The 128,727-nt window shown below is 40.6% G+C and overlaps 1 protein-coding gene across 2 annotated transcripts; it reads right to left on the bottom strand.

Moving 5' to 3' along the window:
• Positions 1 to 7,296: 7,296 nt before the first annotated feature.
• Positions 7,297 to 68,497, bottom strand: NUDT14 (nudix hydrolase 14). 2 transcript variants are annotated; one of them, XM_074869055.1, is made up of 6 exons: positions 68,294 to 68,376; positions 49,622 to 49,699; positions 40,041 to 40,084; positions 26,214 to 26,278; positions 21,175 to 21,412; positions 7,297 to 9,367 (listed from the first exon to the last, which is right to left on the bottom strand). In XM_074869055.1, exons 3-6 carry the CDS (start codon positions 40,055 to 40,057, stop codon positions 9,127 to 9,129), a joined length of 561 nt encoding a protein of 186 aa, XP_074725156.1. In that variant the 5' UTR covers positions 40,058 to 40,084; positions 49,622 to 49,699; positions 68,294 to 68,376; the 3' UTR covers positions 7,297 to 9,126. The 2 variants fall into 2 exon arrangements, with proteins under 2 accessions (XP_074725156.1, XP_074725155.1); XM_074869054.1 differs by lacking the exon at positions 49,622 to 49,699 and having other exon boundaries at positions 68,294 to 68,497.
• Positions 68,498 to 128,727: the final 60,230 nt, after the last annotated feature.

Raw genomic sequence — 128,727 nt, 5'->3', positions numbered from 1 at the left:
AAAATGAGTCACTTCATTTAACATTAAACGTTGCATGCTTCCTTCTCCTCTCTCTCCCCATCGGGCAGCCCTGGGTGGGTGCCCAGGTGCAAACAGCAGAAGAAACGTTGGGAGAAATGCATCACCTCGGGAGCAGCAGAGCTTGGGGCTGGGTCCGCAGGATGCTTGTGTCTTGGCTCTGTGGGCTTGCTCTCTCCAACAGCATCGTTAAACCCATCCTGGAGCAAGTAACCCATCCGAGAGGCAGAGGTGCTTGGGGGTGGCTAGTAGCCAGAGCCCCCACACTTGAAGACAAGCTGCTTAAGGCCTGTTTCTCTGGAAAAGCAGCTAAAAATAGCCAGGGGAGATGTGTCACAGGCTGCATGCTCCCTGTGCCAGGTTTGTTTTATATTGCAGCAGTGCTGGGACTTGGGCCCAGGCCACGCGCAGCACCCGGGGGAAAGGGGCTGGGGACCAGGGGGGCACTGGGATGGGCAGCCACCAGCCAGCCCAGCCATGAGCCGGCCCAGCCACGAGCCAGCCACCACAGCTGGGCTGGGGCCAAATGCAATGTCCTGTGCCCTGCACCCATTCCCTCTGAGCCCTGGTCCTTGCTGGGTGCCAGCCCGGCTCCCATGGGAGCCCATGCCCAAAACCCACACCAAGGGCTGCTCAGGACAATCATTAGGTCTGGGGAGGTAACGAGGAGGATCGAGGTGGTCTCAGTTTCTTTATCCCTTGTAAGAGGGTTTGCACTATAAGATGATACGTTACTCCAGAGCAGCCTGGTCAAGTGGAAATCAACACTAGCTAAGTAAACGCTGATCATCCTGCTTAGAGACTTGAATTAAAAAGCTTTGCCAGTCAGCCTTGATTGATAGAAAAAGGACAGGGCATTAGGATCAGTCATGCTGCTTTAGAAGGCAAGACCTTCACCTCAATTTTTATGCTTCTTTTCATGTTTGCTGACACCTTCCCTATTAACTGAACTAGGAGCAGACCCATATCATTACCCGCAGAATATTTACACCTCGCTTTGGCCAGTAAGAAGAAACAGATCTACACATTAGTATCCACCTAGGAGCTAAATCCTTTGCTAGAGAGCTGTCGCTCTGCTGTGATCAATAAACCCGTTAGCCTTCGCTCAGTGCCTTGGCTCTGTAAGAGCCCCTGGAATCAGATCTTATTATTTTGATGTATTGGTGTTATTTTGGCTGTGCTCATCTGAGAGACTGGGATCAGATTGCATGGAAGAACAAGAGAAGAAAGAAAAAAATAGAAGGGGGAAAAAACCAAACCAAACCAAACAAAGGCATTAGAGGTAAAAGAAAGCCATTTGAAAAGATTGAAGCTGGCAGGATGACCGGGAGGATGCAGCAGACGGGAACATTGGGTACGAAGCTGGTACCTGGCTTGGCCATCTCCTGCGTGTTGCTCTGGCTGTGAGCAGCCCTGAAGCTGCTCAGTGCGGCTCCGCTGCTGCAAACCAGAGCTGCTGCAGATGGGACAGCCTCACCCTTACAGTGTCAGCTGGCCGGGGACGCAAAGGGCTGTGGCTGCTTTGGAGGGCCAATGTGAGGCTCTGCAATTTTCATACACACCTGGCATCGGCCTAACTCTGCTCCCTTTTTGCACTGGGAGCCTGTTGCAAGCCCCCCTCCCTGCTCTTTAAAGATGTTTCATAAATATCAGGCAAAAGTACCAGAGGCAGAGGTTGCTCACCGCAGCAAATGAGGTTTTCTGAAGAACTTCCATGACTAAGCACAAACCTTGACTGTGACCTCGTCCGCTTTGCCCGTTCCTGAGGTGCACTGATGATGCACCCCAACCCCCAACCATGGTAGCAAGAGACGGGACAGATCCCTGACACCAGTCCCACAGACCAGGAAGACACCTTGTGGATCTCCCCCTCCCTCTCCTGTTGCCTCTGGAAGGTCCCAGCTCTGGGGGCTGCCCCATACACTTGGGGCTCCCCAGTGCTGCCACAACCCTGCTAACCCACCGGAGCGGGAACAAACTGGCTGCAAACCTGCCCTGGGGCTCTGTGCGTGATTGATAGCAGCACAGAGCAGTGGGGCTGGCAGAGTGGATTAGCAGCTGATGGATTGCTGTAACTTAAGCCCTCGCATCCCTGCTGCACCGCCAGCTCCGGGGTCAGCAGCGCTCGAGCTGCAGTATGAACCTGGCCAGGCCAGCGAGCTTCAACTTAACGTCTGCTGAAGCTGGGAAGCTATCGAGGGGTAAAACCCAAGTTACTTCTCTGGGAAGACCAGTGGGAAGTGTTCAAGTCCTTACAAAGTCTCTCACTTTCATATTGAATAGAAAAGAGGAGCTGGCGATAACATGGCATGGGCTTGCAATAGCTCCTGTTTTGTTTTCCTGATTTTATTGCAAAAGGAGCACCCCGAAACCCCAGGGTGGGAGCGAAGGATGAAATGAAGGAGGTTACGAAAGGAGTGGAGCGGGTTATCGGTGCAAGTGCATTCCTGTGGGGTCGAGCAGGCTGGGCAGTCGGGGCCCCTTTCACAAACCCCGGGGAGCTGTTTGCACAGCGCCTGCCGTTTGTCCCAAGAACATTTCTTAAATTGTTTCTAGCACTCTCAAGTGCGTGATTGTGCCTTGTCCAGTTATTTTAGCAATTGCTGCACGAGCAAAAGTGTTACCTAAACACGCCATCTCCACAAACACACATCAGGGCTGTTAGAGGGACCCATATGGCGGGCAGGAGCTGGAGATATGTTTTGTTCACCACCACCTCCATTGGCCAGGCTTACTGGAAAAACGATTAGTGACTCTGGCCCTGAATCCCGTCCCCATCCCCAGGCTCATAGGAGCAGCTGGAGCAGCTCTGGAGAGGACACTGGCTGCAGCACACTGTTTCCCATGGTCCCGGCCCCTACCTGTGGCTCGTGGGGAGACCCCAAAGGCGGTGGCTGGGCTGTGTCACCCACGGGATGATGCCCACCAGCACCCAGTGAGGGCTTTGGAAAGGGCTGGGGATGGGACCAGTGCTGTGTGCAGACACCCTGATGCAGTGGGGCAAGTCTCTTCACCAGTGTTTCCACTGCACCTGGAGTCAGGTGGGATGTTGTCCTCTTAGGCTTATTACCAGGGGCATTAACTGACTGCTCTTTTTTCCCAAGCCCCTTTCCACAACTCCAAGGGAACAGGATTAAAACCAGGCTGTGTTCACAGTGTGATGGACATGCACTCAGCTGCCATGGTTCAGAGGGTCAGGGTCTCACATGGGTGGCTGCAGCCCCAGGAGGTCCCCACATACACACTCGCTGCGCTTGGTCCATCCCCAGTTGGTCAGAGGTGGCCAAGCCAAAGCTGCCTCCTGCCTGCCACAAGCGTGTTTGTAGCGATCACAGCAACATTTTGCTCTTGTAAAATGATAGAATCGTTTTTGTGTTACTGCTGAATGCTCTACCCGTCGCACCCATACCCTGAGCACTGAACCACAGATGGGTGCAAGAAGACCCCAGGGATTTTTCTGTTAAGGAGGCTGGGGCATGAGGGTAGCCATTAACTGATGATGGTTGACAGCCATTCCCGCATTGCCCATTCACAGCCCATTTTCATTGTAACCAAGTGTCCGAAAGGGGTTTCTCAGAGCACCACTGCTTTTGAATGTTTTATTAGAGACTGAAGCCAGCACAGGATATTGAGTACTTCATCAGCAAAGCAATACAGTGCGTAGCTGGCAGGGTTTAATACGTATCTGATTGTATTTCCAGTTACGAGAAATGCACTGAAGACAGTCCTGAGGCAGGCCAGAGAGCTCTGAGTGCTGCAAATCTGGGCCATCTAGCTATGCTATGACTTCTCCTCCCTCATGATTCATCCAGAGAACAATTAAAGCCCTTGTAAAAATGTGTTCCCAATTAAAGAGTGAGACTGACTCTGAAGGATTAGACAAATTGAGGAGTAGCTTTTGCAGTAGCGCGGGATTTGTATGAGCATCCTTTTGTTCATAGCAAGCAAAATCCTGTGTGAACCAGTGGGAATGAAGACTCCTGCTGAAAACCTGCTTCAAAGTCCACAGAGTCCTTCCTTAAATCAATTTCAAGTCTGGATTGGGGCTGGGGTTTTAGGAGCTCCACCTTACAGCTGTGCTGAGATGTAGCATCACAAAGCTGAGCAAGAAAAATCCTTTTTTGGAGAGGCTGAGCCCAAACAGAGTCTAGATTGCAGATCGTTGGTACCTGCTGGCAGGGCCGCTCCGTAGCATCCCTGGGAGTTCTGAAATGGGGACCACGCTGCCCTGTGTCCCTGCTCCAGCAGCAGCCCTGCTCTGCCCTGCCTTGCTCATTACCTCCACCCCAGCACAGCCACTGAGACTGAAGCTGCAAATCCGCCCTGTGTGCACAGGCCTTATTCTGATCCCTCTGAAGCCGCTACATGCTTCAGGCGGTGGCTCCTAACAGCTTCAAACAACCGTATTAATCTGTGACAGCCTCCCCTGCCAAAGCGCGCAGGGCGGCGAAGGCGCAGGGAGCACAGCAGGAGCTGCGCAGCCAGACTTTTATGGCCACAAAGGCCAAGTCGCACCTGCTAACGGTTGTGAATAGACTTGCAGACAGCACCAGGTGTGCCATTTCAACAGATTTCACAACTGGGTGTGCCTTTCATCTATGTATAGAGCCCCAGCGAGGGGATGAAGCATGCTCGGCAATTGTCCTAATTTAGCAAAAATCCTATTTGTCCAATGGGTCGCCCCGCTCGGTCGGCACGTGTATTTCAGGAGCAATTATATCGGTTGCCCTTGGTCTGGCCTCGGCCGTGGCCCTGCGGGGAGTCGGGGAATGCTGCTTTTATCGTTGGCGGGGAGGGATGGTAATGAGGAAGCGGGCAAAAAGGCAAGCGGCCGCCTGCCAGGGGAGCGCAATTCCAGCAGCGCACGGAGCATCCCTGCGTGCCCGGGGAGCAAGGGCGGCCGGGGGACCCCGCACCCCATCCCCACAGCTGCCCCCACCTACCCCACGGTGTAACTCAGCTTATTTATTTAATGTGTCAGCCTTTTAAAGAAGGCATTTTAATCATATCACTGTTCAGTGATAATACCAGGAGACCTGGGAGTAGCTCAGGGTTTAAATAGGGTAATAAACAACAATAATAAATGAGGCCCATGTACTTGCAAGGTGCTGGTGATGTCTCTTCTGCCACCTAATAGCAAGACTGACAGTGACATTACATTCAAGATTTTATAATTGCAGGCTTCATTAGAAGCCTGAGTCATAATTTCAGGTTCATTAGATTATCTCTGGATCCCAAAGCCACATCATAAAGATGAGATGCTAAGATTTGTTTCTTAAGCACGGACCACCCCAATGTACTCACTAAAAGAAAGATGCTGATCTGATGGGGGTGCTTGGATGAGATCAGGTGAGAGTTTTGCAGGCTGGAGTCAGTATTCATTACTAGCAAATGGGGACCCTGTTTTATTCTGAACTGTCTGCTCTCAATGGACATATGTGCGGTGGCACGTCCAAAGGATGCATCTAAAACACAGACGTGATTTCAAGCTTGCATTAGAAGCACTTTTTTCCTGCTTGGGCTTGGCTGATGTATATCATATTTGCTCTAATTATGATCTTTGAAATGAGCCCTGATGAGAGAAGTGGCATCTGAATTGGTTTACCTCTCAATGAGGAAGAAAGGGTTTTGCACTGCACAGGGGAAGCCCGGCATCAGAAAACAAAGCATTTTCCACCCAGAAACTGTCTCATAATTTCTGTGATGCATCCAGTGGTGTGGTTTTATTTTTATAAATATGAATCATCTACTCTTTCAAAAAAAGTTCAAGCCCTTTCGCCTGCATTTTCAAACCTTCCTAATTCCTTATGAAAATCCTCCCCAAAATTAACATGGCAAAAGGAAAAGGATGAAGATATGTTTGTATTTAATATTGCAAAGCCAAACACCAGACACAACATCACTCTATGTACAGCTTTCATGGTATCACATCTCTGCTGTTTCTGTGGAAAATTCTCAAACTGTGGAAGGAAACCAATGTAATCCCTTGACCATTTGCTGTTTGAGAATTACAAATCGTGGTGACGGCTGGGCAGAGCACAGGGCCAGGGTGTAGCATCCCTTGGGGTGTAAAGGCTTTAGAGCCACCGCAGTCCCCTGGGATTTTGTAGGTGTCTGCCCCGTAGACCTCTGGGGTGGGATGGACTGGGAGGTGGGGGCAATTCTGCTCAGCTTCTTGCCTGGCCTTCCGGATCATGAAGTGCTGAGGGACTGCCCAGCTCGTGAACTGCCCTGTCACAGTTATCTGGAAGAGAATTAGCAACTGCATAAAAAATGGTTAGTCTGAAGCCCATCGCTTGCACTGGCGAGGTCATGTGGCTGTCCCTGTGCCCTCACGAGGGCTGTGGCGTCCCCGCCATGTGCACCCCTCCATGCTGTGTCCCCTCTTCCCACGCTGAGATTTCCCACTCTCACCCACGCCCGGAAAACCTCTGCTGCTGCTCCGTTGGCAGCAGCTCCTCTGTACCACCCTGCGCGGCCCCAGGCACGTCCAGCAGACAGGCCTCAGGCACGTCCAACTTGCAAGCCCTCCACCCTGCTGTCTGAGTGATGGGCAACAGCCTTCTGCTGACCAGCAGCAGCGGTTTGGGCCAGATGTTGGCAAGCCTGGCACCGCCCCTGGCACCCTCCCAACACACACACTCTTGGCGAGGGACTGTACGTTAGCGGGACAGCCACAGCGCCTTGGAGGGCGCAAAAGATTTGTGTTTCAAACTGTCTGGCTCAAAGACGTGCAGCCAAGGCACGAGCGGCTGGCACCAGCTGTGTGATGCGCAGAGATGTGGGGATCTCCATCCTCCCCCTCACTGGGTATGGCCGTGTGCTCTCCCTGGCAGTCTGTCATCGTTCATCACATGTGTGTGGCCTGGTGGCACAACAGATCCAGCGCCGGCCTGATCAGATCAGGCCTGCCTCCTCCAAGAGGTCTGAGGAGTCCAAATTGAACGCAGGTGCTGAGGTTTGAAGGCACTTCCAGACAGACTAATCAGTGAAATGTGTATTTAGTCTGGTGAAACGCACCTTGAACGCTTGGCACCCACGCGGGTGGGTCAAAGCCACGGGCTCTCACCGAGGCCGTTAAGGCAATGTGAGTGCACCTTGTGAAGCTCTGCCTCCAGGTCCTGGAGGCGGCAGGGGAGGGAATGTCTGACTGGGGGAAAGCTCTCAGCATCGCGTGAAGAGCCTCATTAGAAGTGGAGTTTTGTCCATTTGTAATTCAAGGGCAAATGGTATAAATACATAAATGCTGCTTTGAAAAGTTTTAAACTCTGACCCTCCTCCACTACACTTGATTTATTTTTTCAAATTACTGCATTATACAGCAAAAAAGGCTTTTGACATGTGTACACACACACTTGTTACCTTGACATGAAACAGATCAACAAGCTACTGTATAATAATTTTGATAGAATCAGATAGATACTTTTGTAACTACAGCCTGGAATAAAAGACATTATTTATTATACATATTGTAGTAGTTCGTAAAGGCCTCAGCAGCAATCAGGACACATTGCACTACACACCGTAAAGATGCTGAGCAGTGGAGACCCCACCCTGAAACACCTTCCAATGTAAATACACCAGACAGACAGAATTTATTTGCTTTCCATGATAACTCCGCCCTCGACTCACCACAGACCAGGCACAGTTCAATGCAAATGTGTCTGAACTTTCACAGAAGTGTCTGACTCCCACAGATGAAGGCTGCTCTTTCTTCAGTGGCTTTCCAAGGACCTTTCCTCCCTGTCAGCAGGAGAACCAGCAAGTACCAGTTCTAAAATCTTTTTTTTTTTTTAAATTATTTATACACCTATTTAGACATGCAGTGATTTTAAATCAGCCACTGGATACCCTCAGGCATCTGCACTGCATTTATTCCAGTTGCTGTATGAAAGTTTGTATATTTGCAGTACTCATCTTCTAAACGTACCTAGTACATCAGTAATCCTGGAAGCACGTATAATGTAGGCATGTTAATTAAGTCAGTGAATAACACAAACCAGTGTACAATTAAATTGCCAGACGTGATTCCCTTTCATTCATGCTCTTAACAGTTTCACACGACAAATAGTCCACATCTAAACTATTCTGACAGAACAAGTAATATACGTTCTAATTAGACCACTTTATTAAATCGTGTTGCTCTGTGCAGGTTGCACGGGTTCGATGTAAACTGCACAAATGGTGATACAATCTCTCAATAAAGCACTTCTGATCACTAGATTTCAAGGAGCGTTATCTGAGGGGTTAAGTCCCATTCTTCCCATTTAGGTGATAAGGAAATAGAGACCACAACACCTCAGAGAAATCACTTGTATTAGTCACCTCAGGGTCAAATTAAAAGAATTTGGCCTCTTGAATCCCGCTCTAGAGGATAAAGTTTGATCTAATTAATCAAGTATTACCCATAAAACAAACAAAGAAACATGTGTTCCAGTAGAAGCCCCCATCATTCAACCCTCTAGCACATCACTGCTGCTCAGCATTACAGTGGGAACAAACAGAAGCACACAGTCTTACAGCTGGTCTATTGTCAAAATGACACATGAGCAGAAGGATTTACAGACATGTTTGCTTATGAAATAAAGGTTTGCATGTTCAGAAATGCAAACATTTTCTCTGTACAGGAGCTACACACCACAGAGAAAGCTGTTCCCTGAAAGCTGCGCAGAACTCAGGAATATAGTTAGTGTATCTGTGACTATTATGGTTTGCTGCCTCCCCCCGAAATATCAGAAACTACAGTGAATACACAGCTGCCAGTACGTACAGACCACAGTGACAGGCTCGTACAGCAGCTGCACTGAAGTCCTGAGCAACTCTTCAAAATAGTGGTAGAGCAGTGCCATGAAAAAGGAGAACTGGACACATTTACTTAGCCTTTGTGCAAAAATCAACATTTGCTTCTCAGAGGCAAATCCTGGCCCCAGTGAAGCCAGTAAGTGTTTTATTAATGATGGAAATCGAGTCAGAATTTTAATTCAGATTTCCAAATTTATTTAAAGAAAGATTTTCTCTGTGTAAAGTTGAGCTGACCAAGGCAGGCAGATTTGCAATTTCCTCTATGCCCAGAACCAGCAGGAAAGCTTCTCTTAAAATCATGGCACTTTATTTTTTTGGTAACTTGGGTGCTATGTTGTTTTGGAACCACATGAAGCTGAAGATGACACCCATCGTCTTCGGGAGAGTCTCATCATAAGCAAACTTCATAGAGTCTTCTAAAGGTATTTCTACAACTTCAATCAGCTCTCCTTCTTCAGGCTGGCCACCTCCTTCACTAGTTCTCATCTGGTCTGTTACTTCTGCATAAAATAACGTCTGCCTAGAACCTGTCACACCAACTCCAGACCTGGAAAAAAGCAGAGAGGAAACTTTGTTTTAGATGAAAAGAAGGTAGCTAGGAACTAGGAATGGAAACATGGGTCCTTAACTTGTGTCACTAAGCAACACTAAAATGCACGTCCTTACTCTCTGATAATGTCATTTAGGACCTATAAATGCAATTTCACTAATACAGAAATGGAGTGCAACTTTCACACAGAAATACCAACACTTTTGAATACAGTTGCATATGAAATCAATCTGTCTTCATATATATCCTGCAACTTTGGTAAAATGTTAGTTTGGGAGAAAATAAGTTTTTTAATTGGTGAACGGCTGTTCTACATATACTGAAGTCAACAGATTTTTCAACTGACCTTAGTGAGAGCTGGGCTGCACAATGACTCAGAGATTTACAAACAACAGAATTCAAGCTCTTCGGTGTATCCCTACGCTATTATGCTACATTTGTTTGCTTGATTTTACACAAATATTTAGATTTTTTACTCTTAAGAAGATTATGTCCATTCACAGCTGGAGTCCTCTACTCATGGACTGGATAGGTACAAGAACACAAAGGCGGCCTGAGAGTCCTTCTCTATCCTTCCTGAACTTTAGCCTTGACCCAAATGGACCACTGTAAGCACACATGTATCTGAAGTAATTCAGTCTCCCAGCTAAATTTGCTACAGTGGATTTAGTTGAGGATATTTTAGATTATGTAGTCTTTCTTCAGCTAGACCACTTGCTGTGTATTATACTTCTTATTTGTTAATCCTCTATTTCCTTAGGACTATTTCATTTAGGTATTATTAAATAAGGGATAAGTACATAATCCACTCATTTAGTCCTTCCAAGAAAATATTCACATCGTAATCACAACTTCTTCATTTCACATGATTACAAGTGACTTTTCATGTTGAATCTGGACCCACAGTTCACTGAAACTATGAATGAGGCATTAGGGCAAGCTGAAAAATTAGCTTCCATATTATTATGCATACAGAGGATTCTAACATTTGTAACAGTGTTAGGATCTTAGAGCATATATCCATACTTATCCGACCATTAGTCAACTAAATATTTCAATGAATCCAGCATACATCATACCCCATAGCAGGCATTAATCATTTGCCTCTCAATTTTCTAAGAACACTGGCAGTTATTTTGTTCGGAGAATTAACAGTAATTATTAATGTTGGTTTCTTATATCAATATACACTCTTTTTTATTAAACACAGAATAGGGAGCGAACCAGTGAATTCTTTTCCTAAAATTACTTCTGATACATTCTGTGACTTTCACAAGATGTTTCACCCCACCAGGATCATTCCTGTATATCTAAGAATAGAACTTAACCATCTTCAGCACTTCCATGAACTTTGAAGGCTGCTATGGGATTTCTTTCATTCTGGGCTCATCGCTTTATTTCAGTGTCAGTAGTGGGTTTTTTTAAACACATTTTAACCAACAAAATGTGACCTACTAGGATGCAGCAAGAGGACAGACCAACAGTTGCCCCTCTCTCTTCCACTTTCACCAAAGTACATGCCCCCCTCCCTCAGTCAGTCCGATTCAGTATATACTTTCCCTAACGACCACTTTTCTGCAGCCACCGTCCTTGGTATTTGTCTGCTATTCTGACGACCATCAGAGATGGTTTGCCAATAAAAGAGCCACCCAGGGCTGACAACCATCCACAGACTGTACGTGCCCCTGGCACCAGATCCAATGTTTTCTCAGGACTCCCCTTTTCCCTTCTCCGACGGGAAGCTGCCTGGAAGAGTAATGCTGTTCCCAGCCATGCTGCCCCTCATCTCACCTCAACTGAAGATCCAGCCAGCACAACACAACACAGTCTTTGAAAGCAGCAGGAGTTGCACACTGGGCCCACCATGCTGGCTTAATCATTCTGACCTCATTATAAAAGTAAGGTAGATCCATTTTTCATCAAGTTGCTATCAGCAACCAGCTCACAAAAGCTGGAATGCCATTTTTTATGCTCATGTGCTATCAGTACCCTTTCTGCCATGAGGATGATGGCATACTGTACTAGATTCCCTTTGTGTTAAAATACAACATATTTTTCTTGGTATAATCAAGCAAAATATATGTAATGTTAAAAAGCAACACTGGCAATGAAATACTGATTAAAAACAAACAGATCTATTTCACAATCCATCACGTCTGACTATTTAAGCTCTAGTCATTCAGTGAACGGTTTCCCTCAGCTTAGTCACCTTGATGCCTGTCACTGACCACTGACCCGTGTGCTACCTGCTCCTCACTATCACAGCCATGTCTGTTAGAAGGAGCCTCACCGAGATTATCTATTTGTGGTGGAATAATAGACTGTTCATTTTTTGTTCCCTCTTCTCCTTCTTCTTGTGCGAGGAGGCAAAAAGGATTTTTTTTTTAATCAACTAGAGATGCAGATCTCTTTTTCTCTCTATGTAGTGATCACTTGTTCTTCAATTGTTTCTGCAAGAATTGCATTTTTAGTAATTACATAGACATAGGAATTTAGAGATTGAGTTTTGGTAATTGATAATAAGAATAAAAAACACATGTTAATTTATGCCGTAAAATTCGCAAGACAAAGAATGCAGCTTACTAGTCTCCACAGGTATCATGAAAAAACACCAGACTACACATAATATATTTAATGTTCTATTATTTCTGATAAGTGTCAAGTCTGAGCTTCATCTGGGGTGCCCCACCTGGAGAACAAAAATTATCCTAAATTGAGTATACCTATGTCCACTTAATATTATGTAAAAGGTTATATACAAAAATGTAAAGATTTTATTTAAGAAGCCCTTCTAGAAGAATGTTCTGGCTTGATTATTTACAGCATAATCTCCTTCTTTACCACCTGTGACCATTTACTTATGAAATAGCTGCTGCTGTGGAAATCACAGAAGTTCACTTTCCACAGATCTTTTCTTTAAAGTAAAGGAAAACCTCCTGAGGTGTTACACTGTAAGATACAGTTTCTTGCCACTGTAGCTTAAATAGCATGGAGTGATTTCAATATGCTGTTATTTCATTGTATATACTCCTACGATACTTCTATTAAATCAGCGTTTCTCTTCTGAAGAGCTCAATACATCAAGAGTGGTTACTACGTAATATACTTTAAAAGATGAAAGCACTGGCCATTAATGTTGTTCCTTTGTTATGATGCCCAAAGTTATGGCATTTCTTCACATATACTGGCATATAATTTGCCACAGATACCAACAAAAACTTTATAACAATACATATTCAAAGGAGGACATACCCACATGTTCACTCGTTCTTATTTGACTACCTAACTTACCTTTCTCTGGTGCAACTTTGCCATGAGTTATACATTAAAAACTAATAAAAACTTCGGAATGAGCTAGAAATAAAATCAAAGACTGCTGGTATTAATACTCATGGTATTCTATTCTACTCCTTCCCCCCCAAACCCACAAATTTAACATTTCTAAGAGCACTTAGAACCCCCTCACTATTTAGACAGGTGACTTTGGAGACTATTGCATGGCATGATTTATAAACATATTCAGTGCTTTTATTTATTGGCTAACCAAATGTCCATTTCAATGGTTTCAGGAAGAAGTTGAAAGGTACAGGAATATACTTTAATTCAGAAAAAAAGCCATATTTCTTACCATTTTTTATTTGATATTTCTTTCTCTAAATGCTCTGGCTTACTATGCCAGTTGATCATTTTTGCATGGATCCACGTGGAATGCCCTTTACTAAATTAAATATTCTCCAATATTGCTTACTGTTGTCTTTCACATTTCCAGACTCAGATATTAATGTATCCTGCTTGTCCTTTAGAAAATTGTCCAAAAATCAATGTTATTGACATTTCATTTATCTTACTACCTTTGTTTTTTATGGAAATCAAAAGTTAGCAGGTTTGTTGCTTTGAAGCTGTTCTGAGCCTCCATCTGGTTTAAGTAATAACGTGTTTTAATACATACCCTTGGAAAAGTGTATACATTTCAGTGATTTTGGGTACTGGGGCCAGAGGAGGACAAGAGCAGGGAGGGAGAAGGTGGGTCTGACTGGTAAATAGGCAACAGGCAACTATTATGTTTTCAGGTTTATCTGTCACTAGAAACTTCCTATTCTTTTGCACACTTTCTTGCACTTTCTGAGTATGATGTTTAAGGAATTTAGATGTGCCTTTAATCATGGTTATATTCCTTTTTCTGATATCTTCTTCCTCTATCCCAAGTCCGTGACATATGCTTTTCCTTGCCCTAGTACTTCACATTACAAATAAAATGCTTTTGCCATGGTCTGAAATGAGTCACCTATTAACAGATTACAGCTCTATTCATTAGCTTTGCATCTGTGGAAATCACAGGGGTCAGCACACCCAAACTGCAAGTGATGAGTTTCACCCTGGGAAAACCTGATAAAGGTGTCTCCCCTTCCCAGTACAGGAGAGCCTTGGTTTGGGGGAGGGCAAGCAGGGTCTGAACTCACAGCACCGGCCCACAGTGAGACTTCAGGCTTCAGTCTCGCTCCATGGGTTTAGCACCATGTTGCCCAGACCAGGCATGTCATGGCTTATACTGACCCAGACCTACTAAGCCTGGCTTGACCTAGCTGATTGTTCCAGATGTATTTTGAAGTGCCTGTACAGTGCTTGACTCTTATTTACCACTGTGGGACAAATGCAAATGATCTATACAAAACACAGCTCGCTTTTCCTTGTCTCTTTATCAAGAGGATCAGTTTGTATCGGTTTATCAGTTAAAAACCTCTGAGAAGTTTATAGTTGTTTCAATTAACAGCTATGTGGCTGACAGATACTCTTCCTCAAATCATTAGAGCTTAAGCTCACAGGCCCTATAACTTCAACGGAGAGAGATTTTTAAAACCAAAAGTCTATTAGCACTAAACTTTCAGTGTTGCTTCAGAGACAGTTAGAAACCTCCATTACCTTTGACAACAGCAAGTCTAAGAATGTAAGCATGTCAAAGTAAGGATACCACAGTGGTGTGGTTTTCATCACAACAGCGACTTAAATGTAAGTTTAACACATCAAAACAAGATTGTATGCTGCATTCCCATATTTCATTTTAAATAAAACACTCGAACACTCTGATTAAATCATGCTATGGCTTTCAAAGCTGCAGGCAACACACCAGCACAGTGGAGCAGCAGTTTCTGCAGAATGACTGCAAGTGTTTCTCCTCACCTCCTGCCCAAGGATGGGACCGGCTGGCAGAATGAGGCTGTAACTAGAGTATTTTCTACCTACTTCCTTCTTAGACCAGGGAAAACACAAGAGACAGATTGTCACTCCAATCTGTTTTTGAAACATGGCAGTAGCAGCTATCACAAAGCTTTTGTTTAGCTCTTCCCTTTTATTAAATGCATGAGGAAATACATACTACATGAAATAGAGCTCACAAAATGGGGATTTTCACTTGTCATATCTAAGTTCATAAGCATAAAGATACATTACATACATACTATTTTATCACAAGTGAGCAACAGTATCTTACTGCTTTAAAAAAAAAATTCTACTAGTGCCTAAAAGTTGCAAGTGAGATTCAGTCCACTTTATATATTTGCTGATGCTCAGTAACAGTGAGTTTCTCCTTCACACTGAGTGTGTGCACACACCTGTGCATGTATGTATACATGCATGTTTGTAAGCAGGGTTGAAATTCAAAGCATGTACTCAAGACTGGCTTTGCCTTCTTCTCATGGCTGGGTGCTCATCTATGCCAACCAATTATTACATTCATAATTATTACATTCATAATTATTACATTCATAATTATTACATTTTTAATTTGAAGGAACAAACATGTATGAGGAAATAAACAATATTTTGTACTCTGCTGCAACATGGGGAACAAATAAATTGACTTATTGTGAAGACTTATTAGTTTAACTTAGATTTCTGATAGACAGCAATTAAAAGCTAAATTTCTCATCATTTCTTAGTATTTAATAAACATAAAATCTATAAACAATCAACATTCACCTGTTCCTATCAACACAGAAATACATTTTTTTGGTCTTAATCTGACATAGTTAATGTGAAAATTCCTAAATGCAATATACCCTTTTATAAGATGTAAGCCATCTGGATGCAGAATTTGGGTATATAGTGAATACATAATTCATGTTTACAAATAAATGCGACACAAATCTCTGTTATTTATGCTGAAATCAAAATCTATTTAGGCATGCAACATGTAAACTGATGAACAGTGACATGCCGCTCCTATTGTCGCTTAGGACCTTTGTACAGTTCTGACATTATAAGCAGCAGGTGCAGGAAAAAAGCAGAGAAGTAATTAACATAAAATTATATTACATTATGCCATCACCCAACAGGTGTACTAGCAGGTGATCTTTCTAATTATAATGCACTCCAACATTTTCAAGGCTATTATTCTTTCTACATAATAACCTGTGAATACAAACCATTTTTACCTCATTGCACAGAGGCTAACAGCCACAGCACAGTAATTGGAACATCCAATATTAATTCTCTGAATGCTCTTCTTTGTTGTATACTTTTGGAAAAAAATCAAATGTAGGAAGATTAAAGTACCTATAGTTAGGCCCTTAAACTAATCCATCTGATTTTTTTGCAGCAGGGCTGAGAACCAGCAGCTCCTATTGTATCCAATTCATAGCCAGGAGTTTATTACAACCTCTGGGAGAAAATAAAGATGGAATGAAGGGAAAAGGAAGTTGAACCAGAAGCTCTGGTTCCACTTTATGCTGATGCTCTGAATTTAATTCCAAATAATTTTACAAATATTCTTCAAGAGGACCAAAATTTTCAAGAACTAAAAGAAAATACTGTAAATTGCAATAGCAATAATAACATCTTTAACAACAACATATTTCCCTGCCCCTGTCTTGCAAGGAAACAAGACTCAAGGAAGATAGCTGGAAGTACTTCAACCTAAGAAACTTAACTCACAGATGAATTTCACATGGGATTCAGACTGAAAACTGCCAGGATACCATGACAGATAAAAAATTTGTTATATCTGATATATGAATAAGTCCAAAGTCGTTCACAAATTTTGCATTTAAGGAAATAAAACTGGAGGGAAGCTCACAGATTTCTTTCAGAGCTTTTAAAAATGAACAATTTAACTGGCAACCATTTTCATGAAGCCTCAGTTTACAATTATACTACTACAGTATTATTTTTGTTTTATTATTGAGCTAAATGGTTCCTTTACACCCATCACATCTAAAATCTATGCCATTTTTTACTGAGGCCATACATATAGTTGATGAGAACTCAACACACCAGCAGGCATCAAAACTTTTAGGAAGCCTCCAAAAGCAGATTAGCTGCTGCCAGAATAGAAAATAAACTTTTTGTAGTACCAAAATGAGATTACTTATTCCACACCAAGCACAAAAGTAGCACTTTGTGTAACCACAATGAGAAGAACTCACAACACAGATTTTTTTCATAATGATTCTTGCCTCTATCTACAGAGTAAAACGAATTATTTGCATTTAAATTCACCTTCTGGTTGGCAATTTTCTATAATAAGAGCAGATATTTCTGATTCTTCAAAGTGTGATTCCTCTGACCTCCAGTCAAGTCCCTCTTAATATGTTTGTCTTTCTTGTTATCTGCCCCCATTCCGGTCTCCTTCATTCACCCATGCCATACTGTCCTCCTGCTGTTAGAACAACTTGTTTCTAAGACTCTTACTCAACTAGCGTAAATTCCCCAACTCCTGGCTTCTTTCCTGATTACTCATTGACTCCACAGCTACTCTATGGATCATTCAAGGTAGTTAAGTCTGAGATCTGCATAATTCAGTGCGTGACTTCTATCTGATGAGTAGCTTTTTGTCACAGGAGCTTTGACAGAGTTTAAGAACAGGGTCCAATAGCTTACTTGTATGTGCTTTTGAAATATCTGTAGCAGTACTGTAGTTAACCTTTTCTGGTTAGCTGAGAAACATTTAAAAAAAATTCCCCCAAAACCACTGTTGCGGGCCCTGATAATAAATGAGAAAAAAAATCTTATCTTCAGATTACCTCCAATCTTTACTGCTCCCACTGCTTGAGAACAATGTTCTGCTTGAATACAGTCGAAGTACTTTCCTCACTTCATTAAAGAGAATTCTTCTCCACCACAATGGTACTTTGCCCAAGTCCATTTAGTTCTCAGCCCATGTTTTTCCTCTGCATTGTTCCTTCATCTCTTTTTCCTCTTTTTCCACTTAAGGATTTTCTATTCCATTTTTCCTCCAAGTCTAAGTTCTGTCCATGCCCTCCCTTTCTTAATCCATTAGCCACAAAACTGTATTGACCTCCCTAGGCAAAACTGTTTCTCCCTTCACATTTGATGTATCTTCTGTTTTCCATGTCCTTCTGTCAGGTCTAGCTCAAGTCCTGCTTTTATTCCAGTCAGGCAATTTCCTTCTTATGACCATGATTCCAGAGAGGGGTGTCATCAAGAATACAAGACATCCCCTTGCTTTCAGACCAAAGGACTGAAACCCTTGTTTGTATGAAACCCTTTTCACTGTCCACAGAACCTTGAGTTTTTAGCTACATAAATCTAGTAGACTTAACTCAGTAATTATTAATGATAGTTATCTAAATATTTTAATGCGGTTTTATTTGCGTCAATAAAGGAACATCAGCTAACAGATTTGTCAGGAATATATCAAGTGCAGTCAAACAAATATCAGCTATAATAGGATAACAGGTCTTGTGGATAGGAGCAGCAACACAATATAATTTCAGTTTATCAAGGCTTTGAATGCTATCTAATGTGACAGTTTCACTAAGAAGTTAGGAGATCATGATATACTTAGAAATTGAAGAAACTGTGAAATAGGTGCAAAACTAGTATGAAAATGGTACTCATGGAATGGATATCTCTGTCAAATTGGAAATACAAACTAAATAGGATTCCCCTGGGGACCATCCTCCATTCAGTGTAAGTCAATATTATGTTTTAGGACTTGTATGTTGAAGTACAGACTGCAGGTAGCAAAGCTGAGATAGATTATTTATAAGAAGCTAGAGATGAATACTAAAATTCAAAATCATCCCAACAAGTTGGAGAAATGGTCGGAAAAAACAGGAAGCAACTCAGTAAAGGCAAGTTCAAGGCTCTGTGTTCAGGCAGCAATAACGAACACTGCAAATGCAGACAGGAGGTGAATGACAGTGCAGAACTGCTGCAGAAAATAGTTTTGAGGTAGGGGAGGCATTGTGGACCATAAGTCAACAACATAATGCCACTGCAAAAAAGGCAAACATCATACTACAGTGTATAAGCAAAATCATCTGTAAGACTAGGGAAATAATGCTTCCACTCTGACACTGGTAAAGCCCCCACTGAAATACTGTGCTCTACTTTGGAGACTATGTTTTTAACAAATATGCAGACCACATGGAGAGAAGGCAGAGGACAGCAGAAGGCATGATCAGACATCTAGAATACATGGTCTAAAGAGAAAGCTTAAATCAACTAAGACAGTTTTGCATATGCAAAAGTAAAATAAAGGGGAGACATGTTCAAACAAGTATGTGGGAGGTGCAGAAGTACTTCGTGTCCACTAGGAACAGGCTAGTGAGTCTCAGACTTGAAGTAAAGAAAGGTAAATATAGACAAGACATGAGGAGAAACTTGTTCATGGTACAGGTAGTTAGACACTTCAGACAGAATGCTGAAACCATCTAAGAGAGCCTATGAAATGATCAGATTTTAGAGGAAGCACAGATGCACATTTGTCAGAAGTCATTTAAATCCAGCTGAGCCTGATATTTGGAAGAGAAGCAGTCTAGATGAGATCCTCCCAAAATTCCTCCCAATTCTGTTTTCTAAGGCTTCTCTCTGACCTGATGCACTGGATCAATAAATACTATAGATCAACTACTACACGGATAACTGGGATGGCAGATAATAGAAGTAGTGCATGAGGTATTGTAATTATTAACAGCACGCATATGCATTAATGTAAATGCTTTATGTCAGTGCTTTCTATTGACAGTCACAGCATGAAACAGAAGCATAAACCATTTGGAAAAACCTGTTACAATTAGGAAAAGCGCAGAAATTCTTACATGTAATATAGTCATTATGGAAAAAATGTCCTTAGCAGACCATAGGGGAACTAATTACTTCCTGTCTTTGCATCAAATCCTCAAGGATCAGACAGATATGCCAGGCTTTGGCTGAAGGAAGGAGCACAGGACACTCGTAATAGGAAGATTGTAACATTCAGAATAAAATTCTAATACAGAGCACAGGAAGGCCAACAAAAGAAACTGTAAAATACCATCTTTGATGCTTCAACCTTTCAGATAAATCTAAAAAAGTAAATACTGTACAGGCCCTTCTGACTTCAGCTTGCATCTCCATGGGCAGAAAGCTGTGCCCACATAGACAAAGCAGGATTGGGGATTAACATATAAAGTGCCCTTTGCATGGGTTTCAACAGAGAAAACTTCCAATTGTATACTCTCTTCACAAGTCAGTGCAATTAAAAAAGAAAAAAAAAACAACAACTGAAAGAACAACCGCCTGTAAGATACATTTATCAACCAAAAAACATATGGTGGTGTAGCCAGATGTAAATTGAGTCAAACTTCTACTCTGAAGCTACAAACTTCTACAGCTACAGAAATTATATTCTACTTTTCCTATTTTGTGTTTGTATACACATACGTATGTACGTATACATATGTACATATCTGCATGCTACAGCCTGTCAGTGTCACCCAACCTATGAAATCTTATAGACAGCTTTTGCTCATAAATCTAGAAGGCACTTTTTCTTTCAGTAGAACAAACCCTTAATCTAGTTTCAAGGAGTTGTAAAAGACAGCTCCTGTGATTCACCCCCTCCCCTCAACAGAAGCACTGCTTGTTAATCCAGCAGGAAATAACATTTGCCAGGATTGACAGCTGTGGATTTGTATTCAATTCCCAAATTAAAAACCAATGACAGGGCCTAGTTCAATGGAGATGTCAAACAAAATAAAGAAAGTAAAAAACCTGCTGCTTTCTCTGTAAAATACAAACATACATACATTTTGGATAACAATGCTAAAAGCTGGGAAGGAGATATAATGGGATTAAAGCTCTGTGCAAAGTTTCTCCTAAGGGCTTTTTGGTTTTTTTTTTCCCCCCTCCAACAACACACACTTTGTATTTTTCCTCTTACTTATTAGGTATTCCTCTTACACCTAATACATGTTTTAAACCATGTTAAAATCTATTTCAATAACTATTTGAAACCCTGCAAAAAATATAGTGTAAAAATTTTCATAGTCAAATCAGCAAAATCTTCATATGTAATATTAATTATTGTCCAACTGAAAGAAGGCTTAATTACAGCCCAAATATTATGAAGAGACCTAATGGCACACGTTCTCATGCTTCTGCAAAACTGTGTTAATGGTACATCAGAGTCCACCTTGGGCAGCTTCTATTGTTAATAAGATAATAATACTGCTACTAATAAGTATCAGGGATGGAAAATGCCTAACACAGTAAAGATGGGCTGTTTTCTAGCACTATAACAAACTGCTCTGAAGAGCCCAATTCAACTTTTCTCAGTTCTAATAATCTTTATCATTCTTACTGGGAATTCAATCCCATAATTATGAGTTTACAATTTCTTAAATCTCTGTAAATACTCCTCTCACTTGCTAAAAATTACACCTTTCATATACTTTCAGATGTCCATGTTCCTCCAACACACTGCTTAAACAAGGAAACAGGGAATATTAATCTACCTTCAGGCCACTTCAGCAATCTGTGAAACAACAAAATGCGAAGCGTTTTAACTTACTGCTACTTACCTGTAAGAAGTGATCCTCTTTAGCTCTGTAACAGGAACACGATAGCCACACTCTTCTAAGACTTCCCCACATGCAATTTCTTCTAAAGAAAGGCCTGGTTTGTCTACAATGCCAGCACAGAGTTCATAGGTCACTCCTTCCAGAGCAGGTAAGGGATCCTCTAGATGAGAGAAGCTCTCCTTGTCCTGATTCTGAAAGACTTGAGGATGATGCCTTTCTACTTCACACATGTAAACAGCTTAAAAAAAAACCACAAAAGAAAAATAAATAAGGGGGGTGTGGTGTGTTAGTTTATTCATATTAAATAGAAAAAAAGATGGTACACAAATTTTCCCTGGAAATTAATAACCATTGGAATACTTGAGAGTAACAAGGAATTCAGTTGTGTTATCTGTTAAAATTGTGACACACTGAAATTGGAATTTTAGAGAACAAAGGTTCTCTTGCCATTTCTGTAAAATTATTCCTTGTGAAAACATCATTTGGAATGAATTCATGCACACCTTAAAATAAATAAAAGAAAAAAGGAAGTGAGTTCATCCAAGAAGTCTAAGTCCCAGAAGTGCCATACAGCTTCCATTTGTTGGGCAATGCGGATATCAGGATTTAATTTAAACTATGCAATTATCGTCCAGGAAAGTTGGGTTGCACATTATGTACCATGTGCACAATGATGAGTCTTTCAGCCTGTCAACTCAGCTGTTATTTAGAAAGGGTATGAAAAGCATGTATGTTTGTTTGAAAAAAAAAAAAAAATCCTCTTTTGAACATATAGTTCCTTGCACAGATTCCTGTGTGGAGTCTGAAAAAGACTTCTTGAATTAATCTACAAACAGCTGCCACTGTAATGCACTCCTAAAGAAAGTGCAAATGCCAGATTTTAGTCCTTATTTAAGCAAAAACTCTCACTGATGTCAACAGAAATTTTTCCTGAGTGAGAACTGCAGGACTGGATGTTAACACACAAAGAATCACTGCTGACAATTCCAGACCACTGTAACTTTAATTTACAGGTATAATCCCACTTATTTCTTCTTTGAAATTTCCTGATGTCTAGCCCCTTGCTTTTCATGAAAGGTTACAATGAGGGTGTTATAAAACACCCTGAATAAAACTATTTTAAAATTTGAAATTATTTTTTCCATTAAAATATTTTACATGCATATTTTATATGCATGTAACATGGTTTTCAAATGAGCTTATTTTTTATTTCCCATTCTAAGTCTTGCAGAACTGGTATATAAAAGAGCTCAAGTTTAATGGACAACTTTTTATTCTCCCAGTTACTGGATTTAATTTATTATTTCTTAAAACTGTGATATACAACAAAATATCTAGAGAAATGTTGTCGCATAAAAGTCGAATACCACAGTGATTTCTCAAGCACTTGGTGTCTGAGGAAGAGTCTACACCCCAGACATTTGTGCTTAGGCTTCTTCTGCAACATTTCTTGCGACACCTCAGAAGTGTAGTATAGCAAGATCAGCACTTGAAAGGGAGATGTCTAGATCCCTCTGTTGTCCAAAACCCAATCTTTCTCCAGAAGTTAAAACTTTCAAAGCTGTTTGTAGTAGGTACATCTAGGCCTTTGAGATTCAAACAGTTAAGGAAACGTGCCTCCATTTCTTACTTGAAAGACATGACTAGAGCTCAGTTTTCTTTTTAAAATGCAGCATGAAGGCGGCAAAAAAAATATTCCATGCAGACTCTGAGGGACAGATCCTTGAAGGGTGTCTATTGTCATTATTCCAAAAACTTTTAAAAGCTATGACAATTATCATAAATGACAACTACTTCCAAGATGTCTCTGAGATGAGCCAAATATTCTTAAGGTTTTATTGCTTTTTTAGTATAGACATATCCATATCAGTAAATACAAAAAGGAACAACACATGCATCCCACTAAAGGACTTGGGCATCAAAACAGGATGCAGGTAAGAGTGTGGGGTACAGAAATATGAAACTGTGATTAAAGTAACTCTCTGTTACAAGTCTGTTGAATTCCTGAAACCCATCCTGTCCTTACAGCAGGCACCTGCCGTTCTCCTTCTCCCTCAGCACAACTGGACTCCACGTAGATCAAAACCTACATTGCCAGAAGGACCTAATCCAGCAGTGCTCTTCAGAGCAAAACCCTGCAATATGCCAACACTTAAAGCCCAGTAACAGCTTTTCTCTGTAGATAAGGAAGAAAAGCGGTACCAGCCACTTCTGTAAGAGAATCCAAATATTATTCACCAAGTAGTTGGAGTATGAATTCAATATCACCAGGCTCACAGTGGTTCAAACTCAAGTTATCTCTCACAGATAAGCCAAGCCTAGAAAAACAACCTTCCTGCTAATATCAGGGAACAGAGGAGTCCCCATCCCTCTTGTGAAGGTGCAAAATTGACTGCACAAGTGATGCACCAGGGGAGATAAAGTACCAGATGGAAAAGCAGTCTGTGGCCTATTGGCTAGGGCACACTCTTCAGAGGGAAACCTGTGACTCTCCTCTTCCTCATCACAAATTGTCAGCTTATTGCAAATGCACAGAGTTTAGAAAGCAGAAACTAGAAGCAAGAGCTCAGATCCCAGCACAGTCACCCACCCACTAGTCGCCGTGTCTGGTTTCTCTCTTGTCTTCCAATGGTTTATGTTACTTTGGTCAGAAACGGCCACTTCATCATCACTGGGCAGTCTCCATCATCAGATGGACAATGTGATGAGCAGCAGCACAGTGAGGACTCAAACCATCTAGTGCTCATTAAACATCTTGACTAATTACCCTGGGGCCACTCAGCTGTAAGAAGTCTCAGAGTGGAAACTCCAGTAGAATTGATGTACTTGTCTTCTTTTCTGCAAAGCTGGGACAAAGGATAGATGGCTCAACCAAACTCATCAAATAAGATTCAAAGCAGCCTTGTTAGATGACTCATACAGGGACTTGTTTGCTATCCCTAAAGAGAAGAAAGCAACAGTATGGACCGAGGGGTTAGCGGGGTTTAGCTGACTGGGGAACATGCTAGCTTTTCTTTAAAATTCTGATTTCTCTTTGATTGCACCAGTGTTTCATACCTCCTGAAACAGAGCATGGCTTATGATTCCAATCTTTGATACTGTTTATTTTAAGTCAATGCAAAACCAAACAACACAATCCATTGTAAGGTCATTATACTTACAGTGAAAAAAACAGGGGACATGTTCATAGGTACTAACCCTAGCCATTCCCAGGAACATATTATCTCATTATATTTGAAAACGTGTGATCAATTGACTACCAAAATGAGCATTGCCCAAGACCTTTGCCAATCAGTCACGGGTAAGGAACTAATATGGAAATTCCTGAGATATATGTGTAACTTTTTTCTCTCTGCTCCTTCCAAATGTGTGATTTCATGATCATTCAAGATGATCTAAGTCCACGATACACTGAAATATATGGTTCTGTCTGCCTTACTCTAGTTGTGTGCTCCTGCCACGCCTCAAGCCAGAATGAACTCTTTCAGGCCAGTCAGATAAACTGCCTGAACTGCAAATTTTTCTGTTTGCAGCCATGTAAGACCTCTGCTGTGGCTGCATAAGGGCTGGTGCTGCCAAAGGGAATGGGGTGGGAATGTACGTACGGGGAGGGATGACTGCCTTTATAAGCAGCACAGACTTCAGTGGGAAAGCCTGATCATGACACCACACCCTAAGGAAAGGCAAGCACATATGTCAACCAGCACACGTGCAGGGAACGTGCCTGCTGAGTGAGTGGCAGCTGTTTGCTCACAAGTAACAAGCTATCACCTTCCTGGTGGGACTCTGATAGGAGCTAGCAATGAGAAAAGTCTCAGCTTTCATTTCTGCTTTGTGGAACAGGCACCAAGGCAAACAATAAGCATGGAATGGAAATATAATTTTATGTATGTATAAAAAATATATAATAATTACTGATGTGAGTACTGTCAGGGCATGGTTGCAATCACTGAACTGCTATGACCCATCACTGTCCCTAAGGCCAGCTTTTTCCGAGCAGCTCCAGCCCCTGGAACAGTTTAACTCCAAGAACAGTCCAGTCTTTTGAGGCAGATTTGACACTTCCATACGGATGATGTAATGAACATGTTGCTGTTCAGTACATATATAAATATATGCACATATATGAAGGCTTCTGCCTAGGATTGCCTCAAAGAGAGCAACAGCTATATCAAGCCATTTTATTTGACTGGCAAATGAAAGACATTGGATTATTAATAAACAAATAAATACCTTCTCTTTATAATAGTCAATGAGAAGCACGCACTGTCAGTGTAACAGTGCTGAATAACACTGAAAAGGCTGTCAATCACTATCAGTAAGAAAGGACAGCATGACACCACCCTAGAAAGTTTCCTATAAAGTCTACCATGAATCGTCTTGAAATGGTCTCTTAGCAACAGTCAGTGAAATATCTTGTGATTTTTTTAATTAACATGCAGAGAATATGAATTTCATTTTTAACTTCCATAAAGTAAATATTGCTTTGAATTAAAATAACTGATACAAAAATTCAGAAAAAAATACTATATTACCTAAATTCATAGTAATAACTGCTAAAAGGAAGCTGTCCACATATTGATGAAAAAGCATACAGTCCTGAATTTCCCTCATTTTAAATTCCCAAGTATACAATGCACAATAACACATTAAAAAACCAAAGGAATATTTAAGACCAAAAAAAATAATATTGTGCTTCTGCACAGAAGCTGCCTACTAAATACTAGATAGGTCAAGAAGGAACACCAAATAAAAGCAATCTATTGCATGATCATTGTAGAGCTGTTTGTAATTTCATCCAAGAGGACAATGACTAGCCCAAAAGCAGAATGTAAGGCTACCCTGATCATTCGTTTCATCTGTAATGGAAATTTCCCTGGTTAGAAATTCTGACCAACTGAAAAGGGTGGGCTATCATACAAAGAAACAGAATATAGAACAAAGATTTTATCACCACAGATGCACCAACTTTTAACTGCTAAACCCTTAAAAGCTTGTTCCACTAGAGAGCAAAAGTAAATCTAAAAAAAGAGGATTACCTGGGCGGAACTGCTTCACCACAACAAAGCACTGCCGAGAAGTATTAAAGATCAGGATTGACACACTGAGGAAGAAGATAAAAAACAAAAGATCAATGCTTTATGAAGGATTAACGCAGAACTATTAAACTTACATCTTGTGAATTTATCTTTAACTACATAAATACATACAAGATTTATTACGAAAGTCACAATGCAACAATATCCTTGTCCAAAATCCATCAAGAGGGATAGATAATGGGTCATGTTCCCAAAGCCCATGAGAATTTACGCAAAATTAAGTCACTTCTGTATCCTGCCATGCAAAGTAAGCCACCAATCAATTCCTTCTCCCCAACAGAAAAAAAAAAAAAAAAAGTCCAACTATAGGAACACTGCTACTAGATATTAATAACAAGGAAAAAATTCCTTAACAATAAAAACGCTTTCTTCCCTTTTACCAATCCTAGATTAGGATAGCCTAACTCGTCAGCTGAGCCAGAGACTTCTGTATAAGCACAAAGCATCTCCTATCTCTGGCTACTTGCTGAGCGTGGGCCTTAAAACAGACACTATCCAAGTCCAATTTTGTACAAATTTAAACCAGAAGCAGTTTTAACTGCTACCACATTCAGTGGTTTAAAAGTCACATTTTAATCTTTCCCCCATCCTCTTTGGTCGTTTGAAATACATGTCACAGGGAAACCTGACAGGCTGAATATTTGGAGATGCTCAGAAAGTGTGGAGTACTATGTTCTCTGTTCACTTAAATTACTCAGATTTTACTGGTTAAAAAAGATGCAGACAAAAGTCTCTCTCCTTAGTTGGTAGCCCATTAAAACCTGCAAAAACAAGTGTATATTTTGCTCATTACCATGGTAGCATTCTCTCATTTGTTATGCCTCACTGTATGCAATTGGAAAGTTAATTCATTATTCTATGAATTCTACAATAGATTAGACTAACAATGGCATATTTGCAGAGTTGAGTCAAACTTTCAACTTTCCTTGTATATTTATTTTCACTATTTCACTTAATAATGAAGTCTCAAGCTGCCAGAGAAACTGCTATTTGATGATTATTAAAAATAATGTTAATGTTTATTATAATAATATATAAAAACCAAAACAGAAAGGAGAAGTCCAGATGTTAACATTTATATTCATGGTTGCTATTCTCAAAGACCCATACTGCATATTGATGGCTTCCTGCCCCAGGAGATGTCATTTGCAGGCAATTTTAAAGCAAAGGTTTTAGCCTTCAGAGAGGCTGGAGAACATTCACCCTGTTTACTGGCACGGGTGTTCTTTCTGACCTAACAGTAGAGTATCTGGGAGTTATGGTGTAGGTTGCTAGAAGAAATTAAGTTAAACCACAGCCTACAACATTTTAAACTTTATTTAGGTTTATTCTTTGATCTGTTTTCCCCCCACCCCTTTGCACGACTGTTCCTCTCTCCAAAGCGGTACTGTCTGAGGCTAGACATTGCACAAAATAAAAGGGGAAAAGGAATTACTGCTACGGAACCTTTGTTTTTTGTCCATGGGTCTAAGGATGTTCACTGCCTGAAACTGGAGACAGCAGCAGTCCAAAGTTGAGGTTAAAGAGAAGAGTAGAGACTTCCTGAAGCATACAGTTGCCCTTTACCTTTCTTTACATCCACCACCCTGGGCCCAATCTTTCACTTGGCTTGCCTTCTTCGGCACGTCTCATTAAATAACTCATACCAACTCATTAAAAATGGCTCAGCTATTAGACGTTATTTTTTCCTAAGAGTCAATCACTTGAGATTTTTATGGAACAGATGGGAAAATTAAAAACAATCTGTCAGAATTAAGGAACAAGATCAAATTAAGCTGGAAAGGAGTAGCAGCAAGTTATTACAATTGTCTGCTTCTCACAACATCTTGAGATGAGAGGGTACAGAAATGGCACAAATCTGTAGAACTTTCTATTTAATTACTTCTAATTTTCTGAGAGACTGACAATTTTGAACATAAATTTACATTTTTTAACAAACCACAACACGCAAGTTCTAATATTTTTTGTCAAAGTTGGAGAGTCATGGAGGAGAAAGTTCAGAATTACACCTTCTTAGGAGGATTGCAACATTACAAATGCCATTTGGTATTTCTTATTCCACAAGAAACAACATAACATGAAATATTTCCACAGATCACTAGGTCTGTAACTTCTGATAACCCATTTGAAGCTGAATGCAGGACAGTTAGTTGAATATTACAGAAAGTTAGGGCAAGACTGTTCAATTGATCTAAGTGGAGGATCCCCCGAGACACTGCTTTCAATGGGTTTCCTTATTGCTGCGACAATTCAAATATGTGGGTTCAGCTGTTTGGTCTAGACTGTGAGATAAGGAAAGTATTTACCTTCTGCAGTTTTAAATCATGCTATGAAGAATTCACTACAAAATTATTTTGAGATTATTATTTTTACAGATGATCCAGGCTACCAGAAAGGACTACTACAAAAGCAAAGTTGTAAATACATCTTTCAGTGGCACCATACCACAGGATATTACAGGGGTATTTGATTCAGCAATTCCCTTTAAAATGTTACAACCAACCCTATTTTAGAATATTTTATATGCATCTATAAGCTTTAAAGTGATCAATAAAGAGTAAATATATAAAATAAATTAAAACATTCACAATGACTTTTGGGAACATCTCCACAAATAAAAGATACAGAAAATAAACAAAGCCCAAGCTGTATGTTATCAGAGAAAAATCACACAGAACCACTAGAAGGGAAAAGAAAGCCAAGCCAAACTTTCTAAAAGAGGCAGGAATTCTAGACAAGAATTTAACCTGAAATGGACACTGAAGGTCCTAATGTAGCAACAAGCTTCCTGTGCCCATGTCCCAAACATGAGCGTAAGACCACTTTGTTGTTATTTTTACAAAGGAAAAGAATACTCAGATGTAAAAGGATCATGATGGATCCAAACTTTGCCTCCATACCTTAAAAACAAGCTATAACACAACTGCACAAATGAAACATTGTCTCAGCTTAGACCTGCTATTGTTTTGCACATTATTACTTTTTTCCATATTCCACAGTTGTACATCTTTGCTGGCTGTTCCTCCAGCAGCTGACACTCAGGGAAATTGCTGGTGTAGGAGGAGAGGTCATTAATGCAAACTCAATGCCACTGAGCCACACACCTGCACCTGGGACTCAACTAGCACCCAGCACAACTGCCGAGTTGAAAACTCTTTGAAATGTGCTCTATGTGTCATTCCAGAGCTATAATTTGCTTCCATAAGACATAGATCACCTCGGACCAATGAAGGAGATGTCTCCTCTGCACTGCATCTGTCGGTGGCTGCGTTAGGGACTACAACTGGACAGAAAGACAACATACTAAGAGATGACACAGGTTTGTACAGTGTCTTCCAGGGCTGATGAAGACCACAGGCCTGCTCAGCCTTCAGCCCAACTCCTCCTTGGCTTCCCCCTGTAGTAGCTCCTACTCACTTTATACATATAATAAATCACTACTCTAATTACAGGAGACTCTCCCGAAGAAAGCACGCATGTAAACAGGTTACTGTGCAGTAATGTAGGGTACTGTTCTTTCTGTAAATATAGGAACAATTAGGGTAGCCTTAAAATATTTTAAGAAAGATGTGTACCTAAAACATCAGCAAGACATATCCTGAAAGACCAGTTAACCTGTACTTGAGCTTTTATTGTACTCAAGTTTGCAGTTAAAGTGTGCCTGGTCTTGGTATCTAACACAATGTTTTCCTAAAGGGATTCCAACTATTCAGTCAAGGATCTCATGTAGCATTTAACCATTTAAACTTCAAAGAAAACCCTGACTGAAATACTTAAGTATTAGGATTCTCTAATGGATATTTGGCTTCCCTAAAATGTCTAAGTCAATGTGCAGAAATGACATACAACTGACCCATGGACATCTGCAACACAGGAGTCCAGAATCTTAATTCCTCCTCAGCCTTTAAGATTATCATTGAAAGAGAATATATCCACCTGAATACAACCTTTACAGTTGAAAACACCTCTTATAAGCGTTTAGAAAATTATTTCCTTGTGTGCCATTGGCCTAAAAAACTATTTCCAAATCTTTTCCTTCCCCCAACATAGTACAGCCTGTATTTATTGAACTCACGATAACTGATGCTTTATGACATTCCAGCAGAGCAGACATTTATACAGAAATACTACTACAACTTCACACACTCAAACCTGAGAAAGGAAGGTGATGTTTCTAGGAGCAGTGCAAAAAAATGCAGCATTTGACCACAGCAGTTAAGAGCTAAGGGACAGATGAAAACTGACATCCTGTTAAAATGTGCACACACATATGGAGGGATGGAAACTTAATTCGTTTGAAATACATCCTAGCAATTAAGATCAGCAAATAAGATTTGCCAAAGGTACAAGAACATGTACTTCTAGAGCTCAAATACTTGAAGGAAGGTTTTGGGGGTGGGGGTTAGGGGTTTGGGGGGGTGGGGTTGTGCTGCCTTTTTTTGTCTGAGGGTGTTTTTTGCTTTTTGTTGTTGGAGTTTTTTTAGGTAGAAATGTAATTTCAACTTGCAGTCATCGGTTTGGTAATCTTCTATCTTGATGATTTGTCATTTGTTGACCTGGGCTACAGTTAATCCACAAGCAACTGCTAACACTAATTGCTCTTCATAAGAAAAACTTTTTAAATCCTTTAATAAATAAAGATTGATTCAACCTTTCATTATTCTTAGATGTGACTTTAATGCATACTTTACAAATGTGAATTTGCAAAACTAAAAAATAATTTAAAAAAAATCACAGTATAGTAATAGCAAAGAAAAGGACAAGATTCTCTTGTGTTTCTGTGAATGAAATAAGACTCTCAAGGCTGGAGATGAGGATTTTTAATGATAATCTTGTACTAATACTATAGTACACTAAGTAATTGATGAGGTAATACAGGCAAAGAAACCGACCTTTCTTTAATCATTGTAAGAGTAACTCAGGATCTCCTCCTGTCTAGCATGGGTATGTGTGTGTCACACACAAATTGTGATCAGAATTGAATAATGGAAGATAAAGCACCTAAAAAAAGACTGATGTTAACATTGAAAGCCAGGGCTTCCTAGCTATTAACCTCAGCCACTTCCACCTACTTTTAAAGGCTAAATACTATCTCAAAATTAGTTGAAAGTCTGTAGTATTGTTTGCACATGTAGCCCCTGTGTCACTTCTGTATTCAAATTAACCATCCGTTTCACAGTTGGACATGTCCCTGAAATCTTCTAATGTGGTGTCTAAAGTGCTGTCTTCTTCCTTTTATCAGAGCAGCACCTAGTATCTTAAGCCAGAGAAAACAGTCCCTTCGTTTTCAGAACAGACATGTAATAAAGCTGTACCCTTTGATTATTCTCCAGTGCAATTCCTTTAGTTTCCCAGAGCTTTAACTATAATGCAGATAGTCCTGAGATTAAATGTGTGTGCTTGCACAATCTTTACTGGTTCATTTAAGTCTTCCTTCAAAGCATTTTACATTTTTCAAAGGCCAACACCAATCCAATTGGCTGCTTAAAATGCAGCCTATTACAAAAGCAAAGCTATAAGCTCCCGACAAAAACATTCAGCCTTTCATACTAATCACAGATAAAGTGGATTTGGCAAAAGATAATTAGAGACGTCTAGAACACTGCTGTATTCTGATGAAATCTGAACGCTTTCTCCAACACAACGTAAATATTTAATACTAAGTAAAATCAGAATAAAGTGGTGAGACACGTATGCTTAAGAAAATAAATGGTACTTTGGAAAAATCAAAAGGAAGATTGGTTTCAGTAAACTGAACTGCAGGAGGAAGTTGTTCATGACACCATAAAGCAGGAAGCATATGTTTGGTTAATCATCAGACCAGTGGAAGAATGAATTAAGAAGTGCTAACAAATCCATCTACATGCACTTTTAAAACATAATCTCTATCTACTTGTAAAGTAGTCATTTGTACCCAACCAGAGAATATGATGCAGGACAACTTCTTTGGAATAAACAATCCTGCCAGCACCCTGTTTTCATATAACAAAGGAAAAAACAGAAAGTAAATTCAACTGCAAAATAAATGAGACATCAAAGCACATTGCTCTCAATAACATTCTTTAAGTGTCATATCTTGGCCTGTATCCTAGGATACCCTTGGAAATGACACATTGCATCTCAATGGGATTCTTTCAACAAAATATTTTAATAAATAAATTCAGGTTTTATGCTAACTTATTTGATTAAATAAAGCTTTGTGGGCATTATGTGCAACAGATGTCAGAGCCTGATGGGCTTTTGTTCCAATTCCTAATTATTTGTGAAACTGCCATTATAAATGCTATCATGTAATAAGACCAATAAATAATCCATCTAAAAGGCATAAGTATGACCCCACTCAGAAATGGCAGAAATCAAATTTTTAAAACAATATCAGATTTCATGGACACCTCACAAAATAAAAAGCTTGAGTGTTCTGCCCTAGCTAAAGTAATGGACAGACCAGCAACTTTGTTTCTTAACTAGCAAAAGCCAAATATGAAGTGAATAACACAATTTTTTGCCAGGTATAAATGTATCATCTCACCACCATTAGTGAGAAACACCAGCTGAGAAACTGGCAGCTGTCAACATTTTACCTAATTTCCCATTTCCAGAATAAGGGTTTCACTAGTTTCCTCTTTTCCAAGAGATATTTTCAGATAAAATTCTAAAAACACTGGTTCTCTGATTAGAGAACATTTCCTAGCTTTCATAAGATTATTTTTACCAATCCCTAATGCAGGCCATGACCAAGTTACTGTCTCTAGACCATGTAAAAAATTTTGATACTCTTCAGACAGAACAGGTTTATTTCAAAACCACCTGGAAGCAGAGGGAAGACACTTCTTGATTTCAGTGACTATAAGAGAATAAACACACCCACTTATTTTGCATATTATTGCAAATAATAAAAAATTAAGTCCCTAAAGTTGTGAAAAGAAGATGCCTCTGGATACCAGAAATCTGTATTTAGAAATTTATGACTAATCAGCCAAAACTCTTGTGTACTTGCTTCGTTTTAAGAATTTTTATGGATTCCGTTCTTAAAATTAAGCAAACATTTAACTTCCCAATGAAGCAATGCCCTAAATAAAGATTTTATTGTCATTTTACCCTATTTCAGTAATACAGCAGAGAAGAGTTTATATGTTATGTGGTGCTTTCATTTCACATACTGAAAAAGGTGAAATGAGAATCTCAAAATTTGGCTTTTGATTTTGTGTTTTTCTTTGATAACTTTAAAGCACGAAATACATTTATTTTTGCCTCACTGCTATGATTTTATTTAGATCGGATCCTAAGGTAACAACATAATAAGACATCTTAAAAGACAGCAAACACGCCTGCAGAACTCCTGGCACAGAAGCAGAGGATCTGCCAAGTCTTCACTGAAAAAAAACCCCAAAAATGAGAAGCAAAAAAACTCAAGCATTAAGTGCATTTTATTTGCAAATATCATATGTAAACAAATCATGTAATTACTTGGGTTGAAGGAAACTAATAGGCTACTACATTTTTCCTTCTAATAGCAGGAAAAATATCATTATTCTGATAGCATTCTTGATAGACAGATATCAAGTCTAGACCTGAGTGTTTTCAATGACAGTGATTACAAAACATGCCTTCCTAGATTGTCTTATTGCCTATTGGTAAAAATGGTTTCTTAGTCTTTCATTTAAAAAATACTTTCCATGTGAGACACCTTTTTTTGTTCCTTCATTGATTACTGATAAATTGAATGATTCTGGCATGCTTTAGAACATCCCTTCACATTTTTGTTATAAGTAGTAGTTTTTCTCTTTGGTTGTGTTATCCTTTGCACGAACATGCCCAGCCATCATTACCTTCTCTCAGCTATTATTTCCCTAAACTTTTCATCATTTTTGTTGTTTGTTGAACTTCATCCAGTTTATTTTAAACAGTGCATTACCTTCTGCACTATCTTTGAAGATAATCAAGAAAATTCCACACCATTGACACCCTGGAGGAGACTTTACAAAGACAGACAAGGTTTAGAGCACAACAGCACATCATTGCACATAAAAGGCACATGCCACCCAAGAAAGATTTTTTTTTTTTTTTACCTAAAAAGATGTTACAAAGTTGTATTTTACCCATTTTAAAGCTACTGTGATAATTCTTGCACAAAGGAAGCATCTGAGTTAAATTTCATGGTGTCTTATAATACACTAGGACATAAACCAGAAAAATACATACAGGATTAAGTTTCCATAAAGCCTAAATGATCTGGCGTATGAAATAGGAGAAGGAATTTAATCCACTCCTATAATGTGGTCAGGGCACATGACTTCCACCCTGTCTCCATAGCTGCCTGCTACAGCCACTGAGCCAGAATAGCCACCCTGCTCCTCCAGGCCACTTGCGTGGCTCTAGCAACCCATCACCTGGCCGGCTCTCGTGGCCAGGGCCGGGGATGAGGCAGGCTCCAGGCACGGCCATTCGGCAGCAGCATTCCTCGATGCCCCTGTGCAGCCACGTTCCCTGACCAGCAGCGCGCAGAAGCCAGCACTCCGTCAGGTAACTTCAATGCACAGAGTGACTGGTTGAGCACATTCATTTTCCCGTTCTGAGTTACATTCACTTTTAACTTGCCTCAAGAACCTGTTTCTGTTCACTCCAGGGCTGGTACCTGCAGGAGAAAACATGGCGGGGTGCAGATTGCCTTGGTTTCCTTCACTCTGCAAACTCCCTCATGATGGAAAACCACACTTTTCAGTTGTCTTTGTAATAGATAAAGTAGAAAGCCTATTTTCTTAGTAAACAATTAAATTAAATTAGGAATTAATTTGTTTTAAATCTGAAATAAATTAATCTCACTGCATAAAAGAAGCCAGTCTTATAAAGTAGGAATATTATTTCCTCCTCTTTTTAGAGAGATTAGAAAAGACTTAAAGTTTCTTCCATTAAGAATTTTTAAGTCCGGAACTATTACTGAGCCACTGTGACATGTTTCTGTAGGTAAAAACACAGCATAAAAAGGATACAATGCACATGCAGAGTTGTAAATCTTTTTAGTCCAAATGCCTTTTCCTTGTCACATGGTATTTTCAGAGTTGAGAGGAACTCACATAACAATCTTGCATGCAATTCAGTCTCCTCAAATTTGTTTTCTTTTAAATGTAGTGTACTTCACAGTGAATTTTTCATATTTTCAAGTAGAGAAGTAGCCATAATTTTGCTTTATAGCCATTCACAATGCAACTGGAAAGCTGTCCTTTTACTTGTCAACTAGTAAAAAGTACAGTTATGCTCCTGTTCTCAGACATTACTACTCAAAGCACAAAAGCGAGCACATGACTGTACACTGACCTTCATCTGTTCCCAAATTATGTCTTTTAAAAGCCTTGAATCTGTTTAAGGGGAGTTGCTGAAACCTGAAACGAACTTGGTCTATTGCTTTATAAAGTAGATGAATGTAAAACTTAAGTATTACATTTCAGGCTCTTACTACATTAAATATAGCAAAATTAGGATGAGAGACAATATAACTGGAACGTGAGTCTGATTTTAGAGGATAATTTTTTGTTACAGGCATCGATGATTACTTTGTATTCTATTTCTGACAGAAAATCACCATAAACTTGCAGAAGGAAAATGTCCTCCTGATTGAGTTTTTTATTTTTAAAAACAGTGACCTTAAAAAAAACTTAACAGCTCCTCCCCCCACAAATCACACCACCACAAATTGCTAACTAGTTCCAACAGACCCAGGTCTAAGAAGGGTCTTGAAATATACCTTGCACTTAAATTTTCATAGATTGCACGCCTCTTGTGTTTCATAAGGACATGTTTAATAATGAGCAAACACATCAGCTGAGTATTCAGAGGAAAAGTAAACTTAATCAGAAAATCAAGCATTGCATAAAATAACTGCAGAAAGCATTTTTTGCTGTGTGTCACAGCCTGACACAACAGACCAGAATTATGTAACACTTACGTGCACCACCTCAATAAACTTGTTCAATAATTACAATCAAAAAGAGCTAATCAAGGATTTTTATTTTTCTTCTTTCATTTTTAGTAATCTTCACTGTTGTTTCTAACGACGTAATAAAACCTTGCAATGAGCTCTGATAATGTTAATCTATATGTTTGAAAGAACAATTAACTTAAATGTAATGCTGCAAGACAAAAACGATAGTAAACATATTAATTTCCAATAGGAAAATGGCTTATAAGTTGACAGATTTCTTGACAAGTTTACAAATTTTTGACAGCTGTCAGATGGGAACTGTAATATTCATTAAGTATTTAATCTACTTATAAAATCATAGAAACCTTCAGGTTGTAAGAGACTTTTGGAGATCATCTGACCCAATCTTCTGCTCAGAATCAGACTAACTTCTAAGTTAGGTCTAATTTCTCACAGCCTTGTCCAGTCAAGGGTTGAATTTCTCCAAGGACAGAGGTTCCTCAGCCTCTCTGGGCAAACTGTTCCAGGACTTAATTACTCTCCCTGGATATGTCATTGTGTTCTAGGTCTTCCTTCTGTTACAGTTTAAACCTAAATATGGTAAGAAATGATGCTTCTTTTGTCTATACTGACACTCAGTTGACTTTTGACAGGTTTGCCTTGGTAACAGTTTATTTTGTGACCAGTAATAATTTTGCACTAAACTGTTTTTGTCTTTAAGTGGCATGGAGGGACTGAGAGTAAGCAATTATTTGTTCAGTATAAATCACAAACTGTGTAAAGCATAGGTGACTCCAGGACTGATGCTCTAGTTCTGAATGGTCTTGATCTTAAGAAATCTCAGGAGACACACACTATAGACTCAAGCCCAAATCTGCAATAACTAAAAAAAAAAAAAAAAAGTAGTATCTAATAAAAAGTTTGCTATTTCAGCTTGTGCTAGTGTTATGCCAGCTTGCATATGGTTAAATGATCTTGTCCTACTGCAATATATAGTGAGATTTTAAAAGATGACTCACACTTAAGGCAAATGAAATGACCACTGCAGTCCTCACATTTTCATCTTTGTATAATTTAATCAGCTGTTCATCCGAACAGTTGGAAAGGATAAACTTATACAAAAATAATTTCATCTCTCTTGCTAAGTATTTTCCTGTATCAAGTCTATATTCTGATACAAATCTATTGAATATTGACTTATGTTGACCTCATTTGAAATGAGAAAGAACACAAGGGTCCCAAAGGAACACAGCATACAAGTGAACTAAGGTTCACTGTCATACAGCAAGGAAGTGACTCTTAAGCAGACGTTTACTTGTGCTGCTAAAAGAGGATGACAGATAAAGACATGAGTTAGGCTCAATGTCTGGTTTTATACGATTAGCACAGTATTTTATTTTTTTTTAATTCAGCATCATTAAATTCATTATACATATCAATTATATGTAAATATAATATGTGTACTTTACAGATCTGGCATTCCAATGAGTATGTTCAATTTAGGTAAAGAGCATTATTAAAAAAACTTGGAGCATTTAACAGTGTTGAAGAATTTTCAGAAGTAAAATAAGTTTTGAATACTTTTGAAAAAGTATTATGGAAAAGTGATCTTAATTATGGAAAACACCTACAATCTTCCTGAAGAAGACATATGCACTAGGAAATCCTCACCAACAGGACATGTACCCTGGAAACCCCTCATCTTCTTCTAGATTTTATCCTTCATTAAGAGTAATGAACCTCTAAGTGCCTGCTAAGTATGAAGTTCTGCATAATCTTCAGCAACTAGACAATGTGACTTTCCCACATAACTAGCATCACAGCTAACCTATTTAAGATACAGTAGAATGTAGAGCTTTAATGCATTATACTGATTTATCTGATAATAATTGGCTTCATATTCACAAACAGAATTTATGTAAAACCATGGACTTCACATTATTACCTTTGGTATCAGAAGTTGCACTGAATTTACTTGTGAAAGAGCATTAGACATTCTACAGTTCAACAGTAGTCACTAATAAGTTAGGATAGCAGCTGTTGTACATCTGAAGCTAACAAATGTTATGTGACCAGAGATGACTGGCATGACATGTGGCTGTAGCCTTTTTATACAGTTATGTTCTCAACTATTTTAAAAATGTCCACAAAAGTCCTTCAGAAATACTGTTCCCAAGAAGTTCGTGGAAAACTGATCCTTTAATATTTACCCCACTCAGTTGCATATATTCGCACATTATCACAGAGCAATAAACTAAAAGTTTAAACAAAAATAGTAATACAAATTATTCATCTGGAAGTCATGTTCTCAGCACTGTGACTTGAGGCTGGATTCACTTGCTTGAAAGTACAGGGCGTATATTAAATTTCCAGCAATCAATTATCATTTCAGCCTTTGTATCTGCAATCATAAATTCAGGCACATGCCCATATGGATAGACAAAGTGCAAAGACAGAACTGTCTTCCAGGAAAATTCCAAAAGCAAGTGTGAAGTCAGTATTGAAATATCACTCCCTTTTCTGTCTTCATTCTCAAGCAGTACAGGCACTTTTAATCTATCTAATATTTTCCCAGTCTTCCTGGAACTTCTACCTTCATAATGTTTATATTGATAAAAAGTGTTGCTATCGCTTTATGTCCATCCCAGGTACCTACACACAAAAATACTCACTGTAAGGATTTAGAGGATTCCAACAGAGAAGAATTTCCAAAAATGCAATTGATTTTATCTACTTATTTCATGCACAAGAAGAATTCATCTCTCAACATGGTTGTGGTTATAAGTCACAATTTCTTTTGCCATTAGTGTTTTGCTACAGTTTTTACATTTAATAGCTTTAGAAAAGCTTTTTCTAGGGAAAAGTTGTTACCTTTGCTTTTTATTTTTATCTTCTAGTACCTAAATTTTCAGTGACTGCATTAAATTTTTATACTTTAAAAAAAGTCATATGAATATTTTAGTATTTAATAACTCTGAGACTGGGTCTGTTTCATATATACCCTATTTGTTATAATTTTGCATGAACTGACCTTTAAAGTCAGGAGTTAACTGATTTTCTTCCCTGACAGGAGAAATACAATTGGAAAAACAGAACAAAGTTTCTACCATCAATTTCTTCCTGTGTGCTTAGGAGAGGGTTTTGCTGTACAGAATGGAGGGCCTGAAAGGTTTCAGGCATTTGTTAAGTTACTTGAATTAGGCTTGACCTAAAACATCATTATATAGCAGTGACAGAGGGGAGTAAAATAAAAATGTTAGGATAATACTACGATTTACTCAAACATAAAACAGAATCACTACTTTATTCCAAGTAATTGCCAGTGAAAAAAAACCAAACAGTATGACCATAACTTTAGATTGCTTTTTAACAGTCTTTATGTTAGGGCAATACCTGGGATTGTATATTCAGAGGTGAGAGAGTATGGTCACATACTTGGGACTAGACCATTTAATGGCACAAATAACAACAGGGTTAATTATGTGGGGGTAGAGTCCTCCCTTCACACTCAAAAAAGAAAATTTTATACAATCCAAACTTTCAGTTCCATTTTCTATGTAATCATTAAAATGTACAATACATCACGTATCAACACTAATATTTGAAAAGTCAAGCACAGACAAAACTTACTGAAAGCATAATAAACAATGAGGAGATTTTAAAATTTCTGCTAATTCTGTCTAAAATAGTAGAGAACTATCTGCAAGTATTACATAATAAGTGAGAATTGAAGAGGAAATCGAAGGAAAAAGAAGTGACACCACATCAACAAGATCTGACCAGTGGAAGAGAAGACAGTATGAAATACAACATAAAGACAAAAGGAAAAACATGATTCCATCTGTTACCTGTCATGTGTCCTCATAAAATCCCAGAACTTCTTAGTGCCATTCTGGGGGGGGAAAAAAAATAAATCTATCAGTAAAATTAATTCCTAGTGAAAAATAACTATAATAAAATGCAACAAAATTTAACAAGCATTTCTTTGAAAACTTGGTATAGTTGGTTTTATTTATGAGACCATTATTCTGGATTTTGACAGTAAGTATTATAGATGCTGAGAAATGTCTTAGGACAGTTCAAAATCTTAGATCCACAATATTTTGCTGACAGCTAATTTAAGACTAGGGTAGTCTTCAGGCCCAATTTTTGCCACAGTACCAACTTCAGATCATTCAGGTGCTATATCCAAAAATGGTCTTATCTTAGGAGGACAGCTTACCTCCTAACAACTCATATGGGATCCAGGAACAAGACATCCTTCCCTCTAACCCCTTACAAGGCCCAAAATAGTAGTTTTGTCCATGATACGCCTAACACGAAGAGATGGCACTTCATTCTATGCAACAGCTGTTACTCTGCCCTGCTTGTGGTGGTGAGGATACTGTCTAACAGTAGCCTCCAAGTCACAGCACTCACCCAAGAACTTGGAGACATAAAATGGATTATTTTCTCAAGTTGGGCCAATTTCTGTCCTCTGCTGTCTTAAAAAGAATGACATCCACTACAGCACAGCTGAAACTGATCCCTGAGAACGAGCATTCTTCCACAGTTATAATGAACATGTACCAAATTGCTTACATTTATATTCTATCTTCTATAATCACCTATATCAATTCATATACACCAGTTAACAGAGACATGTATATAATTGTTTACCCTGCTTATTAGAAGTGTGATGGTATTTATCAGCTAAAATACAACTCAAGAGATTTCACTCCTAGGTCAGTTTTAAGTCTATATAAGGAATCAGTATGCAACCAGATGAAATTAATTTGGTTGATATCTTTCTTTTATTAGCAAGGCAAAAACTAGACCTGCTGAAATCCTACATACCTAAAATATGCTTAATGTGAAAAGCAGCCCAAGCTCTCTATTATAAAGTATGGTTAAATGGATGATCAAACCCTGAGCAACTGGTTAATGATTTAAAGCAGGTAAATGTGAGCAATGAAGGAAGAATCAAGTTCAGTTGGTGGGTAAAGGTGCCAACCAATATAGACAGGCCCTTCAGCTCTATTACAGATGTCATGGCTACCAAGTACACAACAGCTGGTAGGGATTAGATAACAAGCACTCTGGTTCAGAGATTAAGCTCTTGAGCTTTATGAGTTTACCAAGCTTTTTGGAAGAGTGACTGTTTGCTTGCTAGCTGGGTTTTTCTTCATTCCCACAACTCTAATTATAAACAGTTGTTCACCTCAAGAGAAACTCTAGTCTACTCTTCCATTGGTGGCTGCACATACCTTCTGTTAGCACTGACAGGAATCAAACGTGTGCATTAGAAGAGAAGCCTTGTCATTGTTTAAATGCAACATAACATTGAAAGAGAAATAAAGACAGCAAATTCTCAGTATGAACTGAAATATTAAAGCCACTGTTTATCAAGCTGAGAGTATATCAAATCCTTTCCACCTGGTGAGAGAGAGAGGAACAACTTTGAAAGGACTATGATGCAACGTGTAGTTGCAACACTTGAATTTAATAGCATAGGCTAAGTTGTGTGGTAAAATAATTCAAGATATTAAATGTGTAAGGTCCGCTCAATCCTTTTGTAGGTTTATTTGTATCTGTAAAACATGTATTTGTGGGATTTTCTCTTGTCTGCACATTGCTGTGCAATTTTCCATGTGACATGAGTGAGCTGGGAAACTGTGGACCAAGGATAATGTCTTCTGCATGTACCTTCATATTGTTTCTCCAGTTTCAACCTTCCCCTGCCCCAAATGGTAAGATGTGCTACCATCATCCATTCTCCCTTTGTAGTGTCCACTTGGGAGAAATGCGGGTGTCCAGCTGATGGAGAAGACAAAAAAGCCTGAATCAAGGCTCCCCTTGCATTAATTTAGGCTATTAGTTCTGTGATACTACTTCCTAACAATCCCAGCAACAATCTTCCTCGCTCTTTCCCCTACCATCATTTTCCAAATTATAGAATCTGATTGCTTTGGAGCACTTACGAAAGGGTTTCAAATAGCTGAGGAAAATTACACCCTAGAGAATCATCCTCATCCAGATGGGATCCATCAGATTTGAATGACCTCTTCTCAAAGATGAGCTCCATTAGCATTAACAGAATCTACCTCACAGACGTGCACATAATTTTTAACAGAAAGTAAAAGAAGGAACTAAAAATAAATTGATCAGAAAATAAAATCTGTATTTTCTATTTTCTAAGTGGCTGGACAGCACATAAAGCACTTTCTCTAGAACATAATTTCATTATCTTAAGACCCAAATTCAAAACCAGCCACAGGCTAAATAATTTCAGTCTGTCCATTCAAGATGTCAGTTATCATCATATAATCTGACTGGACAATGTTCGTTAAGCTATTTTCTGCCTATATTTGAATAAAAAATTATTTCATATGATCAGCCTGCACCTGTCCAAATAAATAAATCAATAAACAAATGAAACATTCCAACATCTCATTGTTTACAGTGGCAGAAACTCAAATGAGCCCCATTCATGCCCTATTGTCCAAGTCAGATGTAATTTGAACCCAACCGTATGAGTTGAGTTTCTATTGTACCCAATGCGTGGTTCTTTCCTAACAGACTAGTATGAAGGTTGCTAATTATTAATAGCATGTAAACAGTTACCAATGGTTCTTATGCTGCTTTACATACTTTACAGAACATTAATTCTAACCAGTTTCTAACCAACTACATCAGGCTATATGTAATATCTCTGTCTTAAGACAAAAATATTAATTGTTGAAACTGATCAAGATTCATGCTTTTAAAAGCCAAGAAGCCATGATCACTTGTTAAACTGTTCCATTCCATATATCCTGGCCTTTGACAATGCTCTCCTATCACCACAGTTACAGATTGTTGGAAATAATTAAAGGTATCAACGGTCAACATCACTCCCAAAAAAAGAGAAGTATCTTTGTGAAATACAAAAGCTCTCTCAAACCCTTAACTTCTTCATTTTACTAAACACATATATTTGAATTACTATAAAACAGTCCATTCTCCAGTGTCTAATAAGGGACAATCAAAGTATCTCTCAATGAAGTGAGAGAAATAAGTAAAATTGATTGCTGGGAGATATAAACACTGGCAATGGGAAGGAGAAATTAGTATATTATTACATTTGAGAGAGATTAAAAAAATTAATCTTCAAATAGGAAATGTGTCCTGTGCTGTTTTATGAAGACAAACATGTCAAAAGTATTTTATGTTAGTTTTTATCTGTTCAGAATAGCAGTTCTGATGCTGCAATAACCTTGTATAACACATATTTGATTTGGCAAATCTTTAATCACAAAGTAATCGCACTCTGGTTCTGTGCTCAGTGATCAGGTTCTGTGATGTTGCAATGCTGAACTAGTGCATATAGTATGTGTAAATTAATAAAGCTGTATTCCAGGAGAGACAGCATGTGAGACATCGTCGTTTCATGTTACACAGGGGACAGATTACTCACATAAGAACAAATTGCATAAGAATGCCATATCAGGTCAGATGAGATGTCCATCTTGCTGTCTCTAACAGCAAAAGGAAAATTTAAAACAAAGGAAGCATACAGCAATGCTTCCCCAGAATACTCCTGCAAGCCTCTGACAAAAGGCAGCCAAAGGTCTCAAAAGACAATCCCTGAAAAAGGCATCCAAATTAAACACAGTCCTCCCCTGACCCCAAAAAGCAAGCACAAATGGCCATTTCTAAACTATTTGAACATGCAATAGTGTATCCTAAGTCCTGCTCATCTTGTCTGTAAGACTGACTTGATAATGGCATTGACAACTTAGAATTACAACAGTATGCTACCAGCTTGACAGTCTGCACAAGGATAACTCAATCCCTTTCAGTTCAAGTGATTCCAGGACAACCATGCACTGCAAAGAGCTCTCTGCTAGACAAGTGTTGACAGTGGATGCAAGTTCAGCAGATGTGACTCCTATCAGCAGAAAGCTGTTTATGATGCCACCCATACTTGATCTCTACATTCTCTGTCCTGCTTCCATCCTTGAAATCATTTTCCTGAGACTCTTCCTGCACCTGCTCATTGCTATAATTACAGGCAGGAGCCTGTTCACACCGTCTGTTATGGATAAGTTGGACTTGTTTGCAGTTTGTAATCAAAACACCATTCTTTTTCCCACCTACACTCTCTCTGGCTAAAATGCTTTAAGAATCAGTGTACCAGTGATACCGCTGTCCTCCGCTTTCCTCCACTACCTTTGGCAATATAGTCTGAACAACATGGTCAAATTGCTGTCAAGATACCTACGCAAAGGATCACTTTTTCTTACTAAAGAAACTCGCCTTAGACTTGGCCCAGGCTACCCAATAAAGAAGATAAAAAGGACATGCTATGCTAACAATGTAGGAAGAAACATTCACTGGCACTGATCTTATGGTGATACTGGGTGTGCTTCAGATGTGACAGACCCTGGCCACACTCTGACACATGTCACCTGGGAGTTTCCCTCTACTCTTTCTTTATTTGGAGCACCTTGAATGCCTGCCTTCCTCTTTTCCCTGAGTGCAGCACCCATACATGGCCTGCCACCTGAGAAGCTCCTGAACCAGCTCATATGTCAGGTAAATGTGTCTCCACACATGCCAACACTCAGCTCAGTGTTACACTGATACCATCCTGGGTGTTCAAAAAACTCCCAACCAACCAAACCAAAGCCCCTTCAGTTTGGCTGTGGTCTCTGCTGTTGTGTACAGCCCTGCTGGGGCTCACAACAATTTCTCTGTAGATGCAGCTTTTTCAAATGGAGGGAATATGTACTTAAATACAATTTTAGAGAGAGAGATGTAGGCCTTTCCTCAAGCACCACCTCTAAGGACCCTTCCAAAGAATGGGATCTGTTTATAAATAATGGAAGTGAATTAGAGCTGGGGTGCCCCAGTTACAAATAAGACAACCTGCACCTTTCCAGTGCTACCGAGTTTCGAGATGAGGAAGAGAAAGGGATAGTGGTGCAGCAGGCCACGCCATGCAGCTAAAGGTAACCTAGGTACAGTGCCACACTAAGGGCTGACATAGCAGAAGTCTGTAAAATCATGAATGACATAGAGATAGTGAATGTGAAACAATTATTCACAATTTCTCATAATATAGAAGCACTATGTCATAGCTGGCTACCTGAGAAGAAAGGCTAAGGCTTATCTGGGCACTGATCTGTCTCCTTCCAGGGAACCAGTACTGAAGTCCAGCAGCTGCACAGAGAAGTTTGCCTTGCTTGTTTCATGTACAAAACTGATAGCTTCTGAAACACCTACATGCAAACTGTATTACACGTATGTTTTAAACACACGTCATTAGTTTTGTACTTCTTAGATTTTATTAAAAGTTCTATTCTGAAGAGTAAACTGAAAACATGTTAGTGTAACAGGTGCAAGACCACTCACAAAACCTCTTTAAATGCTTCCCTTATCTAATAATTGTTTCACAAAATCACATGAGGGTGTCTAAAATGAATCCTCAACATGCAGGTTTACAGTAAGAGATTTCCTGTAGTTACTCTGTTGAGACTTCAGACCATTCAACAAATCAAAATTTACATTGGGTTTGCACTGATTTAAATGACTTACTGTAATAAGCTCTGGACAGAAAACATGTGACTGAAGCAGAAACGATCTTTACCTAAAATCTGCTTAAAGCTTCTCCTGTCTTATTTGCCTTATTTAAGTATTTAATAATTTAAAAAGCAACCGAATTAAAGGCACTGCCCTATGTCAGCTCCCATGTTTATTCACAGAAAACTTCTGCTTGGACAGACAAAGCCAAAGTGGCCAAGAACTGTAAAGTCACACCAAAGCCACCTCAGTAAAAGGGGTTCATACCTTCTATTACAGATTTTTGAGGAGTCTGGTAACAGGCCATGCAGGCAGATCATTTAAAATGCTGGAGACATGTCCAGAATAAGCAAACTAACTTCACATATGCCACTAAAAGAGAAAAAAAATCTGCCCGTGACAATGATTAACTTCTTACTGTTTACATTACAGGAGAGACAACATGACGTTTGGCGACCCATTGTGATAGGCACTAAACATAGGTAGTGGGAACAGTTCCTGTTCAATGATCTTACAATTCAGTTAGAGCCCAGACAAAAGTTGGTGTAAACAAACAGGCAGTTAAGGAAAAACGACAAATACATTATGGTATAGATAAGCTACATGCACAAGTTACGAGGGTTAAAATGACAAACAACAGTCATGATCCCCTAGCCTCTACCAGTTGGACTGGATTTAAAGCAGTCATCCAAGAAGTAAATGTTCCATGTTTGTGAAAAAATCCAATTCGAAAAGTTGAAGCAATTATAACATAAAAATAACTCTGTTCTCATTGCTTCATTTACTGTTTCCACACTCCTAAGACACAAAAGCAGTTAATGTCCTTAATGCAAAGGACCATGCTTCAGGCAATAAAATAATAACACTATAGGTAAAGAAAAACAGATAAGAGAATTAATTGGCAAATAACGGTCTTAAACCAGAGTCAGCAAAACCAAGCAAGTGTGCGGTCCCTGTTTAATGATTTACATGTAACAAAGCAGTAAAACTCCCTAGAGGAATAATCAGATTTTGCTTTTTTCTCTTCTCAAAAAATTTTTTAAAAGCTATGAGGGTATGTTTTTCTTTAAAAACATGTGTAAAACTTGTTTTTCTATTGCACTCATTTTCACGTTCAACCAATCTTCTACAAATTTAACTACAGAGATTAATATCAATGTGCATGGCAATGCCTCTATCTGGAAATTCATTACATTCTCTTGTTGAGGTGTCTACTTGCTGCCCAGAAACACATGGCAAGAGAACACTAAAGCTGTCACTTTATTAGATGGGGTTTTGTCAGGTTACTCCAGATGAGCAGCACGCCTGGGGAATCAAGAAACTGACTCATGAAGACACACAAAAATCTGCACCAACACACTCAGCTCCTGCCATCTTTATTTCCTTAAGTAGTCTTAACTTAATGCTTTTCAGTCATATTCAGCTTTTTATGATCAATAAAAGCTGCCAAGAGGTAAATTCACAATAAACGCAACTCAGTAATTCAGTACTTTTTGGTTTATAAAATATATGCTCCTACAAATGGGAAAATATGCCCTGAAGATGTGCATTAGCTGCTGCTTCACCTTGAGTCACAATTCTTGGGCTAAACAGAGTGGTCTTCCCCTATGGTAAACCCAGCAAGACAGGAGATACTGAATACTGAAAGTTAAGCCTCATCCCTCTGTAAACGAACCTTTCCCTTCCTTTCTCCACCCGCTACAGAAGAAGTGCTCCTATCAGTTGACATTTCCTTGTTACATTTCTTTTTTCAGCTTAATGGAATCTGATGTCACATCTGTAGCAGTTTTCAGTGGAAACATATGAGGATTTATAATCTAATATAAACCATTTCTTGCCAGCTGAATTATTAATGCTATAACTCTTTGTTATATATAATCAATACATAATGTTTCCAACATCCACACTGACGTGCCCACAGAAGCTGTACTTCCAGGACAAACTCAGGACTGAACACTTCATGCTTTTCAATTTTCTATCATACAATTAGTGACTAAATTACCTTGCACTGTACGAATATTTTCCATAGTCTTTTCAGCACTATGCCACATACAAAAATTATGTAAATAAATAAATAAATAAACCACCAGTTTTACCTTCAAAAAGCCAAAGTTCGGTATTTTTTTAAAGAAATAAAGCATTAGTAGTTAACGTGATACTGTGAAACCTGTATGAAGAACAGAAATCAAAGACAGCTAAAGCACGTTTGGACTTGTGAGGTTTTCCAAGTAAGAATAAAATAAAATACCTGTTCTATATGCTTTAAGAGTTTCCTGTTGATTGTTTTTATTGGATTAATAAGTTAGTGGGGTGGTTTTGTTTATAGAAGCTAGAGAGCTGCCATGCTGTATCTAAAAATCTTCTTCATCCACAAAGAAAGTATAAAGGAACTGTCAAAAATTCAAGGACAATTAATATTCAACTTTTTCATCTAAAAGAAAAACCCTGTCCTGAACAGACTATTTTGCACATGAAATCTGTTTGAAATAACAACTTATCATAGGTTTTTTGTCTACTTTAAAGGTTTGATTTGTGGTAAGCAGGGAGAAAGCGGTCTTTTTCTGTAATTACAGATTTCAAAGAAAGTATTACATTATCTTTCAAAATGAGAGGAAGCACATTCAGCTGGCATAAAACCATGCAACTCAATTAAAAAAATATATAATAAAATCAATAAAATCATTCTAATTTGCATTAGTTGAGTGCCTGGCCCTTTTTTTCCCCTTTTGAATGTATACAGCAGTATGAGGGAACTGTCTTATGCTTGGCTATCATATTACATAACTACTAACTTAAATGCAAAGTGTTGGTGTTAAACTCACTCAGTCCTAGTCCCGTAACAGTGTAAGTCGATCGAAACCCAGGCTGCCCTTTTTTCTACCCCAGCTGCACATCTCTGCTCTACCCCTGTCCCTACCTCATCGCTGACATTTGCATAACTACACAAGCAGCTGGTTCTGGGAACTGATCTGATTAAACAAAAAGTGCTCTACAATAAAACCTGATGAAAAAAAAATATTTTTAGTAGTCAACATGAATGTGACGCCATTATATACATACCGAGTTTTCACCAATGACTATTAAACAGAGCAGCCTTGGTCTATTCAAAATTACTCCAAGAGGATAAAGATGTATCTGATAAGGAGTATTCTTGAGAAAGACACATGCACACAAAAAAGCCTAAATTACAATTTCAGCCCACACCCACTAATCCACTCCATCAGACTGCACACGCTGGAGTAAATGAAGCCTCATCTTCAAAAGCAATTTGCAGAATTACTTGCTGATGTTGAAGAACTACTTCAAAAGAGTTTAAGTGTTATGGAATTTTACTGTTTTTTAAACAAGCCACTGTTTAAGCTCAAGAGAAATGGGGGGGGGGGGGGGGGGGAAGGGGGGAAGGGTTTGTTTTTTAAACAAAGCTTGTAAGATTTCATTACTAAACTATCCAGAATGTTTATTTTAAAAGCATCATGATTACAAATAATGGCGTTTTGCAGTTTTTAACATACCCATATTCAAATGTTTCCGTTAGAAATGCCTGGTTTTAGTGCCTTTGTAGAATCTGCATCCAAAAATACACAAACTGGTGACTCTTCAACAGCACTAAAAATTAACATTCTGAAGCACAAATACTACTGCTGCTAACTGGCTTTAATTGACAGTATTAACAATTTCAGAAGTAAGACTAAGCCAGCAAAATTCATGGGGACAGATCATACTAAACACTAGTAAACACATGCCAGCTCCAGTTCTGGGCAGGGCAGGGCAAAGCTGCTGTGGTCTCCACTACACCCATTTTATGTATAAGGATCTTGAACAAGAGACAGAGGTGCTCAGCTCTATGTGATAGCAAAATCTATGAGGCATGGACTTGTCTTCTTACCTGAAATTAGCTTGAAGACATAAAGGTACTTCTTGAAGAAATCATAATGTATACCAGTGGAGACCACACCAGGGATACCTCAAGAGACATAAAACCTAAGGTCATAGACTGTAATTTTTACAACCCATATCAATTTTCTCTTCAAAGTGAGGGTTATTCTGGTAGGAGTTTGTAATGAAACTGCAAACAGATGGTTATGGCAATAGAGTTTACTGTTCAAAGGTGCAATTTTTTTCACACTTTAGGAGGTAAAACAAACAATGGAGAATGCATTCATTTATTCAACTGTTAATGCAATACTGGGCCAAGCCACTTTGTTCATTTTATGTACATCAACTGCCAGAACAATTACAACTAAGATACTTGATGTGTAAGTAAACTTTCTGGTATAATCCTCTGGAAGTTTACTTTTCAGGTCACAGTTTGTTTTTTGTGTGTACTTTTCAACAATGGAGTTGTTGCAGTTTAGCTTGGCATTCAGCTATCAGTAAGATCACTCACCTTTGAATGAAATTTATAAAACATGAGAATTAAGCACATATAAGTATTCTAAATTAAGTCAAATCTCCTTTCTCGCCTTGTTTTTCTGTTTTTAATATACATCATGATTAAGAACAATTGCACACATATATCAAACATGCTTTATTCCAAGGCAAATATGTAGTAGCATACTGAAATCTATACCACAAAGAATAAGGATACGGTGCTTGTGTTAAGAAACATGATACGCACAAAGGTCAAATTTATGACTTTTCTCACATCATTTTACTGCCAGGTCAGCATATAATTTAAGGTTATAAACTGAGATACAGACGGGGCTTTCCTAGAGGTAAGTTAACTCTAATTCTGTTCAAAGGAACCAATTGCTAATAGGTTGAATTTTCAGACTCTAGTGTTATTATATATATGACAAAATTCAAAAGCCAGTATTCAACTGCTCTTTCTTCTAAATTCCTGTCATATTACTGAATTTTGCTGCATGTATTTTCCCATTTTCACTAAACTGTGTTTTCCCCTTGAAGTCTGTGACACACTTTCTTATTTTGCAGGGATAAAAGGAACATACACTTCCCATATTTACAAAATTACTAACACTACTTTTGCCACAAAGTTATAGTAAAACATGAAATCTGAAACTTTGACTGGACATAGTTAAGGAATATATTTCTAATAATGGAAGATGTTTTCACAGAGATAATACTATTTGTAAACTGTGCATTCAGATGACGTGACAGCAAAATACTTTTCTGTAAAGTACTGTACTTTCAAACAGATGCATTACGTATCTCACACAGTCACTTACATCCATACTTGCTGAAAACCTGCACAGCAAAGGCCATTTTTGTAATCTTTTCCCTATGTGTTTGTGTTACTGTTAAAAAAGAAACCTCACGCAATTTGCAGTAACTATTTATTTGCAAAATTACTATCAAAGAGACAAAAACTCAGGAAATTTAAACTACTAAGATTTCTTTTGCCATGCTTTCTGCTTAATCTGACCTAAATCAGCATTTTATCAAAACAGTATCACCCTCCCTTTCCCTGCTTTCTGCATGGTCTCCTGCCTACAAACAGCACAAACATTTCTGCAACCACACACTGAGCCACACTAAAGATGTCACCTAGTGACTAAACCAACTCAGCGCAAGAAGTCTTCTCTATTGCCAGTCACGTTGCCACTGCATTAAAGGTATGTGCCACACAAAAGAGGGGACAACTGTACCTGTAATTTCATGTCTCACATTCTACAATTCTGATCTGCCAAATAATTAAGGGCATACTAGATTTGATGATGTTCAATGGCATTAATGCTCTTACTCTGAAGAAGATCAAAAGTTAGAAGCAATTGAGACAATTGTCCTGGGTAAAACGTGTTCAGAAATGGTAACCTTTTGTCTTTCTCTATCCGGACAAGCAAAACTAACATTAAAAAACATTTTAAAAAAAGATACTAACATTAAAAGTACATCCCTGTGGAAAAGGAGCATGGATTTTTCTTTTTAGTTTATGGTACACATTACACAACCAGTGAGCATTAAGAAAAATGAAAAATAAAATTCCCTCAACAACCTAAGAGGCTGAGAAACACAGATCCAGGAGGCACATCTGCTGGCTCCAGCTCAGAGAATAAAAGCCAGGGAAATATCTCAGCCAGAGGCCTGCTGAGAGCTCCTAGGTGTTCTGTGTTTCTTTTCTTTTTCTGGAGTTTTCCTTATTTGTATACATCATTACATATTCATTGAGTTAGAAACAAACAAACAAACATGGTTCAGTAATAAACAAATCTGGAGAACAAGACACATGGGTTTATATCCGTGCTCCAATTTATAATAATTCATGAACAACTCCAAAAGATGAGACTTAAGAAAGCACATTGTAGCATTCAGTAACCTTCACTTTTAAGGCAATCACTGGAAAGGTGGAAGATCTGAATTTAGACTTTATTCTGAACCACTGTCATTTCAGGCAAATGCCAGAACCCCCAAATAACATGTAAACACCTTTATTGAATAATGTCATAATCTGTGGTGGGATTTAAACTGCAATATTTGTCCTAAAACTGTTTCTGTTCTGCAACGTGATGAGGTCTTAGTGAAATTCAGTGACACTGATTCCTGCAAATTCCTTTGGAAAATGGCACTTACAGTCCTAAGGCACTAAAGACAACATCTTCCAAACTGCTCAATTTTACTGAGACACAGCTAACTATAAGAAAAATAAACTTTGTTTTAAATTTTTTTAAAGAGACCAAAAGAATTAAAAACATCTCCAGGAAGCATATTTTAATCTTTTCTAGTCTGTTGGCAGCTGCTTCTTTTGACCACAGAGTTACCAAGATAAAGGGTCTGACTGTGAAATTTCAGACTAGAGATATTTAATGACAGGCAGGGGAAATAATTCTGCACTCGTCATAACATACCTAGATCAATTATGTCTGTAGTAGCTGTTTCAAGATATTCAATATAAAGTACCCATTGTGAGTCCGAGACCGTACAGTAGATGAGAAACCTCACTTGATATTCTTGAACTCCTTCCTGTACTCATCCTGTGCACTCATTAGTCAAAATATCTTTTCAACCCCTTAGGAAGGGGATTCTCCAAATGATACATACTGGACAAACACTGCTTTGATCCAAATCACATTCCCACAACTTGTGATCTGCCTGACCACTTGCTGGTATAGCACCCCAAAGAATTTGGGACTGCTGAAGGCAATCTCATGTAGAGTCTCTGACTCAGAGACATTCACCCCACTGACTTCGCCAGGATTTAGGGCTCTCACCTCATCTCTGCAAGCACAACAGGGAGAGAAGCAAACACAGGTAAAGTAGAAGGAGAAAATGAACCTTAAAATCATCAGTCCCAAGGCAACCACTACGCCTACAAACATAATTTCTTCTTCTTTGCTACCCTGGGTCATGACCCTCATCCAAAAGAGGAAGGAAAAAAACCCTGTCCTTTCATCATTAATTTCACTATGCCATTCAGGAAAACACTGACAACACCATAAAACCACAGTTTAAGTTGCCACTGGTATTTCAGCCAAATGCTAATCACCACCATCAATTGTCTAATATTTCTCATTACCTCTTCAGTCATTCTAACAAATTCCACTGCAACTTCCACAGGGTCTGATTAAAATCTTCTCTGGTTGACAAAGAGCCAGCAGAAAAAAATATCCCTCTTCTACCACAGTACTGGACCACTTCATTTTTAGGTAGATAGACAGATAGATAGATAGATAGATAGATAGATAGATAGATAGATAGATAGATAATAAAGTTGCATTCAAAAACTATGCAGTTGAGGAACACTGTTCTAATTTCAGAAACAAAAAACTACCATGTCACCTAAAGAAGAACACTGATAAGAAAAAGCCTGTGTATAGTATCATTAAAATTGGATTTAAAAAAACCCCAACAAAACGCAGAAAACAATTCATCATGCATAACTTCAAAGATACTTGTTTTTGCAAATGCACCTGTAAAGCAGTAGCGTGGATCACAAAAGTATGATTCGAAAAAGTAATTAACAAATCTATTCTGTTATTCATAACTTACAAAGGACAAAATATTTCTGATGCAGAAGTCAAATCAATGCAGGAACAATATAGCTCAATGAACTGTACACCTTGCATCACACACCAGTGTGGTACCCGCCAACAAAGAACTAGCATTAACAAGAATGACCAAGGTCATCAAGCAGCACTCGGGAGATCCTAAGTTTCAACAAAGTTGGGAACGATGGCAGGTGCAGCACTGCAGTGTCTGCAGGGTGAAGTAAGAGCAGGGAAGGATGCCTCCTACCCACCAAGTCTCATAAGAACTCAAGGCTAGCGCTTACTGCAAGGGTTTTCGTAGACCAGGTCCTGGGATTTTTAGCATGTCTCCTCAACAGTACTGAATACTGTGAGCATGTTAAAACTATTTATTGTCGTTTCTGTTGGCTCCTTCAACAGAATACCAAGACACCTTAAGCTCTCTAAGACTTTACCCTGAGCATGCAATGGCATGAACTCAGCATATAAAGAAGAGCCTAAAATCTTAAGACAAAGAATGAAGGTCACAAATTCACTCCACAGCTCAGCAGGGCTGGTCTGAGAATGAAGTATTAACTTCCCCAAGTGCTACAGACAATTACACACCTTCCCTTGCACGAGCAAGACACACTTTTCTGACCAAAAAGTGTATAAAACATAGCACTGCAGAAAGTTGTTTGTCTCTTATCCTTTCCCCAAGGCGCAACTGTTAGGTGTGATTTGTCATCCCACTTAATGCAGGACTGGAAGGCATGCACTGCTCTATCATAAGGGCTGCAGAAGAATGTACGGACAGAGGGGAGGGCAGACACAATGCCAACTGGCATTCACCTGTTTTTTTTTGAGAAATACTTCAAAAGCAAATATTCCAACAGATTTTACGTTTAGTGAAACAGTTTCCCCGACTAGCTTTTTTCAGCCCCTAGGTGTGATTAAATCTCTACTCTCCCACCCTCCCCAACATAAAATTTTGACATTTATATTGTTACTTTTACAAATTAATCTTTCTCTATGAAGTGTACCATAATGCTCTTGGGGAGGCTTGTACGTTCCCATGAGTTTTGTGAGAGACCTGCCAAGAGGTTTTAACTCCTAGACAGATCAAAGAGAAATAAGGAGATAAAAAGAAACAGGGTTCTCCAGACTGACAGGTCAACCATCTCTCCTCAACAAGAAAAAAGCATGGTTTACAGAAACAATCAGGGAGACAATCAGGTTTCCAATTTGATGGAACTATCCTATAAAGTACTATAGTTGTCATTTCTGTACTTAGGATTACTGACTGGTTTCACTAAATAGGAAGCCAATGACCTCATGTTATTCTTTAAGTTATCTGAAAGACACATATGAGATGAGTTACAGATCAAATTTTAGGCCATACAAAGTGCAGCACTATGAAACGTCACTCTAAAGAGCACAAAGTAAGCCAGAAACTGCCTACCTCTGTCCAATATTTGAAAGTGTCAGAAATGTTACAACGCTGGAAGCAGAGTGCTAAGTGTAGACATACATATGAAATTCTCAGACAGATTTGCCAAAAGACATGATAGCCAACTTTTCTTCTAAACCTGCTGCTTCAAAAGCTCAACAAGCTTAAGTGACCAAACAATAACAAAGGTATGTCTTAAAGCCAAAGCAAAACTGAATGAAGCCAACAGTCATAGTTTATTTCAGCATTTCAAGACAAGAATATATACAACAGCTACATAGGTTCATATACTAAACAAACTTTAAAATTATTTACAATGTTCTATCAATATACAAACGTATCTGTTTCCCCTATTTTTTCCACATCTTGACTTCCAGCTCAGTTTGTCAGAACATGTAATTTCTGGTCATAAAGCAGTGAATTGCTGTGACTCCAGTCATCTACTTTCTAAGAAAACAAAACAAAAATATATCTGTTAGTCAAATTGCTTTAGTCTTTGCCTAAACTAGGATTAAGTAGAAACAATGCAAGTGAAGACCTGGCCTCACCAATGAGAGAAGCAAAAGTATCATTTTGTTCAGTAAGGTTGGAATTTCAAAAGTTTATAAAAATATACATACTAAGGATCTCAGTATCTGGCCTTTCATAGTCCAAACCCACTTATAGTGTAGAACCTTTTTATGCAGCAAAACAAAATGGTACATCTATTCCAAGTTCACAAATAACTATTACAAATCACTAAAGCATCAGCTAAAATGACAAATTGAAAAAAACCCTTAAAATAATAACACTAAGTTATCAAATTCTATGTGGTTGATTGCATAGTCAATATTCAGATTCCTAATTTAAATGATCCTGCATGTCATTAAATCTTAAAGAATCACTCAAATAATGTTATACTTTTTGATGATATATAGCATTTCTAAGCATATCACGTACAGAAAATGTACAGTAATTGCAGTCATCACATATTAGGCTCTTGGGAAAAAACGATTTTCTAGATTAAGAATCAGATCCAGTCACAATCATGAATAAATGTAGCTGTTTAACTCCAGAAAGAACTCCTGAATTAAAACTGAAACTACAACATGGAACATTTCTGAAAACTTAAGATGGATAGCGAATAATGCACAGTGTACTTTATCAGCCTGCTGAGGAATTCTTTTAGTCTTTTAAAACAATTGTTTGTATTTGCTTACTAAAAACGCACCTTGATCATATGCTGCACGACATATCGGAACAAGCATTTGGCTTAAAAGAATGAAGCTCAATGTCCCAAGTGAAAATGTTGTTTTCTATGCCCACTATTTTTCCCACTATTTTTTTTTTCTAATTAGATGTACTAAACAACTCCAAAACCCACACTATTTACTGACTGGGAGGATTGTGGAGGGAAAAGAAGGTGGGGAGAGGAGAAGAAAGTGAGAGGACCAGGTTCCAGAAGAAACACTCACACAATTACTAGATGATACACAAGTGCACTTTGCACACACCGAACACAGGACATTTATACACTGCAACACAAAGAAAAGTAACTATTTCAGAAATACGTAAGAATTTGAAGCACTAGATAATTAAATATACCAGAAGAAGGCATCCCTAAACACAGGGTAAAGAAAATTAAAAAGCACAGTAACCACCACCTACATTTTTACATTCATGTACTTTTCCCTATGTACACTAGGAAAAAAAAACCTTGGGAAAAAAAAATATCTTGCACACATGCACACACACACACAGAGGGTCACAAAAGCTATGAAAGAGATACTTAACACAGGTTCCTGAGCAGATGACAAGCCATTAAACTTTCACCTTTAGGTAGTTATGATGATCTGATGTCTCTTTTATGATATCTCCCATTTTTTTAATTAAAATCCACAATGTGTTTAACAAGCAATTCTTCCATCAATCTTTGATGTGTTTTACTTATAAAGCAATGACAGTTTTCAGTTCAGTCTCCTTAAAGTTCCAGAGAAACCATTTTCCACTCACTTGCTTTGAAAGCCATTAAAACAACTTGATGAAGAACAGCAGCAGGGGGCTAATAGAAGCCAAGGCTTAGTAACAATCTTTAGATTTTTCTCCTAAGACTTTCTCACAGACCCTCCTCACAAAGATCCTCAGGGCTTTTCTTCCTCTCCTTTCTCCCCACCCCCCAAAAATCAGTTCAAAGTGACAGATGCAACTAGCTCCAGGTTTTCCTGTTTTCTTAATTTCACTTTTACCTCTCAATTTTGGTAGACTCAACTGAAATCTGATTCCCATAGCAGAGGTCATCTCCTCATATCTTCCCGTTCAGAAAAGATAATACCAGAAAGGTTCAAGAAGTAACCTGGAAACATCTTCTAACCTGTCATCTGAAGAAAGCACTGGTATAAAGAAATACTTGTTGCTTAAAAGTCATATACAACTGGCATTCAATTAATTGAATTATTTAGTGATTTGCAGTTCTGTGTTTTACTGCAGTATTTCTGAACCCTTCACAATGACAGTGACCCTATAACAGTTTAAATCTTGGGATATAAACTAAAGAATTATGCAAGCCAACTGCAAATAATCTTCAACCACTCTAAAAATGGGAACTGACTGTAACAAATGGTAAGTTCTTCAGTTATAGTTTCATGCAAATGTAAAACTCAAAGTTTTATGGCAAACAGAACTAATAGAATAGTGGTTACGCTTGCCAGAATCAGTAAAGCGGACTTTTTTATCCATGTTTTGCCATGCTTACCACCATTTTATTTATTATTATGCCCATTTGAAGTACAATCTTTGTTGATCACTAATTTTTGGGAACTTCTGGAACTCCAGAGCTCTACGGACTCTTCAATTGCTGTATTCAAGTGATGCCGCTGTGGTCAAAATACCACACATGGCGTTTCTGCAACATGAACAGCTACTTCCATGAAGCAAGGCTATAGACCATACATACATATTCATCCCAGATTCTAGGTACAATCCCTTGTTCTTTTAAAAGCTAGGGCTACAGTTACAGTACACATGGCTAGGAGCAAACGGGGACTAAAGGAGCCCAGATACATGTCTCCTCATCTTGAGGACAGGGGCAGAACATACGGGAGATCTGAGGTCAGGGAAGACAGATGGTGGGCATTCCCATTACAGCTCAGTCACCTCTTGTCCTTATACCATTGAGCTTTATGTTTTCCAGTTGGTGACTCTCACAGTCTGTGTTTCTACTTTATTTTCGCAAGCTCATATTTGTAAAACAAACTGGGAGAATACATTGTGGAATAAACTTCTAGATGTCTGAGAACAAATCTTATTGATACTTTCTCAGAGCAACGTCAACAATCATACTTTCTGCCTCTCCTCCTTCTGCTGAAGTAATACACTATTAAAATGTTAATCTGAGTTGTTTTTAATGAGATTTGCTTTAAAAGAAAAAAACAAAAAACCCCACAGAATAAATTCTAAGTCAGTGAACTGACATACAGTCCTATCAGTAAACACACAAAACGTTTCTGTTGGCTTTCTGAGATAATTCTATCATAAATATTGGAAAAGGATCTATCAAGAATATAAACTAAAGAAGTTTGTGAAGTACAGAAACAATATCCTAAGGAACAGAACAGCTATGTATCATTTTCTACAAGCATACAATCACTTTGCAGAATTGAAAAAATGTCAAGGCTGGAAGGACCTCACAAGATCACTCAGTATGACTCTCTTTTAACGGTGGCAGGATCAAACATATGTTATGTGAGTGCTATATAATACATGCCAGATACAGAATATGCGTCTGAGCATTATCCAGTCAGAGCCTCCATTCAGGCTGTTCCAGCATTCAAACTATTCTACCATTTGTGCAGTCTTAGGTTTAAAATAAATACTTGCGATACTATTATGTGTAATAGCACTGTAAGACTGTTATGCCAGAAGTACATGACCTAGAGTTCCTCATGAATGCTACTGCGGAATAACTGTTTAATTAAAATCACCATTAGCATTACTTCTTTCTGCATTAGTTTTCAAGTATTAACGCTTACTTCTCCAGGAGGGTAAACTTTTCTTTTCTCATATTTTCTATTTTCAGAGAAAGAACATCTCTCACCTTTAGGAGTTTAGCCTCATTTCCCTATAATGTATTCATCACCGCTCAGCACATCTGTCCCAGCAAATCCCATTTCCTGTTCTATTCATGAGGCTCAGCAACCTGGAGCTTTAGTGATTGCCGCCACACTTTTCCCATGGCCTTCTCACCTCTCACCCCCCCCACGCACCCCGCTCCCATTGTTTATCATCTGTTCTCCCCTGCTGCAAACTGCTGTCAGATGTTCACTTATCCCTAATCTTACTCACTGCCTTTGATATTCTTTCTAATCCAACAACCTGTCAACTGGGGCATCAGCCCATGTCCAGACCAGCTGCTCTGTCACAGGCCGTAAGATTCCCTCCCAGCTACAAGAGGTATTTAGAGGATTTTGACACAGCAACCACAACGTGAAACAAATAATTAATGCTGTTTTGATCTGTGATCAGGGCTTTAGTGTGACATGAGCTGACCACTAAGAAAAACTGAGCTTTACTTTGTTTAAACTTCAGTAAACTTTAGCGTTACTGTATTAACAAGATTTTGATCAATGTTTGAAGGACAGTACCAAAAAAGCTAAGTTCTTTAACTTGTTTTAGTTAAAAATTATGAAGAATAATTAATCTGAATGCAAGTCAAGGGGGCAGTTAACTTTATATGCCTGCTGTGTAAAACATGCTTATTTATGCAACATCAACTTGCGCAGAGTTTTCAAAGCACGGGAGCTGACCTTTTATGAGTTACAGCTGAAAATACAAATTTAGTTTAAATATGGCAACAGTTGAGGTAAAAATTAATATTTAAAACACACTTGTATTTTCAGGAATATAACAAAGTATAATTTCATCCCATACAGACCATCAAAACCAGACATTTTAAAGAATATTCCCATTTACAGAAAATGTCTGATTTCCATAATACTCAGATTTGCTATAAACACTTAAAATGTTACAACATTCATCTGCTTTAAAACATATCAAATACACATAATGTCATAGCTGAAATTATGATTCAGATGACAGATATTTTTTGTACTGGGAAAAAGAAGTTTCTGCTATTTAAGCAAACATATGTATTTTGATCCAAAGTGAAAACCAAATAAAGCACTTAGTTGTTGCAGAACATAAACACTATTTTATTTCTCAGATCTAACTGCAATTACTACAAAAGAGACGGTACCAAACAAGTCAAAAAAGACTACTTTATACCCTACAGTAGTTGTATTTGACACACAAAAAAGATAATAAAATCTCAGTGATGGATTTTATAACATGGTTCATTCACTTAGAACTAAACCACTTTTATTCTTAGGGCTTGTCTATACCAGGACATCAAGAAAACGAATCTGAAATAAGTACCTTGATTAACTTGAATTCTGCTAGTTAAACTCCATTAAACCACTGCATGGACACAGTCATTCAGTTTAGTTTACTGCTCCCTTAGGGCATGCACTGGAAAGTTAACATGGATTAAGGTAGGGTATGAATTCAAAGTGCAATCGTACTTTGAAAATGGTTTAACGTAAACAGAACCAGACTCTTTGTTGTAGAATAAGACATGGAGTTAATCAGGAAAGTCCTGTGTAGACAAGCCCTTGCAGATGAGGCTACTGGAGTCGTATTGTCAAAGCCAATGGTTTTCAACCTCTTCATCTGCAGACCTGGAAACATCTTCCAGTGAAGCTGCAGCCCTTTGTAGCACATTAAAATCTGCTGATGATTGATCTGCTTTTCTTAGTTGACTCACATGGATGACCTACAATAGTTCAATGGGCCTCAGTGAGCTACGTATCAGAACTTGAATAATACCGTTTTAAACTAACTACAACTTACATAACTCCTCCTAATAGTCTTAACTTCATAGCTATTGCACAGTAACCCAAGTAGTCTAGCTATTGATGACATTAAATGAGATTTTAATGTTCATTTATGCAAGCGTAGACAGATTTCAGCCCTGTGCAAGAATGCTATAAAAGATGCTCGACAGAGCCTTATTCTTTCCAATAAGTGACATTTGCTGTCATAAGTTTGTTAAATCATAATATGACTGACCTAATAATAAGTTTTGTCACTGCCAACTACTTTTCACGTATTTACTTCAAAGAACCCTACATTCACTTGTCAAAGCATGCTGGATAAAAAAATTAAGACTAATACAATGTAATACTCACTGAAACAAAACCAAATACTAGTGTTCTTTTCAACTACTACTCTTATTAACTAATTCGTCTCATTTCTCCCTTTAGTAATTCATAAATGTCTCATACAAAAATAACTTGTACAGATTTTCAGAGTGGAATTAAAGGTATATAGCAGAGCCAGAAGCAGATATGCCTAGATTCCTTAACTTCCTTTCTTAAACCTGTGCTCTAATTGCAAAGACGACTGTTTCTTTCCAAGGAAATTATGTTCCCTCAGTGTTTAACTCCCTAATGCTGTCACTGCAAAAACTTCACATTTCTTTCACCCATATAAAAGAATTATACTGCACTTCAACCATAATACCCAGTTAACATAGCAGCAGTCAGATCAGTCAGATCAAAAATCTGTCTCATCCAGGATCCTACCTCTGCCAGAAGCCAAGATGCCTAAGGAAGAATATATTCTTAAAATACTCAGCCTCCTGCAATTTGCAGCTCAGTGACTTCCTGAGATAGAAGTGGTATGTTTGCATTTAAGATTAATACTATATACTGACATAATCGACTTGACATGCTGAATAAAATGAGACAAATTTTGCAGAAAAAATGGCATCTTTTATTGCACCACTGCTTTGAAAAAATGAACTGCAAATAAATGTATTACTTGGTAGCATATTTCCTACTACTGGAACCTTTTGAAGATTCAACAGAAGACCTACTTGTTTCAACAGGTAACCTTAAAATCTGTTTATTCCCTCAACAGCATCATTTTTAACTGTCAAAATAGAAAAGAATGTTTTATGTTTATAAAAAAGCAGACGGAAGTTCCAGAGAATATTTCAGGCAGCTGGGCACATTCATGTTGCTATTATCATACTAAAAAAAATTCTGAATGTAAAATCAGATTTTTAATATTACTGTAGCACTCCACTGCTTTGCTTTTTTCTTCTTCAAAGTTTTCATGACATTAATGATATAGGCCTCACTTCTCTCTGCATATATACATATTTTAATCTTCATGACATCTCCAAGACAGTTAAATTGTAAGGCACAGAAACAGGGTGGTTGCTTATGGTCACAGAAGAAAGCAGTAGCAAATTCAAGATTAGAAATAAGAAATTCCTTCTTCACTGATGAATTGCACACTACTCCTGAAATACATCTTCTACCCGTTATAAAGTTTATGATGTGTTAAAATCTACAATAGTCTTGAAAATTACTTTAGAATGACTGTACAACTCAGAGATTATAACTGAATTCCTTTAACACTGCATGAAAACATCATGCATTAAAATGAAATTGAAGGGAGCATTTTTCATGTTTATCTTCAAAATGAATGATTCTAAACATTAAATCAATAGAGGAAATGTGATGCTCAGGCACTGGACTACTCTGAAGTGCGGAAGCAATGTGAAGCTCACAAAAGAGCAAATAGTTCCAATTTACCACTACTGACTATATGGCTCAGTCGATATGCATGAAGTTTTTGAGGTTTATCCCACATCATTAAACAAATGCCCATTCACCATTCCACAGATCTGAAATACAAACTCACTTACATACATACTGGGAAAATTACTGCCAGTTGATATTAGTCTAGTAGCAAACTTCTAAAAGTTCCCGGGCAGAATGCACATATATGTTTATACAATGTGAGGAAGCAGTGGCAAGAGCTCCCTTGCCAGAACAACCTTCAAAAACAAAGCTAGAGGAGTCTGGGCTAGATCCACAAAGGCTTTGATATGTGAACTCTGGGCAAAAGTTTCTGTAACAGCTCAAGATACTATTCCCCCAGGTAGATGCTTCCCCCCAGCTGATGCTCTGCCTCCCCTTGAAGGGTACTGTCCCCAGCACAGAGGTCACCAAAAAGAATATGCAAAGGCAATTCACTTCGTTCTATGCAAAACTCAGTAATCTAGCTTAAAGGGCCGATGGAGGTGGGTTTGAACTGGAACAGCAGAGTAAGAGCTGGCAAAAAACTACTTTCCTTTCTGCTGATTCTCAGAAGGTAATAACTGCTAGCATGGGGACAAACAATTGCATACAGTAACTTCTTAAATTACTACAGCAAGATTCATCAGAGCTCTGCCGGTCAAAGCCCTGTGTTAGGGTCCAAATCCAACATGCAGAACCACCGAAATCCCTGCTCAGGTGCTGATTCCCATTTGGATACTTAATGCTGCCCAAAATCCTAACAACTCTGCTCAACTGTTACTACTCAGAGTGTACTTCATGACTTAGTCTCAGCAGAATTCTTAAACTCGGTAATTTTTTTGTCTAATATATAGGCCAGTGCCTGGCTAACACACACAAAAGAGAGCTGAAGCTTTACACAGAAATGTGTTTCCCAGCAGTGAGCACACTCTCCTGTGATGTGGGAAGCACTATTAATTGAAGCAAGATCTTGCAGCCTGACTCTACCACATCCCAGGGAAATGCCCTAGCCCTTGGGCATTGAGTTAATCTCTCATTAGCCATCCCTCTGGTCTCTTGAATAAATTATTTATGAAAAGCAGAAAAACTTCAATAGGAAAAAGTGAAAAGAGATTTACCATGGAGTTCCTGGTAAAGAAGCCAATTCTTCAGGAGGTGATATATGTTTAAAAAAAAAAAAAAAAAAAAAAAAGTAAAGCCACTTTAGACAACAAATCAGTTTGCACTTTGGGGGCAAGTACACATTAAAACTAGCCAGATGCTACCCTATATGTGAGATAAATTAATTCTCTTCTTTCAGTACCAAGCAGAACAGAAATATGTAAACAGGGTTCCTACTGACAAAATGAAGAGGATATTCATCAGGCTATGTGAGGTACTTTGTCCATCTCTCACCCTCAGGCCACCCCACTTAAAATAACATGACTTACTTGACTGAGGGCCCCATCTTGAGCAGGGTTGACAGCTGAAAATCCCAAGCAGAAAATGAGGTTCACTTTGTGGAGCTGTTAGATGTCTATTTTGAAGAACATAGTTTTAAACTGTACTTTACTCCTCCATATTGGCCCTAACCAAATGTGCCTAGTCTGCTGAATTTCATGACTCCTTTACTGCACTCCCCTTTCTACCTTTGCACTATACAAATACACAATAAATAATTTTAAAAAGGAGTCGGTACAGTGATTTGTCTGGAGAGCCAGGCTACTCCCCATAGCTTGCATGCCTAACATCAAGCTGCATGTTGCCTCAACCCGCATGGTTCAAAACCTAGAATTCTTTCAGAAGGAGTACACCTACTTTTACACTCTATAGGAAACACTCAGAGCTCATCACTTTCATTTAAAATATGAGTGTGCAGAGGAAGAGGAAGGTGAAAGACCTCATGAAAAGATCTCATGACCCTCTGTTGGAAGAGTAGATCCACTGTGGGCGTAAATTGCTGTAACTTCAGGAACTCCTATGTCTTATGACAATCCTCACTACAGCTAAACACCTGGAAACCTACATTTTTCTTGTGATCTTTTGGAAGAGTATTTCTATATGTAACCAAATACAACAGGTTCAATCCAAAGAACGACTCAAACTCTTAAAACACAGGGAAACTTAGGACTTGAGCACAAACCTAGAAAGATGCTGCTGGAGTCTTCTCTAACATGATAGTAATGGCCTGACTTGATTCTCCGTTCCTGTGTGTGCCCACACCGCCCTGTCTGAACATCCGGATACTCAAGGAGAATCCTCAACTGGCCAAAACACTAATCCAATCTTTGGGCCTACAGTTTTGAATGTGTTAAGTGCCTCTGATGAACAGGTAGGAGACCATCTGAGTCTTTGGCTCCACTCTTGATCAGGTGTGACCACAATCTTCTTCACACGCATAACCTGTGTGGGCTTACAACAGTATTTACTCAGCATTTTGTTTAAATTTCACCCCCTGATGTCTTGCAAATTTCTGGTGGTCTGTAAACCTGCTAAAACAACAGAGGTTTATAACTCAGTGGCGTGTGGGCTGAATGAATAAAATCAGACTAGCAGAATAAGCTGTGATATAAATCACCTATATCTAATTTTATGTTTAACTGATGCAGACTTAACTGTTTTAGCTATAGCGATGGGATCAAAATTACTTCCACAGAAGTAGCCTAATACTTAGATGAAATGCCATAGAATCAGTTCTGTAACGTATGTGCTCATGATGAAATGTCTAGGAATCAATGCTGTAACATAAGTGTTCCTGAGTGCCTTGAAATAATCTTAAAATCACATGTTGTATGTAAAAATTCTTTCAGTTTGCTGTTTGTACAGAAAAGCAGTAGTTGTAAAACCCCAAACTAATAAAATAACTCTAATTCTATATATGTCTTTGGACTTAGGAATTATGTTGAAATAGCAATGCCTATTTTAGGAGCGTATCTGTTTGAAAATAGATTTCAAAATCTCAATCTTCTAGGCCCAAATTAACCTTCATCAATATTATATAAACACAAAAATATGCATCAATGAATCTTCTTCAGACTGCAATGAATTATAGGGGACATGTTACAGCTTCACAAAAAGTATCTGTAAGACCACCCCAAGCCTTCCAATTACAGCATGATGCCAGATAGTGCATAAAGTATCCCAACTAGTCTCTGTTTTCACAGTGCAACAAATACCATTATTTAAATTTTCCTCATTTAGAGTATTCTGTTATTCAGACAGACTTTTTTATTAGATTTGGGTTAAGTTCAGCAAGCAGGTGCAAGGAATTCATGGAAGGCAGAAACTAATTTTACTTTAAGATACAACACCAATTAGGAACTGCGAAGAAAAGTTTCTTTTCTTTTTCCAGCTAGTGAATAAAAAAATAAGATTAACAAGGGGAGGACGTACTCAGCATAAAACCATTAAGATCAAGTGCTAGATTTTGGAAATCATTTTCAGTTTTAGATGAGTTGTGGAATTTTCAAAAATTCTTAGGCAGATCAAGCACCTAACTCCCTTAGATTTTAGACACTTAACTGTTTAGGTATTTAATGGGGTTTTCAGCAAACCTAAATGCCTTTGAAACAATTAGTCAAATGACTAAAAATATTTAGTATTTCCTCTGGTGAGTAAGTCAGTTTCAAAATGCAAAATGTGTTTTTAATAAACCTAGGGCCTGCGTCTCAGGTCAGGTGCAAACACTTGTACACTCATTGAGCTTATGCTCTCAGTAGGCTGGACCCAAGTCATCTTCTGTACAGATGCCATATACACTACATTTTCATGTTCATTTTAAGACAGCGCTGTGGCCAAGAGAAACAATTGCTGCCCTCAACCAGCCCCCAAACACTCATCCCTAACCACCACATTACCAACTCCCCTGTGCCAGCATAAGCATTTGAATTGAATCAGAGACCTTAAGTTAAAACTAACTTTTTTTTTGGCCAGAGTAGGTTTGACCTGGACCAGATCCCTGATCCAGCTCATGATGTTGCTGCACAAACACTTGTGCAAGGAGAGGAAGTAGCAAGATGTGCAGGAAGGGCAAGTCTACTTCTTTTGGTGGCAATGCTGGTCTCTGTCAAATCACAGCACGTGACCTTATTTCTTCTTCACCATACTCATCACATTTAGGCGCTTGTATTTAATTAAATGTAATTTGGTAATACTGTTTTGTAAATTTTAATTAAATGACATTTTTTCATGTAAATAGAGCATGACTCAGAAATTAAAATGAACAAGTAAGATTTGTCAGTTATATACTAAGCCAGCAAAAGTTCAAAACATGAAAGAATCGTTCTCCAGGTTTTCTTCTGATACCTAAAAAGAAATAATTAATTCACTGTAAAGCTTTCAGCTGTTCACGAATCAAATTGTTTTACTTAACCCAACCAACGAGAAGAGAGATTTCTTTAGAAAAATCATGTACAAAATGTATTAAAAAAGGTAAAAAAATCAGTTCATCTGTTTTGATGCAAACTATTTGAACCCTCACTTTTCCTTTTCTGTATCTTATCTCACTGTTGGATTTAAACACACCTCCTCCATGTACATTCCCTCTTCTGCATTTTCAACTGTGTTTAGAAGCAAAGCAAAGGATTAAGAGAGGATGTGGTCTGCAACATGCATTTCTAGGGCTGTCCAAAGTCTTCTGCATTTCCACTTCTACCCCTCTACCTGGGTAAAAGCTCACACTGGACCGGGCAATGCTGCATCGTCAGCTAGAGTAAACAACTGGGTTTGAGCACGACCTCGCTCCCCGCAAATGCTCAAGGAACACGCAGCACTTTACGCTTCGAGAAGCTACTTTCCTTTCACACCTTGCATTTCTGCCACTGTTGGAAGTACCAGCTCTCAGGGATCCCTTGAAAGGTGACTCACATTGATATAAACATGATATGGAAAGGGATTTCCTTCCTGGCTTCCTACGTGCTGGCGCTGAGGCTGGCCTGGCAGAGCAGCGGCGTAACTTGTCCATGTAAGTAACAACCTGCTGGTTGTTACTGGCTGAGGGCTGGCCAGCAACGGGCTCGATCTGCAAACGATCAGCACCAAAGCAAGGCCCAAACCAAGAGGTGCCCCGCTCAAAGGTGAACCGAAAAAACAGAACGGGGTTAAGGAGACAGCCCAGACCCTGGTGAGGTCGCGGGCACCCGGGGCACATAAAGGAGCTGGAGTTGACAACACACCCCAAGGCAGTGCCCTCCACAGGCACTGGCCTTTCGGGCTACCTCCACTGCCCCCCTAGCGCTCCACCTTCCCCGCCGGCCAGGGAAGGCTGCGGCGGGCGGGCAGGGGCAGAGCGGCCGCCTGAGGGGCGGTTCCGCGCGGCGCGGGGCGGGAGGGCGCCATGAGGCTGAGGCGCACGCTCCTCCGGCGACACCGCCACTGCCCCAAAATGGCGGAGGCAGAGGGGTGACAGGACACCAAGGGGCCCGCGGGCCGGCCCGGCCCTTCTCCTTCGGCCTCCCTCCCCTCCGCGCCGCGACGGGGCGTTAGAGGCCCCGCCGTCCGGCCGCGGCGGAGGGAAGGGGCGGGGGGACGGGACGGGATGGCCCGGCCGTGAGGGAAGGGGCTGGGCGGGCGCCAAGGGTCGAGTTGCCGGCGCCACTCACCTGCCGGTAACAGAGGCGGAAAGGCCGCAGGTAGAGGGAGGAGGTGCAGGGTTTGAGCGCCAGCTCCTCGATGGCCTCCATCCCTGCTGGGGGCAGCGGCCGCCGGGAGGTGGAGGGGGAGGAAGAGAAGGAGGAGGAGGAAGGGGAGAGGCGCGCGCAGCCGCTGGCGGCCGAGCCGGGCAGGGGCCGAGCCGAGCCGGCAGGACGCAGCCGGGCAGGGGCCGAGCCGGACCGGGCAGGACGCGGTGCGCGCAGGGCCCGCAGGGCCCGCGGCGGTGCCCGCGGCCGGGCGGGCGGCTGCCGGTTGCAGCGCAGGGCCGCGCTCCCGGCGCGCTACAGAGCCCGGCGGCTCCCGCCCTCGCAGTTGTCCCGCAGAGCCGTGGCAGGACGGGGCTGCGGCGCCCTCCTGCCCCCTTCCCTCGGAGGAGAGCCGAAATGCTGCCTTTCACCCCCAAAACGGGGGCGCGGCAGCGTCACACAGTGGCCTTGTCGCCTTTACTCTGCAAAACCAGCTGTTTGTGATGCCGTTTTCTCAGAAGGTTGGGGGATGGCCTTCGGGGGTCAGTTATTCCCACACGTTGCAGCAAAATTCATGGGGGACTCCTGCACTAAACAGAAACCGGGCCCCTTCTCGCGTGGTGTAATCTATGTGCTGAATTTTGCTGCAGGTCGTCCCGATCCTGGACGTACGTCAGGTTTTTCAGGATGAGGACCTTGCTGTTAAAAGTAGGGTCTCTTATGTCTGCGTGTGTGGTGTTTTCGTGTCAAAATGGGAGTTGTATGGTGTGGAAGATGCAGGTACGAATACAGATTCATTGGTAACCTGCAATGCGTCATTCGGTGCTTAAACTTTCCTTCTCGGCATAAGCTTCCAGTCATGGCCATGCACCCAGCCCATGGGAGAAGAATAAATGCAGCTTCATTAGACTCATCTGGCTGTTTTCAGCGACAAAGTTACAAAATAATTACCCTCTCCCCCTTCATTTTTTTAAACAAATCACTATTAAATGATTGCCTGATTTTCACAGGAGTTTGAGCATCGTTATCCACTATTAGGTTAGATTCCCCTTGGTGTTTTAATATTCCTGATAATGATTTCCTAGATTCATGAGCAAGAGAGTTCACAATTTGTCTTGGTCATTATCTCCCTGATTTGTGTTCATTTTCTATGTAGATGTTCCAGTGTACACCTATTTTAGTTGCTATATAAATCAAATTATTTTGTCAATACATCGACTGCACTGAGAATAATATAAAAGTTCTTGTGTCCATTTTTTTTTCTTCTAATCTACCGCATCAGTAAGAAAGTTTATTACCCTGTCATGTGGTAGTAAGAATCTTAGCAGTAAGGCTAAAAAGAACAGATCCAGCAATTACAAAACTCACTAATAAGTAAATGAGGCAGCACTTACACTGCAGAACACTTACCTTCAGTTCTGATAACGCAAGTGACAAAAAAAATGTTTGGTGGGACTGAAAAGTGTGTGCTTTTAGACATATATTTGCAAAGCTATCATAACAAATAGGCAACTAGATGTGTTTTATTAGCTGACTTTGAAAATATTTGTGTAACTCTGCATCATTGGATGTGTCTGTATATTTCTGTTTTTTCCGAATGATCTTGAGGTCATTCAGAGCTCCTGGGAACTTCAGCTATATTTTTCTATTAAATTATTTCAGTCTTACAAGTCCAATTTAAGTATAAACACAGTTTCCATGCACAGCAAGTTTACAGTATCTCTGTTTGCTTATGTTAAAAGTTACCGGCTACCCAGGTCAGTGCAGCCAGTCAGATTGCCCTCTTCAATAAACATTCTTACACCACTCTAAGGTTTTGAGTGTGTGTGTGTTTTGGGGAACCTGTCATAGCGTGTGATGGATTGCTTATTCCATTCTTAGCCTTAGGTGGGAAGCTTTTGGGGTTGTGATGTCTTACAGACAGGATCACGCTAATGTACCTGGAACGGTTGAGCACAGTATCGCAGGAAAACACGTTTCAAGGTGCTCTAGTGTTAGGACTGCAATTGAAAGGTGTAGAGTTCTTTATTGGAAAATGTTCCTTGTGACTCTGCTACCTGAACTAAGGATTTAACAGGCTGAGATTGAGGAGCTGTCTTAGTGTTACCACTTTACAGGTGAAATCTGAGTGAGAAAAAATGTCCTGCGTAGTGGGACTAGCACTGAGCAGCTGGACCTGCATTTTGTTACGATTCTTCGTTACACCCTAGATATCCCCTGCAGCAAGTGGCTTTGCCTTTGCTAGTCCAGGAACACTCCTGCATAGGAAACACCCCTCAGCTCCCACTTATTCCCCTTCATTACTGTCCATTGGAATAACTTAGGATGGGTGAGATGCACTCCTGCTTTCCTGTTCCCTTGAACTACTTTTTGTGGCTTGCCTGTGCTGAGTGTCACGGTCACTGACCTGGCTCTAACTGCACCAACTTTACAGCAAGAAGTACAAGAGGATGCAGTGCTACTCAGCAGCTCGGCTCAGGGATGGGAGAGCTCTGGTCACATGTAAAGTCCCACCAGGGCAGATGTGCCCACCGTGCGCTCACCACTTCTACTGGCGTAACTTGCTTCCAAAGGACATGGAGAGACCAGGCGTGTTAGCTCAGACAGAGCACAGCTGCCTATGGATTTATAACCTCAGATAGCAATCAGCTTGCAGATCTCTGAACTACTCTGTTGTGTGTTAGTTGACATCCCTGTGTGTCTGCTCCTTTTTTAAAGCAGTCTTGGTGTTCCTCCAGAAACTTGTGAAAATAGACATTCATAATTCCAAGGTGTTCAAGGACTGTGTTCCTGTCTATTAACTTCAGTGAGATCGTTCCGATACTTAAGTTTAAGCCTATGTTTAACTGCTTGCAAAATCTCTTGGTTTCAGTTAGCACTACTCCATAAAGTATCATTTATGTTTCTATGATACTGTCCCTAGATTGTCAGTTCCCAAATTTACATCCTGGATTACCCTCCACCATCACAGTTTCTTTTCAGAGCACTATCCATGTTTACCATTATGCTCCTAATTGAAATAGCTGCCAGTGATATGCTTCAGTAAACCAACTGCCTGGTGCCATCACATCTGCCTGGTTAAGTCATATTGTTAATTTGACTCCCCAAAAACCAGGAAGGTGTCAGAATAGCAGGTTGACTTTCACTACATTAAATACATTCTTTTATACTCCTTAGAAGTGGCTTCTGTATTATATGTTGTTTTCTTGCCTTTTAAAATAACAGATAAGAGTGCTGTGAATGTTGTCATGAGTGGTTTTCTCGTGGGTTCTTAAGTTTCCTGGAGCTGCTGGTCTGTTGTAAAATGCTGAAATCTAGATGTTTTGGCTGCACAGGCTTTAATGGGTCAGAGAACGGTTTGTGTAACAGTGTGATAAACAACCTAATAAAAAAAGCAAAAAACATGAGTAAAAGTTTGTTTCTTTCCTGGAAAGAAAGATCAGCAGAGTAGGTCAACAGGCAGAGAGGAAAAAAGAGGTGTCCTGTCTGGAGCTGAAGAGTCTCAAGGGAAGATTCACTGGGATTTCTTATAAAAAATTTAACGTTAGCGTTAGAAAGGAATTCTTTCCGCAGGGTAAGGTTCTTTGTTTAACAGTCTTCTCTTTCCTTCAAAGCAGTGGTTGCTTTCTATTACTTTGTGAGTAACTTTTATTACCAGCAAAATATCCAAACAATTTTTTTTGTTGTTCTTTTAAAAAAATCCCCTTGAGCTTGAAGTTTCCGCCGACATGGTCCTTCCCTTCCCCTTGAACACAGGCAGACACACAGTCCTTGGGCACGTACTTTGCAGAGGGCCAGGTTGCATCCTCATTAGCAGTTTGCTTTATTGCTGTTTGCTTTGGGACACAACGGGGAAGGTTTCCCGTGCAAACCTGGCGCTACCGCCCTGCTGCTCGCCAAGCACGCCCTCTCGCCTCCACCTGCGTGCTCGGGTGTGGGTGTGCAGGGACTCGGGACAGTCCTTCACCACCTGCTTTCCGTGGGTGGGCACCCAGGAATGTCCCTTGAAGTACTTCCCTCTTCCTGCTGGAGCTTAGCAAAGTGCCTGAGCTGCTGGGTTCATCCATGCACAGTTAGGCAGCAGGTTTTCCATAGTGATTTTTGTGTCTGTGCGTTTCTGCATGTGCTTTTAAATTCAGTCAATCCTTACCGGGCTCGCTTTGCTCTTTGACATGCCATTGCTCATGAACAAAAATCATCAAGTCCTGAGACTTTCTTATCTCCAGAGGGCTCCTTATTACATTGCAGAGTATCATTACTTTCTTACATTTCTTTTCATATTTGTGAGTACTGTAGTTACTAAGATACTGCAAGTACCAAAGCCTCAGCAACTAGAGGCATGTTGACTTGCAATTCTCAGCTTTCATTTTTAAAAAATGATTTCTAGCCCTCATGGTTGCAGAAAAAAAGCCAGGAAATGTAAGCTATGGCAAACCTGTGGTTTGTGAGCTGTTAAGCACAGGTCCTGTGCCACGGCAATGCCACATACATAGTAGAGAGGCTTTGACGTTGGGGTGACACATAACCTGGATTCCCAGCTCTGGGCAGAAGAGCGGAGGCTGCTGAAGCCAAGGGGCGCTGGCTGACCCGGGATCCAGCTGTGTGCCTGGTTCAGCCCCATCCAGCAGCAGATGGCTGGGACACCTGCAGAGCCATTGTCTTCTGCCTAGAAATTACTCCCAGAACTTCCTCCTCGGTTCCCCAGGCCATGGGCAGTTTTTGTTAAAGGTCACATAAGGGTATCAGGAAAGTCAGACACCTTTGCTGTAAAGGAATAGTGAGATAGATGGATGAAAATATCCAAAGTTTGTAACTTCATGTTAGGAATCCTTATGGTTGGCAGCATGAAAGCTTATCCTCTTCATGTGGGCCATCTTCGCGTTGCCACAGAGACCTTAGTTTTGAGTGCCTTTCTGGGGATCAGATGCAGGTTCTTTCTGTAATGCAGTGGCTGTTGTGAAGTTTGCCTTCTGAAGTTTACCCCTTAGGCTCCTGCAGAAAAGCAAGCCTGAAGCTGCCAATATCTAGCTTTTAATTATTATTCAGTTCTGGGGCATAACCACCCTGGTTACATTCATGAAAGTCAGGAATCGTGCTTATGCAATTCTCTGGCATTGTAAATAGAACCCTAAAGAAATTTGTTTTTATTTTAGTAGTAAGATTTCTGAGATGACATTTTTAGAAATAATTTTTATTTCTATTACGAAATATAAAATTAGAGGTCCACACTGCAGTACATAACATTGTGTTCCAACACTTTTATTCACCATCAGTTGGTTCAGAGCTGCTTTAATCACATGAATAGCCTCAGTCTGAAGAACTCAGGTAATTATTCATGTATGGGTTTGCAGAATTTGGTTCATAAGGACTGACAGCATGAGCAAGACAGGAATGGTGTGCGGTATTGCTGATGTGCACCACTCCAAGTTAGAGGAATATTTCAGTTTGTTTCCTTCAGATGTTTTCATTAGCTCCTCCTTGTTTTCAGAAAACCAAAGTGTGTCTCTTTTAATGAGAAAAGACCATCTCGGTCTTTACTTTGCAAAGTCAAGTACTGTCTCATGGCTGTAGTGGAAAACTCACCTGTGTCTAGTAGAATAGTGTGATGAACTTTATCCATCTGCCTTGTGAAATGAAAGGCTGATAAAAGCTCTTTTTTCAGTGCATATCATCATTAAAATCCTTGAACTAAATATGGTAAGGAAAAAAAAATCGAAATATATTCAGTATAAATATAGATGTGGATATCATGACATGTAAAATTGATCTCTAAAAATAGTGGAGGAAAAAAACTCTTTGACATAAATATGTAGCTAATATGTCAATTAGACAGTTCATAAGATATTTATAATATAATATGCCAAATTGCAGTATGGTATAAAGTAGAGAGAGGGAGGTGAGAACATGGGAAGTAAATTCTGATTTCTAGTTTTTCAGCTGAGGGAAGAACAAACACACAGTCTGTAAAAAAATAAGAAACAATATGCATGCAAAATTTGGATACTTTAAAATTATTTTAATTACTGTCCAACAAATGTTGCCTACAGCTAGCAGAGTGAAAATGATTAGAGGGAAGACTTTGATTTTTCAATAAGCTCCTCTCTAATGAGAGAAAAAAGAAAATGATAACGCCTTGTTGTTTGTATTACAGTACTATGTACAGATACAATCTGGGTCTCATTATGCTAGAAACTCTTCAAATACAGGTAGGAAAATGGTGTCTTTCCCAAAAGAGCTGCAAACTAATTCATACAAAGGAACAAACAAGACTAACGTACAGTAATAAGGAACAGATGAAGGAGAGTAAAGGAATAAGAAGAATCTACTTTTGTTTGCCCCATATGTATGCAATAGAGCTGGAAGGAGTAAAGTATTTGATTTCTCAGGGAACCTTGATGTTCCAGTAGTTTGAAATAGTCTGTAAAAAGGACTGGAGCCCGAGTCATTGGATACTTGAATGTTGGCCATGGCTCTAGCCATGACCCTGGTATCTCTGAGCTCTCCAATCACCAGGACACTGTGCTATGCCTGGTAGCCTGCCCTGGACTGCAGGCATTATAAGTCCAAGGGTCCTTAATCTTCAGGCAGTTTGCCTGGCAAGATTTGTTGAAGCTGTGGGAGCTGGAAGCCCTGGTCCTCAGGAGACTACCAGCTGGGCTGCTCAGAAGCCAGGGCTGGCATAGCTCCAGTGGAAGCTTGCCTGTTTTCCGAAGGAATTTAATTGAATACTTGTCTGTATGAAATGTTTCTGTTTGGTAAATTGAGACATTCCAGAGGAAAAAAAATAATCGGAGGGTTTTTTTTCCACCAGATGTAGGGAGCAGGTACCTGGCTTCTATTTTGACATATTTAAATATAAATACATGTATATGTGATTTATGAGAGAGAAAGGTAAGGAGACACAACTGGCCATTTTCCTGCCTCTTCTTCATTAGACATACTGTATTATTTTCGTATTTATTTGTATTGCAGCAGTGCTTAGGAATCCAGAACTTTATTGTGCTTGTCAGTAACAAAACACAGAACAAAACAGCCGAAATGCTTTTGTGAGATTCTTGTGGTTAGAAGTGAGTTGGAGGAGAGCTCTGAAGAAGGACAGGGTAAGCTCCCCACAACTTAGTTCAAGAGGGTGTTACTTTCCATCAAAGAGCGTGTGTGATTGAAGGACAGCATGGACAATGGAGCCTGGGAGCACTACGGCTGTGCAGGATGTGGGCTGCAGATACAGGGCAGCAAGATTTCAGTGTAGGAGAGTTGAAGTCAGGAAGAAATACAGGAGTTGGACTGATTGACTTGAGGTGATTTAGCGAGTATCCTGCAAGCAGTTGAGCTGATCTGTTGTTGAGAGCTCGCTGGGAAGTTGGAGATTGGGTCTTTAAGAGACTGGGTCTCCAAAAGAATCAAGGTTCTGAAAAATAAAGTCGTAGGCATCTTACACTGGACACTCAAAACTGTTGGCACTGACATTTCCTAACTTTTGAGTGCTTGACTTTGAAATTGAAACCTTGACATTTATTTTTTTTTAATAAATGTTCTGCATATTTAGACATTTTTAATTCTTTGATTATAGTTCAGCAAAAAAACCCCAGAACCCACAAAAATCAACCCTTCCCCCCCCCCTTCCTATTTGTGAACCATCTTGCTGGATTTATTATTTTGCACTGTGTTCTTGGAGGCTGCAGAGAAGGTTTCCAGAGCGTTTCAATTGGAGATTTGGGCATTAGTATGCTCACAGTAAAACTGAGCCCAGGGATATCCAACCCTAATCTCTGTCGATCTCCTGGAGCAGCCTATTTTCATTTTACTTTTGCAATGCTCCCTCTCTTAATGCGTCTTTCTTGCCTGCAGCCACTTCACTGGAAAGCCTGCAGAATGGAAGAGGCAGATGTATTTACTGTTGATAGCTGTCAAGACCAAAGGAAAGACACTGTTTGTCTGGCCACCAGCTCGTGAGTAAGGATGTTGCACCTCAGCTGAACAAGATGGACAAGGCATGGGACATTAGGACCTAAAGGCAGTTTGGGCTGTGTAAGGGGTATCATTGCTTTTAAACTGATAGGGAGCTATTCACTGCATTGCTTTTTTTCTGAGACTAGGTCTGAGATTCTCATAACTAAGCAGACTGCATGAAGAGAATGCCCTTCTTCATCAAGATCAGCAATTATATATTGTTTTAACCATAGTGCTCTACAATAACTACTACAGTTTTCTACTTGGTATTTTAAAGATATACAATCCATGTATGCTAATATGTCTGCATGAGAGATTGTCATGATTTAGAGCCAGTCTTTGGCAGAAACAACAGAACAGACTCACAAACAGGTGTTTCTCATCACTAGATGCATAATGCTGTATGTATTCATTTTAGCCCAATGAACGCCCTGATCACGTAAAGAGTGCAGTTCTCTCTGGAGATAGATGTGGATGCATTTGCTGGAGAAGTAACTAAGTACTTCCATCACTAAGGCATCCTGCTTGGTACCGGGATAAATATCTCTAGGCAATCAGGTAAACCAATAGCACATAATCTGTCATTGCTAAGGACAGCATTGCTGTTTTGTGTACGTAAGAACGGAAAATACATTTAGAGTGAATTTGGATGTTCTGCTCTTCATTCATGTGTGACCAAATTCTAATCTCTTTCAGTCTGCCATAAATCTAGAATAACCAACTGAAGTCAGTGCAGTTCCTGGGGATTTGTGCTACTGTAAATGAGAACAGAACGGAGAATTTTTTCTCCGTCTCTCTCGTAACAGTGAGAAGAAAAGCTGGAATGTCAACCTGGCTATACTTTGCTCACGTTGTCATAAAATGGACATCATTTCAAACTTCTTTTTTTTTTTTTTTTTTAATATTTGGCATATAACAGAAAGAGAGCCTTGATGGTTTCTTATTTTATAGGAATATAAACACTAAAAGTCATTTTTCTTTTACACATGAGTTAGGAAGTATAATTTGCTTGAAAGGACCCTATTATATACTCAGTACTGTATTTGTTTATCTAATTGAATAGAAGAGCATTTACTGCAGTTTCAAAGTTAAACCAATAAACATTTGTCTTTGTATTGCAGCAGCTATGTTTGACAATTGGATTGGGCAACACCCATTTTAACTTGGGTTTATTTTATAGTATTGACGAAGCAAAACTCCAAGTACATTTTCACTCCCTTGCTTGCACTGTTGCCAAAAGTTGGCCAAAGATGCTGAACGCCTTTCTTACAAGTTGCCTGTGTTACATCATCCTTGTTTCCAACACCACCGAGTCGCCTCACAACTTTACATTTTGCTTCACAATTCCCTGGATACATTCTGTGTGCAACAAGGCAGAGAGAAATGAGCGGTAGGATTTAAAGTGGACCTACATGTATAATTCCTGTTAAAATCAAGAGGAAAGCAGTGGAAAACAAACTGAACCTTTTTCTTTTATGTGCCATGCTCACACCAAAACATCTGGCCATCCACTCTGCCTACTTCAAATCCAGGAACACTATGTTTATAGGAGTGCTTAAAAAGCCTTTATTTTCACTGTCAGTTAGATGATGCTGTTGGCATTCTTAGACATAAAAATATTTAAGATTGCTTTTTTTTTTTTTTTTTTTACTCTATAAATGGCATTCTGGGTTGTGCTGCGTGTATCAAATAGCTCCTGGAACATCCCTCCTAATCAGTTCCTTTCGGGAGCAGGATCATCGCGCTCGCTCTGAAGCTGCGCCAGGGCCTGCAGTGCATGGGGACTACAGATGAGATCTTTGTTACAGAAGCATGAGATCAATTCACCATTCTGGGCCGGGTAGTAAGTGCATTCCTGACCGAATGTCACATCGTTTTTATCTTCCTGGGACAGCATTGCACTTTGTCTCCTCAGTGAAAGAGCTATGTTCATTAGATACAGGAAGTCCTGCTAAACATCCATAACGTTACATTAACAGCTGCTGGTAGATCTTTCAATGCCCAATGATCAGGGGAGAGCCTGCAAGAGATTTGGTGCTTCTTTGCTGTGATTGTTTTCTTCAGCATGCTTCAGAATCTAAACTTCTGTATAAAAAAAGGGCAGTTAATCCTTAAGGTTGTGAGGAAAACTTCTAAAACATGCACCAGATGGAAATCAATGTAGTAGTGTCTGTAAGCAGACAGATACGCTGAGAAGCAGTCTGAAGGCTGATACTATTTGGATTAAAGGAAAAAGAGCTGCAAAGCAGTCATGCAACTTAGATATCATCAACACAGTACAGGGAATCTGCAAGTCTGCAGTGAGCCCTGTCTCATTTTACATCGTTGATAGGTTTGTTTTTGCCGGTGGCTCAAGGGAAACCCGATTTTCTCTCCTGGTGATTTGTGCTCCCTCTGTTTTGTATAGACAACTTCCATTACTTCCTTTGGCAGTGCACACAGATCACTGACTCAGTAACGGAGCTGACCGGAAAAAGAGATTTCCAATCTATAGAAAATAAATTTATATTTCTCCACTTCTTTTCTGCACTTCCCAAGCAGGGACAACAGACTGCTAAATGAAAAGTGTTTTAAAAGCTCTGGGTGGAAGAAAAAACATTTTCTTACAACAAGAAAAAACCAGAAAAGAACATGACTAATGAATGATGAGATGTTTGATTTGAACTGTTTTCATCTAAATGAAACTCTTGTGTTGGAGTTGATAAACTTAGTGGCTGCTTTATGTGTAGTGATGTCTTCAGGAACCTGTCCTGGGTGCCAGTGTCTGCCCCAGCTCGGGATCTCTGACACCTCTCTACGGGTGAGATTTACAAGGATTTCTATAGATTATTTTCCAGAATAATTAATTGTTCATGTCACCAGGAGTGCTGCATGTCCAGCTCCAGTCCAGTTTATGGGACAAACTCTCTGCTGACACAGTGTTTCTGGTTTTGGTAGAGGAAATTTAATCCTACAGCCTCCTGGATGTCACCTCTGAAATGGTAAAAAAAAAAAAATCCCAAGGTGGTTTACAGTGTTTGGGAGGAAAAGTACATATTAAATTACATTTTGTACCATTGAATCCAGAATAATTTCCAATGTCAGCAGTGAACAGGGGATGTGGGTTCAGGGAGTTGGATTCATGGGCCACAGAGGTGATGTGGGCCAAAAGCACATGAAAGCACCTTCACTCCAGGTTCCTCCAACACAGGAAAATGCCCATAACCATAGCAACCTGCCCAGGAGTGAGAGCTCTGCCAAATGAAGAGCACAGAGCTGGTAGCAACTGATGGCTAAAACAGGTAGGCAGCTGATATCAGTATGGACAGGGCCCACAAGGGGACATGCCCTAAGAGATAGCAAAGAGGGACAATCAAAGAAGTTCTCATCTGATAGGTGTAGATGTTTGCATTCAGCACTTTGCAACACACCTAGGTGCCTGGCAGTTCTAGGTTGTTGATGTTCTTAATAATGTACATGCAAAAGCATACATGGTGTCATTTGCTTTAATAGTAGTAGTTGGTGGGCGAGTAGAATAAACAAGGTTTTTATGAAAATGAGGACTGATCAATTCATGGATGACTCTGGGACATGCTTGTCACCAGTCAACGCCCCCCTCTAGGTGTACAGTGTCCAGTGTATGTTTTGCCAGATATTACTACTATATCCTTACAACAGACCATTTACTTTTGTACATTAGCTGTATCGCACAGGTAGCCTGGGCCTCAAAAGCAGCTCCATGCTGTCAGTAATACCGGCTGTATTCTCCAGTGCAGGCAGGCAGAGGAGCATGTACCACTTCTGCTCACAAAAAAAATTGCAATATCTTTTTGTGCCTCATTTTTGCTTAATCCACCCTTTCAGGGAGATGCCGTATGGCACTGCGATAGCAAGAATTAGCAGTAGGAAGCTAGAGCGAGGCAAGTTTAAATGAGAAATGAGAAATAAGATGTTTCCAACAGTGGGGATCATACACTGGAGCACAGGTTCCAAGGGAAATCGTCTCGTGGTGACTGATAGTTAATATGATATTTTTTGCTAGCTTGTAGACAAGTTGACAGATCCACCAAGTTTCAGCTGTTATGGGCTGTGTGCCACAATACAAGCAGGGATTTATCTGGGGAGAAGTGCATGGCAGAAAAAGTGTTGCTTCCAGTCGTCCACTGCCTCCTGTCTCCTCTTCCCTGGTGTCCCTCCTGTGTTCCCAGCAGAGTCTCAGGAGGACAACCTGCAGTGCTGGTGTCCTTTGTGCCTGCAGCTCAGTGACAACAGGGCTGCTCCCATGGTATGTGAGGTCATGTAGGGGAAAGAGGAGTTAGGTGTCATGTTTCTGCCTCTTCACCCTTCCTCTTACCCTTTCCTCCCTTGATTTTGGGGAGTTAAGTGCTGCTGGGAGAAAAGGGTGGGAGATCTGGCTTTAAAGCAGATGAATCCTAGACCAGAACAGGAGTCTTCAGGCTGTTATTTCGACCTGGTCACAGACAATAAGGTAAGTCTCTGCTGTTGTCAGTTGCTACATCCAGACAGGACAAGATGCTTCAAGCCCTCAAGTGTTATTAGTATCTGCTGTCAGCCAATAACATAAAAAATGTAGCACTTGAGCCCCGAAGTCCTGGAGATTGGCCATGATATAATGAGGGTTCAAAATAAATAAGCATTTCAATTTCCCTGCACTCTGAGTCTAAGGCTTTTGTGTTTTTCTGCACAGACTTGGAGACTTGAAATGAATTATTTAGGTGAAAGATGAGTCTTCCTTATGATTATAGTTTCTTGTCTTCATATACTTAGATACCCAATACTGTAGGATAAAGAAACATATCAGAAAACTTGTGGTGATATCCTTAAAACTGGCAACACTGGATACTGTCGTACCAGAGAATGGGACTGTTGTGAGACTGAAGATGAAGTCCTGGTTTTAGTTGCAGAAGTAATTTTAACAGGCACCCACATGTGTTTAATGCAACCAGATTTCCACCTTTCCAACTGCAGTTTTGGTCATAGCAGCATATTTTGCAGTTCCCACTCAAGCCAAGCTGTATGTGACAGTAATAGCAATGTTGTTGAAGCAGTGAGAGTCGAATCAAACACCATTGCAATCGATCTCATGCTTCTCAGCTAGCAAACTGAGCAGGAAAGTGTTAAATCTCCTCCAGCAACATTGTAATGGGAGACCTCCAGTCATCTTTACCTCCTAAGTCACTTGCAAACCAAGCAAAGAAGTAGATCCTCCAAATTAAGTCATCTATTTGTTTCATTCTGAAAGATTTTTATTAAAATGAAAAGTGTTGTCTGTTTCTTCTCCCAGACAGAAAACAAACATTGGCATCTAGAGTGGTGGAAGACAAATACTTGGTGCTGGGCAACTTTAATAAAGTGTATTCCCTGTAATGAGTGGTGCCTCCCTTATCCTGCCATTGTGTTCAGACAAAAAAAAAAGAGGGCCTGCCCTTTCCCATTGTATAGTCACATTTTCCAAGTTCAGCCAAAATGGGTTTTACAAAAAGCTTTGGGAAAGAAAAAAAAAAAAGATGAACTTTGTCTTTTAGTAAACCACTGAGGCAACTCTTAAATGAAAGCAATCTTCTGCATCTTGTATATAGGAATACTGTTGAAGTTAGTGCTCTATCTATCCTACCAGAGGAGGAAGATAATACTGATAAAAATGGTCATGGGATAAATGTTATCTGAGCTTTACTTAAAGGTTTGCTACTAAAACTGAAGCTGAATTTTACTTAAAACACTGGAGAAGGTAATAGAGGAAGAAGTGATTTGCAGCAGAAGACAGTATGTTTGTGGTGTTCTATTTTTATCACTGCCATCACCAATACCAACATCTACATTTATCTACCAGTGTACATTAAACAAGCAATCCACTAATATATTAACAGACATTATTAGCTGTAATAGCCCAATTCAGTCAGCTTTAATGGGAGAATCGCAGAGTCTCTGCATCATGTTTGCCGCTACACAGAGACAGTTGCTTGTGGGCATTCACCTGTGTGCAAACTGGGCAGGAAAAACTAAAATTGTGCATCGTATGCTTACATTTTGGAAACATTAAAAAGAAGCTGTAGTCAGTAGATAGACACAAGTATCCTCAAAAAAAAACAAAACAAAGAAAACCTGAGTCTTAGGCTAAGCCATGTCCTCAGCTCTGTTTTGTGGCACTTTTATTTGTTTTAAAGACTCAGCATAGATTTTCCTCAGTGTCTTTGTATGCTGAGTTTTACTGTACTGGTTCCATCACCACCAGACTCGGTAAACAAGGATGTGCCCAGGGAAAAACAGACATGGTTAAAAAGATCTCTGTTGCCAGCCAAAATCTGGTTAGGTTAGTGTGGGCTTCTAGCAGCCAAAATAAAACAGTTGTGCAGGGCCAAGAATTTCGAGATAGAGAGGGCTGGAGGAATTCTAAATATGCTACAGAAGTGGAAGCAACGGGACTTGGCAAAATCCTTGATCTAGTTAGAGAAACAATGTGTCTCGCTCGCCAGACAACAGGGTGGTGTCGAAAGAGTGAGATGGCAAAACCCTTGGGCAGAGACAACAGAGGATATCCAGGAAGGGTTGTTTGAGACCTGGGTCTGGATGGAGATTAAAAGTTAGCTCTAATGAAATACCCATTTGCTCAGATTTTTGGTTCAGTATAAATATAAATTCCTGACCAAAAATTCTTCTTTAGCCTGATCAAGGGATCTGTACTGACCAAATAATCCTGAGAGATCCAACAAAAACACAGCATTCTTGAGATAGACATAGATAAATATGTATACCTCCATCCATACTTACATATATGTGTGTTAAATGGAGATGGTTTTGACATAATAGTTTAAATAATAGAGACAAATATTTCATATAGAACAGTATTAAACAATTACAGTGAAGAATCTAATTTCCTTGTGCTTAACTTTAGTTCTGTATTGACACATTTGTTTTTAGATTTTTCTTCTTTTCCTTCTTTATTTTAGGGATAATTGCATTCCCCATAGCTGCTTCACTAATAGAAAGAAATTTATCTGTGGAACCTGTATCAGAGAAGCTGAACATATAAATGCTTGTGCCTGTTTGGCAAGAGAATTAGCAAAGTGATGTGGATATTTTTATAGTCACCAATTACACACTAATGTGTATTGATTGAGAGGAAAGCAGTGCACATATCAATTTCTCAGCACAAAGGATAGATGCACTCAGCCAACATGGCATTTTTGCTGTATGATTTTCTTTCGTTTTAGCACCAAGTTCAATATAAAAGACAGGGTTTTTTCAGTTAATTAAAATTACACATTTTATCCAGGAACACATCAATAGATAGGCGTGTAAAAGGTAAAGATTTTATCTCACTCAAAGAGAACATGGGTTTGGTTGCCTCTTACTCTTTGAATTTGTGTTTGTGGCTTATTACCATTGTAATCAACAAAATATAAATCTCCTTCTAAGTGCTTGCTTGAACCTGACAGCTCTGAGGGAGCATTTTACAGTGGGATCCCTCCACCCAAGCCTACAGACTGCTCAGGGTCTTTTTTCTTCTTGCATTGGAGCTGTCAGAGCTTGAAGATTTAGCATTGGGGTGAGTCAGCAAAAAATAGCCCGGTGTCGCTCTGCTGGCATCTGGCATCCAGAGCCTGGGTTGCTGTAGCAGAAGAGATGCACGTGTCCCTGCAGGGCCTGGAGCCCGCCAAAGGGCGGAGACAGGGCTCATGCCAAAATATGCAAAGAATTGAAATGAAGATTCTCCTAACCCTGTACAACATGCATTTTTAAAAAACGCCTAGATCTCTCATCAAAGTAAAATGTAATTAGGGATATTACTGCATGCCTTCTTAATTGGAACAGCTTGTGACAGAGAAGTATTTGGGAGGATTTCAACCTGACAACAAAGTGCGAGCGTTGTGAGCGCTCTGCTCGGTTGGAAATGCCGCTCAGCAAATCCACGTGCACGTGGAGCAGCTGAATGGCAAGGGTCAGTGGGACTGCCTGGGTGCCCAAAGTGATTCACATGCAGAAAAGTTAACTCAGAGCTTATGCTACAGTCACGATAAGACACTGTTAAGATTCCTCTGGACTACTAAATGAGAGTATGTCACTTCCCTGTGGGCAGTAGTGAACATGTTAACAAGTCGTGTATAATCAAAAGCGAAATCTTTTCTCCAGAAGTATAAAGGAGTGATCAAAATTTTGCCCTGTCTTGCAGTTATTGCCCCAAACTCAAAGCCAGTGGTGTCAACAAAAGAATGAACAAGTGTGCCGTCAGTCTGGAGAACTTTGTTCCCATGATATCCAGCCATGAGAGTGAGACATGAGCAAATGGATGGGAGGAATTCCCATAGACAGGGCAGTGGAGAGAGACCAGCGATGTAGACAGGCACAGTTAGGGAGGGATTGACACCAGGGGGGTAAAAGATGCCTTCATTCTTCTGGCGTGATGGGTCTGCACTGCCATGGCCAGAGGAATAATATCCCAGGAGACTACTCACCCAGACAGTCTGGCTATGGGCCAGGTATTAATTTCTCTGGATTCCTGTGTGGGAGCAGGGAAAGTGAAGAAAAGTGTTAGAAATTAAGATTAAGAAGCTAACGATGTCTGCTACAGTGTTTCTTCTTAGGCAGTATACTGCTTGCACAGCCCCAGAGTAAGTGTAGAAACAAGTTTGTTATATTTTATTTGTACTACTACTAATTTTCATATGATTAATAAAATATTCCTTTTTTTTCTTTATTACATTTCTTGGTGGAAGGGGAGTATAGCTGAAAAGATTTATTTTAATGCAGTGCATTGAGAAGAGCTGTTGCCTGACATTCAATAGTTAAGTTATGAAGTATCGGACACTGGAGTAATAAAAACCTACTTGCTTTGATCTTGTAGTTAAAAAATGATTAAAGTATAGAATTGCATGTGCCGACATTAGACCTCCACCCACAGAGAGATTTAAAGCTGTCGGGGGAAAAAGGAAAGTTGAAAGACAGCTTAAATATAATAATTCAGAAATTGAGCTGCTTTGTTATTTCAAAGATGGTCAGAGTAAAAGGGATTTTTCATACCCTATTTGTAATACTAGATCTAAGAACTTTATCCCAAGACATTTCCTCTTGCATAGAACCAAAAAGCTGAAAATTGCTAAGAAGAGGTAGCATATCAGAGAGCTGCATTTCCATATTTTCTGTTGAACTGAACTCAGTGAATTTACAGCCTTGAGGACTCCCTCTTCCCATCTTGGTATCTCCACGCTGCTCAGAGTGACCCCTGCCCTCCCTTCTGCTTGTGTGCTGCAAATAGAAAAGACCGGAGTATTCATTAATATAGTTTGCAGGGATGAAAAGCTTTCTTCTTTTAATTGTATGCATATTGTCATCTCCCAGGCACATGAAATTACCCTGTGGAATTGCAATTATGAACTTATTACTGGTTTATCTAATTGTTAAAGAATACAGAGACTTGTTGAGTTGGGTTTCTGGCCCCTGCCCTTCCAGTGAAGGCACACCCTTACACCCACACACAATCCTGATTTAAGTCAGTAGGAAGCCTCTGTTTTTGCATAATCATTTTGTAGCCAGTATAGAAGACTTAAGAAAATGTATTAGCTGATGCTTGCAGGATTACATCTGCCCAGCCAGGCTTCTTAATTGTTTTGTAGCAATGGCTTTGCTAGTGCAAAGTCAATATTTGATCTTGCAGTGTCCTTGATTATATTAGCTAATTTAATTCTCTGTCCAATTACAGATCCTTAGCATTTTGTCAAACATTCTTCAATAAAAGGAAAGATTTTTATGACAAAAACCCACAGAGTTCGTTGAAAATGACCCTGGAGATCCGACAGAACATTAGATCAAGGACAGTGAATTGTGCTTCACTAGTTCTGTGTTCATTACTATAGACATGGTGATCCTGATCAGAGATTGCAGTTTGACTGATGTTGATGTCACTGTTCTCTGAGAATAAAGACCTAGGAAACACACCATGTCATCTCTGAGCCATGAGATATACTAGGACAAGATCTGACTTTAAGACTCAGCTTTCTGGAGTCAACTTACATTTACGCAGGAATCAACATTTTTGCGTTTGATTTGAGTCCCACGTTGGCTATGCCCAGCTGTTCTTCTACTGTATTATTTACCAGATGTTCATTGCTGAAGCACACACTTCAGAAAACATGGTGGTTTTAGGGATCAGTAGGACTTTTGTAACTCACTGTTTTGATACACATTGCCCTTCTCTATATAAAAATTTAAACACTGTGAGTGGCCACTACAGTGGACAAGAAGCTCATTTTGTCCTTCCAACCAGCAGGGATCCACCAGCCATTTGAAGAGGTCCCAGACTGCTGCAGGACAAACTCCTGAGGCTCTAGAGTTGTCTTCTGGGAAAGCCACGCTCATCTTTCCCATGCGGACAAGGGAACTTTCCAACCATGTAGAGTTTCCCCTGTGTGGTTTCCTGGAAGGATCATTTCTGTCCTGATCATCTGCAAAGCACACTGAGATCCACAGCAGGAAGCCACTTCAGATGAGAAAAATAGTGTTGAACTCTCAGATTCTTCTGTCTGAAGGTTTGTTTCCTGACAATTTTGGATTTTCATTCCTCCACGAGATGGAAGGTGGTCCCAGAGAAAACAACTTGGCATGATGAGACAGGGTTTGTGTCTTGAAGTGCAGGTGCATTCTCCAGCATCTCAGTCCCTTCAGGGCATTAGTCCTCGAAGGCCTTGAGGGACTGGTCTAGGATATCACTTAACCTTAAGTTAGTCTTAACAACAATTGGAAACATAAAAGTGTGGTGTTATAGGGGATGTAGTAGAAGTGCATAACACATGGATTAGATATAAATGGGGAAAAAAGTGACAGTTCCACAGAAAAGCATAGCAAAGGAGATGTCCATGTCTTGGCCAGCTTCATCTGCACTGACAAATCTTATCTGGCTATAAGAATATGTCTATTGGGAAATAGGCACTCTCAAGCAGAGCTGTAAAAGAGAGGTGCCCAGTCAGATTTGTGGAGAACAGGACATCACATGCATTTGTGTTCCTCTGAAAATGGGTTCATTTCAGAGGGCTAAGGTTTCACTTGGGGTTTTACCACAGCATGATGGAAATGAACATGTTTTAAATGGTCAAATCCTCTATGCCAAACGCAAATAAATAACGCTTTCAAGTTAAAATAGCAAAGAACATCTTGAAACTTATATCTATAGAAACAAGCCCTCTAGCTAATAGTAAATGACTATTTATAATTGCCTGTTAGGATGCCTGACATCAGATGGTTGTACTAGTAACATGAGAACGGTATCTGACAGGTTGGGAAAAACACATGGCAGGAGATGGGAATATTGATTTGTAGGCAAAATTTGGAAGGAGGGGGAGGGAGAGAACGGCCAAGAATGTGCTTTACTTTTTAAGAAAGTGACATTCCTACCACCAAAACAAAAACCTGAGAAAGAAAGCACATTCCAAAATGATATCATCACATTCCTTCTATACGGACAAACATGCGGCACTGTAGCTGCTGTTTCCTGCGTTTGTGATTTCCCTCAAAGAGTGTTGCAGTGAGCGATGTTTTCAAATAGGAAGAAAAATTCGGTTTCAATGTCCTTAGGAGCCTCTTGGCAAAGTCATACCTTCTCTCTGAGGCCAAGACTGGCTTAAATAGCAATGTCTGGGTTGGATAATACATCAGCTTGTAAATTTGTGATGTAGGTAGAAAGTAGGTTTTCCTCTCTTCAGTGACACTTTATAGAGAATATCCATATATTCTGAGCACCAGCTCTGTTTTCTGTTGGATGCTTTAGGCTGAGCAATTGACCCAACACAAGATTTTATTTGTATGGTACTGAAACAGAATCTGCAAAATGTCTTGGTTTCCAGGTTTGCAAGTGGATAGGAGGCCTGTGAGGCTCAAGAGGATCTGTGTTAAGGTGACTCACTGAGTGTAGCAAACCACTGCAATACCTGACCAGGGATGTGGTGATTCTCCATCATCAGGAGACTGGAGCAAGCCATAGTTTCTAAACAACTAACAACCACAAATTGAGACCACAGGAACTTCTGCATGAATTTCTCTGCCCTGGGTTACACCAAAGGTCAGACTATCAGATCACGAGATCGTGACAGCCTCTCTGGCCTTAAAAGCTGTATGATTACAAATCCATGAATTGCAGTCATTGCCCAGATTTATTCTTCCTGCTAGAGAAGGTATTCAGGTCTGGGGAGCTATGAATGCACAGGCTGCCACAGCCAGAGATCAGCGTGGGACTTTGCCTTTGCTGTACCGTTTAAGATAAGGAGAAAGGGAAGAGGGGACAGATTCAGGTTGACATGGAGGTGGTTTGCAGGCTAGCAAACAACAGCAACGCAGGCAGAGTCTCACTGCAACTGCAAGGCAGGAGACTTGCTGGTTTTCTGCTCTCTGCTGAATTCCATTCTGGTATAACTCAATTGTTTTCCACAAAGTCACCCCTGCTGTGACTGAAAGGAGAACAAATTCAAGCCCGATGAATTAAGAGAAGAAAAGCCTGAGATTCCTATGCTTTTTTTGGAGTACAGACTGCAAAAATATGGGTCTACGTATGTTATTGACAGTGTGTTATTCTGAATTCAGTTATTATGAATAACACAGAGTATTACTCAGAAACCCTGAATTTTATCATCAAGTAAATGATGAACTCCTGGGGGATTTCCTTAATTATTTCCCCATATTCCTGCCATCTATTATTAGCATCCTAAAATCAGCATTCAGGCACTGCCGCTAACCTTCTGTGTGATTTCTGACAACCTAATTCTTTCCTTTCCATTTCTTTATCTTTGCCATACCACATCTCTCTCACTGATTTCAAATGCAAGTCTGGATGGTCAGGGTCTGCCTCTGTAAGTATGAAGAGGTCTTGTTCTCAGTCAGGGTTGCGGCACAAACGATAGTAAGAAATCATATTTATTTAAAAAAGGACAGACATTTACCTGATAATTGACTCAGGCCAGTAACTCGATCCTCGTACCAAAGAGGTCCATTTTGCGCAATTGATGCCAAATTATGGCATCTTCACTCACACCAGGGTCATTGTAAAATCTCACTTGGCTTCAAGAGAACTTTTCGGGTGAGAAACCACCTAGCACAGCAGAGACCTGATGGTCCAGCAGAGAGAACTGCCATGACAAAACTGTGTCCCTCATAGCCTTTTCCAAACTATTCTCCTGCTGATTGCAATTTAACTCCACATTCTATTCGGCTTTTATATAGTGTGTGATCCTCCTCCATCCTGCTGCCCCCAGACTGACAGCTGTTCCTTGTGTCCTTGAAGCACTGAGGGAAATGTATGACTGGTGTGTAACTCTTCCTCTCCTCAAAGCAAATGACAAGGTTATATGGCAGTTGCACGTTTCCTTTGTTATCCTTTTGTTTGAAGAAATAGGAGTTGCACCTGACTAAGTCTGCAGAGGCATTCAATTAAACAAAGACATTTTATTTTAGCAACTGTTTAATGAAGAGGAAACCAATAGACAATCTTCTCTTCCTCCAGGCGAGGAAAGCATTGGTAAATGCTATATTTACTTGTGAACTATGCAACCTGCAAGAGGATTTCATCCCATTTATCACAAAATGAATCCCCCTTCCTTTCTAACAACATGAACTTCAGGGAATGTGAGCAGCTCACACTGCACTGGAAACTCATGTTCCTAAATGCATTTGTGTTAAAAAAACAACACAACTGGGATTAAAAAAAAAAAAAAAGGATTTTTAGGCAAGCAAGTCTTCTATCTAGGTCATATTTTGGGATACACTTTCTGACATAGGAAGGCAAGGTAGCTTTTTGCTCTTGTTCCTCTCAGTGCTGAGATAGCCTAGGGGCAGTGATGGCTGAACTGGGCTGGATGCAGGACTGTGCACAAGGAATGGCATGTTCAATGGAGCTCCATCTCCAGGACTAAGTATTGGCCTCAGTTATGCCAGACAGTCCTCCTGAGCTGCAGGACTTTGATGTACTTATTGCTGCTGATGATTCATAAGACACTTGAGAAGACAACTGGTTCTTCATATCCCAAAACAAGTTTCCAAGGCTGGGTAGTATAGCTGTAAACTGAGCTAATTAAAGGTAATTTTTCGTATGTGACAGGAAAAAGCTGATAATATCAAACCCTAATGGAGAGAGATGGGAGAATTTCCCTGAGCTACATGCTTTGCTGCTGAGAAAGCAGAGCTTGGCAGATGGAGGAAGATGGAACTGATTTCCAATTTAGCCTTCTATTAATGTTTTATGATTTTAAATTTAGCAGAGTAGTTCACTTTTCTGTGATCTTTTCAGGACTCCTATTTCCTTCCTGTGGACTGCTAAAAAGAATTCTGTAAAGAATGTCTACATATACACATATCAGAAGTTTGTCCTGTCCAAAAGAACAAGAGTCCCAGTACAAATTCCACAGCAACTGCCCTTCCTACCAAATGAGGCTCAACATCCTCACTCTATCAAAACTTCCTCTGAACACCGTGGCTTAGATTCAGGTCTGGCTAGGTCCAGCTTTTCAGATACAGATGGGTAAGAGGACACAAGTTGTTCTTCCTCTTTTAAGCTGGCTGAGCAATTAGGCTCTTGGCAGAGAAAGGGTGAGAGATGCAGTGCGAGTCCTCAAGTCCACTCTGCATGGACTTGAGCTATAGGCTCTAAGATTTTATCCAGTGTGTTCTTATGGCACATGGGGAATGCTCTGGCATCAAGCCATCAAGGCATATTGATGGCAACCCAGGATATTTCTTTAGAGAAATGCAGGAAAGTAAAATACATATTTACCTGCCCTGGGCACCAGGGACCATCTGAGAGATGGATGCTGATTCAGAAAAGGTACACAGCATTCACAGCATGAATTGCCTTCTGCCTCTCTTTCATCGATTATAACTTAAAATGTATCATGTGGAGAGCTGTCTTGGACTCAGCAACCTGAGATTTAGTCAGATAAAGTTGGGCAAAAAGCATTCAGCTCAAAGGACCAAGATGGGAACAATAGGTGATTCCTCTCAGGGCGTGTTTCCTATGCTTGATATAGTGCCAGTGTCTCAGGTTTAATCCCTGGGAGCATCCCCATTGCTTTCATACTCCCAGCCCTTATATAGGTTGAGGGGCCCATTGGGTGAAGAGTTAGTACATGCTTACAAGTTAATTGGGATTTTGATTATACTGACATGAATCTAGAGCAGCTCTTCCAAAGCCAGCAGCAGTTGCTTCTCTGTCTATGCTGCTGACACTCAGAAACCATTGAATGAAACACTGTGAATTTGGGAACTTCAATTAGCAGTTCCAAAAATGATGAAATCCTATGAGTTAATGTGTCAGCCGAAAGCAAGCAGAAGGAAACCCAAAATATAAGTATGATTCTGTAACAAATCACTAAGAAAAACAGACTGGGGAGGGAATTTTGCCCAGCAGGGTCTTCCCGGCAGGAAGAGATTCTTTATTTGGAGAAACACGACTTCATTGTGTCGATTGTAGTACTTTTTCTTATCTTGTGCTGTTGCATAAAGAGAAGAGAGGCGTCTGCAAGAAGGCCTAATATGTTGGTGCTAATTTAGGTGTGACTGGGTGTAAAAACACAATCATTTTAGAGCTGGGGTAAAGTACTGCTGGCGATTTAGTGCTGCATATCTCAGGGCCTCAGTCTGCTCGGGCTGGCTTCCTGCGGCTATCCGCCATTATGTATCAGCAGGAAATTACACTTTTATGAGTGATTTACCTTTAAACAAACACTACTACACAAACAATATGGTATTGAATTTGGTGGTTTGCCTTTTAAGTATTACAGTGAAAGACTGTAACAGCTGTCTAAGCTGATAACTACTACCTAGGATAAGAATATTGTTGACTGAGTTATTAGCCAATTGTTTAACTAAATCTAGCTGCATCTTTCTCTTTTAACTGTGTGACATTTACTGTTTCTTTAAACAATATAGTTCCTTGAAGCACGCATATAACTGGTTTACCGGGTGGGAACTTTATGGATAAAGAATTTTTTCAGAGATCAGATCACACTTTTAATTTAAATTTTTGTATTTTTGTTTTTAGCTATTTATTTTTCTTAGCTGATTTCCTGGAGGGAATAGTCTCCTAGAAGTGAATTTCCATGTGGCTTTCTAAATTCAGCAGATGAGCCACAACCACAACCTGTGGTTAAAGATGACTAAACTGCACAGCTGGACGAATTTGGGCAGAGAAGAATTGAGACAATGTAAGGTTTATCCTAAAATGAGAGTTCATTTTGCGAGGTGTTGAATGCCTATAGCCTTGGAGGAGACTCTCAAGTCATTGCAAAATAGGACACAGCATGTATGGAGGAGGTTGACCTTACAAAATTCTTATTCTGTTTTTGAAGAATTAGGAATAACTTCAAGCCCAGTTGAGACTTCCAGACTTCGAGGCTCCAGAGTTTGGACTGAATCCAAGGCCCAGTGAAGTCACCTGGAGATTTTCCATTGACTTCACTGTGCTTTGGACCAGGCACTTTGAAAGGCTATTCCCATGAACTCAAATGCCTAAAGCCAAACACGGCTTTACACAATTGAAAATCACCTGCTTTGTATGTTTTCAAAGACAGCTCCACCACTCAGCAGTAACAATATAGAATTGGGTTGAAAGGGTGAAAATAGATGTGGATGTGGAGTGACTCTTCAAAAAGCCCATGACAGTGCTCCAACGCTGCAGCACTGAAAATGAGAATTTTTACTGCAGACTCTTTTATGATCATTCCTGAATTAGATTTAAAGGAAAAAAATCATGTCAGGATTGCAGAACTAGAGCTCTCTTCATGTTTTATGTATTTGAACAATGCTCACCGCATTCTTTGAAAAGAGAAATATATTAATGCTTCAAGGCATTCCTTTTGTTGTATCAGTTCTACTACCATTTTAAAGCCAATTTCTTGATATCAACTCTGGTGATGCTCTGGAATTGATCTATACCAACAGTCCATTTTCATCAAATCACACCTAGAGTGGTTTGCCCATTGCATGAAGATTCAGTGCTATGCTTCAGAGACAAACCGTTCTCCACAGCTTTGCATCTGGCAGTGGTCTAGTACCAGAGAGCCAGACTCATCCCTGAATTCATGTACAATCTGCAAATAAATGCAATCTCCTCTCTTTTGTCCCACCATTAGTTTTTTGAAAGCACAGTTCCCCTCTGCCTGTAAGTGCTCTTTGTAACAGAAACCCTGACTTTTTAGGTCAAGCCAATATCACTGCCTTTATGGTTTTTTTTTCTTTCAAACAAGGTCAGGTTTGAAAATTCTTTGACATTGGTGCTTAAAATATGTGAGTCCTGATGTGAGTGCCCAAAACCTTAGAGCAGTAGGCCCTCTTTTTCATATTACATGGACGAAAAGGAAGAAAAGAAAGCTTACAGAGGCTTTATATAGCCTTATAAGCCTCATGATCTACTTCTATTGCTTATTTCCTGCCCATGTCTAAGTTTTCAAAGGCTCCTTTCTTTGTTAGAGGGCTAATTATTTTGGCTAGTAGGCCAAAGCATAGATGCATATTGGATTAACAATGCCCATTAACTCTCCCTCAGCAGGTGGAGGATTTGATTCTGATCTGCTTGATGCTGGTGTAAAGGAAGAGTCACATCCTGGAAACAAATGGATATGCCGTGGTACAAAGGAGGATGAGATCAGAAGCAAGCTCTATTACTGCTATGAGCAGCTCCCTGCTGAGGTTGCCATCCTTGAAAGAATCATAGAGACATACAGTTGACTTTTCAGCTCCTCACGTATTTTGGGGCACAAGAGCTATTGGTCACAGAGGAAATAAATGCTTTCTTTTCAAGCTGGGTTCCTTTTTTTTGTTGTTTTTGTTTTGAGTCCATACCAAAGTGGGAAGAACTGCAGGTGTTGATGAGTTTGAGGTTCTTAAATGCACAAAAATGGCAGAACAGCCTTGCGTACAAACAAAATAGGGCACTTCTCTGTAAAACAAGTTGTCAAAAGCACTGCCTCTTAATGTGGAACAATAAAATAATCTTTTCAAACAGTTTAATGTCCAGGATGAATGAAAGAATCTGTGTATGCTTTACAAATGGCCTGATTACTGCCAGCTCACATGCTTGCTCTGCAGTTGTAGTACATTAGAATTTGAAGTAGGATGTTGTTAGCAACTCTTTGCGTGGGGTGGAATTTGAATCAAAAGCTATAAATGACCTGTGACAGCAAAAATGAAAGTGCAATTGCTTTCTCACATGACCTGTTTCTTTTAGTGTCATTAAACTTAATCAATGATTAACCTTTGGTTTAACAGTGCTTGTCATTTCATAGCAAATCAAGTAGAAAAAATGTTGTCTACCTGAATAATTCCCTAGAAAATGTCTCTGAGGTACATTAATAGTTTGAAAGGTGAGAGGCTGGCCTAAATTTGAAGTGCAAAATCACTGAGTGCAATTGAGGGAATAAGAAACATCTGACTATCCATTGGACTTGTAGAAATCCTGCATGCAAACTCAGATTTTAGGAGGATCTAGTGTCTCCTTGCACAAACAGGACAGTGTTCAGCTCAGTAATAACACATGAGAAGAAGTAATGAATGATTTCACAGAGCCTTCATCTCATTTAGGTTGTTTCTGCATAATAACTTTATGCAGTAAATATATACAAACAATGCATCCTAATCCAAGATTGTCTGGATATGGTTGTGTTTTTTTGATCTTCATTGAGATCAAATGAGTTACGTTACTTTACACTGAATTAAGTTCTAGCTGGAATGAATTTCCTTTTGGCAACCAGTTAGGATGTTTAAAGAATTTACTTTCATTTCTTGATCTCAAAAGTATTTGTGGACAGTTCACATGGACTATGTATTACTGTGCCTAACTGCTATCAGCCTGTATAATTATCTCATTTGCATATGCTAACAAGGTACATTATAGGTATAGTGTTTTCACATGCCTTTTATCCAATTAGCTCATTGTACCCACCAGTCTTGTGTTCTCCCCCTCTGTCACCAAATTAATAAGAGTTGTGAATTGAAAATGGTTTCATTCATATGGTGTGTCTGTGCAGACAGACTTCACTCAGAAGAAATGTGGCTTCTGCTGTTCACAATCTTTATTTATTCATTACACATGCGGGGAGGGTCTGCAGGGCTCCCAGATAAGCTGGGGAGCTTGATGTGGTAGATGCTGACCGAATTCAGAATTTCACAAAAATTTGTGTGCTAAAAAAATCAAACTCCCAGAATGACTTCTTGTCTTCATCAACCACCCTTTGTCTGATGGCACATGGAACAATTAACCTTTGCTTGCCTTCATTCGTTTTGGTTTCAAAAGGAAAATTTCACATAGTGATGATCTATTTCTTCTATTTTCCTATACACAAGTGGTCCAATGCACTTTGTTTTGTACTACTAGTTCAGTTCCATTGCACTGGAATTTATACAGGTGATACACCCATGCTCATGTGCAAAATCATACCTACCTTCTTTTATTTGAAAAGAAGAGGATTTTCTTGTAGATTTGTACCAGGAGGATAAAAATTTTACGAAGTAAATTTTCTTCCTAAAATATTGGCACAAAATATCCTGCACAAGAGTCACGGTGACATCATTAATATTGTTGCAACATGATGACCAGCTACTTACCTAGTAGCTTTGTTCACAACAGTTTGCCGTACCAACATGCCTCAGAACTTGCACATTCACATTTTCATGTGTAGACCAGCTAGATTTCACTTCAGACTACCCAGCTTCCATTTCAACTGCTGCTGGCCAGCATCAACCAGGAGAGTTCTTTCATCATGGTCAGTGGAGTCAGAGCAGTGTTTGGAAATTATAAAGGAGAACAAGGTTAGGTTTATTATCCCTAGTGCTCTTTTGTATCTTACACTTTTTAAAATCAGGCATATTCCCAAGGAAAAACTGCTGTGTCAATTTTCTTTGTGAAGGAAGGGTGAGTTACAGTGAGGGATTCTCAGAACTGGCTGCTCTTGTCAGTGTATTCAAGTGATCTAAACCATCAAGTAGGCGATATGTTGAATAAAAGTCCTGTATTTTAAAGACCAATATGGAGCCACTTTAGGAACATCTCATATTTTATTGTCATGCAACAAAAACTCATTAGCCTCATTAACTCAATGATAGCCTAATTGGTCAATAGAAAAATGAAAAGGAGAGAAAAATTGGGGCAACAGCAAGACAATAGCATGCAGGCAAGAGGGAAACGAGTTAGAAGTGTGGAGAATACGAATTTGAGTTACTCAGTTTTCTCCTTTTCCCTTCTTTCTCTCTCGTCCATGTCACTCCAAGGAAAGCAGCTGGCATCTGTAGCCCGTTGTGCAGATGGGTTGAGAGGAGCACATATTCCACTATGTGTCTGGCACGCTGCAAAAGTAGCTGGTGACTGGTTGTGTATTTGCCAGCAGCTAGTGATTAGGGAGACTTGCTGTAGCCATGGATGTCTGGCAGCACATGGGGTCAAAGAGACTGAGGGTACGAGGAAACATCAGATTAATACCTCTCAAAGCGCTGACCACATATGCTGCCACTTGGTAGACACAGCCTGCAGGGTGAGCAGGTTCCTTATCGGGACTTGTCAGTTTTACAGGAGTTCTAAGTTTCCATTTTTATTCTTAGGCATATGCACTGTACGTATACCTTACGAGAAACAACCCTTGGCCTAAACAACTCAGAGTTTAAATAGGCAGGAGCAGCAAAGGGTGGGAGAAGGGAGATGAAATTCCACATTCCACAGGGAAGGAACTGAAACCTGGAGAAATAATGTTGTTTGGTGACACATGAGAGTCGTGACAGATGAGAGCTAAATCCTATTATTTCAAGTCCTTGTTGAGGGTCTTAGCTTCAAAATAATTCTTTGCCTGTATGTACAAGGCATACATCTGACTCTAAGCCACTTGACTATTTCCTCCAATAAAGCAAGGCACTGCTCACCTTGAGTAGCTGATGCAAACCTCACCGGGGTTTTGTGCATCTCCCACCAATTTCCCCCATGGCATCCCTGTCATCATCACTCTGCAACACAGCCAGGACATGGTTCTGACTGTTTGCAGGAGGAACAGCAGCCGCTTATCGCGTTCACTGGGCTGCTCCTTGCCCACCCAGCCTGATGTAGGACAAGGAGAGAAAATGAGGCACAGACAGGCAGATGGCAAATGTCACTGAGAGGATCCTGATGTGGTGCGGGGGACATTCCTGCACAGACCCAGCCGCTGGCAGGCAGTCTTGCCATGCAGGCAGGACCATGGCGTGGCTCAGGGGCTCTCTGGAGCTGCTCGCTCATTTCTCTGGAATGGTACCAGCACAAAGCTGCAGCAACATGCTGGTGATTCAGGCCCAGTATGAACAACGGGACTGGACTAGTAACTTTGGTGCATGCCGAGAGGGACTCTGTCAGAAATTTCACTGCCAGCAGCATACTTGCACCATGTTCGGCTTTACGGACACCTTCCAAAACAAATATATCTGTTTAGAATGAAATTCAGCTCTTTGTGAAGCTATGGCAGGCTCTGCTGATAGGGACTGTTTATTGAAAGTCACCAGCTCTCCGGTGTTGAGGTCTCCAGCATCAAATCAAATCTCTGCATTTCTCATCACAAAATTAAGAGCCTTTTTGAGCCCACACTCAGGAGTTAAACTTGTGATGATCCTCAGGAGACGCTAAGGCAGAATATCTTTCTCCCTTTCACACAGCATTGGGTGATCTTTCTTAGTATACAACTTCTGCACTTCCAGCACTGTGGCCCTGGTGAGTTGATCTGGTCACTGGTCACTAACTCACCTCTGGCCTCAGTTTCCCATCAGACAATCCCATTGGCAGCTTCTGCCCAACCATTAGGCTGTGAGAAAAGACCCATGGGCTCTGACAGGACCTCAGCCAGCATCAAGTTACTGGAAATCAAAGAACTTTCTTCTGACCCACCCTCACACCTCTGCTGCAGTGACACTGGTCCCAGATAACCAGGAACTGAGGCGGGTTTTGAACACCAGTGACTAAAGCAGCATGGGCAGGTGGTGTCCATGCTCTTCACGCAGGACTGAAGTGCCCAGGAGGTGAAGACTAGCTCTCTGGCTCTACCCTTGACAAAGATGAGGAGACTGCTGTGGCAGCACACCCCCCTGAGCAAGAGTTAGGACCAACCTCTTGCACCACAGTGCGAGAAGCAGAGGAATTAACTCAAATACCTGCATGAGCAGAAGCAAAATGGGTGGTAGTGAATGGAAGAGGTCAGGATTTCTGGTCAGCGTAGGCTGTCTTTCTCGGCAGTGGAACCAACTATGTGCATCAGGCATGGTATCTCAATCTCTGGTCAGTTTTTATACATTATTCATTTGTTAGAAATTGCTATTGTATGCCCTGATATTGCAACCCTCCTGTCAGCTGCCACTGACAGCAGCAGAGATGGATTTAAATGCCTAGTGATTTCATCAGATGTGATGGCTACCACCAGCCTGAGCCCTAGCCTGGAGGCCTATGAAAACTAGTATCTTCACCAGGTGCTTTTATTAGACAAAGCTTCCCACGGACAAAGCTTGAGTTAGTGTATGAGGAAAGAATAGGAAATGAAAAGCTGGCATAGCCTCAACTTGGAAAAACTGACACTCAGACAACAGACCCCAGGGAAAATATCCTAATCTGGGGGAGCAGCAGGAATTGCTGGGGTTTGTCTGATGCAGGGTCGGGAATGTGGCCAGGCCAGTGCTGAGGCCATGGTGAGAGCAGCTGGGTATGTCCCTGGCCAGGGGAGGACAAGCGATGCAGCGGCGGGGGCTCCACATTGACATCGGATGTGGCCTGTGGGTCTTGGCATCCTGGAAGAGCAAGTCTGGTTGATCCAAGCAGTAACAGAGTAGTAAGAGAGAAGCAGTGTGGGGGATTTACTTCAGACTTGCTTTCTCCTTCACAGAAGTAAACTATTCAACCCTATGCATTCCAGCCCCCTGGGGGGACATGCCACCCAGTTCGAGAATAGGCACATTAATAAACCAACAATATCTGTGTCTGCATCTAGATCTAATCTACGGCTGCTAAGTGAGATTCACTGTTTCCCACCCCCAGCAGCATCTTGGCAGTAGTTTTTGAGCTCAGTTCTCCACCTGTAGTTTGAATATCCCATACGGTGGTGTTCATTCAGCGCCTGTTCCTCCTTTGCCGCTCCTGTTGACTGGCAGTGAGGAACTTCAGGTGATCTCCGGCCCTTCAGGGAAGCGAGGCCTCTCCTGCTTTCACTGGGTAATTCAGCCAAGGTGATTCTGGCTTGCTGGATAGACAAGCCCTCACTGGATTTTCTCAGCTAAGCTGCAGTCCTTAGCTACTTCAATAAAAGCTCTCCACTGGCCAGGCCATTAATTTGGCACCGATGTTTCCTCCTGAGGTTGCTGTCAGGTTCGTTATGGTCTCGTAGTCTGATCTCTGTGGAGTCCTCCAGAGAGACCCTGATGGCACACAGGGCCAAGCAGAGTGTCTGCTTCCCCAAGATGCCTTCCTGCCACCTCTCTTCCTCTGTTTGGTCTGAGCTCCAGCTTCACACAACAGTGTTTAGTACCTTCAGATTCATTATTTAGCTACGTTTTGGCCAAAACACTCTAAATATTAATGCAAACAAGGCCTGTCTCTTTTAACTGTTTCCCTCTGCTTGCTGATAGAAACAAGAGGAGAGCTTTTCCCTGGGGACAGTCTGCCCATCTGGAGTATTCAAGCTTTTAGGGGCTGCTTTTCATCCTCTTTGCTGGCACTTGCCTCTTGCAGGGCTGGGCTGCATGTTCACAGGTATATGACATTACTGATAATACTGCAACAAGCTGGCATTCATCAAGCATCTTGGATGAAGGCTGTCTTTAAAAAGGCAGGTAGGGGCCTGTGCCATAGGAAAAATGACCAGGTTTTCTAATCACTCATATGGAGTTATCTGGACACATGGCTACCTTTCATCACTTACGCTGACGCCAAAAAAGGGATTATAAAGCCAACATGCCTGTTGAAATGTCTGTGTGTACTAAGCTGTCACGGACTTGTTTTGGGTCAAAATAATACGTGTACTTGATTTCTTTGTTTTTAATTTCCCCCCCCCCCTTTTTTTTTTTTACTCTCCTGATTTTCTTGTGAGATTGTGAATAAAGGAGACACAACTCATCCACAGAAAATAAGTAATATCACCATGCATAACCCAAATCATAGTAGAAATAAATACAAATATCAAGGTAATTTTTCTCGTAAGAACTAAACACTTCAGGAAATACAAACACTATCTGTACCACAGACATAAAACCAGAAGAATAACCATACCGGGTCACACCAAGGTCCATCCAGCCTGGCATCCAATTTTGGACTGTAATCATAAACAGCTGCCTTTGGGAAGAGTAAGGAAAGGGCAAATCTATACGATACATTCCCCTGATACTCTTTCAGCATCCAGCTATTCTCAGGTCAGGGACTTCCTGAGCTAGGTGTGGTTTCTGTATGTTTAGTAACCACAGTGCATTTCTTTACTGTGAACTTGTCCAGTCACTGCTTGAACCCTTATAAACTTTTATCATCCACAACATCCTTTGGCAAGCAATTCCATAGATCTACTATCTATTGCATGCAAAACTACCACCTCTTGTTTGTTTTGAGCCCAGATCATGTACAGCAAAATACAATGGACAATCCATCCCTATCCACCTTTTCTGTGATTATATTAAATGATGATGCAAATTAACACCAATGGCATTATTCAGATTTGGCTTTACATCATCCATGGAGATATGCTGACATATTCCAGGTTAGCAAATGCTCGTCTTCTGCAGAACTTGCTTGGAAAAGGCACAAAACCCTAAATAGCTAATAAAAGGATGCACTCAAAAGATTTTCTGGCCTATACGAGTAACTCTGACCAATTAGGACAAGATGTAGGGCTTGGTTTTCCATTGCATGACACTAATGGAGTTACACTTGGAGAGACTGTCTATAAAGCTCTATGGATTGGAAAGGAAGTAATTTCCATTAAAATCCCGTGTTAAAAAAAACAAGTATGGTGCAGCACTGGACAATGTAGTTTTCAAAAGTATTCTTCAAGAGACAGAAAAGAAAGAATATATTCATTTTAAAAATGTCATTGTTCTAGGATGTAACATTAGTCCTTACAGTTCTTCCTGATGGTGGTGAGTGATACTGCTCTGCTTTGCTCCCCAGTGAGTCAGTGGTGTGCACCACCCCCCAACAGTTATGGCTTTTCATTTATCATCGTGCAGCATTTTGTTCCAATTCTTGTGTGTTTCCCCCTGCTACTGCCATTTGTGTCATTCCAATCAAGGCGTTTTTAACTGGGACGCTAATAAGCAGCAGCAAAGCAGTGAGGCCCTCAGAGAAGGAAGCCAGCATCTCCTGTGACTCCAAGGGGAGATCTGCAAAGAACTGCAAAGAGAATGCCAAGCCAGCTGGAGCTGGGAGAGTCACTATGGCAAGGGAGGAACAAGAAAGAGAGGAGAAAAGGAGAGAGCTTGCCACCTTTCCCTGCAGGACTCATGCAAAGTGATGATAATGTGTGTTTTATTCATTCCTTGCCTTTGTTCTCTAACCATCTCTTGAGAGACATTTCAAAGAAAGGCAGGCGAGGAAGAGACTAAAAGTCTCCTTTTAGATTGAGGAATGCAGACTCCACCCTTGCTCCCAGCTCCATCCTTTTTGTGCTGCTGCAGCTGGGGAGTCTCCCTTGAGGCTCTAACTTAAACCTGGGGTTGGTCCTAAGCCAAATGGTCCAAGGATCAGGGGAGCCATTTTCTTCCCCAAGCTCAGGGCCAGCCTTTTGTTACAGTGGAGGGGGGGGGGGGGGGGGGGGTGTTGCGCGTGTGTCAAAGATCCCTCCAAGAAGAAGAGGACTCCATTCCTTGCGCCACAGGGCAGCTGTAGAGATGTAGGGGTGATGGGAAATAACCAGATAAATGTCATCTCCTCGTGTGGTGCTGCTGTGCAGAACGTTCTGAACACGCACAGGAGGAGCCATGACCTGGATTTATTTCTGTGCACAAAAGCACAGGGCTACCTTGCGATTGCTCCGTCCTCTTTTCAAGTCCGCTCTTCAAAGAAGATGTTGATAGGTTGGAAAGGCATCAGGGAAAGGCACATGAGCAATCTGAGATCTGTGAAACTTTACTGTAGGAGACTGAGAACTCAGTGGAATTCGTCTGTTTGAAAGAAGGCTAAGGGGTGACTTGGTTGCGGTCTACAAGTATGAGCATGGGGAAAATGCAACAGATGTTTCAAGCAGAAAATAAACCCATAATAAAATCCAGTGGTTGGTTGTTGATGGTAGACACATCCAGAACAGAAGTCAAGTAAAAAAATTTAAGGTAATTAACCACTACTTACTAGAGTAAAGTTGGATTCTCAGTTTCTCTTTAAATCAAGGGTGGATGACTACCCAAAATCTGCTCTACAACATCTGAAGATGGAGAAGAGCTCATGGGAGATGATTTTACATCACGGTTATACAGCAGGTCAGATGATCATCATGAAAGCTCCCACGACAAAACTGAATGTATAGCAGAGTTGATCTTCCATGCCAATACTCTTTAGTACTTACTCTGACAACCCTTGTGTGACCCTGCATGCACTGGCAAATCTATATGGTCCATATTCACATTGTGTTTATATACCCCAGAGAGATGAATGAGAGAAGTGTTTCCATACTGGATAATCAGAATTAAATCTCACTGAGATTACAGCATTCAACATCAGGGCCTCAGAAACTGAGATAAAGAACAATTAATAATTAAAAAATAGCCCTCCTTTTTTTTTTTTTTTTTTTTCACACAATAAATCTGCAATCAAAAGTAACCAATCTGCTAGCACTGATATTAAAATATGTTGCTATTTTGAGAAAATATTGTATTGCTTTTGGTTATAGTGGGTACCTTCGCCTAAAACCAGTGTCATCGGTCCTACGGGGAGAGCATTAGAAATATGTTGTATCTGGTCACTTGAGCTCTGGGGAGATCCACTGTGCTACCTGGAGGCTTTGTCACTGTTTGGGTTCATATCTCCATCCGTGTAAATTTTTTTGAAAAAGGCTTAATGTGTATGAATTCAGACGTATGTGTCTGAGAGGGAAGAAAGAAACTCACTTTGCCTATTTGACTTCAATGGTTTCTAGGTGAATGTTCACACATCCATTCTGCAGTGACCTCTGCTGGCAAGGGCAGGACCTATAATCTTCCTTTAGCACTGCTAAGGGCATCAGAAAGCATATTTTATTAGCACCTTTATCTGAACCTATCGCATTACACTCAGTGTCATTAGCACAGGGCAACACAGTTAAGGTTATGGAGCTGTCATACAAATGCAAAAAATGCCATGGGGCATATGAAGGTGGTAGTTAAACAGAGATAGTCAGATCTGATTAATAGCAATGATAAAGGAATGTCAACATACACCAGTCTCGATGATTAAAAAAGAAGGTAGCTGGAAATTAGCAATTGTTACAGGTAGCTTAAGGATATTGTTATTTTTTCAGCTTTTGAAACATACCTACAGGCATGTGTCTGCCAATGAAATCACCGAGATATTTCTCCAGTGCGTAAGGAACTGCTGTCATGCAGCAACTCATAAAAGATGCCCCTTGCTCTTCTGGAGGGATCTATGCTTTTAATGGCAGAGTGTCTGTTGCTATAAATGAGATTAGTGCAATTTACTTCATTGCTTGCTTACCCTGAGAGAGAACCTGGCTCCAAAGCTTTACATTGCAGTTGTCCAAGAGCACCTACCAACCCTGGGTTAGTTTTTGGCCCTTAGACAAATCCCCAGTGTTCACTGTTGCAACTTGCCTTCTTATATCTGATTCTTTTTTTTTAATAACTTGTTTTTCTTTCTGTGATCATCATTTGTTTGCCATTTCAGAAATGCTTTGTTTGCAGCCCTACCTGTAATCAATAAAGCCATATTTCTGTGCAGAATGCAGAGAGGAACAGTGTTTCTGGGTACTATCCTCAGCTTGAATGCAGGTGGAAATGTTAAATACCCGGCTGCCTGCCTGTCCTGAGCTCTCCCCTCCTTACCATCACTGTCTAAATATGCCTGGCTAGTCTAACTGCAAATGGGAACTCAGAGCCAGACACAAACAGAGCAAAGAGAGCAAAATTAGCTTACGAATTAACATGCAACATGTAACCTGAGCTTAGGCTACGTGTTGGTGTTCTCTGAGAGCAGCCAGGGACTGGTGTCTGTGGAAGAGGATAATAACAGGGCAGCAGATAGTGGTATTTCTCCAGACTGCTCTGCTAGACACCAGTGACTAATCAGACCCAGGTGTGGCAACTGATAATGTATAAGATGCTCATGAAAAATGACCCGTTTTCCAACACTTATATCTATCTATAATGCAAGTGACAGCCCTCAGCTTTTGGAGACATCCTGATCTAGAAACAGGAGGCTGGAAGAGCCCTTCTTCAGAGGGCTTCCCCTCCCTGGGCCAGCTTTTTCCCATCTCTTTGGGGCTGCAGCAGCAAATGGAGGTGGGATGCATTCCCTCCCCTGCAGCGGATGAGGCTAATGTGTAACTGTGTTCCCTGAGCAAACTGTGCAGGACCAAGTGCTGGAAGGCAACATAAAAGAAGAGGGAGGCCGTATGACTCCACCGTGCCTTGGCCAGGGCAGTGGAAAGCACCAGCAGATAGGTAGGTTCACGTGTGCTGGAGGTCTTCCCATGGAAACCCTTCAGGGAAACTCAGTTTTGCCCCTCCATGGCAGAACATCCATACCGCCGCCCCCCCACCCCCCCCCCCAAACTGCTCCATGGGGACTGCCAGGTAGAAGTGGCACATCAAAGTGTGAGCACTGCAATTGCCCCATGTGCCCCCACTTAGACAATTCCCTGGATATTCTGGACAGGGCCAAGCCACCATACTCCTGTACTGGGAACAGGCCCTCAGCCCAGCAGCCTTGATGCCTTCTCCCTCTCCTAGGTGACTCATGGTATACTATCCGTGTTGCTGACACTCTTGGTTTGTTCGTGTGGCTCTCCGGGGGCTCAGAGAAGACGCACAGCTCTTCAGCTCTCTTCCTGTGAACTCCTAGGACTCGATGAACTTACCCTGTTGCAGCCAAGGTGCAGGGGAATCTCATAAATCTTCTCCTGCCCTATTGTATGTTGTTCAGTGCATATTATCACGTTCGATATCTCTAGTTATAGTAATCACTTTTAAAAATGTACTTCTGCGATGTCAGTAATTAATCAAATGCCTTTGTTTCATTAGCCATAATAATATCTTGGTTTCATGTTCTTTATAAACCTCGCTCATGATGAGTGTCTCCTCCTTAGCACTCAGTCACTCCAGATGTTTTAACATTGCTGATAAGGTGTTTAATGGAAAGACTATGAAATATTTTTTTTCTCATATCAGACTGGGATCTAAAGGATTGGGATCGGCATCAGGTCTGCTTTGCAGCTGCAAACATTGGCTCTGCTCTTTGAACCCTGTATCTCCTGACTGACTCCTGAGAGCTGTTAGCCTGAGCTCTGTCTCCACACCCTCTGCAGTGCAGAGCTTCCTCTGCAGCTCCCATCCCAACCCCTGCCCCCATCCCACGCCTCATGTGAGGTCTCTTGTTGGTTTAATAGGAATAGGATCAGTCTCCAGAGGTAAGGAAAACTCCTGATAGTCTGTAAAGGAAAAAGCAATGAGTGAACAGACAGTGTGGATTTTGGTAAAAGTGGAAGAAAAAAAAGGATGTCCAAACCCAACACTGTATCTATATTAATTAGAGAGTAACAAAAGTGAAGATACATCTGCAATACATGCCATCCCATATTTCCCCCACTGAGAGCTGATGTGTTGAGACTTCACCCGTCACAGCAATGTTCACTGAATGTACACCAAGCTGACTGGCAAAGCCTGGTTATTCAGTAGCTCTAACTGTAATTTGTGCTACTAAGGCTATTACTGTAAACTTCAGAGTCACGCTGTACGACAGGGACTTTCTTTTCTTCTCCTTTTCTTTTTCCCCTGGGATAATTCCTTTTTTATTTTTTAAATCAAGAAAAAAGATTAATTCTGGTGTACTTCTGGGAGTAAAATAATTGTATAAAGTCATTGGCAAACAATCTCTGCCCAAACACGCATGCAGAAAGCAAGTTCTCACAATTATGGTTAATGCAAAATCAAGTCAGATTATAAAGGCCTCCAGCATGATTTCTAGCATAATAATGATGAGAAGAGAAGATTAGGCTTATCACAGACAAGGCTTGTAGTGCTGAGATTTTTAGTAATTCAAAAACAGCCGCACTTACTTCTATAATGCACCTAAACTGCTTATCTGCAGCAAGACATTCACAAATACTGTAGCTCTGCAAAGGGAGGCAAAGGAGAGCTTTTCTGCACAATTTTATGCCCTGATACAGCAAAATACTGAAGTGCAGGCATAATTTCCAGCACATGGAGCATCTCTAAGGGCTCCACTGGGAAGCACCATGTGCCTAGAGGTGCACAGGTGCTGCTCATTACCTGGGTGCTCAAGTGGTTTGTTTTTTTGTTTTCTTTTTTTTTTTTTTTTTTTGAATGAGGCCTTATCTGAACCTCCTGCAGCTCTGTGCATCTGGCATGAGAAGGCAGGGAAGTCTCGGAGAGGAGCCTGGAGCGACATTCGCCCCCTCTTTTGTTTAGCAAGGAACTGCAGTGCAAAAGCCAGAGTTGTTATGCCCGGGTAGAAGGAGAAGTTGGCAGAAAGTGTTTAAGTGCTGGGCATGGCGTGGATCCAAAATCCCTTACACATCCATATTCCCACCCTGTGTGGCACAGGTTGGAGATGGGGCCTGTCTCAGAAGAAATGGATCTAAGTGCGATTTCCTATACGCTAGTGAGATCCTGCCAGAGTGATGTAGCCAGTGCTGGTTTGGCCATGGCAGGCCCAGGCTCCGTTTTTGCTCTTGTCCTTGTCATCACTTTTCCTTTGCAGCTATGTCAGGACCCTTGACCTCATAGTACCAAGTTCCTCAGCTCTGGTCATTGTGTCTGAAAACTTATGCCCCTCTGACTTGATCCCAATGAGGGTCTGCCCCCACTGGCAGAGACAATCCTCTCTTCTGGATAACCTGAAGAACACATGACAATGGGACATGAAGAAATACAGCCTCCAAGCAGCCATCACGTGAATGAGCCCAGCTGGAAGAGAGCCAGACTGCAGGAACAGCAGTGCTGAGTCAGACCGAGGGGTCACCTAGACCATATCCTGCCTCTGACCAGCCCATAGCGGATGCTCAGCAAAAGAGCACAAGAGCAGGGCAAGTACAGCGATACTTCCTCCACTTCATCCTTCCAGTTTCTGGCAATCTGGAGTTTAGGGACTTCCTGAGCCAGGGCTGTATCTTCATCTCTGCAGTCTAGGAGCCTTTGATGGAATTTTCTTTCAAGAGTTTTCTAATTGCTTTTTGAACCCATTTATACTTTTGGCCTACACGACATCCTGCAGCAACGGGTGTCACAATGTGGTTATGCACTGGGTGTGTTTGCTTTAAACCTGACACTTAATCACATAAAGACTCCCCAGTCCTTGCACTATGAGACACACATTTTTATCACATTCTCCAGGCCATTCCTGATCTCACATACCTCTCTCATCTTCCATCCCAGTGGTCTCTTTTCCAGCTGAACAGTCCCAGCCCATATGATACTTCTTTATTTTGAAGGTTTTCTGTAGCTTTGATCATCCCTGTTGATCTCCTGTGAACCTTTCTGGTCCTACTCCGTTTTTCCTAGGCACAGCAAGCAGCCCTGCCTGCAGTGGTGAAGAGGGCACATACCATTAATGTACACAGCAACACAGGGATGAGGACAGGCCTCTTTTTGTTTTCTCAGTTTCTTTCCTAATAGTTCCTGATGTTCACTTTTTCTTTCTGAGTGCTGCTGGTACTTAACAACACTGAGTACTTAATAGCATTATCCACAGTGATCGCAGGGTGTCTTTCCTGAGTGGTAATAGCTAATGTAATGTCCATTACTGTATAGACATTGTTAGGATGGGTTCCACCCCCACCCCCCACCCTCCCTCCCCCAACCATGAGTTTGCATTTGCTGTCATGAAACTTTTATTTGCTGTTTTAGCGTTCGCTAATGTGAGATCAAAGTCACTGGTAGAGTGAGATTTTCTGCAACTCTTCACAACCAGCATTAGCTGCTTTACTGTTCACAGTTAGTATTAGCTTTTTAGTAAGATGGGAAAAATTAGTAGAGGGCTGGTGCTTTGAGTCTCATCTCTAAGGGTAGTATTGGACACAAGCCACCAGAGTTTGGGTTTTGTGCCTGTATGATGCTCTTCTCTGGACCAAAGAAGTGTTGGACATCTCAAAAGGAGAGATGACACCAACAGACTCCTTCACTTCTTGAGTTAGAAACACTGATTCTTACCTCATCATACTACAGGGAGTACAGAGTTGAAATGCCTGATTAGTGAGATGAGTGTAATGCACACGCTTGGGGCTATTCCAGGCACTGGAGCTAATCCAGGCTGTGGGGTACAGTGATGGGCCTGGAGCTATGCGGGCTGCAGATTGGATTCCAGGTTGAAATTAAGCTATTGATTTTCTTTATGAAGGTTTAAATATCCCAGGACACTTATGTTCTGAAGGCACACCTCTTCTGATGCTGGTTTGTGACAGTGACAAAAAATGTGAAGGTGTAACCTTGAATCCCACGGGTTACTTGTCAGTTCTGGTTTATCCCATAAGCTGGGATCCTCCTTCCCCTATACAGTTTGACTCTGTAAAGCCTAGGGGTGCTGTGGAGGGCCCATTGATTGACTGCTACACTGGGAAGTAGGGACACAGAGAGGCTGGGGATAATTTCTGAGGTTTACATTTGATCGTAATTGGCTGTTACAGGATGGGAAGAAGAAGTTGGCTTTCCTTGTGACAGATGCTGGGGAAGCAGAGCCAGGATAGGTCGTTTCCGATGGGAGCTCATGGTATGAAATAAATAAGGGGAAAGTGAGAGTGAAAGACACATTGTATAAGATGTACAACTGGCGAGATGCCAGCATAAATATTCATTGAGTATGTTAATTAGCAACTATTGCTGTTACTCATTAACTAATTTATTCAACAAATAGCATTCAGGCCACTCTAGAACACTGCATACTGTTACTGCTAAAAGGGATATCAGTTTCCCTGGCTGTCACCTGGAGACATTGATACTCCCCCATCTCTGCAAGTACTTTGATATGTGGAGATGAAAACTGCTGCAGGGGGCCAATGGAGCACAGTATATCACTTATAGAGTAGGAAAAGTCCAATCTTATTCCCAGCAACACGCATAAGAGATTTAATTCATTAGTTCAACCTCAACTGGAGGAGAATTGCAAGTCTATGACAAGTTTTCTGTTTGGACGACAGCAATAGTGTGTGAGTCTGCAAAGAAATGGATGGGCTCTTCTGTGAACTGACTTTTTTTAAAAGAGAGGAATCAAAGGTGGAATAAAGAGTCAGCATAGGGAGTTTCCACCGGATCTGGTAGGACGTGCCTGTCAAAACTACAGCTGACAGCAAAGAGTAGCAGAAGAGGTTGGCATCACTGAGTGACTGGATGATAAAACAGAAAATGGAATTCAGTGTTGGAAAGTGCAAAGTAATGCACTTCAGGGAAAAACAATCTGAATATTACATATGTAACGAGGGCTTCTAATCTACTTATTACCAATCAGAAAAGGGAAACTGGAGTCACTGGGGACAGTCCTACGAAACTATCACACCACCAGTGATCAGTAGTAATCAAAAAGGCAAATGGGTTGCTAGTAATTATTGGAAAAAATACAAAAAAAAAAAATTATTAAGCCATTACTTAAATCGAAGTACATTCAAATGGTCTAGTCCCCGCATCTCAAAGGCACAGAGCAGAACTATATGAGATCTGTAACTGTGATAGAATAGGGTATGATAGTTATGGAAGAATAACTTCTGTGCAAAGATTGAACAAGTAGACTAGAATCTTCCTTATGGAAAAAAGCAACGATGAAAGACAACACCTGAGAAAAATGTTTTAAATCCCAAATGGCATAGAAAAGGTAAATAAAGACAGCTGTTCTTACAATAGAAGACCTGGGAGACATACAAAGAAATGATCAAGCAGCAAACTCAGACAAGAAGAAATACTGTTTCATACCACATCTAATGGATATGTGGAACTCCTTGCCCAGGGTGTTATGGAGGCCAAGAATATAACTGGTTTCAGAAAAGGAATAGAAACATTCATGATGAAAAACTCCTTTAGTGTCTATTGAATGCAAAGACTTAGGAAGTTGCTGATTTGCCAAAAGCTGGGAAGAGGCTATGCCCACAGGAGGATTACTGTACCATGCCCTGCTTTGGACTCTCTCTGCAAATCTGCTGCAGGTCACTGTCAGGGACAGGGTCCTGAGGCACCTGAACTCATGGGTGACCTCGTGTAAGAATTTTTATGTTGATTATCTGCAGTGAGGATTGACATCCCTTTGAGGTCCCTTCCACCTCATCTTCTCTAATTAGACATTGGAGAAGAACCAAAGGATGACAAGTCCTGATCTATCAATTGATCGATCGATCGATCTATCTATCTATCTACCTACCTACCTACCTACCTACCTACCTACCTACCCACCCATGTATCCAGATCATGTGTGTCATTTAGCAATGGCTTAAGCTTCACGGTGTATCTTACAGTACTTAAAACAAATGTACCTTGACATGCAATTGAGCCACCAGTGGCATATACAGCAGATGCAGATTGCACCACAGTATTAACAACTCACCCAGAAAAAGTAGTGGGCTGATCCTTGCTGCCTGCTGCCACAGCACTGTTTCTGTAGCACGATACTCAGGCAGCAACAGCTATGCTAGTAAATTCAGCTATGGCAGTAGCATCCTCAGGTGCTGGGCAGTGACTGCCTGCACTAGCAGACTGTTAGAGCATTCCTAACATGAATTTGACCCATTCTAATTCTGTTCCTGGGCACATCACTTAGACCAGTCCAAGGACCATTTCCAGTAAGTGGTTACCATGTGAACACTTTTAACTAGGCAGTTTGCTAACACAGACACTTTTCCACGCCAACTGGCCACAGTGACCAGGAACACTGCTGGGCATGTTTAATTTACCAGTGTACATGTAGCTTCTGTGTCTGGATCCAATTACAGGATTAGGTCCACAAGGACAGGGGAGATGAATTTGTGAATCAAAGCGGTGCAAATGTGTTGCATGTGAAGGGCAACATTTTCATGTGAGGCTGAAGGAAGAGAGACTACTTAAAGAAAACCCCAAAGATTCTTATCTCAGCTCTAAGAAATGTGTGTATATTGGAACTACATCACTAATGATAGTAGGATGCTGAGCTGGAAAGTAAAGGAGCTGGAACAGAGGCTCAAGAACTCTGAACCTCAAGGGGGAATGGCCTGGAGGGAAATCCTAACACAAAAAAAAAGGAAATAAAGGAGCAAATGAAAACATAGCTGACATTTACACAGTACCTGAGACAATGACCTCCTAGCATAGCTTCTTAGAACTGGTGTATTTTAAATAAAATATAAAGTGAAGTAGCAATTAACTAAAAAGACAGTCCAAGTCCAGCCCCTACAACAAGTTGCAATATGTAGAGAAATATGTATGAAATTCTTTGATGGGGGTTTAAAGTATGAGATAAAAGTGGTGTTGAGAAAACAGTATTCTCCCTTCTATCTGGTCCATCATCACCAGTGACTGTAAGTCGGTCGTGGTAACTGCCTAGCATTTGGTACTGCTGATTTTTAAGGTGGTTGAGACTGAGGGAGAAAATGTAAATGCATTCTGTTCCCAAAGTGTTGGTTGCATTTTATTAAAGCATGAAAAATATCAGTGAGCTGACATTACTCACGATCAAGCTGACAAAAAGCACTTCATGAAAAGATAGTATCTGGCCTTCTTCCTGTATTAGCATTGCGATGACATAAACTTAGGCTTTCCGAGGAACATGGAGCTTTTCTTCCTAATCTGTACTATGCTCTAACTTTGGAGCAGGGTAAATCTGCACCAAGCTTCACGCACAGAGCTGTCACATTTTCCTGGGTGGGGCAGTGAGGGCAGTGGGATGGTTCATGTGGCAAAGGAGGCACCATGTGTGATGAGGAAGAGTCAGGAGACCTGGGAGGACTCTGTGTAGCACAGGAGCAGGAGTGGAATGGCAGAAGCTGGGTCAGCAATGCTCAGACTTTGCCCTAAGAAATCCTCTGGGCTCCACTTCAGGAAAGATCCCCCTCACTTCCCTACTTTAATTTGCTTGCAAAATGTTTTCTCACACCACACAGCCTCTTTTTTATTATTATGATGTTTGGCAACGTTTTCCTGGTTTATTTTGAATTTGGTGCAATGGCTCACACCCAGCGGGGCTCTCTTTAACGCAGTGAGGAGTCTTCTCTCGTTGGATAAAGTCCTCATGGGAGAAGAAGATTTTAAAGTAGCTCAGGGAGGGGTTGTTTTCTTTCAAAGAAGAGCAACATGCATCTTCAAATCAAAAAGATTTCTGCAGCCTACACTTAAAAACCCTGGAGAGTCCCTTGCAGGGAGGATATCACCTCAGGGAGAGTCCATCCCTCCCTCCCTCCAACCCCCACATGCGCTGGCTCTGAGCACAGATGAATTTTACCTCTGCATTCAAATAGCTGCAAGTCCTGGCTCCAAACCACCCAGCCTCTCTCACCTCCTGTGGGAAACTGCCCCCCAGCTCAGCTCCCCGAATATGGGCACTGGCTTCCCCCGCAGTGGGAAAGGGAGATACCAAAGCCCCTGGGCGAGCAAGTGTCTGGAGGGTGCCCATCATCCAAGCCCAGGCCCCTCTCCGTCAATGTGGTGAAGTCTCACTACTGAGGCTGGAGAAAGAAGAGAGCTGGGCGGTTCACATCCAAGAGTCTTCCAGGGGTATCACACATCCTAGGGGTTCTGTGGAAAGTCAGGCCTATCCACAGGGGCTGGACACCCCATGACACCCTGCTGCTCCACAGCAGACAGCTTGGAGACAGTGCAGGAGATGTGGTGGGGCTTCAGTCCTCTCTGGCTTTTCCAGATAAGTTCTGGAAGGCTGTCTTGAGGACAGAACTCCTCGGTAGCCCTGCCTTGGCACATCCGTCTTGGCATCCCGTAGGGGCACCATCTGCAGGCAGTATCTTCACTAAAGTCCAGAAGGAAATAGTTGGGAACCACGGGACCACGTTTACCTCTCTTCCCTTGGGAAGATCTCCTCAAGGCATTACTTTCATGGATGAATCCAGGCCACATAATTCTGTAACCATATTTGTAACAGAGGTGAGGGAAGTGAATGCTTTTACCATCCTCCCGAGGGAGATGTATTTCAAATAATGGCAACTACTGTAATTTCTAGATGATGTCTATCTCTATTGCATATCCTTCCTCCATCCCGTTACTGGAATAAAGCATATCCTTTAGTAGTACTGAAGATAAAAAGCAGCCCCATTTTCACTCAGAGCAAAGACAGTGATGTGGTTGTCTGTTTTGCCTGCTGTAATGTATGAAGACTTTTTAATGTCCCACAAGGAACATCTCTTTAAAGCAACCTGTCAGCTTTGCACTTTAATCCATTAGGCTACAAAATACAGAAAAAATAACAGAAAAATACCTCTTTTTAAGCTACTGTGCTTAACCTGTTTCAGTATTTACATACTTAGCAGCAGACAAATAATGGTCTTGCTCATTAGCAAGGAGTTTGTTTTGTGCCACTTTTATTTTCTTCACAGCTTTGTTGGGACTTGATTGCCCATCGACAATACACTGGGACAGATAATGTCATTTCATATGAATTAGCTACAAGGCACATCTTGGTTTTCCAAATGCTTGCATGCATTGTTCCATTCACAGTATATGGTACCCCACTCCCTTTTGAATAAAGACAAATATTTTTACATATGCAGGTCATCAGATAGCTCAAGCCCATTCTATTTTGACTGGATACTGAAGGACCATACTCAGAAACCAGTCACATGGATTCTCCCTCCTGCCTCACTGTCCACACTTCTTGACAATCAGTCAGTTGTCCTTCTTGGCTTTTTTTTGCTTGGAGCAGCTGAGTAAAGCCACATGCTCTCTGGATAATCAAACAGCTGATCCTCGAAGCGTGCATTGCCAGTCGTGACTCAGTAGATATGGAGACACTGTCGCTAACTGGCCTTATGATATGCTCCTCGTGGCCTCTGAATAGGCAATAGCACAAAGGGATGAGGAAAGATATTCAGGGCATATGCACAAACCAAAAGTACGGCATGGCAAAGCATATCTTTGTTTATAAGGGATGTGTAGCCTTCAGCCAGATCTTCATTTGTCGCACCTGTGGATGTCACATCCTTGAATACAGTAGGCCTGCACCTACAGATTTCACCCATAGATCCAGCTCTTCTACATCCTCTCTTTCAAATTCTTATCTTTTGCAGAGGAAACTTGTTGGAGACCCATTGCCTACACTAAGGACAGAAAACATGCACAGAGACCCCATTCTTCCCTTTAATGAGATGCCATCTCCATTTAACTAGTTTCTGGCAGAATTTTCAAGCGTTGCAGATCTCACATTCCAATTACATCAGTCAGTATTTTGCTCTTTGGCAAAGGCCACCAACTTCAGCAGCTTTCTGCATTCACTAACAGTAGCAGAGATTACCTACAAAACAGGGCGACAGGCCTAAATAAGCAAGTTACACGCAAGGAGCCAGATCCTTGGCCCAGCTGGGGCTGCTTTGCCCAGCTCCGGCAGCACAAAGCTGTCACCAAGCCAGCCCAAACAGCTGTTGGAGGATTCCCTTGGCGCAAAAGAATTCCTGAATGGCAAAGAGCCACTAAAGCAACTCCTACACAATCTCACTCACTGGTCCCCAGAAATCCCTGACAGCTGGGACAGCACAATGGGGCCAGAAGCACCTGTTACCATTCAGAGCAGCCTAAAGGCTGCTCTATAGGGCAATGAATGGCCAAACGAGCACCCAGCATCTTTGGGAGCGCACAGAGGCCTGCTTTTATCACCTCGCATCCACAGCCGGAGGTGCACCGTGGGAATATTTTTTCAAGGCACTGCTATGGTAGAGTCAGAAGCTCAAGGCACTCCATGCATGCCCGTGCTTTCTGATATTTGTATTTGTGGAGACTTGGAGTGAGGGAAGTCTGGACCCCTGCAAGGGGAAGGAGCCTGGAAGCAGAGCCAGGTTTCACAGCTTGGCACCTCTCAGTATGGACCCACTGGAAACCTCAGATGAGAGCCTCAGAAATTTGGAGCCATCTATTCTAAAAGAAAATATTGTAGCTTGGCACCTTATTTAGTTTGGTGTTTCAGGTAAAACCTAGGTTTTTCTCTCAACCTGCAGTCCCAGGCAGGCCTACCAGAACCTTTCCCTTCAGCTTGCTTGCTCTTGTGGACATCTGGCCCTTGCCAATTCCCTGCTGTCACTGACCCCAAAGAGTCATCTCGCTCTCAGCTCCCCTCTGAGACTAATGGAACCCCCTTTTTATTCAGTACCTAACTGCCACAAGGTTCCTCTCCGATGCTCTTAGGCAATTCTGCTCTACTCAGATTTTGGGCTTTATGTCTCAACTTCATTAATCCTTTGGCACATGGGAACTGATGACTCCCTCAGAAACACAGAGAGATTCCAGGAGAGGATGCTAGTTCCTCCAAATGGCCATAAAGGGCTCTGTGTTGTGGTATGCTTCTAGAGAAGGTGTAAAGCAGAATGAAGCCCCTGATTATGCTCAGGTTTGGGGGCTAATGTTTAGGTCAATTTATCTTTTTTCCCAGGATCAAATTATGTCTGAATTTCTAAAATAAAATCTGTATAAATGGTGCATATTGAAAAACAAAAGAATCATTTATTATTTTAATTTCATCATACACCAAATTCCAAATAAATAAATAAATAAATCCCAGCTCTGTTAATAATTCTTTCCTAGTGCTTGTCATGGGATTCATCCCCAGCCCTAGACAGACTTCACTCAAATGACAGTATCAGCATCAAGATTTCATGTGGCATCTGAATGGAGCATTGTCTCTGTGCTGTGCTCTTAACACGCTCTTGCTCTTATTAATTGGGTACTTAATAAGAATTTGTGAGGAATCCACCTTTCATATACTGCCAATGTGAAAGGGATTAATATTGAAGAGATCTAACAAAGGACACAAAGACAGGCCCTGACCCGGAGACCTCCTAATCAAGGATTTAGACAATACGCAACAGGTGAATAACCCGGTGGGATAAATGGAGACAGGAAGGAGGAATGGAAAACAAGTGCATTTGCCTAAGCTAATAATCACAGTGATCTCAAGAGTCACAGGTGGTCACTAGCTGAACCCATGATTCAACAGCCAAAAAAATTTAGTCCAAAAGCTTACAAAATGAATGTGCTCTATGTGAGTACAATTCAAAGCATTTTAAAGCCACTGGAAAGACTCCCATTAATGAGGCCCAAGGAGCTGAAATATTTATACCTCTTGGCTTTAATCATTACTGGATGCAAAATTTGTGCATGCGATAAAGGCCGTGGTTTTATGGAATGTTCTAATCCCTTGGTAACTATTCTCAGCAAATGCCTCTGTGTTCCTCAGGTGACAAATTACCTGTCTCTTTCCCTCTGAACCACATGGGCTAATGCCATTTTGGACTCCACTTCTGACACCAACAAGCCACAGGCACTAACTACCTTTCATCTCAAGTGATATTACTTCCTGATGTATTAACTGAATTCAGAGCAATAGTTTTCAATCTGTACCTAGTTTTGAAGATTGGTACTTTCTGAACTGAAGTTCAGTGATGTGCTTAAAAACTCGTCTAACCCTTCCAAGCACAACAGCTGGTCTAATAAAGGCTATTCCTTCTCCCTACAAATTTTGACCTTCCTAACTATTAATTGGATGCTCAGAAATTGCAGATTTTTGCCTTTTCTGGAAAACTTGTTCCAACTGCAAAGCAAGCCTAGCATTTTAATTAATCAAGTCTCTCAGGGAGAGATCAGAAAAGGTGGGAAAGGACAAACAATGTTCTTTTTAAAAAGAAAAAAATTAAGTTGCTGATGACAAACCACTCATTCCAACAAGGATATGTCACCAAGATGTTGCAAGATAAGGTAAGAAATGATAGTTGTGACCAGCAGACGTCTGGTTTTGCAGGTAAGGAAAAGTTTGCAAACATCTTTGTTTTGGACAGGTTATATACTCCCTCAATACGTGCCAGAGGGACATTGCTGTCACAGAATAAAACTCTGAAAAGAAAGTCCTCAAGAATTTTGTGTAATACTGTAGTAGATAAGTCAGAAGTAACCAACAGAAGTAACCAAATGCAAAGCCAGTGGAAACAGACTCACAGTTCATGGCTGCGCTGCAAAGAGTTGCAGGTATAGCCCCATCAGGCAGTACATAGAGACATCCCTTCCTCACAGAGGTCTTACAAACAAAAACCCTTGCTTTGCTCTTCTGGGATAACACATTTGCCTCTGGGCTGAGGGTGGAGGTGAACCAAGTCACCTGCCAAAAGCGCAGTTTTCCTGAGGTAAGCTACATTCACAATAAGGTGTTTTGCTGGTGGAGAATACTGTTAAAGCTGTATTGGCAAAGTAGAGGGATGTGGACCTGATCCGAGAGAAGCTGGCAGGTTTGCATACTGTGTATTATCCCTTTCCAACCTTCTCTTCTGAATAAAAAATGGTGTGGAATCTAATTTCCTCTCTGAATAAAACATGAATATAGATAAGACAAAGTAAGGACCCAAAGACCACAGCAGCATACTTTCTTGTTCTTCTTACTATTCAACATCATGGCAGCTCACATATAGAGCAGCTCTAGAAACCATCTGTCATTGAGCGGCTTTTTATTCAAATGAAATCAACTGTGAAGTAATCATGGTTCTCATTTTTATTATCTCTCCTTACAGTGAACTTGATTAAAATCCAGCGCACGGTATGCAAACAGGCTGTTGTAAATTTGTACTCTGACAAAAGGGGAAAGAAAGTGATCTGCCCACGTGCCTAGAACTTTGTCATTATACATGGGGACAAAAAAAGGAAGGGGCATACTGGGTTGCATAAACAAGTTTGTCCGGACACAAACTGTCCTAGCCCTATACAAAGGCCACGTCTGCTGCGTGACACCATCAGAGGGGCCGAGGAGAAGCTAATTTTACTAGCACATATAAAAGGCTTGGGCATGTTCTGAATAAACTAGATAGCCTGGCTTCAGCAGCACGTGCTTTAAAGTCTTTTGCCCAGGAGGATGATCTGAGCTTCTGAGGAATGAACTCAAAACAGACATGATTCTCCTTTCACTTCTGGCGGTGTAAATGGGGAGTGATTCCATTGTATGGCTGGTATGAATGAGACTGGGAAACAGTCCCAATCAGTCAATCATTCCCTGCTTTGTCTATTCATTAAACCCCTCTTCTCCTCTGCACAGATGGCCAATGTACTATTGTACTCTAAGAACTGGCCAAGTTAAAAAAACAACAAAAAGGAATATGCCTGACAAGTCAGCAATAAATGTTTGTTTTTCAAAAAAGGGGGCATATTAGCCTGCTTCTACAGATAAAGCTTAAACTACACATATACACATATATGTAAGTACATACAGGTATATACACACACACACAGAGATATGCAGAATATATATAACATACGTACACACAAACATATGTGTGTATGTTTATATATCTCTCACTCCAACGCCCACAGATTTCCCAGCACAAGGCAAAAGGTGTGATTTTTTTAAAAACATGGTAGCTGGTGTGGTGTTAACAAACCTATCTTTGTGCCTTGGTAAAGTCACATCCAGATAGGAGACTGCAAGTGACATAAATTTGGCAAAGCAACATTTTGCAGCCGTGACATCTAAAACCACGAGCATGTCCAGAACAGCCGTGACGTACGCAGGCTGTGCTGCAGCTCCTGGGACTGCCAGCTGCAGGCAGCAAGCACTGGACTGGAAAGGTGGAGGATGGAGGAGAAGAATAAGGGGGTGGGCAGATAGGGGATGCCATGTAGTTCCTGCCAGTCTCCCAGGGTATAACCAGAGAAGAGATGGTGTTTGTCACCCAGCAGTCCCCAGCCAGACTATGTGAGACAAGATCTGTGGAAGACTCAGCATTAAACCCAACTCTCCTTAGCCCTAGAGTGCTCAAGTATCAAATCTCTGTACCTTCTTCTATCAAAATCCTATGGAATAATTACCTGGGAATAATACTTACACAGGTCTCAGTTCACCCCAAAGTCTAAGGAATTATACCAAGGATGACTTTCCCACATTTCCCTGGGACATGCTACAAAATAAAATCCCTGCTGAAATCTTAAGCACTGGCTAGTCACAGGGACCCAGAACACATTTGGCAGTTATAACATTCACACAGTGCACACTCATGTTTGCCAAAGTGTTTTACAGTATTCCCATCATAGCACGCTGCTGAAAGGGTGATCCGAGTCACCCTCTGAGTGCTATAGTCTGAAACTTGCTTGTGATACAAAGACTAGGGTTTGTTGCTCAAGTAAACCTCTCAGGTCGATTGTGTTTTGTGCTGACACCTGCTCAGGTCTGCCCTAGGTAGCTCCTGAGAACAGATACTGTCCTCAACTCAGTTAATCTGCCATCGCCCGGACTGAGGGTGTCTGTAGGGTCTGGACATGGGCATGTCTTCCTAACCTGTGTTCTTCTTGCCTTGGCACCCAAGGACCAATAGTCATAAGAAGCTAGGCACAAGTCATATGTTAGTTAAGATGCTGTTTCTCGTCTCATAGTGAAAGACGATGTTTTTCAAGATTTGGATTTTCTGTAGGTGTTCAAAAGGGTGTTCTCCATCAGCTGTTGCTTTGCAGAAAACGTGTGCTGAACCTGGTGCATCACTGAAACAACTATGCATGTAATAAATGTACACAGGGAATGGAATGGTTTATGCTGCCTGATTGGCCTCTGCTTTCCTGGTACAGGTGTCCCTGCCTAAATCATGAGCTGTGAGTTATGGGGAACTTTCCTCCTTCCCTACAGGGCCCTTGATGCCCTGTAGACATAATTCACTGAGGATGGATTGTACTCAGAGAAATATCAGGCCTGATAAAGACTGGAACAGCTTCATGTTAACTAATGAGTTTTCAAGCCGTTTTGGTCTGGAAATTTTGAAATATTCTTTGTGAAAAGTAAGCATAGGGAGCATTGCTTACAGATAACAGGATGTTCATGGCAGCTCTGGTATATGTCATTGTTTCCTGCACAAAGTGTTGCTGTATTTCTTCAATGAGGAAAATGATGCCAATAAAGAGAAAAGAAAGGAAAATCTGAGAGAGCATGGACACCTCTGAGTATACAGGATGCAGCTGCAAGAAGAATAAAATGTCCGTTTTTGCTGCAATAGGTAGGAACTCAAATACGCAGCACCCAAGAAATAAAGGGTTTTACCCAGGCAATAAACAGAAGATGGTGATTACTTTGGAGCTGCACACAAATGCTGAGATTCCTTGGCGATTATTTCATACCTTTTCCTGAGGCATGCTCTGCTGGTACATAAAAACAGTATCTTCCCGTGTCCCGCAGGGATTTACGTTTCTGTTAGTCACTTGAGGTGGGGCTGTGGGCAGGGTCAAGCAATCCACCTAGAGGTGAAAATGTGGGAGCAGCTCTCCCTCCCGCCTCTTTTTGGGGGGTTTCATTTGCTGCGTTTTTAATAATGAAAACCAAACCAAAACAAGAACGCAGCATCTGAAATGTTTAGAAAACACAGGGCCCCGCTTAGATGAAAGCAAACTGTGCTCCCTCATCAGGTGGATGGAAGTCTGCACCCTCCTGTGTTTATCTGCTCCCTGCTAACCTCAGTTCACCTTCATGGCATTCAGGGAATCTTTGCTACAGGGCTCATGTATCAAAGGCTTCAGCTTCTGAGAGTCTCATTGCCCCATGCTTCATCAGATTAGGTTGTTGCACATCCTTCCATTGATCCGGTGGGCTTTGGATGTGGGTCCTTTGTGCCTTTTCCAACCAGCACATCGTGACTTTTCTCAGAATTGCTACCTTACTTGGGACATATGTAGCCCACCCCTCATATAACCTTGGATTCTTTAAAAATACCAGCAATTGGAAACAAGTCCCAAGAGGCCCCCCACACCCCCCACCAAGATAATTTCACCCTTAATTAATCCACACAGAGAGAGAGGCAGTAGAAGAGGGGTGCTGAGCTGTGTGGAGTTGGAGACAGTCAGGAACCAGAGGAAAGGAGGCTTTGGGGTCCTCCTCAGACTCTAAAGAAGTAACTCATTCTGCTGCTGAATGGCAGGGACTTTTAAACAAATAATCCAGAGGGTAATCTAAGGGCAAAAATATAGGAGGTTTGAATTTGTCCAAACTACAGACCAGCCCTGATCAAGTCAGGCAGCTGTCTGAATGCAGGATATAGACGGCTGCCACACAGCACTTGGGAGATGTCTTAATGTTGAACAGTTGAAGAAATAAGACATATCTAAAAAAAACCCCAAAGTATAAAGCCTGGCTTCTTGCTTTAAGTATATATAATATGGATACATTTATTGCTTCTGTTGAAGAGTGACTCAGAGGGCTGGCATGAGGTAAGCACAGCTCTAGGAAGCATTTTGAAGGCCATCACTGCTAGCAAAGACCTCTTTTACTTCTGACCTGAAATGTCCTCTGCTGTCCCAGACAAGGGCTTCTCTTCAGCAGACACCATCATCTCCAGTGAACTGAACACTAGTTTTATAGTCTGTGCAAACTGGAATATCCCAAGGAAATTAAACATAAACCTGTAAATTAAAATTACTTTTGAAACCCAACTTGTAGAATTTGCCCTTACACTGTATTTTATTTCAAAACAAACTCAATTCTCCTTTTGCTTCAGGCTGTACGTCTGCTTAATACACATTTTAAAGCTTAATCTCACATTCTTCATTTTCTTGAGTAATTATATGCATAGAGTCACCATCTCTCCATAGTTTAGCACTGCAGTAATTATGATTATTTACAAGATCAACTGAAGATGACCTGACATGAAAAAAGCAGACCTGAAAAAGACTTACATGCCCCAAATGTTATCTTTGTTTTTCTACTCTTATCAGTTGGCTTAATAAAAAGATACTATCTTTCCTTCCAAACAACTACCTTGTTTATATCGTTAGATCATCATGACTTTAGCAACTCTCACATCTTGTCTTCACCTCTGGAAAGAGAGACATTACTCATGTTGCTGCCTACAGCTTCTGTACTAAAGCACTATCACTGTCTTTTTTTATGTCACTCTAGATATACAAGTGACTAATTTGAGCAGCTTTAGAGAGAACCATAGAACAACTTAGGTTGGAAGGGACCTCTCAGTGTCACCTGGTCCAACGCCCACTCACAGCAGAGCCAACTTCAAAGTCAGAGGCAACTTCAAAGTTAGATCAGGTTGCTCAGGGTCATATCCAGCTGAGTCTGGAGTATCTCCAGTGATGGAGACTCCACAACAATCAATGATCTGAAGCACTCATTGCTCTCTTGAAGTTGTGTGATACTTAAATACGTCCCACCATGCAGATATTTAGCAGTGAGCTAATGGAGTTCATGTACTGGGCAATACAGTGCTAGTCCTTGGTCCTGTGGAGATGCTGCTGTTGCACATACATTCCTTCTTGTTCCTTGTGAAAAAACAATTACCCTCAGCACTGGAGTGACTAGTAAGGGCAATGTGAGTTGCTGGTACTTTCATCTTTGTTTCTCTTGGTTTCAGGAAATATTTCCTGCCAGTTTGTCTGAGCATTTATCATATTTCGATATTCTTTTTACCCAGAAAAAAAAAAAAAAAAAAAGAAACCCCAAAAATCCCAATAAAACCTCAAACACTTGAACTATAATTAAAAAACCTTATAAACTTCAAAATGAACCTGAGGCAAAATCATAGAGCAAAAAACCAGTGTGCTTAATCCAAAGACTGTTTGCCTGCCTTTGCTTGTCTCCAATTTTACCTGATCTTCATTGACCTGAAGAGAGTTTTCAGCTATTCCACTGGCATGCTGCACATTTGTATTTAGAGCGTTATCTGAGGTCCTGTGGACTCAGAGCTTTTTTCACTCACCCACAATTGCTTTGTTTGAGTTTGAGACATCACAGTCATTACTTGTGGACACTGTAGTATCGAGTGGATAAGAAGCAGAAATGGTGGAAGTGATCAGGAGCAATGGTGCAGAGAGATTTTTTTGGCCAGGGGAAGGAGTTTACACATGATTTATAGGAAAGGTGTGAGGCATTCAAGGGTGTGTCCTGTTCTAGAAGATCACTATTAAAGCAAATCCATATTTGTAAGTGGAAGTAATCAGATACATGTAAAAAGAGCACAGTTTGCTCTTTCTAGCATTAATAACTTTAATAGTAAAATGAAAGCATATGTATTGTTCGTGATATTTGCCAGTATTTCAGTGTATTGATTTAGGTCTGCATAATATACTTTTGGAATAAAAAAATCAAAAAGCGTGCATCAAGTCAGGGTAAGAAATCTTTTGACAACATTTCTGATAGATTGTTGATTTCACCAAAATTAGTTTGGATTTTGTTGCAACAATTCTTCTGCTAAAACCTTCCAGGTTTTCAGACAGCAGCCCATATTTTCAAATAAGGGATTGACATTTTCCACTGAACATTGTGTTAAAAGCAATTTCTTTTCCAATTTTGACATATATTTCCAACAAAACATTACCAGTTTTCTATTTGGCCCTGTCTTTGCAAGAACCAGAGCCCATTTTAAGGGATTTGGATAAAAGTCTTGCAACTGCTTTACTCCCACTCAGTTGTCCTAATTCCTGTAGTCCAGATCTCTGGCCCTTCCTGATGAGTTGACTGTAACATGATTCATCCCCTTCTTGACCTACCCAGCTGCTCTTATTTCATTTCCCTTTTCTGGGTCAAAGACAATCAGATAATATATTTCAGCCTTTCCAAAATGAAGGAAAAATAAAATTTTTAAAGGGCAACATATCGTGACCAATAACACGATTACATAGTCTCATACACAGATTTGTTGACCTGTATTTTGAGTAGGACTCAGTTATTTGATGTTGATTCATAACATTTGTAGCTATTTGGATTAAGGCAATACCAGAATAAGCATGACATATGTTGCTGATTTTGTAAGGTGGAGGAAAAATTTCCTCTGTGTAGCATTACACTGGGTCTCAGTGACTTTTCATCTTCCTTTGAAAGACTAATTAGCAGCCACATCTGAAAACAAGTATCTGGCCCTACTGAGCCAAAGGTCTAGATTTTTACTGCAGTTCCTTTACATATCACTACAGAAATATCAATATAGCTTAAGGCCAGCCATTCAGGTTTCTGTCTACCTGCAGATTCTTGTCATGTTCTCTTTTTGCCAGGTCTCTTGGAGGAATTTATTATGGTAGGCATCACCCTTGTCTTGGGTGAAACATCATGAAGCAAAGATAACAGGATGGGAGAGTTAAGCTGGGCAGGAAAGAAGGATTAATGAGGGGAATGAAAACAGACTGGAAAGAGGAGATGATTTGTTTCAATAGGTTGGCCAAGGCAGGCAACATTTTTTTTTGTTTTTCTGTGGCTCAATGTCAAAAACTCCATTATCAACAAGCAGACAGGAGAAGAAACAATTTGCAAAACACGAACACCTCAGCTTTATGTGTCTGGCATAGATCTTCCTGCATTTTTTTCCATCTATGTTATTTTCCTCTTCTATAATAAAAAAAACAACCTAGTGAAAGAGAAGTAGCTCAGGACAACAAGATTGGTGTGATGTATCCACCAGTCCTTTCTTTGAAAGTAGAAACCTCTGCTTACTTCTAGCACTTAAAAAAGAAAAAGAAAAAAAAAAAAAAGACAGACCTTGCTCATGTGAGAAGTCAAGTAGGCGGCCAGCTTCTGCTTGCCTTACTCCCATGAATAAGCCAGCTGAACTTGCATATTTGGTGTGAACTTAAAGTGAGTGAAGCTCTGGAATGTACTCCTGATTTGCAAAGGGAAGTCCATCCCCAAAAGAAGCTTCACTTGGATCCAGGTGCCACTCGATTGTAAATACAGATGCAAAAGCCGTGGTAAGCAAGCCTCTTCTATTGTGTAAATTAGCTAGTTCTGAGGTGGGGATTTAAGGGGAACTTTGTCCTGCAGCGGATAAAAGCGAGTGAGCTCTTCAGTACAAAAAAAAAGAGTCAAGGAAAGAATGTACAGCTAATCCAGATGAAAGACCTACAGGCAGTCTTTAAAAACATGTTAGTACAACTGCCTGGTAAGTTTCCAAATGGATGCCACATCTTGAACATCTTTCACAGCTTTATATCTGCCTTCGGTATGGAAATGAGAGAAGGGAAATGCTGATAGGAAGATTGAGAGGAATAAGTTGGGTACTTCGAAATGCAGTCGTTCTCTGGTGTTTGTTCCCCTCTCATCTTAAGCCCCCCACAACAGTTTCTCATTTTTACAGAGATGAATCTGTGCCCTGCCAATTGTCTACCTCTAAAGGGCAGGACTAGTGACAGGTTTGCAGCCCTAGATCTCTTTTGAGATGTGAGTTCTCAGCATCAAGGTCAAAAGCAGGGGTCGTGATCCCTTGCCTGCCTATCTTTCACAGTGCTCCTGGCTACATGTACTTCTTTTTAGACATGGCAGATGGTGAAATACTAAAAGTACAAAGGATTACCCAATCCTATTCAATAGCTGAACTATTTGTGTATTATTGTTATTTTGGAGCAGGGGCGGCCTCATGACACCCTCACTATATCTTTCACTTTAAGCTGCCCTTAGATATGTGAGTTTGAAAGGCTCATGGGAAAAATAATGTTCTTTGCACTGTTTCAAAAGGCTGCAAAGCATCCTCCAAATGCCTTTTCTGCAAATTTTAACATAAACAAAATCTATGACTGTTTACCATAGAAGCTATATTATTTCTAGTTTGAAATGAGCTGTGGGTGTCCAGACCATTACTAATAATGTATCAGCTCATGTTTTCTTTAGGACAAAACTCTGAAATCTGAACAAGGTACTAAAACTTTACTTGAGACTAAAACTTTAGTGGAGTTCTTCACAAACTAGAATTGTTTGAAAAACTGCTGTGGAACTTTACTGTTGTACATTGTGAGTGAGCAGAGGAGATTAGAAAGTGAAAGAAGGCTGTCTGTCTCATTCTGTTAGAGTGCTGACAATTTTTTTTCCCATATTTTAAAGTTTCTCAGTGATACTCGAACACAGAGTTTATTGCTGAACTCTAAATCTGAGAACAGAAAAGCTTTCTGAATCAAAACAGAAAATGCCTTTACTAATTTCATGTATTTTCTAGAAGCCTTTAGCAAGTACTGCAGGAGGATATAGACTGAACTGTTGCTCTGTTGGTATCAGTTATGATGGAGCACGGTTCTGAAACTTCTAAATCTTTTCAATCACTCACAAATGTCAAAATACTCTCCATTTTCATCAGAACCGCAAAGGCTGTGATGGAGGTGTGTGCACATAAGGATGTGCTGCCAAGCTACAGCTTGCCCTCCACGTCAAGAGAAGCCCACAATTTATCCTGTCATTACAAGAAAAGGAAAAGACAGGGGGAAAAGGAGTTGGACTCCCATTTTATAGAGTTGTAGCAATGCTGCTTGCAGACTGTTTTGCCTTCAGGAGGAAGAGGACATACTCTGGTATCACTCTCACCAGAAAAACGAGAGCAATGTCTCAGCAGCCAAGTGAAGAGGTACAGCCACTGCTGGAGCAAGCAGTGCACCTACATCAGGCACCAGCCATGAGGATGGAGCGGAGGGCAAGAGATAAGCACCAGCAAGGGGCTGAAGCAGGGGCTGCTAGCGCCAAGATCTTGGCCACCCCTCTTCCCTTCCCCAGTCAGGAGATGGTGCGCTGCGCTTCACTCCCAAGGAGAGATGGGCGCAACCTCGCGTAGGAAGGTACCACTCACAGGTGTTTTGTGGAAGTCGCAGAGCTGATGGCAATGTTGGAGATAAGCGCACGTTTCAATTATCTCTCTGACAAAGATACAGTGTTGGCAGCTGGTGCAAAGGGAGGGAGCATTTGGGAATACCCACAGACAAGCCCTATTCTCACAGACACCAGGGTAAATCTGAAAAGACTGCACAACTGGGTCCAGATTTGACACCGTTTATAACCCTTTGGTCCCTGTTAGCAATCACCTAGTACAACGATGTATTTTGAGCAATATCCAGCTCTGAGGGTTTTGCTTTTTTTTCCCTCCACATGAACAGAAAGATTTTGACTGTCATTAAGGAGAATATGAAATGACAGTAACACCAGCAGAGTGAAAGGTGGCAATTTCTTGGGCAATCGAAATGTCACCAGAAGTATATTGTTTTGTGGATAATTGTTCCATAATATAGACCACACAAAAGGCTCTGGGGCTACCTGCAGTTGTCAAATTATGTTTGCTGTTAGCAGAAAGCCACAGCAAATCTAAGAACATAATTTTGTGCTCATGCAATGTTTTGGGAGCTCTTACCTGAACAGTCAAAAATTTACTTCTGAATACCCACAAAATTGTGCAATGCAGATATTTTTTAGCATTCAAAGCTAGGCACATTCAGCTGAATGCTGTGGTGCTCAACCTTAGGGGTATAAACAGGGATTGCTTTGTTAAAATCAACAGAAGATAATGAAGCTCTGGTCCCATCCTATAACCTCTTGGAAATTTTGTCTCCATCACACAGAACATGAAAGAACTAAAACCCCTCAGACCAGTGTTTTTCAAACTGCAATCTTATCCATGTGAATAGTCCAAGTTGCACTGATTGAATGCAAACCATGTAATCACACACACACTAAACTTCTAGAAGGTAAAAATAAAGTATCATTTCTTTTTGCATTCCAGATCAGAATCAGGCCCAATGTATTTAAATAACCCTGGCTTTAACTTAAAGGTCAAAGGAAAATGAGTAATGAACTAATTCTTAAACAATGCAAAATTCAGAAATGTTTCTGGTGTGCAATGTATGTGGCTGTTATCCTCCTTGTGGCATTAGAGTTCATAAATACAATGTAAAGGAAATGTCCTTTCATCTAATATTAACAATCAGAATCTGAAAAAAAGACCATTGACCTTAACATGAACAGAATTCAAATGAGTAATAATTTCCTCCTATTTTAAAAAAGCTTTCAATAAATTTATTGTTTTTAGTTTTCATAGGGCTTGGCTGGTGTGCTGGGAACACTGCTATTTGCTTATCAAGCTTCTGCCCATATAAATTCTGAGTTAATGAAAAGCACTCTAGCCTGGTGCTGGCTGTGATAGGGCTGTGCTCATACATGCACTGTTGAAGGGTGGGTGGAATATTCTGTATTTTCTCATGCACTATATTTCATTGTGGATTTTTTCTGTGTGGGTGAGGGGGGAAGTGGATTACAAAATTAGGACTTTATTTTAGTTGCAGTGTAATTGCTTCAGCCTCCTTTAGATGTTTTGAATAACTCTAGAAGTAACAATGCACAAAAGCACAGGAAGCAATATGAGAAGCAAACCCTTACCCAGCCTAGTTAACATACTTTGGCCACAGTTTACAGAGTTGGAGGCACA

This window comes from Strix uralensis, chromosome 4 (genome assembly GCF_047716275.1).
Source record: "Strix uralensis isolate ZFMK-TIS-50842 chromosome 4, bStrUra1, whole genome shotgun sequence".
Taxonomy (NCBI): Eukaryota; Metazoa; Chordata; class Aves; order Strigiformes; family Strigidae; genus Strix; species Strix uralensis.
This window is presented reverse-complemented; position numbering and strand designations above follow the sequence as displayed.

Bases quoted from the DNA above. Each gene is read 5' to 3' on its own strand.
- NUDT14 (XM_074869054.1), bottom strand. From the start codon at position 68,374: ATGGAGGCCATCGAGGAGCTGGCGCTCAAACCCTGCACCTCCTCCCTC. The intron at 40,085-68,293 runs GTGAGTGGCGCC...TTCCCCCCCCAG, and splicing joins TCCGCCTCTGTTACCGGCAG to AATGGCACTAAGAAGTTCTG. The intron at 9,368-21,174 runs GTAAGTAGCAGT...GCTTTTTTCCAG, and splicing joins AAGAGGATCACTTCTTACAG to GTCTGGAGTTGGTGTGACAG.